Source organism: Lygodium microphyllum, chromosome 13 (genome assembly GCF_053477565.2).
Source record: "Lygodium microphyllum isolate KBCC chromosome 13, Lygodium_microphyllum_v1.1.10, whole genome shotgun sequence".
NCBI classification, from domain to species: domain Eukaryota; kingdom Viridiplantae; phylum Streptophyta; class Polypodiopsida; order Schizaeales; family Lygodiaceae; genus Lygodium; species Lygodium microphyllum.
In genome coordinates this window covers 130,154,307-130,298,485 of record NC_141147.1, presented here as the reverse complement: position 1 = coordinate 130,298,485, position 144,179 = coordinate 130,154,307, and the positions used below count along the sequence as shown (strand labels likewise).

At 40.0% G+C, this 144,179-nt stretch overlaps 3 protein-coding genes across 5 annotated transcripts; 2 read left to right on the top strand and 1 right to left on the bottom strand.

Moving 5' to 3' along the window:
- The first annotated feature begins 55,151 nt into the window (after positions 1–55,151).
- On the top strand, positions 55,152–134,359 carry LOC148027206 (uncharacterized). Of its 3 annotated transcripts, none has more exons than XM_087691746.1 (12): positions 55,152–55,429; positions 72,207–72,302; positions 72,414–72,602; positions 72,708–72,938; positions 73,097–73,221; positions 73,413–73,534; positions 74,424–74,506; positions 89,544–89,759; positions 90,111–90,287; positions 90,429–90,523; positions 90,682–90,779; positions 134,034–134,359. In XM_087691746.1, the coding sequence occupies exons 1-12, from the start codon at positions 55,388–55,390 to the stop codon at positions 134,129–134,131; spliced, it is 1,572 nt and encodes a 523-aa protein (XP_087547872.1). In that variant the 5' UTR covers positions 55,152–55,387; the 3' UTR covers positions 134,132–134,359. The 3 variants fall into 3 exon arrangements, with proteins under 3 accessions (XP_087547872.1, XP_087547873.1, XP_087547871.1); XM_087691747.1 differs by lacking the exon at positions 134,034–134,359 and adding an exon at positions 118,280–118,305; XM_087691745.1 differs by lacking the exon at positions 134,034–134,359 and adding an exon at positions 112,469–112,590.
- LOC148027208 (uncharacterized) lies at positions 107,721–109,001 on the bottom strand. Its single transcript, XM_087690655.1, has one exon. The coding sequence runs from the start codon at positions 108,999–109,001 to the stop codon at positions 107,934–107,936; it is 1,068 nt and encodes a 355-aa protein (XP_087546781.1). The 3' UTR covers positions 107,721–107,933.
- On the top strand, positions 116,340–117,619 carry LOC148027207 (uncharacterized). Its single transcript, XM_087690654.1, has 3 exons — positions 116,340–116,923; positions 117,042–117,395; positions 117,578–117,619. The coding sequence occupies exons 1-3, from the start codon at positions 116,444–116,446 to the stop codon at positions 117,617–117,619; spliced, it is 876 nt and encodes a 291-aa protein (XP_087546780.1). The 5' UTR covers positions 116,340–116,443.
- Positions 134,360–144,179: the final 9,820 nt, after the last annotated feature.

Here is a 144,179-nt window from a genome sequence, read left to right as displayed (position 1 = left end):
TGTTTTGCTTGAGATAAATAGCTAGAAATTTGCATAATATATATATTTATTTATTAGTATGCATTGAAGAGTGTCAGGGTTGTTTTGCTATTGCTTTTACCATTGTAGTGAGTACTTAATTTTAGAGTTTGTTAGTCTTGCAATTGTATGTGTCTTGGTTGCTAGTTGTTTTCTTGCACATATTATAATGGTAAGGGTTTTGTTTTTTGCTTCTAAAAATGCATTGTTTAACATTGAGAAATTGGATGGGATAATATTTTAGTATTATGCAGGTGTTGTGGTGAAAAGCATGTTACCACATGAAAAATAAAGGGCTAATGTGGCACCATTGAGGAATGCATCTAATATTGTGCATTTTTTGCAAGAGCACATGCTAGAATCAAACAATCATGGTCCAACCCACAAAAACCACATAAGAATAACATTTGGGAGATCAAGATAGGAGACATGGATAGGTCAAATACATAGGCTTGTGCCTAAATTCAAGGGTTGCAGTGCATGCATTCTGTTTGTGGATTTTCAAAGGTTACATCTATGCATTTGAGGACCAAGATATTATCATGCCTTTTGAGGTGTGCATGGACAATTGATGAAGATCATGTTACAACAAACCCTATGTTGAAATTTGGAAGCACATCACACTTAAGCCCAATGAGAAGAATTAGATAAAGAGTTTGAGGTGGATGAGCATTTGTATAAGGGATGCCAAGAATTCCTTGCTAATGTCTTAGTTACAACAACTGATAATTTTGCAATTAATACAAATGTTACTGATGAAGAAGAATCTCAAAGAAAAGTGGGAAAATGAATAAAGATAAGCACATATTGTGTTCATACTTTATGGTACAAAATCCATGGAATTGATCATTACAATTTGCTAGTGAATAAGCCGAAGGTCTATATCTTGACTCACCTTATTAGGTCCATTAAGTTTCCCATGATAGAAATGGGTTCACTATTTTGTTTAGCCCTTGAGGTAGATGATGTCATTTTTAACTCAATGCCATGTGATGCTTTGGGTATATGACTTGTACATGTATCCACATGCTAGATTGGGTGCCATTTCTTGACTCCCTATATAATTTTTCTACTTCTAATTCCAATATTAATTTCAAATTCTATATTTTATTTTCTTTCTTCATTGTGCATGGCTTGTAGTGTTTGTGTTATGTACCAATTTATACCTCTTTTGCACAAACTATTATATAGTTATACTATATAGTCGTCAATTTTATGTTATGTAGCACATCTATGTAAGTGCACTATATAACAAAGAACTATATAGTAGTTTGTGCTATATAGCACAGTATTTATTACATTTGATTGGCAATAGTACCCAATGAAATGCACATTAAAAAAGTTACCAAATTAATGATATAACTATACAGCAGTCTATGACATATAGACAATATGTGCTATACAATGTACTCTGTATTACATTAGATTGGTAATAGTACCCTTTGAAATGAATATTTAAAAAAGTTACTACAATAATGATCAACTTCACCCCTAATAAATTTAGGTTTCTCAACAAAGCATCTTCAAATTTAAATATTGTAAAAAATAAATGCCAAGAGACTACAAAAGAGTAAATATTTGATCAAAGGTAAAAAATTTTACATCCAACATTGAACAATATTTGTATAAATTGTCTGATACAAAATATGTTTAATCAACTCTTTGCTAACCTTGAAAGCTATACATGTGTATGTAATAAAAAGTTTCAAAATCTCTAGTATCATCCTAAATTCTTACTCGTCACCTTGCTTGCCACAAACAATTGTGGTGCTCCCATCACAAGGCCAAACATCATGTGATCCTTGTGATTATACATCATGTTTTGGAATGCATATTGGTCAACATCTATGGAAACTCCCCATCTCACCATCTAAGGGAATAAAGTTATCAATGGAAAACATCGATCTTGGTTAATATTCTTAGGATCAAACGATGGAGGACATATACAACATTATAGTGGCTTTACCGTGCTCTTGTATCTTATATCATCTACTAGCAATGTGTTGTCCATTAAAATTTGGACACTAGTGCCAAAAGTTGGGCAAACACTTGAGAAATATTGGCTTGTTGTTATCATTACTCACTGATTCCATCAAAATTAGACAAATTAAAATCTACTTTTATTGGGGTAAAGGCCAATTCTCAATAGTTAGGTGGACACCCGTTGTATAAGTACACATTGTACAATCATATATAAGTGAAGATAATAAATAAGAAAGGTACCATTCATTGTACCCACAAAACCCTCTTGTGTGCTTTTCTCTCTCAACTTCTTGTACTTTATAGCTTCTACTTCACGTCCACCATTGCTTCCTTCTCAATTGGTATCAAAGCAGTGTTTGGTATTTGTGGGAGCTTGTGCTTGGAGTGAGGAGCATGAGGAGTGGAGATTTGTTGTGAAGATTGAGGATTCAAGCTTCTTTGAAATTGTCACTTGCTACTTGCACCTTGATAGAGGTACTATTCTCATCATCACCATGATCTAGATCTTAAGCAACTGCTTCAGCCATTGAGACTCAATGTTGGACAAAATTATCATTTTAGCATTGATTTGGGTAGTCATTACTGGTTGGGATTGAAGCAAACTAGCATATCTTTGGATGCTCAAGAATAGATCTTACACATGGTTTTGAATTATGCAAGCACATGGCTTGCTTAAGTAGGGGAATAGCTTGTCACTTGGAAGCAGAGGGCTTGGTTGTTACAAGCAAGGGGTTTAAGAAGGGGGCTCAAGCTTGGGCCTTAAGCAAAGGGTCTGTTTGTGCCATCAAAAATAGAGAAGAGAAGAGTTTGGTATTTTTAAGATCCATCACTTGATTTGCAAAGTGTATGGGCTATACAATGCCATCCCAGTTGCTTGTGTAGATGGAAGGAGATTTGGAGTAGTAGTTAGCATATTCCTGGCCTCTATAGAAAAAACTTTGCATGTTAATCTAAGCTATTTTTTATTATATAGAAAGTTTATGTAAGGTTTAGAATTCAGCCAACCTACAACCCATTTATAGTTTTGACTCCCACATCACTTTCAACTTCAAACTGCACATAAATTTTGATAAATCTATCATATTATGAGAATTTTTCATGTTAGATCATGCTCATTTTGTAATGATTATTCTATACTAATTGGATTTATAAAGGCAGCTTATATACATTTGGTCTCTAGTGCTATTTTATGCTCAAAAAATAGCCAAAACACTTGGAAAGATTGTAAAATTTTTGGGAGTGTTGATACATAAGTTTTGTACTAGCTTTATACTAGTTTGATATTTCGATAGCCATTGCTTAGCTTTGATCTTACTCTCTTTAGTGTGCATGACATATCATTATCATTATGGCTTCTTCATGTTCAAAGAATGCATTGTTCAATATTAAGAGCTCAACAAAACAAACTTTTCATACTAGAAAGAGAAAATCTACAATGTATCGATCCAAAAGAAGCAAGTGAAGACCAATCAAATTTAATGGGATTAAGCTCCTTGAGGATATGGATCTAGATGTATGGGAGGAATTGGATGAATGACATAGACCACCATTATATTGCCACTCTCAAAGTCCATGTATTGTAATGTAAAAGACATGATAGGTACATATGGTATTTGAAAGAAACTTGGTGACCTATATGAGAAAGAAATTGTAACCTCACAAATTTATTAACTGAAAACTCATTGATCTCCATATGGAGGAGGGGGATTTGGTGTCTAATAACCTCAATGATTTCAATACTATTTTTAACTAATTGACATCTCAGGAGATTATCTTTCATGATTTAATGAAGGCTATGTTCTTGTTAATCCTATTGCTTGAGAGTTGGGATGCTTTTAGAACTATTATTACTAACTCCATATTTGCATGTGATCTTACGAGTTCTAGTGTGAAGTGAAATTTGCTCACTGAGGAGGTAAATAGAAAGAACAATATAGGGTTGAAAAGTTCTAATGCATTCATGGTGAGAGGAAGGTCAACTACTAGGGGGGAATTCTTGTGAGAGAGGTAAGGTAAGAAGTAAGTCATGTAACAAAAAGATGTGGAATACTTCTTTTGTAACAAGAAGGGACAAATAAAAAAGAATTTATTTAAGTGTAAGAACAAGTAAAAATAAAAAAAGGTAAATGATAATGATAGCTAAAAGGAATAGAAAAGCAAGATAAAGATAGAGGAGATTAATGCGTGTAGAAGTGATGATGATAGAGATGTTTTATATGTATCCTTGGATGATGCATTCCTAGTTGCCATGGATAATGGCATGTCATAGAATTGGATGTTGGATTCTAGAGTATCATTTCATGTCACTTCACATAGAGAGTGATTCAATACTTATTATACTAGAAAAGGAGAATGTGTCTACCTTAGTAATAACTATGCATGCATCATTATTGGTATTGGAGATATATACTTTTCATTACCAAATGGATATTTTTTTATCTTGCGAAATATACGGCATGTTCTAAACTTGATGAAAAGTTCGATTAGTATAGGATAGCTTGATGATTGTGATTATAGGGTGATCTTTGGTGATCATTATGGAATATTTGCAAAGGATCTCTTGTTGTTGCCAAAGGGCCTAAATATGGTACTTTGTATCGTTTACATGTTATTGGAGTTAAATACCATCTTGTAGATTATCACTAAATAGCTATCGATTTCTTTATGGCATCATCATTTGGGGCACATTTTTAATCGTTGGAATTAAATATTTATATTGTTTAAGCTATAAGTAAGGTAGAACATAGCTATGATGTCATTTTCAATTATGGTAAAATGCATAAACATTCCACTAAAATGGTTAAGATCCATAGAGTAGTGTTACAGGACAATGGCAATTAGCACATAAGCATAATGTATGGCATGTTTCACATGATACAGGGCTTGGATAGACACCAAATGTTGACATGGGAGTACCATGAGATGGTAGACAATCTCATGTCTTATAGGATAGATAGATAGGATAGCTAGTCACTATTATTGAGTCAATTTTATGCAAGTCTACAAGGGTTTCTAGACCACCAAATAGATGCACCCCATCTCTAGATTATGTCATGGTTACGGACTACACTAAGCCTTCTTGTTATGTTGATGCTATGACTAAGGATGATAATCATAAGTAGTAGAGGGCTATGTAGTTGAAGATGGATCCTTTGGAAAAGGATGCTATATGGAAATTGGTTCCTTTGATTAAGGGCAAACATGAACTACCCTGTAAGTGGATCTACAAGGTGAAGGTATCTCCATCTAATGTATTGCTTAAGTTAAGGCAAGATTGGTGGCCAAAGAATTTAAGAAAGATAAGGGGCTTGTGATCTTCTCACCAATAGTTAAGATGACCACCCTTCGTATGGTCTTTGCTTTGGTTTCTAGGAGATGATATGGATTTAGTTCATATGGATCTAAATACCACTTTCTTGCATGGGGACTTGCATAAGAATATTTGTATGTAGTAGCGCTAGAGGATTGGTATTGAAGGCAAGGAGGAGTTGGTATGTAAGCTACATAAGAGCTTTTATGGTTTAAAATAGGCTCTGAGGGAATGGTATCATAAGTTTGATACCTCTATACAATCTCAAGGATACATTAGAAGTAAGAATAATTATTGCTTATATACTATGAAGATTAGAAATGGTAGCCTTATGGTCTTGATCTTTTTTCTTGTAACATGCTAATTGCTAGGAAGTCTATCATGTATGTGGATACTTTAAGGAAAAGTTTGCATGAAACCATTGATACGAAGAACTTGGGCAATGCTAGTGACATTCTTGGTATGTGCATTACACAAGAATGAGACAAAAAAATACTATGTTTCTCAAAAGGATTACATTGGGAATGTATTGGAGCATTTTAATATGCAGAGGGAAAAGTCTATTAGTGTTTCATTGGGAAGATATTGGAGTGTTTCAGTATAAGAGGGGAAAGGCTATTAATGTTGAATTGTCTCCATATTTGAAACTTAGCTAGTACTACCCATCTACCTTTACAACTTGCACAAGAGGGAGCCTGGTACTCTTTTACAAAAACTTTGAGGGGCACCTTGCATTTAAAAATGCACTTTTGCCTTTGACTTAACTTTTGAGGCCACCCTTGCGCTTTCGGCTGTTTCATTCATGCTTCTTCCGTTGTGTCTGATTTCCTTCTAGGCCACCGCTTTTAGCTCCTGACTTGCACTTCTCCATTTTTTTCACTTTTTTATTGTTTGAGGTTAACATTACCCCCATCCTAGATGAGTGCTAGTCCCATGGCACTGATGGGTAGTAGTTGGAAGGTGGGATGGGTGTAGCCAGATGGCTTTTTTGAGTTTGTATACAAGCCCTTGCGAGGGATAGTGTTGGATGGATCGGCCCTTGAAATTGAAGATATTGTTGGGGCTGGTCCTTCCTTGATGCTGATAGTGGGTGGATCTGTCCCTTGAAATTGAAGATTGTGTTGGATGGATCCTTCTTGGAGAATAGCGGATGGACAAATCCATTTTTGAAATTGATAGTGGTGTTGGATGGATTCCTCCTCTCGCCCTTCGAGGTTGCTATGACAAGAGCTTAACATGGTTGTTCCTTATTCCCTTCAAGTTGCCTTATCCCTTCACCTATGTCCATGCAAACTTTACCACTTGCACAAGAGGAAACCTGGCACTTCTTATAAAATGAATTACATTGCACCTCACGCTTTCCTTGCCAGAGACCTCGGAGGTTCCCCCTCATCCTTGAGAGAGCCTTGCTAGAATATTCAGTGCTTTCCTCCATCCTTGAGAGAGCATCCTTCATCCTTGACAAGATCTCCCTCATCCTTGAGAGGACCTCACCAAAATATTCGGAGCTCCCCCACATTTTTTCTAAGGTTGCCATCTCTCGTACTTTTCCTTCCTGAGCGGAATGAGCTTCTTCATTCACTTTTTGACTTGGGCTTCCTTGGTGTTCCTCTGCTTTGTTTCGGTAGTTGCATAGTGACCTGTCATGCAACAACGGTCGTGTAAGTCGATGATGATAGGGTTTCATGGGGATTGGTCTTGGGAAGAAACTAATCAGTCGTTGAGGTGGTGAAGACCGAGAATGAATTGAGTGGATGAGGGGGCCTCCGAAGTTGGTGGGTTGCAACATTTGTATTTACCTGAAAAGAAAAGAAGATGCACTAGCTGGGGGTGTGTCTACCTTACCGTTTGGTGCATTGTGCTCATGCTAATGGAGATGGGAGTTGGGTCAAGCCTGTGGGTGTTGCCCCACACTCGAGGACTGAGTTCGTGAATCGTTGTAGGTGCCGTGCACAACTTAGGGAGATAGGTCTGGAAGTCGTGCCCTTGAGGTGCCCTGAGTGTGAAGTGGGGAAGCAAAATGGGCCAGGGGAGTAGGGATGGAGTTGGCCGACCAAAGCCACCGCACATGCCTAACTTGAGAACCCATAGGTGCAGTGATTGTGGCCAATGTGGAGCTAACTACTTTTTCGTATGATTTCCTTCTCTTTTCATTTTAGTCTCTTCTTTCTTTTCTTTTTCTTTTGCTTTTTCTTTTGTTTTCTTTTCGTTCCCTTTTTTTCTTCTTATTTTTTCTTTTCTTTGAATTACATAGTCATGATGAGGGCCAATCTTCACTTCTGTATCAGGAGAGGGTGGAGTTGGGGGCTTGCACGATTTACTAAGGAATTGCTAGCTCTGCATGTACCCTCTGAGGTTTAGGTGTACTTGGAGAGTGGTGGTGGAAAGAAATGGATGATTGTAGCGTGTGAAGCAGCTATCATTCATATCTTCTAGAAGGGCTAAGCAAAATGAAGGAAGTAGAGCAGCTCCATCATCAATCTTGCCATGGTGTAGCTGTCTATTCCATTGGGATCAAAAAACAAGGGTATAAGGCAATGCTCTTGTGGCATGGGATCGTGTCTAAGTAGTATCCTAAGCACTCTAAGGTAATTGCAAGTTGTGATGAAGGCGGGATCGGGACAGGAAGATAACGTATCAATGAAGTGGACTATTGATCATATAGGTCCTCTCGAGTAAAAATGAGGGCCTCTTCAAGTTTAGTAGCCTTGGCGTTAAAGATCCATCGAAAGTTGTACCGGCCCCGTGGATGCTTGGGTTAAAATCTACTCCTAGCCTTGTTGGTTATGGCATGAAGGTTGGGTTATTCCTCTCGAAGGGTAGGCTGTTACAAAAATCCATCCACGCATCCATGTTTACATCAAAAATGCGCCTCCTCCATGTGGGTTGGCATTCGTAGCCCTTCATAGCCTTGGGCACTTCAAAAAAATTATATTGCTAGAAATATGTGTCCTCAGTCCCCCATAGGGTGGGATTCTACTCTCTCTCTGAAGTCCATTTGTCTCCTAGCCTACTTCCAACATTAATCACCTCTTCCACCACCCTGACTGGTAGTACTCTGCGTAAGTTGGCGGGAAATCGGAAATTAAAGTCGAAGGGCCTTCTAGCAGTTCCCTGTTGCTCCCAAATCACAAGTTCAGCATTGAATCTTGCTAGGTCATCATCTTGGCTTGGTGGGATAGATGCAGTTGGCACCACTATTGGCTTGGCATTCAATCTTCGCCTTGATTGCTCCACCATCCATTGTCTCTTCCTCTTAAGCTCCGTTTTTCTTTCAATAGAGGTATCTATTTGGTGCTACTGTTCTTCTGGGCGTGGGGAAGGAGACTGTGGGACAAGTTCTTCTTCGTGAGGTCCCATGTTAAAGCTTGTGCTAGCCTCTTCTCCTTGCTGGTCTTCCTATTGTGCCCCCCTCAATGAACCCTAGTGCATCTACTTCTTGTGGGGTCAAGGCTACTTGCAGTAGATAGTTTCCTTGCTCCTCAAGGCCAAGGCTGACACCCACGGGTTGCGCTGGCATTTGTAGGCCTGCTCTCAAGGCCCTACGTGCAATCCCTAACTTCTTCTTTATGGAGTCAACGGCCTCCCCTTCCTCCATTTGAGTGACATCTAGTAGTGTGTTTAGGAAGGCGTATTGCTGGGTTTCAAAACTCACTTGAGCGGCCTCTGCTCTGGTCTCAGCTAGCACTTTGTCCTTTTCAACCTGAGCTAGACGACGCGCCAAAGCTTTGACTCTTCTCTCATTATGGTTCACCCAGTCCTCTGCTCTCTTCTTCATTTCCTCAAGGCTTTCTCCTTGCCTTTGAGCCAGGATCATCAACCTCTACTTTTGATCTTCAATCTCTTTTTTCAACCTTTTTTGCTCCTCCTTCTCTTAGACTACTTCTTTCTTCAAATTCTCTATCTCTTCTTGGTACCTATGTGCCCTTTCCTCCCTTGCCTCCTCTAACTCTTCTATGGCTTTATGGACCTTTTCCATCTCCCCTTGTAGGTCTTCATAGAGCCCTACGACCTCATCATTATGGCGTCATAGGCTCGTCCTTGGCTTGCAACTACTCCTTCAACTCACTTTTCACCCTTTGGCACCTAGCTACTTGACAAGTTTTCTCTAATTGGGATGCAACCATGGCCTCCTTTTTATGCCTCTAGTTCAGCCACTGCCATCTTCTTATCTTTCTTTGCCTTCTCAAGTTGCGAGAGTATCTCCTTAACGTATCCATCATAGTCTGCAAGTGGCAGCTCTATCATGGGAATGGAGGTTGTGGAGGTTTCCCTCTCTTGCCTCTTGGGATCTTACCTAGACTCGGTGTCTACTATTGCCAGTCTTTTAGTTATGGGGGTACACTCTCCCGTTCCTTGGGCCATTTCCTTATTAACAAAGTACTGCACCCAGTCATTGCCATCTTCTTATCTTCCTTTACCTTCTCTAGTTGCGAGAGGAGCTCCTTGACATATTCGTCATAGTCTGCAATAGTAGGTGGAAACTCTGTCATGAAAATGGAGGTTGTGGAGGTTTTCCTCTTCTACCTCTTGGGATCCTACCTAGACTCAATGTCTGCTGCTGTTGCCGATCTTTCACTTATGGGGGTACCCTCTCCCATTCCTTGGGCCATTTCCTTATTAATAAAGTATTGTACCCAGGCCATGAGGTTGCTAGCATCCACTTTGGCTACGGGGCTTGGTGTGGATATGATTGTGGGAGTGGCGGGCACCATGAGAGTAGGGGTGGGATTGATTGGGGCCTTGCCCTTGCCTTCTTTCATTGCGGGTGGTGTGATCTCTGGCACTTGTGTGCTTGAGCTCGGGCCTTCATCTCTAGATGAGCTCATGGCACCCAACTCATCTTGCCTACATAGCTGCTCTATAGATAGAGGTGTTTCTAGAGCCATGTCTTCTTCTTCCTTCCTTTTCAACTCTTCCTCTTCTTTAGCTACCTTCCTTTTTCTCTCCTCCTGATATTTTCTTGATTCTTTCTTCAACCTCCCTGACTCCTCCTTTTCTTTCTTCTTCCTATGTTCCTCCTCCTTCTTAAACTCTCTTTTAGCTTTTTGTAAGTCTAGTTTTTCTTTTTTCCTGCTTTCCTCCTCGGCCTTCTCTTGCGAATCCTTCTTCTTTGGCTTTTTAGGTTTTTGTTGGCTACTTTGCATTTCTTATTCTCCTTCCTCATCATCACTCATCATCCTTTCATTGGAGTGTGGTTGTTGTTCGTGGTGAGGAGGTGACCTCTCTGGTGTTTCTCTGACTCCTTCTTCACCTTGTCCTTCCCCCAATGCTTCCCTTATTATAGTTGTCAAAACCCCACTGAATACGATGGTTGAGGCCTTGTAGGATGATGCTTTTCTTTTTGCCTTGGTAGTAGGGGACTCTCGTCCTATGGGTCTTCCTCTTGTTGCCAGTGCTTTTGCTGAAGACTCAATGGTCTTTCGCGCAAAGCCATTTAGGTTCACTTTGTCAAGGGATCCTGTTGCAATGCTCTCCAGCATAGACCCATTGATTCGGCTCATTATTGAGTTTACATATGGATGGAGAATAGTGCGTGCATCATTTTTGCCTGGAGCTGGATTTCAAGTTCAGGGATGTCTGCCAAGATGATGCCATCGTTTGTGTGGACCATCACCTTGTCCATTCCTAACATGGCATACACATCCCTCTTTGGCCACCTTTCCACCTTATTGGCTAGGCCCAATACTTTCTCCACCAACTCTGAGGTTAACTCGATCTGGACTTGGCAGGTTTCTTCTCTTTCGTGCACTGTCACAATGCCATGGTTTCTACTAAAGGTTCGGAGAAATTCCGCACACTTCTTGTAGTCGAACGGCTTGGCCGACTACTTCCATGTACTTTTGCAGATGGCATTGTTCAAAAATTTGCTTCACTACTTGTTCCTCCATGGCAACATCGTCCAAGTTCAAGATGTGCCTGAACTTGAACTGGTTAAAGGCCCTTGTTTCCACAAAAAGGCCATATTTTGCATGTTCTTCTTTTGACAACAGCAACTTGCTGGCTTTCTCTTGGCCTGCCATGTTGGATGCATGTCATGAAGCCATGTTCACCATTAGTGCTTTTCAAAACAATTATTTGCAGAGGAAAAAGATCACATGCTTGCGGTATTGAAATGCTTAATTGTAGAATTAAACTTCTTCCTCAAGCAGTCCATACATCCCAAATTTTATGACCCTTTTTCTTAACCGTGAATTGGATTTGATTTCTTTTCCTTTTCTTTTGATTTTTATTCTTATTTCCACCTTACCCCCTCCTCCTGCGGAAAGAAGAAGAATCCTTCCTAGGATTATGGTGAAGGGGTTAAGGGCATTTCACGCATGGTTACCATGTTTAGTTTTGCATGAGCCAAGGAAAAATTGGAGTTGTATTCCATTTGAGCATAGTGGTCCATGTCGCAGGGTCTGATGCCTACTTGTGTGATGTAAGTGAGGACATCGACAAGGAGATCCCCAAAGTTGATTCTGCTAGCAGTATAGAGCTCCTCTTCTATGAGAATTCGATCTAAATAGGGATGCCCTCTGATGTGGTCTTCAAGGGGTCGAATACGAATATTGGTCAACACCCTTTAGGAAGTTGGAGCTACATATGTCGGGTCATACTTCGCGATTTTGATCGTGCATCTCTATTCTGCATTGGCCATGACTTGGCATCCTTCTAGGTTCCATTGAAGGTGAAGAGCATACCATTTGCATAAGAAAGAGGAGTCATTGTCCGCAAGCTGCTTCAACCTCTCAATTTCTTGGTCCATGGCAAGGGCTTTGCTCTTGTCATAAGATGTAATCAGGTGTGTTGTTTGCGTTCTTGTTCAATGGAAAGCTTGATAGCAATGAGTTCCTCGGCTATCTGGGAAGCTTTGACAAATATGAATTCGGATTTCTACCATGATCAAGGTAGCGTTTGCACTTCCATCTCTAAAGGCTCATCGAAAAGACCTAAGTCTAACCGATCGTAGCTAGCAACCATGGTAAACATGGCATCCAAATGTCTGAGGCAAGCAACCAAGTCGTCACTTGTATTCTCAGCTAATTCTACGGCCAAGGCTAGAATGGATCTCTGATGGTAAGAGGGTCTATGGCCAGCATTTGGTTGGCCAAGGTTAGGGCCAAGGTTAGAATGGATCTCCGCTATGGTGAGAGGGTCTATGGCCGACCCGGGACTGAGGTTTGGTTGGGCCAGATAGTTGATTTGGACAATTGAGTAGCCCGACGGGAACAACTTTGGTTGCAGTTTTGGCTGGGGTTGTGGCCTTGGTGCACTAGGCATGGCTGGTGCAATGGGTTGTGCACTACTAGATGCTTGGGTAGCGGTTGGGGTACTAGTAGGGCAAGGTTGAGGCGATTTAGGAGTAGCGAGTTGCGGTTTGTATCGATAAACTTATTGAGTCTCAATGGGTTTAGGTTTTGGAAGGGTAATGGGCCCTGCAGCCAGAGGCTTTTGTGACATTGATGCTCGATTCGTCTTGATGCTTTATGTGGTCAAAGCTTGAGGGTGGTGTTTGAGTGGTGTGCTTGTTTTTCTTGGCTTTAGGTACCCAAATCCAGGTATTACCCTCATAATAGCCTTGCGCTTGCAATAAGGTCTTGGGAACCCATCGTGCTTGTGACGATTTGTCAATGCCTATAGTTTATTCTAAGCCTCTTAGGTTTCAAGGGAAGGTTCCTAGCCTTGAGAGTTCGTGGTTGGGTGCTCCTAGGCGGCAGTCTTGGATGTTTTGGCACCCATTTGAACTGGTGTTCAAGGGTTTTAGCTTGGTGGTCGCCTTTCTACTGGTGCTGAGGTTTGGTGGTGGGTGGTGACAAATCACAACCCCCCTCCTTAGGCTCGATGGCGGGTTCCTCTACCGGTGGCTTTGTGGACTGTGGTTGAGTCGCGCAACCCTTGCTAAAGGCTATGACGATTCTTGCATTGCCGATGGCCAGGTGGATGCACTGTGATGACTGGTAGTCAAGATTACAGTGGGCCAACTTCTTAAAGGTTCGTCCTAATAGTGATTTCGTGCCTGTATCTATCATGTTTGGCAACACATAAAAGATCATGGGAAAGCTTTTAGACTCAATAGAGACTGCAACTTTACATTTTTCCAAAAGTGCATATGACCAGCTACCAAATGGGTTGAGTTTGGCATTAATGGGCTGTAACTATGGTTTGCCGATTTGAGTCCAATGATTGTGACTTAGGACATTAAAGTCAATGCCCTCATCATGAGATCGATGCATCAATGGCATGTGTCTGCTGGGCTGTAATGGTCATGCACAGGTAAGCCGGAGCTACTGCTTCCCATTCCTCCTCTTCAATCTCTGTAATGGTGGCTACTTGTACATTGACAGGGGCTTCTAGCATCGGCGGTTCATGAAGTGGATGAGTGGGGAAGTAATACTTCTTTATGCGGCTGCCATTAAAGAAGCCTATGCCCTCACCTTCCAAGGTTTCGAGTTCCACATTATCGGTTTGGCTTATGGTGCGAACTCTGAAAGGTCCTAACCCCCTAAACTTCATTTTTTGCTCATATCCCTTGACCAAGTACAACAGTACTAAGTCTCCCTATTTGAAATCTTACTGCTTGATATGCTTATCAAACTAGCTTTTCCGTCGTGTCTTTTCGTAGATCAACGCATGGGTGGCTAGAAGTCGAGTTTCTGATAAGCATTCTAGCTCAACTAGATGTTCCATCCATGCTTCCTTTCCCTCACATCTCTCTTGAATATAGCGATTCTCAAGCTAAGAATGAAGAATTCTACAAGTAGAATTGCCTCAATTCCATGGGTCAACTTGAAGGGGATCAATCCCATAGTCATTTTATAGGCTGTTTAATAGGCCCAGAAGGCTACCATTAGCTTGTTATCCTAGTCATTGCATGAAGCAAAGACTACCTTGGTCAGGATGTTTACCAAAATCTTATTTGTTGATTTCACTTGGCCGTTCACCTGAGGGTAGTAGGGTGAGGATTTTCGATGGATGATCAGGAAGGTGGACAAGAGATGAGCAATCACCTCATTGGTGAAGTGCATGCCTTGATCATTGACAAGTTTGATGGGCCATCCAAATCAAGAGATTATCTGCTCCCATAAGAACTTAGTAGTGGTTTGTGCAACATCATTTTTCTTGGTGGCTCGAGCTTCCACCCACTTTGTGAGATAATTGGTGGCAATGATGATGTATTTCGCTTGTGACGAATATTGAGCCACAGGATTGATAGGCCCAATGAAGTCGATCTCTCCCATTTCTCAAATGGTTGTCTTGCAATGATGGGACTTAGCTCCATTTTATCCTTGTGAACTGACACCTTGGTCCGTTGGCACTCGTCAAAGTGTTTCATGAATTGTGCATCTCGAAAAAGCGTGGGCCACCATAGTTGAGATTGCAGTACCTTGCAGGCTATCGTATTCCCACTGAAGTGTCCTCCTACAATTCTGTCATGTGCCTCAAATAGTACGTTGTGCATTTCATGCTCACACACGCATCTCCGTAGCAATCCATCTTGCCCTAGTCGATAGAGTTGGCCTGTTGTTAATTGATAGGGTTGGATTTTGATAATGAGTCACCTCAGTCGGGCCTTTTCTATGGGTCGTTCAAGTAGTCTGTGCTCAAGCACTTGGACTATGTCATCTGCCCGATATGGCATCAAGTCAGCTCTAAACAAATCTCTTTCACTAGATAGGATGAATAGATGTACATCTGGCAATTTGTCTCCAATGCCCTATCTAGCGGCTTTTCCCGTGGTGGGTATGTGAGACATATGATCAGCCATATAGTGTTTCTTTCCCTTGCATACGATGATGGAGAAGTCAAATTCAAGAAGTAGAAGTAACCATCGAGCTATGCATCCTATAGGGTTCAAGGTTTGTTTACTAGATACAGCAAGGCTGGATGGTCAACAAAGAAAATAAAGGGCGTTGCCAGAAGATAATGCCGAAATTTCTTTACAGCAAACACCATGGCTAACCCCTCTTGTTCGCTTGTAGAGTAATTCAATTATGTATTCGTGAGTTGTCTACTAGCAAAGTTCACTGGGATAGTCTAGATTGTGATCACCAGGCTGGCTCAACACAACTCCCACTACGAATTTCGAAGCATCAATATGAACATGAAAGATTATGTTCTAGTCTGGGACTCTTAAGATTGGTGTAGTGGTTAGAGCCTTCTACAATTCCTCGTACATGCACTGGCATTCCTCGGTCCATTCAAATATTATCAATAGCTTGTATAGGGGTCTAGCAATCAATGCATGGTTTAGCACAAACCGTTGATAGTACCATGTATGGCCCATGAAGCATTGAACTCCCTTGTAATTAGTTGGGGGTGGAAGATCAACAATAACTCTGACTTTTGAGAAGTCAGTGGTGGCAATGCCGTTCTTGGACACCACATGCCCTAGGATGCATCTGTGCTTTACCCTCAGAACTGACATTTTAAGGGGTTCAATGAGAGATTATATAGTCTGGATCATTCAAAGACTGCTCAGAGTTTGTCTAAAGTGTTATTTCTAATTGGAGTGAACACAAAGTCATCAATGAAGACCTCTAACTCTCTCCTAAGCATGTCCTTGAATATTGCACACATGAGCCTCTGGAAAGTAGCATGTGTATTAGTTAACTCGAAGGGCATGACTATGTAGGCCAAGACACCCCACTCAGTGGTGGCGAAGGCGTCTCATCAGAGTGCACTTGCACCTAATTGTATCCTTAGAACCTGTCCAAAAAATTTGTAGGCCTCTTTGCCCACTACTCTTTCAAGCATGTGTTCAATGTATGAAAATGGATAATTGTCCCTCTTGGTAGTAGCATATACCTTCTTGTAATTGACGCACACTCTAATCTTTCCATTCTTCTTTAGTACGATCACTATGGGCGAGACCAAGTCCGTGTGCTCAATATCGTAAATGAATCCTATCCTTAGCAGCTTGTCAATTTCTTCCTTGACAACGTGAGCATGCTTGGGATTCATAGGGTACATTCACTACTTGAGCGGCATTGCATCGGGGATCGTGGGGATAATATGAGTTAAGACACTCGGATCAACCCCTTTTAGCTCATCGAGGGACCAAACAAAGACGTCCATGTACTCTCATAAGAAAATATTAAGACTTGCCTCCTCTTCCTTAATCAAGTCATTGACAATAAAGACAGGTTGAGGTGTCTCCCCTTTCCTAACTAGATTAACCTCCTTGACTTTGGCTAGGCCTTCTATTGGTTCGCTTGCTTGCACTTGTCGTTTGGCTCCTAGCAAGATCACTACCCTATCGCCTTTCTTAAACTTAGTAAATCACTTTGACAGGTCTTGCGGTTTCCTTTGCTCTTCATTATGTGTATCCCTAGACTGCTTGTGTCGTTCTTCCTTCAACCTTCAATGCCTCAAGTGGAGTGGTAAGCCCCTTTGGTGAGTGTGGTGTTAGGTGGTTGTGGCACCTTAGGATCACTGTCTGATCAAAATCAAACTCTCTATCTTTGCTAGAAGAGGGAGTCTCGCCTAGTGGTCATAGTTCGAACAGTGACTCTGTCCTAAGCACTCGTGAAGCGCTTGGGTGGGCAATGCATGCTTGTTCATAGTCTATTGCCCTTATGTGCTCTAGCCAAGTTCGATCGCAACCCATGCACGACTCCTCTCTCGATTCTAAAGGCGCTCTTCCTACACGGTTTGGAGTCGATTTGCTCTATCACCCTTCCCTCAATGTCGTATTCTACCATATCCATCTCTCCTTCGCTTCCACCACTGAAGGAACAACAACCCTTGTATTCTTCGCTAGAACCATCCTCCTCTGATTGCTCGTTGTCTCCTAGGTCTTGATAGGGATTTTTCTTCTCGTCGATGTCTAAGGCCCAACTATACATTCAGTTTATGTTGTGCACTTTGGTCCATCGGCACTTAGGTTCATCCAAGAGATCTTGGAGAGGTTTGAGGTTAGTGGCTAGATTACCAGAGCTAGCTTGCTTGTTAGATATTCTAAGATCTCCAGGATTTATTGCTTGTTACTTGGGACGTGGATTTCGACGGGGTTGGATCGTCCATCAATTGTCTTAGCAGCTTGCTCACACTCCTCATTGTTTGAAAATGGCAGATCTATCATGGCAAGCACGTGACTACAATCTCGCTCATCCTCAAGACAAGGGATATACTTGGTGAGTGGTCTGTATGATTTTTTAACTTACTCATCACCCTTCAGCATGGTGGAGATGGTATCCAGGTTGACCGATGTGGTCTTCCATATATCCATCTCTACTTTCACTACCTCCATTCGATTGCCTAAGAAGATTAGACCATTACCCCAGTCTTCTATGACCTGTGCATTGTGTATCCAGGGCCGGCCTAATAGGATGTCATAGTCTAATCCCTTCATGACTATAAATTCAATGGACAATTGGATTCCTATGATCTTCAATGGCCAATTGTTTAACACTCCAAATTGATGCACTTTCATTCCATTGGCTAGGGTGACATTGAACCTAGCATTCTCAACAAGCGGGTTACCCCAGTCTTGGAGTATTGTGTGGCTCGGTACACTAACTCCTGCTCCAGTGTCTACAATTCTCTTTCTCATGGTATCTCCTAGAGCTTGATAAGATTGCATGCATTTCAATGCCTTCCCAAAAAGCATTAACATGCAAGGACTTGGGCACTGAGTGCAATGTCAAACCCTATTTTTGTGTTTCTGCATCGTGCTCATGCAAGTCAACGGCAGCTTGCTCCATCAACCCCTCAACCCACTGCTTCAGCTCTTGCCACAACATCATATGCTGCCTAAGCAGATTTCCTAGGCTTAGAGTCACAAGCGTGTTGAAGAGGTCATTAACTACTTGCCTCTCTCCTAACTCTCCATTTCTTGGCCAATGGCCCTGATTGGTTTGTTGGCCCATAGCGTCTAGGCTCTATTTAAGCAGCACTACTTGTGGTACAGTCGTGTCCCTCAACTTTGGTCATGGAGGCAAGACTGGTGTGCTTACACTTGAGGGATCATCGATTTTATTTTCCAATATAGGCTCAGCATCCTCTAGGTGCTCCTGGACTTCTTTTACCCACTCCTTGACCTTTTGATGGCCTCAAGTTGGTGCTTCAAGTTGGGATACACCCCGAACTTTACACCCTCTCTTGGCCATCTTTGGAGCTGACATTTCTGCCTCTGCATCTGTCACCCTTTTTTTGGCAAGCAGTGTCATGGCACTCTTGGTTTTTAGTGTGATCTTTGTGTCAACTGTCTTTCTCCTTTGCCTACGACTTTTCTTTCTAATTGAGGCTGCATCTAAGTTGTTGGGCCCTAGCAATGATATGCTAAATTTCTTTGTCTATGCATGGGTCATGACATGCAATGAGATGGGTGTGGCCTCCTCGTCGAGTGTCTCGACACCAAACAACCCCAATGGGACAGATGGCATAATTGCCAAGCTCAAGGATGGTTTTCGCCTAGGGCAATCTGCGAAGAGATGAGTGATTTCGCATTCAACACATCTAAGATCGGCCTTATCACGTTTTGCTTGCTCCCTTTCGAGGCAGCATGAGGAAATGCATCTCGGGCGACCACAATTCCAACAAGAAATTGATTCTTGGGTCTACCCTCCCAAGCCTCTGCCTCTACCTCTACCTAATGCCATCACCAGTACATGTCAGTAATCCATAAGGATTGCATTGCCCTCTTCGTCATAGGAGACATAAGGTTGCATGTAAGGCTCTTCATCATTAGGGTCCTCTACATAGTGGACTGGAGCATCTCTTGATGGATGGGTTACGTAGGGTCTGAGTGGTCTAGGTATGCCTATGGGGTTTATCTCAATCCTAGGAATGGCCAGTTTGGCATCATTAGGTTCTAGGAGAGCCAATGGGGCTCCCCTCATGACAAAGTTTGGCGGCCTATTCCCTAGGTAAGATTGTCAATATGGTTACGAATACGGGATTCTCCATGGTAGTCTACAATGCATGACATCATGATGGAACCTACCATAATTAGCGCAAGGTTGGGACCTCAGGTCTTGACACTCGGCTAAACAAGTGGGTTTTGCCACAATACATGCATTGGACGTGAGGGTGTGTTGGTCATCTCATCATTTCTTGTCATTTGGCTAGCTCCGTCTTCATCTCCGCTAGCCCCACACTTGCGTCTGTCCCCTTTTCTTTATCCTGAGTACTTAGGCATGATTTTTCACTTGACGTTGAAACTCTCTCAAAGTTTCTAGCATTAGTCTCCTCTCAGGTCGAGCTCTTTGAGCTGGTTGTCCACTCTAATCGCCTTGTCAAAGATCCTAGCTAGCATATCTCATTGTGCTGCAAGCTTGAATTGCCTGCCAAGGCCTTGTAGAGTTCCGCACTTTGTATCCCATTGATGAATACTGTGGAGACCACTCTTTCAATGGGTCTCTCACTAGTTGGGATTCTCTTGAAGTGACTCCACACATGGGTGACGTAGTCTCTTATGTCCTCCTTGTCTTTCTGCTTAATGTTCATCAGCCGCACTAAAAGGTTATCGGACTACCCGGACTCAGAGAATCTCTTAATGAAGAGACTCTTAAGTTTGTTGAAGTTAGTTCACTCGACAATGTCTAAACTCATATACCAGGTCCTACCCTTACATCCTAAGCATAGATCAAAGGTTCCTAAGCACTGAGTAAGATCAATGAGGCCGTTGGCCCCATATACTTGCTCGAATTGCTCTACGAAGCTGTATGCATCATCATTTGGCTGGTACTTATCTAACTGCTCAGTCAGGACAGGGATTCTCAATTGGCTCTTAGATTCGTGGTTAACTCCTAATCTTGCAAGCAATAAGGTTGCCATTGCAATGAGGCTCTGCTCTGCTAACTAGCAGTCACTTTGTAAGAAGCTCGCTCAATGTGAGATCACCTTCTAGCGCTCTTTCCCTCTCCGCATCAGCTCCTATCCTATTTTTACTTGCTAGGGCTAGCACTCACTGAATCTCGCGCATTTCTATGTTATGTCACAAGCTTCTAGCTTGCTATTCCTGATTGTAGGCCACTATGCCTGCAAAGCTTCCCGCACTAGTCTCCTCTCCTCTTTGAGGTCCACTATGATATCCTTGGATGTCCTACCATGGTGATCTGTCCATGTCTGTAGATCGTAATTGGTGACTAGCTCCTAGATTTCTATCACTCGAGCAACCTTGTAGGTCAAGCTCTTCACCACATCTATGGTTACTGCTTGAGTTTGCCATATACGCGGTCTCGTGTTCCACCAGTGTGTCGATGAGGTTGATCAAGTCGGGTAGATCCACTCCTCCAATCATGTTGGTCCTTGTTGCGTCTGACACCTGCATCACATTCTTGCTTGGTCATATACTTGGGATTCTCGATCACCCAACTATGTTTCAAGGTCTTCTCCTACTGGTGGGTTTGTTATGATTGTTAAGTCTGAGTGAGTTCCTTATTATTTATAAACAGCCCTCAACTTACACTCACTCAATGTATGTGTGTGTGCATGCTCTCTTCCGTGCACCGTGAGAAATCAAGCTTTCAGCTTTTCTTAAGTGCACTTCAAGTGCTGGAAAATAGTGGGTGTGAATATAAAGTGACAATTGCAGCTCTCGCACTCTCATCTACGAACTCGACCTAATGGGGCTCTAGGCTCGATTCGTAGCCATTCTTGCTGGTGATTAGGGTCTGTGCTGCATCATTCAACTCATTCAAGATCAAATTGGGATCTGTTGGTTAGCTTATGGCTCTAAGTGCGTCATATATGGTGATGTGAGTGTCAGCACTCTTCTTGGTCGTTCGACTATGATTTCTAGGATTAGATTTGCATCTAAGGCTTTCGATGATTTCTCATGTTGCGGATTGTACTCTCTGTCATCTCGGATGCACTAGATTTGTTTTGATGTGTCAAAATGTGATTCTATCGAGCTCGATTCTGTAGTGCTTGATTCTAGGAATCGGACGCTCGATTTGACAACTGTCTGATTTTGAATGACCTGATTTTCATGTCCGATTATGGGATGTCTAATTTTCGAGATCAAATAGGGTATGTCTGATCGGACAGGATGGATTGGTCCGATTTGATCGTGTCCAATTGCCAAAATCGGACAGGGTTGGTCCGCGAGCATCCGATTTCCAAAATTGGATGAGGTCATAGGTTCAAGTGGGCTGAATGGTCGAGGGCCGATTCTTGGGGTGTCCGAGTTTGGCGTGTCCGAGTGTCCGAGTCTGATTTTATTGAGTCCAATCAAACAAGTCAGGTTGTTCCGAGTGTGTTGGCCAATCGATTCTCAATATCAGACGGGTGTAGGGTGTTCGAGAATTTGATTTTGGGAATCGGACCCCTGCGGACCGTGTCTGATTCCGCTGGCATGCAAATGGTAGTAACAAAAAACGCTTCATGGCAATAATTTTGGCCGTATTCTTCTCTCTCTTAACCCTCTTGCACTCCATAGCTTCATTGTGTTCTTCTCTCTCTCAACCTCTTGCAATTGACAACAAAGAATAAGAGTACCATTCATTATGACCACAAAACTCTCTTGTGTGTTTCTCTCTCTTAACTCTCTCACACTCCATAGCTTCTGCCTCACATCCTACCATTGCTTCTCTCTCAAGTTTCCTTCTTATTGAATGTTATCAAAGAAACATCTACCATTCTAGAAAAGGAAAATCTTGTCTACGTGGTTGCATTCAAATTTTGACTAGTAAAACTCCTCCATAGCACAATCTTAAAACTCTGTGCATAAGCTTATAGGAATTATGATGCATTAGGTCTCATGATGTACTACTTATATTTTGAGACAGAAAACCCCTTAGCATTCCTTAAATGTATTGATCTTCTAACTTTTAGAAGCAAGTAATTGAGGTCCAAAACCAAACATATGCCCTTTGTTTCATGGGCCAATGCAATAGTGATCATTGGCATCAGTGTGGGTGGATGTTCAACATTAACATCAAATACCACCATTGCCTTCACTTTCACATTTGCATCTACATTTACATTTGCATCTTCACAATTAACATCTTCCATACCACAAATTTGTGCATCATTCTTTCACATGCTTAAGATCTACAATACTTGTATTTGCAATTGCCCCAACATGCAGACCTTTTGCATCAATCATATGTTTAGGTTCCTCAATACTTGTATTAGCATCTTGCCCAACATGCACATCTAGCACATCATTCATATGTTCAAGTTCCTCATTATCTATATTTATTTATTGCTTGAGATGGACATCTTGCATGTCATCCATTATTGTTGGGGATGGTGTATCACCCATCTTGATTACCAAGTCTACAAGGGCCCATAAGTTGATAATATTGCAAATCATCCACTACTACGACAAGCATTATCTTAATTCATAAATGTTGTCTATAGCATCTACCTTAGCCGTATTAATATCATTTGCAGTGTTAGCATCTACCTTAGCTACATCAACATTATTTGTAGTGTTAATATCTACATGTAGTGTTAGCATCAACCTAAGATCTACCTTTACTACATATAATTATCTATAGCATTTGTTATAGGCTCAACTATATTATCTATAGCATCAACATTATTTATAACATTATTTGTATCATATGTATCATCATATGTAGCATTATCATCTATCCTAATGCCAACAACTTGAGTATCAATTATAGCATTAACAACTACCTCAACCTTATGAACTTTTGCATGTCAATTAAAAAAAATGTGTACATCATCTGTAGCTCTTGCACATTTGCTCTTTGCCTATCAAGTATGGAATCTTGCACATTGGTATATCATTTGTCTCGGCATGTAAAATTGAAAGAAAACATGTAAATATGTAGCAAGTCACAAAAACAAAATGTACATATTGCATAGAATTTCTACAAAACAATACAAGTCGATCAAAGTACTATCATTTCTTCAAAAGATCAAAATTTCATGAAACCTACAAATTTATGTGAGGATTATATCCATAAGACTCATATGCTAAGACAAGAATCCAGTGGACCTACGATTTAGATTAGGTTTACCCTTTTCCTTAGACTTTGCAATGTGTGATAGCAACAAGTCTTCATCTTCATCTTCTATTGGAACCCTCTTATTTCTCTTTATTGAATGATGAGTAGGTCTCACGTTCACTCTTCAAAGATGGGGTATGTAGAGTTGATGGAACCAAACCCTAAGACAAGGGGCAAGGATGATCAAAGGTTCCTTTGAGACTTGATGGGCAATGAGGCAATGGTTTAGTCTCTAAGACGTGGCAAAATCTTTGATGGTAGCACTGACCTCTTTGCTACTAAGAGTATCCCATGTCGTCTCTTAAATAATGAGCTTACATCTAGTGCACTACTTTGCTTGATTATGGGCATGAGATCACATTCTTCCATTTGAATATCCTCCACGGCCACAGATTTACCCATAGAGTTAGCACTTTGAGAAGGTGTCTCCTTACACTCTATAGTCATTCTAGACCCCATGCTAGAAAATGAAATGAAGAACCAAGAGGGTTCTATACATGGTACAATAGACACACAAGTAATGTATGCAGAGCAAGCATGATTGATAAGATCTATGTCAATCATAATGTACAGTGAGAAAGCATGATCGGTATGTTGCATGGTGGCTTAACAGTGGAGAAAAGTTGAGGGTGCTCCTAATGTCACGTCTTTAGATCGTATATCTTTACTCTATACTTTCAAAATTCTTGCATCAAGTGTGATAATGAATGGTTTACTACTACTGAGGTCAAATGTTTCTTGTGTAACATATCAAAATTTTGTGGGTACCTTAAAAGGGCTTGGACTAAGGCAAGAAACTCCATTGTAACTCCAAACTTTAGGTGCCATAGGCATGTGTTTTCCATTAGTAAAGTAGCAAAGAAGCATGAAAGGCTTCAAGCTAGTGCTCAAAGTAGAGACAATAATGTGGCAACATAATGTAGAGAGGCAATACTTGGAATTAGTATGGATAATCTCAACAATCCTTATATGCACATGTCATTGCAAAGGTTAAAGTGTGTCTTAGCTATCAAGAGAGCTTCATATTCAAGTTGCCAAAGTCCAAGTAAGAGGTGATTTGGGAGGTGCTAGGATAGACTCTTAGGGACTTCTTTTTTAATGCCCTTAGGATCAAACTTAAAAAAATATTGTGGCTGAACGTAACTACCAAAATTTGGTGAGAAAGAGGAAAAACTATAGATTATAGATTTACAATCGATAACGCAATGAAAATTAGAGGAAACAACAATAAACTTCATTCAATAGAGAACTGTAGATATAGCTACCACAATGCTACACTTCTATAACGTCTCACATTATTTGACTGTGCATTTAGGTGTGTTTAGCAATCGAGGAGGACTATAATCTAGTTAGATAGAACATATATCATATTTTAATAGGCTAAGTGAATCTTGAGAAACCTTTGTTAACTAGATACTTCACAACATGGGGAAAAACTCCTCTTTACATTTCATCTCAAGGTAATGGTTGTAGCTTCAATAATTCAACTCCCCAAGAAGGTAGATAGGTGTAGTCTAGATTTTTGCAAGTAGGTAAGCCAACCAACTTTGGTACTTGTATAAAATAATCCAAAGATCAATTGTAAAAGATCCCAATTGTGAATTTCTAGTATAAAATATGGATATTTCAAGTTTTGATTGTTCCAAAAGTGAACGGCTGAGTTGAGAGATATGAACTCTATATGATTCCTTATAACAAAGATGGTAACTAGAAATTTACTCCTTAATTGAGGAATGCATTTCCACCATCTAAACACAAGTGTTGTGTATTGTCAAAAATGCATCCATAAGTCAAATTCATGATCTTAGACACATATTTTCACATCATCTTGCCATCATAACATTATCTTGTAAACCAAAAGTGTTGTTCACACCTTAGTGAAGAGATGGTGTGATCTTGCATAGTTTAACACCTTCCCTCAACTTTAGAAACATATCTAAACACAATTTGAAAAATGTCAATGAGGAAATAACTCTAAAGAGGCAAGTATTGATAGGAAGAATTTGAGCCTTCCATGAAGATCATTCCCTCGCTTATCAAATAGTATTGTGACTAGGAGAGTTTGGAGCCCTCTATGATTAGTTGTTCTTACTCAAGCACCTTCCCTTAAGGAAAGCTCCATCATGCCAAGTCCTTCTCTATGTTTGAAGAAATCTCCTTCTCTAGAGCTTTAGTAAAGGTATCAAAGATATTCCCCTCAACACTTTGTACTCATCCTTTTATGGATGAGAGATTAACTATATTGTGTTTCTTGGAGTCCCATTTCTCTAAGGTCCCATTTCTCTAAGGTATATAGCTTTAAGTGAGTTGTCTTCTTACCTCATGTCTATTTATTGCATTTTTGGATAAGAATGCTCCTTTATTATCTAACCTAAAAATATTGGATATACCTATCATAGTCTCAACTATGATATGAAAGTGCTTGAGAATATTAAATACTCCAATCTCAGATTTCATGAAGAATACCCATGTATACTAAGAAAATTAATCAAAAATCTATTATGGGACATACATCCATACATTGAAATGTATCGGTTAATTTACATACCTTTGCATGAATGAGATCAAGTGCTCCTTTTAATATATTTCTACTTTTTGAGAATCTGGTTCTTCACTATTTTCCAATGGAACATGTTTCACAAACTTTGCCAATCTTTTATAGTGATAATATGCCTTAAACCATGCCTTAATACTTTAACATACACGTGCTTTTATAATTCAAGTGTCCACATCTCTTATGCCATATTTTAGTATGAGAAAGAGAAGCTAATCTTTCATCTTGTATGGTTGCAAGATGATTCATCAAGTTTGAAGGGTTTTCCAAGCTATTTTGTAATGATATTTTATATTGTTGATGAGGTATTGTTGGCCTTCAAAATACATTTTGAAGCATTTGTCTATGATGGCTCAATTTAGGATAGATTCATGGTAAACAAGGGTACTAAGAGAACATCTTCAGCTTTTTTTTTTTAGCATTGTATTTAGTTGGATAGATTTGTCCTTCTTACTTGTAATGACATTAGAAATACTATATGCAATATTATTATTACCATTATTAGAACCTAACTTTGAGAAATATTCAGCGTGAGAAGTCATGTGGGAGCTTGCTCCACTATCAATCCACCATCTTCTTCTTTAGTTCCAAGGTCCACATTATTGGCTTACGTAATCTCCTCAATAGAGTATAGAAAGTTATTGTACAATAAGCATTGAGAGCTTCCTTTCACCCCAATAAAGTTGGCTAATTTTCCCTTCAAATAAACTAGCATAATCTCCTCAATAGAGCATGTAAAATTGTTATGCGAGAAGCATTGAGAGCTTCCTTCATCTCAATAAAGTTGGCCAATTTTCCCTTCAAATCAACTAGCTTTTTATTACAATCTCTCTCAAAATGCCCATATTTATAGCATTGCATTGTGCTGTGATAGCCTCTATCTTTGCTTCTTCCTCTATTTATAGAGGATTGGCTTTCTCTTCTACAAAAATAATGATTACCTTCATGAGATTGGTGATCAATATTGTGGTTGGGCTGGTATGCTGACTAATGTCTCCCCTTTCTCTAATTAGGTGTTGAATCTTGATGTTTCTCTTGTTAAAAAGAGGACTATGTTAATTGTGCTTATAGAAGCACTTATAAAGCTACCATCACGAATATTTTTTGTAGCTCCTTCCTTTTTATCTTCATTTCTAAGAATCTACTCCATTTCATCAGGTGAAATTTTTTGCCTTGAAATGAAGGTGCCTTGAATAAGTCCTTCATATCCTTCTTTCAAGCTATGAATGATGATTGTAGAGGGCTCATCTAATGTAGATCCTTCACTCTTTTGAGGATGTATGTAGCATTCGCCTCTCGATTGCTCATTGCATTGGCAACCTCAGATCTCAAGGCTATTTTTCTTTATGTACTCTTTGACTCATAAAGTTATTTAACATCCCAAGATTTCTTATAAATCTTCACATCCATTAGATGGTTTAGAATATCATTCTTGCATGGTCTTCTTGTCCCATTTGGCCAATGCTTCTCCATTGAGCTCGCTTGGTTTTGGTCTATCTATAAAGGCCATCTCCCATCAAACTTGAAAAAATAGCAATGGTCCCACCTTCACTTTCTAATGATCATATTTTGTTTCATTGAGCTTTTCAATTCCAAGTGTAGATTTTGTATACTAGGTGGCATTTTTATCTCCAAGAAGGCAATTTAATGACCAAGAATTTTCACACACACAAATATCACAATAGGCAAAATCCTAAGACAGCTACTCTAATACTATAATAAGAACTAGGTGAGGAAGAGGAAATGAAACATGTGTAACTAGTGATAAAATGAAAATTTGTAGTGTTCTTTATATTTAGTAAGAGAAGGGTAGTTATGGCTGCCAAACAAGTAATGGGCTAATCCCCAAACCCAAAGCTAACACTAAGGGGCTCAATCAACTCCGATATAACAAATCAAATGATGAGATTGCGGCCTACACTTAGTGCCAATCTACACTCTCAATGCTACACTTCTATAGTGTCTCACATTGCCTAACTATGTGTGTGCGCACACATGGACACACCTGAATAATTTAGGACTACAAACTGCTATGTAGAAATGTTGATGTCTCTTAGTAGATTAAATGAATATATCAAGGAACCCTTTGGTAGGTAGATGTTCCATGATATGAAAACGAACTCTTCTTGGAAGAATTATTGAGCTCCTTAGGTAGCTAAGTGGGTGCAATAAATTCGATTTTATAGGTATGTAGCCAACCAACTTGGCAGCTTGACAAAAAACTTAGAGAGTAGAGATGGAAGATCCTAATGGTGAATATTTATTACACAAAGACATGAACATTTCATCTTTTTATTGCTTGGAAAGCCAATTATTGGATGGAGAGATATCAACTATGTAAGATTACTCATAACAAATGTGCTAACCATAAATTTACTCTTTCATTGAGTGAAACTTTTCCACCATCCAAGCACATGTGTTTTGTACTATCAAAAGTGCATCCATAAGTAAAATTTATGACCTTAGGTCCATATTTTTACAGGATCTTACCATTGTGACATTATCAATGACTTTTGCTAAACCAAAAGAATTGTTTGAAGAGATTATGTGAGCTCAAACTTTAACAATAACATCATAAGGGATGATGAAGGAATAGCATTCATCTTCAAAGAGCACTTGGCCTCTATTGTTGGAACCAAACCACTGACTATGCCAACTTATGGGGAGAAGCTCTATGCTTTCTTTAAGGATGTATCCAACCTAGTTCCATCTAAGGAGAGCCTTCTTTTGGAGAAACCTTTTTCAATTGAGGAGATCAAGACAAGAGTCAACTCAATGAAGCATGGAAAATCCCATGGATTTCCTGTCATGCCACTTGAACTATTTTAGCTGACTTTGAAAGTGTACACAAGACCTAGTGAACATGCTTAGTTGGGCCAATAAATCTGGCTATCTACTTCATGACTTTAATCAAGGGATGATTAAAGCAGTACACCCAAAATAATTAATAAGAGTAAGCTAGGGCTTTCGAGGCTACTAACCCTACTCAGTTTTTCTTACAAAACACTCACTAAGGTATTAGCTATCAGAATTAATCATATGCTAGCTAGGGTAATCTATATATACATCACTATGGTTTTCCATTTAGGCAACCAATTCATTACACAACCTAATCTTCTCTATGAATCATGCATTGAGATTGCAAGCTAACTTTAAGTTGGTTAATATGGACCTTGAGGCCTACAATAGAATAGATTGGACTATTATATTAGGTCCTCTACATTGATTGGGATTTAGAAGATTTTCGTGTGCATGATAGGGACCTTTTTTAGCAACATCACTAACTATTGAGAGAATTAATGGATTTTTCCACTCCCCCTTTACACTAAGGAAATCTGTTAGATAGGGTTACTATCCCAGGGTATTGGTGTTTAATTGCTTTATGGAAAATTTAATAGACTCTACTTGGAATTGTATTAAAATCTAGGGGAGTGCATAGAGCTACTTCAGCGCTAGATTGAAGAAGCCCCTACAAGAGGAGGGTTGTGTCCTAATATTAGATGGTAGGATGTAATTGATAATGATTTTTGTATGAGATTGAAGCACTCCAAGGCTAGGCAAGCACTTGGTCCTAAATCCTTGATGGTACAAAATGGTCTAGAACACAAGATAAGAAGGGATTCTTAAGGATACAAAATGGTCGAGAGCACAAGATTGGAAGGGGTCCTCTCTTAGTCAACATCTAACTCTCATCACATTCATATGATACTTCAAAGCCATCCACGTGAAGGGGTTGGGGAGATGGGTGGATGTATGGATCATGGGACACACTCTTTCAAAGACTAGGGATGGCAGTTTGGCTTCAAGAATACAAAAAAAGACTTGGCTTGTTAGAATTATGCACATGCTCAAATTGACTTTTCCCATGATAGTGTCTATAGAGAGTTGAATGTTGCTAAGTTTTGTTTGGCTACAATGGGAAAAGGCTATGGTACCATAAGAAATGGAGGGACTAGAAGTAAAATGTTTCTATAGATGATCCACTTGGCAAAAACACTTCCCACTTGTTAGGATGCCCAAATGGAAGTGGAGGATTAGGTAGACTTAGAAAGCCACATGGTCCAACATGCTAAAAACTTTAATGTAGAAGCTTACGTCGCATAAAACCCCCCCTGCCTTAGAGGTTGACTATTCAAGATACTCCATGTCTCCCCTCTCTACCAATTATGTAAGAGAGAAGAGAAGAGAGCAATTATTTTTTTGGGAGTGCCCTTATGTCAAAACAATTTGGAGGAACTCAAATGCTAAGAACATTTGAGGTTCCTCTGGGATGAAAATTACACTCTGAGGACAAGGGAGGACTTGTTGATCAAAGCATACAACTCATCAATCTATTAAGTGAACTCTTAGATTGATCAAGGACGACTTAATTATCAAAGCATGCACCTCATTAATTTGTTAATAAGTTCCCTAACTCTTAGATTTACTTGGAAATTCATAACATAGCAACCTTTGATAGATGTGTACCAAAGTCCCTACAGATCATTTTACTATCAAACTTATTTGTAAATTTTGGATGCAGAAAGTGTTTGGTAGGAAGCCTGTTAAAGCTAGTTATTATGCATCATCTTGATGAATTTTGCCTTTCCAAATGTTATAAGTCCTTTTAGCATTGCTCAATATCTTGCACATCTACATAGTTTCTAATTTATGGTTTGATCTTCCATATGTGCAAATAACTCATCACAATCTACTTGTGACTAATGTGCACCCCTTTATCCTAGCTCCAACTTGTTAAAATATATTAACTTTGAGTTAGCTATAAAACTGCTTATAGATCATTACTTCAATTTGGATATCTTGATCACTATTTGTTTTTCTTTTGAAAAATAACGTTTCTCGTTTCCTTCTTCTTTCATTGGATCCTCAAGCTCAATCTTCAAACTCAAGCTCAAAGGCTCTTCTCTTTTGAATAATAATGTTTCTCTTTTCCTTCTTCTTTAACTGGATCTTGAAGCTTGATCTTCAAACTCAAGCTCAAAGACTTTCACTCCAAAAATGTTGACTTGGACATGTTATAGTTGAGAAAATTGATGAAGGTCACAATGACAAAAGTAATCCCAAATATACTCCTCTCACCTAGCTTCTTGTTAAAGCGTGTTGCTCGGGGAAATCTGGATATATATGACAAATTATTCACCTAGGACACCTCTTGTCTACCTTGTTGCCTCTTCTTGGATCTTTCTTGTTGGGCAGCTAGAAGCTAAGTGTGACCCAATTTTTAGACCCAAAGTCTTTTCTATAGGTTATCTTAGTACTCTTCCTCCATCACTAGAATGGGCCTTCCATCCATAAGAATTATGTGCTATTTGCATCATAGGCTACCTAGGGATTTGTGTAGGTTTCTTCCTAATTTGACTCTTCCACATACTAAAATGACACCTTTGTCTAGGGACACATAAGAAAGGGTCCTAATGGCTTTAGTATGCTAGATGGAGATATCCCTATCCTTGAGACACCCTAGATCTAGGACCTACTGGCGCTAGTAGCATCAAAGGATCTCCTTTTCCATAAAAGACACTTTGTTTAACATGATAAGAAGTGTTGGGATAAGGTAGGCAAACCATCTACATGTGCTAATAATCTTAACATCATATCAGCCTCATCCACATTAAAATATAAAAATCAAATACCATAAAATACAAGAACAATAAGGTGTTTTAAATATTATCATATCTTAGAATGCAAAATTGAATATACAAATAGACATTGTGTTATAAATATCAATACCTATTATATAATATGAAAAAAAATATTTAGGTATATTTTAAATTTGTTAAAAATACTATTTTGATGGATGTTTGAAACAACACACACACACACACACACACACACACACACACACACACACACACACACACACACACACACACACACACACACACACACACACACACACACACACACACACACACACACACACACACACACACACACACACACACACACACACACACACACACACACACACACACACACACACACACACACACACACACACACACACACACACACACACACACACATAGAAACATGCACATAGACTCAAAATAACAAAATGCACGAAAAGTTCATTAACTAAAGGTTCATCCAATTACATTGATTTTGGGCACTTGAAAAGAAAGTTGTTGCCACCACAATGAGCACATTGAATAATGGGTCAATATGTAGTTCTAGAAGCATGCCTTTTATTAACTTGAATAGCTCTTCCTTTTGTTACTCCAATCTCTTACAAGAGATGTAGACCTTTTCTCAATTCTTCTTTTCACCTTAGTTTGAACTGCTCTGCTTATCCATACTCTTTTCCTATGAAAGGCTTTTAGCATGATTGCTTTCTCAAAGAATCTCTTAAGGCTACCTTAATCTAAAATGGAGTTGCTGGTTATATGGACCCATATACAAACACTCTTATTGGATCCCATTGGTGAAGGCCTTTGATAGTAATTTTTTTGTTGTTCATCCACTATTTTCTTTGTTCAAATCTTCAATCTTCAACACATAGTCTTGGGTCAACTCTTCTTCTTACTACTTCATGAATTTGATACTGTTTTTTTGTTTGCCAGCATTTGAGAACCACTTGATGAATACATCTCTCAATGTGGAGAATATCCCCTTCCCACCTATGTCTAAGCTAATATATCAAGTTTTATCTTTTTCACATAGGCTTAAGGCAAGAATCGAGCCTTCTTGTCTTTTTTCCACAAGGTTAACCTCACAAACTTGTTCAAAATACTCTATGAAGCTACAAGGTCAAAAGAGTCACATGTAGAAGTTTGTAGCAAACATGTAACTTCCTCAAGGCATATCCTCTCCCCATAGTGATCCCCCGTACTGTGAATCTAACATTCTAAGGCACAAGATTGACGAACCTAAAAGAACTCTTAGTACATAATTTTTCCCTTCTAAGCTTAGAAGAAATCTTTGTTGAAAGATATGACAAATGATGTATGCTCTAGGAAGAGATGCTCTATATCCCATAAGCACAATGAGGAGAGTGGAACAACCCAAAGGCTACATAAGCATGTACTTGGTTCTTATTTCAAGGCAATGCTATTGTACTTTGTACTTTAAATCTGTGTCATTGTCATGTCTTACTCAAGATTGTGTTTATGAGTCCAAGCACTTAATCTTGGAACCTAATTCACTTGAGTAACAATCATTGTCTCTTGTCTATGTCATCGTGGTTCATGTCTATGTATTCTATCCTCCGTAGCTAAACCATGCTCAAGATCTGTGTTTCTCAACATGGTATTAGAGCCATGGTGAGCATGGCTCAACTCTGGAATCTCTTCTCTCAGCTCCTTTTCATCTCTGTCTAGCTCAGTCCAAGTGGTTGACTTCATTTCCAACTTCATCTACACTCCCTACCTTCATGGCAACCATAGCTTGCAGGACCCTGCCTACTTGGAGTTCTCATACCTCTCTCTACAGGCCAAATCTCATTGAGCTTCCTTCGAGAGAAGTGTTTCCTACTACTAAAGCTTCTATGTATCACTTCAAACATCAATATTTCCCTATGCTAAGCCCAGCATTGTAGAAATTGGAGATCGCTGTCCAGATCTGTGCCTGCACTGATCGTACACTCCTAGCTCCTAACACAAAGCATGATTCAACCTATGATCATAGGGCTTTGCTAGGACACTATATGAACTTCTTCCTCACCAAATATCTCGGACAATGATCACTTCTACATGCTATTGCAAAGGAAAAACCGATCGGGTTCAAAAACCCTAATTGTAAGCTTCAAACTCATCTTTCACTTCAATCTTTTACTTCGTTTAGCTCAAGCTAGTCAATGCCACTCTAATCTACTATAACACTTAGTATCCAACAAGGAAATCACAACAAATTGGCAAGCAAGTGCAACCCTCATTAAGAAGATTTGGAAGACTCAAGCTCAGCAAGAAGATCAAGCATAAACATTAGGCTCACCATGATAGTATCTCTTGATACTTATCTAGTGCTTCTTGGCACTTGTGTTTCTTGACACATCCAAGAACAACTCATTTGCTATTTTTACTTCAATTCTTGCAATGACAAACATGAATTTTTTTAATGTGGAATGCCCAATTGATTATTAACTCCCTTGTAAGCCTCAATCTCATTGTAAAAGGATAGACACTGGCCGAGTATACTCGTGGTAAGACCTCCTTCAAAATGTCTGAAGTTGAACAAATAGAAAAATTCAATGATGAAGTCTTTTACACCTAGAAAGAAAAGACAATGTACCATCTCAAGAGAGGAAACACCTCTAGGATCTATTTGAGAATGATATAAGAGATGCAAATGGCAAGAAGGAAGATGATGAAGATGGGTTCATTGAAGAAGTCTAGTTCAAGATAAAAGAGTGGAAAAAGATGAACAACAAGGCTCTAGGCATCATTGCCTAGGGACTATCTAATTATGTATTGCACCATATCTCCAACATCAAAGATGCAAAAAAGGCATGGGATGAGCTTGACATGATCTTTGGAACTCAAGCTAAAAACTCAAAAGTAAAATTACTCATGCAATTCTATAAGTTAGATGTAAAGAATAGTTATTCTATGATCATGCACATTAACAAGTTTAATAGCCTAAAAACTCAACTTGCAACTTTAAAGAAGAACATAAATGAGGATAAAGCCATAGTAGTACTACTAGCAAGTATAAATTAAGATCCATATGAGAACCTTAATGTCTACCCTAAGTAATGTTCCTAATCTCTCACTCAAAGAAATTGAGCATTCTCTACGTGATGGAGAGAGTAAACTTAAAAACAAGGATGCAAAAGAAATCATCTCAAAGGGAAATCTCTTGTATACCAAGGGAACTTATGGAGAAAAAGGACATGGATGAGGATTCAACACCAACAACAAGGATCGGGTGTGGTAAAACTAGGCATATGGTCAATGAATGTTTCCACAAGAAAAGAGCACAACAAGTGCAAAATGGTAACCATCAAAATTAGTTCATGAATGAAGAAGATGAAGAAGATGCTTCCGCTATCAACAACAACTCTGATAGATTGTTTTGAAGACATTTTCAATGTATCTTTCCCATAGTGGATTTTTTCATTTCCCTTAATGGATGTTGTTTTGTAAAAACCCTTGGCAAAGATGTACAATTTCAAGCTTTAAATTGACTAGGCTACCTATGGGCTAGTCTCCCGAGCCATGTCATCATGTGGGGGGGGCAAAAGCCAGCAAGTGTAGGAACTCATCATTTGAGGGGGGGCATTGAAAGATATGACAAATGATGTATGTTCTATGAAGAGATGCTCTATATCCCATAAGCACAATGAGGAGGGTGAAACAACCCAAAGGCTACGTAAGCATATACTTGGTTCTTATTTCAAGGCAATGCTATTATACTTTATACTTTCAATTTGCATCCTTGTCATGTCCTACTCAAGATTGTGTTTATGAATCTAAGCACTTAATCTTGGAACCTAATTCACTTGAGTAACAATCATTGTCTCTTTTCTATATCATCGTGGTTCATGTTTGTGTATTTTATCCTCCATAGCTAAATCATGCTCAAGATCTGTGTTTCTCAACAATCTTAGCACATAATGTTTCCCTTCTAAGCTTAGAAGAATCCTGAGGCTCAAACTCAACTCAAAATAACTCCATCAACTTGTTCTCCATACTACAAAAGGTAATTTGGCACAAAGCTCTTGTGTCTTGAGTGTATGGTTACTTAGAGTTTGCTGCTAAAGCAATCTTTAAAAAATGCTAGCTTCCTTCAGAGGGTCCTCTTCTTCACCTAAAAGTGCTAGCTTGCTCTCAAAACCTTAGCTTTACAAATTTCCTTAACTCCTCAATCACTCTTGTGCCACCACCTATAACACGGTCCCAATCCTTGTTGTTCTAATTCATACACATGCATACACATCTCTTTCCAATTCTAGATGGTGTTACAAATCAAAATGAGAGGGTTGATCAATGGATCTAGGATGAGGAAAATTGGTGCATAATGAAAGAGGGTGGTACCTTCAAGCTGACACACCTACCTACCTCGTGAGCAACCTTAATCCATCACATAGAACAAATTAGTCGTTGCAAAAGATTTCTATCCATCTCTCTAGCCTAAGTTATCTCCAAGCTCCTCCCCCTTTACTAGGTCTCTCCAACCATCCTAGTGCCTATCACCTAAAGAGGAAAGCCTCCCATTCTAATTTTACCTCTACATTACCTAGAACTCAATTTATTTTTCCATCAATCCTTTAGTGTTTCTAGGTTATAGAATTTGCCATAAGTGGTTCAAGATTCCTCTTCTGCAAGCTTGACACTACCAATGACTAGAAAGAATCCATTACTCAAACCTTTATTAGTGCTTAAATGTGAAGGATAACTTGTAAGAACTCTCAATATCAACTATGATCATAATTATTGTCCTATCATAGAAGTGTTGGTATATCTTAAAGAAGCAAGCAAACTTGATCCAAGGTTCCACCTCTCCAAGATATACCACTTTAGTGTTTCTAGGTTATAGAATTTGCCATAAGTGGTTCAAGATTCCACTTCTACAAGCTTGCCACTACCAATGACTAGAAAGAAGCCGTAACTCAAACCTTATTAGTGCTAAAATGTGAATGATAACTTGTAAGAACTCTCAATATCCTATGAACTATAATTATTGTCCTTTATAGAAATGTTGTTATATCTGGGGAAGGGCAAGAAGCGAGTTTTTTTAGCGAGCTTTTGAGCAAGTTTTTTTTGGCAACCCCTCTATTCTTATTCCACATAGTTCACTTATTCCAGCCTTAGATGTATCCACCTCCACCTCCACCTCCACTTCCACCACCACCACCATTGCCGCTATCGCCGCCACTACCACCGTCACCACCACTGCTGTCGTCGCTAGCTCTACCACCATCACTACCTTTGCCACCACCTTCACTCACTCACTCATACACACACACACACTCTCTCTCTCTCTCTCTCTCTCTCTCTCTCTCTCTCTCTCTCTCTCTCTCTCTCTCTCTCTCTCTCTCTCTCTCTCTCAACCCAAAAATAATTTGTGCTAGTACTATGGATTGATAGAATTTATATTATATTATATTATGAAAGGTGTTTCAATAAATAGTTCTCTCTCTCTCTCTCTCTCTCTCTCTCTCTCTCTCTCTCTCTCTCTCTCTCTCTCTCTCTCTCTCTCTCTCATGTTTGCAATATAGAAACATTTGTGCAAGCAGTCTGAATCGATAGAACTTGTATTATATTATTGGATTGTGACATGTGTTCCAAGGAACAATTCTCTCTTTACCGATATATAGCTCTTTCTCTCTCTCTCTCTCTCTCTCTCTCTCTCTCTCTCTCTCTCTCTCTCTCTCTCTCTCTCTCTCTCTCTCTCTCTCTCATATTTACAATACAAAACAATTTCTGCAAGCAATCTGGATCTAGATTCATATTATGTTGATCTCTGGCAAGTGTACTATTGTTTCACAAATTGACAGATAATTAATGATAGTAAAAGATTATCATAAATTTAATCATAGCTAACCAAAGTGAGATATGTTTGTATTTTCTCAACAAATTATTCTGCTTGTTTCTACAACCCCTAAGTCTGTACATGCTTTCAAAACACAAGAAAAAGTGAAGTTGTCTACATATGTCTATTCTCCCTATTGTCCTGCAGCCTTCCAAAGCACACACTAATGTGGTTTCATCTAAAGCAACACCTTCTACTTTCATTTGCATGTATAGCTGTAAGGCATTTTCTCCTTGGCCCTGCTCTATATAGGTTGAAAGCATTGTACTCCTTGACATGCTGTTTCGAGCAAACATTTCGTCAAACATATCTTCCACTTCCACAATGCTTCCACACTTGCTGTACATATTCAAAATTGCATTGCAGAGACTCTAATGATTAGCAAAGTCTTTACTTTGTTGGTCACACTATGGGCGATGTTGGAAAAGTTCTTCTCTTTCCAAATACGAGATGTAAGTTTTCTTCGGTAAGCATGGGTTGATGTATAAACATATATTCATTTGTATCCATTCCAAATACTCACTAAACATTTTTCTTTATACATGGCTCTAGCAACCTTATTAAACATTGGTTAAAAAATAAACACTTATTATTAAAGCTTACACATTTTTGGATTATTTATTATGGTGGCAAGAAGGGATATTGATTGGCGAAAATAAGTATAAATTCAATGCTCAATCAATATGCTTAATGTGTGTGTGTGTGTGTGTGTGTGTGTGTGTGTGTGTGTGTGTGTGTGTGTGTGTGTGTGTGTGTGTGTGTGTGTGTGACCATCATCTTGGTCTCTCATTGTGCATATCTTTGCTAAAAGTTGACATCATGTTGTTGAAATATTAATATTCATAGGCTATAAAATATAGTTATACTTCTTTGAACTAATCATATGTATGTATATGTGTGTGTGCACTTGTTAAGACTTCTAATATAAACACATAAATACATGCACACATATATATGTATATATATTAATGAGAGAGATAAAAACAAATTTTTAATGAGACAGTTACATATACATGCGTGCATGCATGCACACACACACACATACACATAGAGAGAACAATCAAGGTAGGTTTGTCTAGTGTATATTAGAGAACTAAAGACATAGCTTTAAAGTTTATTGCTCATATAAACTCTAATCCACCTTGACTAAGTAAATCATCGATGGTTTGCCTAGTCTTTAAAATAAAAAATATATTCTAGATACTTTGAATGTAAGGAATTTCAATGGAAGGGTTTTAGGACTCAATGGAGAAGAGAGGGAGGAGAGAGAGATAGAAATAACTGTTGGATGAGAAGAGAGAGAGAGGAGATAAAAATAATTATTAATGAGAGACAAGAAAGATGTATCTTTTTAAAAATCATTGCAAAGAAGAGAAAGAAATGTGAAAAGTTGTTGGATGAGAAGAGAGAGAGAGGAGATAAAAATAATTATTAATGAGAGACAAGAAAGATGTATCTTTTTAAAAATCATTGCAAAGAAGAGAAAGAAATGTGAAAAGTAGTTTGGATAGAGAGGTACCTTTTTCAAATTAATGTAGGAGAGGCCAAAAGTAGTATTGTAATATTATAAGAGAGAGTGCTAGAAAAGCGTCCCCTTCTTTGGCTTCAAATTTTCTAGCACTCTCTCTTATAATACTACCTTAGATCCTCTCCTACATTAATAGCCTTGGATCTTTACACAGCTACACACACACACACACACATACACACACACACACACACACACACACTCTCTCTCTCTCTCTCTCTCTCTCTCTCTCTCTCTCTCTCTCTCTCTCTTTCAAAATACTACAATATTATCTTTGGACTTTTCTTATATATTAATAGCTTTGAATTTTTATCAAAACACACACACACACACAATCTCTCTCTCTCATGTGGCTTAAAAAATTTCCAGCAACTCTCTCTCATGTGGCTTTAAAACATCACAATACTACCTTTGAACTTCTCCTATATTAATAGCTTTCGATATTTTTTTTTAAAACACACACACACACATGTGTGTGTGTGTGTGTGGCTCCAAAAAATTCTTTTAACTTTCTCTTATAATACTACATTTGGGCCTTTCTTATACATAAATAACTTTGGATCTTCAATACTCTCTCTCTCTCTCTCTCTCTCTCTCTCTCTCTCTCTCTCTCTCTCTCTCTGGCTTAAAACAATTATATCAACTCTCTCCTATAATAATATAATACTACCTTTGGGCTTCTCTTACATGAATAACTTTGGACCTTTATCAAAATATACATACACATTCTCTCTCTCTCTCTCTCTCTCTCTCTCTCTCTCTCTCTCTCTCTCTCTCTCTCTCTCCAACTTAAATCAAGTTCCTCTATTTAAAAGTTTTTAGCCCAAGTACAATTAGACTAAAAAGTCACATTTAGATTATAGTTTTAATAGATAAAACTTTTTTAAATCTTTGATAAGGTCTTTATTTTTCCAAATACATAATGCAAAAGACAATAGCCATTGTACGTTATGTTAATTATTAGTCTTCTATATTAGGAGAAAAAAAGTTCCCAAAAGAGAGGATTGTTTTTTGTTCATAAGGTTCAAACTTTTCAATATAGTTCATTCAAAAAGTCTCAATTTACTATGTCTCACATTAAAGCATATCATAAATATACACATAATTTGATCTTCCTAGCTAATAATTATTGTTAATCTCTTCTCTCTCATCAAATATTATTTTAAAACTTTCTTTCCTCTTCTCTCTCATACATACATACATACGTACATACATACATACATACATACACACATACACACGCATACACTACTTAATTTATTGCTTAGGTAATAACTACATTACTAATCATTTTTTAGTTAATTACTAAATAGAAATATAAAGAGAGAGGAGAGAGAGAGAGAGACAAAGACAAATGAGAGAGAGAGAGAGAGATTATGTGACTTGCTTTGACTTTTTTTGGGTTGAGAAGGGGGTTGCTAGAAACTTGATGAGAAGAGGATTGCTTGCAACCCCTTTTTGAGACGATTTTTTAAATTCACAAGTCTCCATCATTTCTTTTGAGGGGACTTGTGAAATTTTTTTCCACCGAACAGGGGGTTGCCGGCAACCCTTTCTTTGTGATTTTTTTTTTCACAAGTCCTCTCTAATTTTTTTTTCACTAACATGGAGCTATCAACAACCTTCTTAGCCAAAAAAATTTCATTCATAAAACCCTTAGAGAGATGGAGGCAACTTCTGATTTTTTTCACCGAGAAGGGGATTGTCGGCAACCTTTGTCTAACGACAAAAAAATTCATGTCCCCTTAGAGAGATGATGTAGGGAAGTTGTGATTCAAAGCTCTCTCTCTCTCTCTCTTTGTGCCCCCCCTCGAGAAAGGGTTGCTAGCAACCACCACCACCACATCTTACTCTCCCCCTCCTCATTAGAGCCGCAACCAATTCTCCTCTCTCTCTCCTCATATGTTGGGGACACAACCAATTTCCTTGGCAAAGTTTGCAACATCCCCTTCTCCAATTGCTTATACATGAACTTACCATTCATAGTTGTATTACATATAGAGAACACATTGACAATATACCATTGTAAATATACTTTTATAGAAGGATACAGAGTTATGCTTGTAGAGAAGTCTCCATGCTACTAACTTGCATGACTTCTGAGACTCAATATCATCATTTGGTTTGAAATTCTCTTTTATCTCTTATGTGAACTAGAAGAACAAATCTTTGTCCACTTGAATGTTGTAGTAGTTTCCTCATTGAGAAAGAGAGACAGAGACAAAGAGAGAGATTATGTGACTTTATCATCATCTCTCTAAGGGGACGTGAATTTTTTTTGTCGAACACAGGTTGTTAGCAACCCTTTCTTGGAGAGAGAGAGAGAGAGATAGCTTTGAATTATAACTCCCCCTTCACATCTCTCTAAGGGGACATGATTTTTTTTGTTGCCAACAAACCCTTCTCAATGAAAAAAATTCAAAAGTTGCCTCCATCTCTCTAAGGGGACTTATGAATTTTATTTTTTGCTAGGAAGGTTGTTGATAGCTCCATGTTTAGTGATTTTTTTTTAATTCACCGAGAAAGGGTTGTTGGCAACTCCCTATTTAGCAAAAAAAATAAATAACAAGTCCCCTCAAAGAAATGATGGAGGAGACTTATGAAAAAAAATTACATCTCAAAAAGGGGTTGCAAGCAATCCTCTTCTTGACAAGTTGCTAGCACCCCCCTTCTCAACTCAAAAAAAAGTCAAAGCAAGTCACATAATCTCTCTCTCTCTCTCTCTCTCTCTCTCTCTCTCTCTCTCTCTCTCTCTCTCTCACACACACACACACACACACACACACATTTATCTTTGTGTCTCTCTCCCCTCTCTTTATATTTCTATTTAGTAATTAACTAAAAAATAATTAAAACTTCAATTATTACCTAAGCAATAAATTAAGTAGTGCATGTGTGTATGCATCTCTCTCTCTCTCTCTCTCTCTCTCTCTCTCTCTCTCTCTCTCTCTCTCTATGTGTATGTGTATGTGTTTGTGTATGGCCCTTATCTTCATTTCTCATTATGTGTATCACTTACAACTCTCTCTCTCTCTCTCTCTCTCTCTCTCTCTCTCTCTCTCTCTCTTAGAAAGGGTTGCTAGCAACCACCACCACCACATATTACTCTCCCCCTCCTCATTAGAGCCACAACCAATTCTCCTCTCTCTCTCCTCATATGTTGGGGACACAACCAATTTCCTTGGCAAAGTTTGCAACATCCCCTTCTCCAATTGCTTATATATGAACTTACCATTCATAGTTGTATTACATATAGAGAACACATTGACAATATACCATTGTATAGATACTTCTATAGAAAGATACAGAGTTATGCTTGTAAAGAAGTCTCCATGCTACTAACTTGCATGACTTTTGAGACTCAATATCATCATTTGGTTTGAAATTCTCTTTATCTCTTATGTGAACTAGAAGAACAAATCTTTGTCCACTTGAATGTTGTAGTAGTTTCCTCATTGAGAAAGAGAGACAGAGACAAAGAGAGAGATTATGTGACTTTATCATCATCTCTCCAAGGGGACGTGAATTTTTTTTGTCGAACACAGGTTGCTAGCAATCCTTTCTCGGAGAGAAAAAGAGAGAGAGATAGCTTTGAATTGTAACTCCCCCTACACATCTCTCTAAGGGGACATGAATTTTTTTGTCGCCAGATAAGGGTTGTTGGCAAACCCTTCTCGGTGAAAAAAATTCAAAAGTTGCCTCCATCTCTCTAAGGGGACTTATGAGTTTTATTTTTGGCTAGGAAGGTTGTTGATAGCTCCATGTTTAGTGAAATTTATTTATTTTTTAATTCACCGAGAAAGGGTTGTTGGCAACCCCCTATTCAGCGAAAAAAAAATCACAAGTTCCCTCAAAGAAATGATGGAGGAGACTTATGAAAAAAAATTACATCATCTCAAAAAGGGGTTGAAAGCAATCCTCTTCTTGACAAGTTGCTAGCACCCCCTTCTCAACTCAAAAAAAAGTCAAAGCAAGTCACATAATCACACACACACACACACACACACACACACACATTTATCTTTGTGTCTCTCGTCTCTCTTTATATTTCTATTTAGTAATAAACTAAAAAATGATTAATACTCAGTTATTACCTAAGCAATAAATTAAGTAGTGCATGTGTGTATGCATCTCTCTCTCTCTCTCTCTCTCTCTCTCTCTCTCTCTCTCTCTCTCTCTCTAGAGTCATTAGGACTTAATAGAGTCGAGAGAGAAGAGAATACACACACACACACATGTATATAAGAGATAAAAAATAATTATTAGCTAGGATAATCAAGTTTTAAAAAGATCAAATGAGAGAGAGAGAGAAAGCTATATATCGATAAAGAGAGAATTGTTCGTTGGAACACATGTCAATCCAATAATGTAATACAAGTTCTATTGATTTGGAGTGCTTGCACAAATGTTTCTATATTGCAAACATGAGAGAGAGAGAGAGAGAGAGAGAGAGAGAGAGAACTATTTGTTAGCAATCCCTGTTCGGCAAAAATTATATTCATTTGCTTTGCATATAGTAGTTCACTAACTTGCAAATGCATTTGTGGATTTAGAACTTTTTTTGTATTTTTCGTAGTAAGTTCATGCAATATAATGTGAAATATATCATATATTAAAATATTTGATTGTTGAATTTGGAGTTTAAAATGAAGAATTCTTGAAAGAAATAACAGCTACAAGTAGTGAAATAATACAAAGCTATATTTTACGAAGATTGTGAAGCAATTGTTTGCAAGGGTCTATTGTAAACGAATGCACAACTTCAATCTATATGTAAGCCTAATCAAATGAGGAAGAGAGAGAGCAATGTGCAAGTATAAGTGGATATGTCTATAGTTCGCTCGTGTGTGCATAACTAAAGTATTAACACATCAAGATGTAATTATTAAATATGTGCAAAGAAGAGAGGGGGGATGTGAATGTATATGCAGTGTGATATCTCATATGCATGCGTAATTGAACTATTAACATTGTGATAATATTATCAAAGATAAGCACATAAGATTAATCTAGTGATGTAAATAAGTTGAGAGAGAACTACTATATATATATATATATATATATATATATATATATATATATATATATATATATATATATATATATATATATATATATATATATATATGTGTGTGTAGAGAGAGAGAGAGAGAGAGAGAGAGAGAGAATTGTGGTTCTGATGAGAAGGAGGAGAGTAAGATGTGGTGGTGTAGTGGCAAGGCTAGTGGTAGTAATGTTATTGAAGGGGAGTGAGATGTCGGTGGTTGGTCCCCAACATATGAGGAGAGAGAGAGGAGAATTGGTTGTGGCTCTAATGAGGAGGGGGAGAGTAAGATGTGGTGGTGGTGGTGGTGGCGGCGACAACGGAGGAGCAGCATTGGTGCTTGATATATGCCCAAAGGAAAAGAGGACCAAGTGGACTATGTGGAATAAAACTTGAGGTTGCCAAAAAAAGCTCGCTCAAAAGCTCACTCCAAAAGCTCGCTTCTCACACGCATTCAGTATATCTTAGACAAGCAAGCAAACTTGATCCAAGGTTCCACCTCTGCAAGATATATGACATTTGCAAGATATACCACCATCAATGATCGTAAGGAAATCCACACTCAAACATTTGTTGATGCATAAATACGAAGGATCCCTATGCAAGAATCCTCAACATCAAGCATGACCTAGAGTGCCTATCTTACCTCCACTTCCATTATGAGCACCTTTAGATGTACTCCTAGTAGGTAAAGACACCTTGGAAGGACATTTCCAATGTGAAAGGTTGTGACATAAACGTGAGCTTCTACTCTTATAAGAAAAGAATATAAATCCACTCATCTTGAGTTTGCGAAAGCTTGTGGTAACACTCAACTTCCTAGGACCACACATTTTTCCTATGGTGGAGAATATTTATGTTTCAAGATGGTAAACACATAACTTGGAGAATGTTATAAGTTTGTCAAAATGATACCAATGTGATGAGGTTGAAGATGAACAAGTTGGTGAACTGTGGTTCCAAAATGACTCTTGGTTATTAGGTATAGGGTTGGATCCACTCATCTTCACTCTCATGAACACATAGAGGGTATGCTCCTCCTAAAACATCGACCCTCTTGAGCAAGTCTCATTAGTGCTATAGAAACAAGTCTCACTTGTGCTATCCTAATTGGGATAGCGCAAAGGGTTATGTTGAGGTGAGGTTGACCATTGGGTGTCCTTGATGGATGTTAATCATGCACACATACCATTGCTCCATGGGGAGCATTAGCATGCTTGTGCTCCTTGGTCTAGCTATGATGGTCTCCTCTACCTCTTGAGAGTGGTACAATAGTGCCAAAATTGAGTGCATGATGGGTGTACTATGACACCAAAGTATGATAGAACACCACTTAGAAGCAAATAATATTGGGGCATTTCAACATGGCACCAAACTACTAACATTTGCAACACAAAAAAATGATTTATATGGTAGAACCTAGCGCACCAATTAGTATATACTTTAGAGAAAATTGCAAGGCCCATAAAGTTAGGAATCCTTTTTAAAGTGGAGGATAGGGGTTGTTGAGGAAATTAGACCATAAATTGATAAACTCAATAGCTCAATGGCATAGATTTAGTTGGACACAAAAGAAATAGAGAGACAAAGAAGAGAGCACAACACTAATTGGGTAGAATCTCCCGTGCATGTATTTATTGATTTAGTTGATTTGGTGCCCAAAAATAGAATACTACATCCATCCTTTTTTTTTCCTTTGATGAACAGTCCACTCCCCCCCCCCCCCCAAATATCTGAATAATATCTAAATAGAATCTAAATTCTAGAAAATAGTTTTGAGCTTAAATAAATGAATATGCCCAACCTTAGGACTATCAAATAGAGGCATAAAAATATAAATGTCTTTCACACAAAGTGCATAAATAACAGGTCACGTATCACAAAATTATTCTCTCTCTATGTAGCACTCCCTTGGTGAAATGTAAAATCATAATTTCCTCCAATTATCCAATCTAAGAATCTACCCACCAAAAACGCAAATCACATTAATTCCCTTATCATCCACCTAGCACAATGCAACCAATGCACACATTCACACATGCAATAAGTCCCGATTGTGTGACAAATGAGCAAAAATAAAATTCCACATAAAATATTATAATCAAATCACTTACTTAAATGAACTAAATCAATGGTTATAACATGGATTTTTTCAATTATCTTTATGGTCCTCATACACATTAAAAATGAAGTTTTAGTGTTTGAATAGTCCCATATCTTGGCTAGTATTCTAATATAGCTATGGTGGGGGATTGGGAGGTTAGACAATTCCTCTTAGTGTGGGCCAGTGGTGGATCTCCATGAAAATCTATGTGTTATTGGTCATGTTAGACTAACTTTTCCCTTAGATGTAACCAATTATTGTTCTTTGGAAACTTCTTTAAAATTCTAGAGGTACCAAATAGTGGTTTTGGATATAAGCAACAAATTTAGAAATCTCTAACTTTTATTGGATAATCCAATTTCCTATTCTTTAGCCTTATTAAGTTCCAATAGTATGGGAAGTGTTGGATGTTGATTGATGCAAGAAGGAGACATTGTAGCCTCTATACATCCATGTATCTCAAGCCTATAAGCACTTGTCCATTCTATCAAATTTCAAAGAAATTCTCTCATGGGATTACAATCTAACTTACTTAACATATGAGTTGAAAGAATACTCTTAGTCAACCATGTCTCAGTATGTGGCAATGAAGATGGAGTGGATCTTTATAAGAGACTACTCCCTCAATATAAGTATTGGATAAAAAAGATAGATTGATGATATAAGCTTTTGGCGCAAGGTATCCCTTACTACTATTTCTATGCTAAGTCACCCCATTCAGAGTGCAAAGTAAAAACATGGACATCTAGTTTTACATCTTTTGCCATCATTTTAAAGATTGCACATAACATTTGATTTGCTTTTATATTCAAAATGACTAAAGTATATTTCAATGTTCCACATAGGTCAAATCATGGTCTAGTGCATATACATGCTAATGCATGTTCACACATTCTTTACCTAATATTACTAATCCCATGTGCTCTCTTACGAATTTTTAAGGCATACATTAGAATGTTCCAAACCTCACATGAAGGTAATACAATAGACAAGTAGATTTTTAAGAAATATTTGATGCATTGATGAAAGCACTAAAGATCTTTCATCTTGTAAAATCTCAAGTCTAGTAAGGGCTTGTATACTAGAAGTTAGCTTATGGATTTTTGAGGTACTACAAGGCTAGCACGTAATGTTGTCAGGGGCTCCCATGCCATCAAATCCCATTATTTTCTAGATCAAAGCCAATATTGCATTTAATGTTCTCAAGGGCTTCCATTTTCGGCCAACATGTGATATTGTTGAAGTCTTCCATGCTATCAAACCCCATTTTTTACCAAGTCAAAAGCTAATATTGCATGGTTGATGGGTGTTGATATGTGCCAACATGTAAGGATGTCAAGGGCTTTCATGCTATCAAACAAGTATCCAACCCTTTTTTATACCTAGTTAGAAGCCAATATTGCATAGACTCACATTCTTTACTTTTTAAGATATCACACTATAAGTCACTTGGATGCCTTAAGAATACTTTACCACTCAAGTATAAAGTTATCCAAACGTATGTCTAATTCTTAGGAAGTCATTTTTTGCAAATTTATCATATATCATAAAAAATAACTAGCTTGAAGTATAAGTATAGTCCATGTAGCTCACTAGCTTTGTAAAAAAAAGCATAGTGGGATGTGTACTAACATGGTGACTATATATTATCCCCTTCAAAGAGACGATGTCTCACCTCCCAGAATTTAAACTCCAAGGAAACACTCACAAGCACAACTACTCATCAATGCTTAGCCCATTTTTTCTACCTCCATACATGTCAAGATAATTAATGGGGTGATAAAAAACCCCAGGAGAACCATTGCCCAAGATTTCACAAAGCTCAGTCAATTCAATTTGATAGTCCCAAATAAACAAGGTTTGTTCCACCACCACTGTTCAATACAATACATGTAGTATTGGTTGATCCTCAAGCAAACCACTCTACCCTTGAACTATTCTTGATAATGTTTCACTATTTTCCTTCCATCCACTAGCCCATTGCTCGGAGTTCATATATCTTTGTAGACTCCTATCTAACAATATCTAGTGAGAATGCCTAAACTCTTGTGGAGTGAATCTTCTTCCTTGGTACATAGATGTGCAAGACAAACAGATCATAATACAATCACAACAAATACTCAAGAACAATTATCTCTTCAAATTCTCATGATAATAAGCCACACAACAATGTACCACATGTAGATCTTTAAACCTTCAAGGCAAATAAAGTGCTTTTAATATGGATAATGAGTCCGGATTCATCAACCACAACCTCAATGACTTTTTCTTTTTGATCCACAACAATGAGCCAAAAAAAAAAAACTTTCATAAACTAGAGTGACACTTTTTTCCATGAAGGTGATGCTAGCAAGGTTAGGATGTGGGATGGCCTCCACTCATGATTGATCACAACTCAATAACTTAACAACCTTGCAACTTGATCAAATGACCTTAATGGATTCAATGCCATTCTAAAGATGCATTTCAACATGGACCCTGCCAAGCCTGGCTGAAGATAAATTCCAATAAGGCCCCCACATGGGCCCTACCACGAGCCTAGCTAAAGATAGATTCTAGTAGGGCCCATGCTTTCAAGTAACAAAACTGGAAGTTACTTCTCAAAGAGGCAATGCAAGATCCATCCCTAGGATCAAAAAATTTATAGTCACATTGTATTCTCATTTAGGGGCCTTTAATGTATTGGGACCTTGTTATTGGAGCACACAATGAACCTATTGAAGTTATTGGGTCTAGTAATGACAAGTATCCTTTGTGCATAAGCAAGGTTTGAAACAAGTTATCAATAATATGAAAAAAGTCTTGATTGGCAGATCATGCATTAAGACCTTTAATTGGTAGCTCAAAATTTAGGTTTGAGATTCCCACCGTAGCTTAAATATGGCAACTTACATTTAGTATTACTTATATTTTTAGAGGATCTTATTTGCAATTCCCAGTCACAATATACAATTACAATGTGGTCTAGTCACACCAATGAAGTTGCTATGTATGGCATTGTTAGGTAAGCTTGCAAAGATAGCATCATCTTACCATAATGGAGGGAAAGGAACAATTAAGCAATTCAAAAACTAAGAGCTAGGCACAATATACAAATGGCAGTATTAAATGCATGCAAACAATGAAAAATTTGAGGACCATGTCAATCCAATTTTAGGCACCAAGGTTGTGAGCCACTTCCTATCCAAACTTTCAAAACTCCCAAGCAAATCCAATGAGAAATATAGCAAAACTACTAATTTGTTTTCCAAGTGGAAAGCCAAACAAAGGTTTGGATGATCAAGTTCAAATGAAAAGTCATAGATGCATGCTAGGATATAACATGCAACTAATATTTGAGGAGAAACAAAGATAATAGTACTCACCTACAAATGCTCATGGGATGTAAAGTGCTCATGTTAGGAAACCCATTTAACCAAATTTAATCTCTTTGTTTCAAATCAAGGTGACTACTATAATAAAGAAGGGGTCCACATGGCAATCAGCTACAACCTAGATTTTATCCATTGGCCATGATACTAGACAAAGTAGAAGAAGAATCAAAAGTATGTAACTAACTACAATAATCTCTTAGGTGAATGAGACAAGTGAAAGGAGATAGATTGGCTTGGTTTGAAGAGAGTCTAAGCTAAGTAGTGAGAAAATTTTGAACATGTCCCATTGAAATAAGCTCATGTTTTTAATACAAATTTCTAACTCCATTTATTTACATGGCCATTTTACCTTGAAATGTTTTTAGAATGTATGCACACTTCCCCGAGTAACTTAGTGCAACATGGAAGATTTGTTTGAATTAACCTATAAGTGATGCAAGAGATTCTTATAAATTGATCTTAAATTAGTTTGATTTAATCACCAAGTTGATCATGTCAAAAATAATTTAAGTGTTTTGTTAAGCAAGTAAGTAGACTAAAGGGTTTGGTAGTTTATTCAACTAATTTTATTTGTTAAATATAATTTTTACCTAAACATTAACACATATGTGGATCATTAGCCAAAATGCTACTAAAATAACCCAAAATAAAAGAAATAGAGAAAGTAGCACATCATATATTGTTTATTTAGGTCCAATAATCTTACTTATTAATTTTGTGTGCTTTTCTTTGTAGAAATTATGGTAGTATTTCCCTACTACATGGACAAAAGAAAGCCAAGCGCCTATCATCCCAATGGGTGAAACTTTGGGAAGACTTCGAAGATCACTAGAAGGCTGGAGAGAAAAACATGTACTATGGCTAGGTTGTTTCAACACCTTTATTTTTGAGAAGTATACATACAAGTAAAAATCACCTTTATGGAATTTGATACATGCCTTTCTTCGCTAATTTGCTAAATATATGAATAGAAGTGCCATAGTCCTTATGGAACAAGCTTCTCTGATTTAAGTAGGGCACCATAGTGAGGATTATGAACTTTTAGGTATGTTTGCTTTTATCGATCCTATATGGTGTACATTGTGTTTTTATTGCATTTGAGTGCTTCAATGTGCAAAGTACAACTAATGATATGATCAAAGTGCCTTAAAACTCAATGGAAATGTGATCTAACATGTTTGCATGCTATCTATATTATATGATGCTACTATCTAGGAATAAGCATTGACATGAAATGATGATTTGAATATGTGTGTGGATAACCAATCACCAATAGTTGAGGTTGTTGGATGTTGAAGTGTAATGGATGAACATGTGTGTGGATAACCAATCACCAATAGTTGAGGTTGTTGGATGTTGGAGTGTAATGGATGAACATGTGTGTGGATAACCAATCACCAATAGTTGAGGTTGTTGGATGTTGAAGTGTATTGGATGAAGATACTTGATGAGAACATTGCTCTAAGTAGTAGATTGTGGGGACATGATGACGAATTATAGAGGGGAGGATCATGTAACTCAAGGTGAGTAGTGTCTTGATAATAGAGGAGAGGTTGTGCATCAAAAGAGGAGGGAGTGGAACATCCCAAGTGCTTAAGGCAAGTAGTTATTTTGACAATTTTCCCTAAACTCAAGGTCTCTTCTATGGTACCCACTTGCCTTCCATTGAATTCCAACTTAGAAGGCCCCTCTTGGTCTCTTTAGGGATCCTTTTGGGTCTATTTCAAATGCCTTTTAGGCCAAGGTCCAATGATGTTACCATGCTGTTACATGAACTAAAATGCAAATCACTATGCCACAATTATGAAAATGGAGTGCATTTCAAACCCTAAGGCACATTTTACCACTAATAGATTGTTATTTCTAGAGTTGTTGCTTGATTTTATTTTAACATTGCACCTTAAAAGTATTCAATTTGTCATACTCATATTTGTTTCACGTATAATGCCAATATGCACATGCTTTATTTTAGTTTTAACATTGTACTTAGAAGTATTCAATTATATTATATTGTGTGTTATGGGAATGGCAAGTGCTCTTTGAGAGCAATGAGATTGCTCTCATAACTTACAAGATAAGAACTTGAAAGAGAAATTGAACTAGAACTTGATTGCAAGATAACTTGATTACATAGGGAATGCTCAAGCATGGCTTGATTACAAGACAAGACTCCATGCAATACAAGACTAGAACAAGACAAGAACTAGAAGAGGACTTACCTCATAGGAGCCTCGCAACTGGTGTTGATAAGATTGAAGGGCTTGTAGCCCATGACCCCCTATTTATACTATAGCCTAGGGAGGTTAAGAGGAACACATGTTGTTACAAGAGGACGCCACATTGCATGGCATGTGTACCAACACATGGCATGTTGACAATAGCGATGGCATAAGTGATAATCATGATATCTTCTAGAATACTCTAAAATCTTCTAGAAACTTTATTGAACAAGGAGCTGTCCGAGTTTGCATATGAAGTTTGAACCAAGAGTTGTTCTTGCTCGAGCATCCATTATATTACCCCACTTCTAGCATAGAGTTCCATAAGAGGTAGTGGTGTGTTTTGAGGCCTTGGCTTGGTTGGGTATTGAAGACAAAATTCGCAAGCCTTAAGAGGAGCTCGTTGAAGATGTGAAGTTGGTTTCCATGATCATTCACTTGCATCATAGCCCTTCCAATGGACAAGATACTGTAATCTACCTCTTGAAATTCTTGAATCCATGATTTTGTCTACTTCATATTCTTGGTAATCTTCAATTATGATTGGAGGCGATGGCTTTGGTATTGTTCCATGATACTAGAATTATCACATGGCTCGAAGACTGAAACATGGAATACAGGATGGATTTTCATGGATTAGGCAAGCTAGAGACGATAGGTGGCTAGATTTACTTAGACAATAATCTTGAAGGGCCCAAGCCATTGATAATCTAGTTTCTGGGAGGTGCAATAAGAATGCAAATCACATCGAAGAAGCCAAAATTGATCTCCAATTTTGTATGACGGATGTTGCATGAAAAGCTTATATGCATTTCTCTTATATTCTCCTAAGCTTGTTTGATTTGTGCTTGCAACTCTTTATGAATATCAAAAGGTGTTGACCTAAGTCTATAGCAATTGGATTCTTCTCCTGTAATCTCAAATGATTGTCTATCCTTGGATATTGACTATAATTAGCAAATAATGGTGTGAATTGAGTGAAGGCATGGGAAGAATTATTGTATGCAAACAAGGGACAATAGATCCATCCAATTGTCTTTACGATAGTTGATTGTGCATCTAAGTAATTGCTCCAAGACTTGATTCACTCTTTCTGTTTGTCCATTACTCAATGGGTGATTGGCTGAAGAAATGTTCGCTTGTACTCCCATAAGTTTAAAGAGGCTTCTCTAAAACCTAGATATAAACTGGCAGCTACAATTACAAACAATATCATCAGGTAGCCCATGGTGCCGATATACTTGTTTTAGGAAGAGCCTTGTTGCCCCTTCTCCATTGATGCTCTTGGTTACTGGGATAAAGTGTTCCATTTTTGTGAATTGATCAACCACCTCCAAGATAGAATCATACCCTCTAGAAGAATGTGGTTAATGAAGTCCATGGATAAGGATGACGATGGCTTACTTGGAATAGGTAATGGTTGAAGAAGGCCATGAGGTTGATGACGTCAGGATTACACGTGTCACAAGAATGCACAAAGTCCTTGACTAGTTTTCATATTTGCAGCTACTAAAAATCCCGTGAAATTAGCTCGATTATCTTATTAATCCCAAAATGCCCTGCTGAGGGGAGATCATGTTTCTTCTTGAGTATATCCACTTGCAAAGGACCAGGAGGAATGTAGAGGGGCCTTTTATAATAGAGTAGTCCACCAATGTCCTAAAAATCCCTTTGAGTTTATTCTTGGCCTTGATGCAATTGCCTCCTTATGTCATTGGCAAATAAGTCTTTTGTAATTTCCTTCTTAACCTTTTATAAGAATCCAAAGTGTTATGGGGCTTTGCTGATAACTGCCCTTAACTTCAATTGCTCAGGTTTCAAGTTTACTATATTATATTGATCATGACCTTCATCGCCTTCTTTTGGTGCCACATAGGATCTTCTAGATAAGCATATGGATTTCCCTATTGGTGGCCAGGCCTGTAGGTAATGACAAAATCAAATCTGGATAGGAAACCACTCCATCTTGCTTGGCAACAATTCAAGGCATGAGAAGTCATAAAATATTCTAGAATCTTGTGATCCATATATACAATACTCTTATGGGGGGCACCTTCAAGTAGGTGTTGTTGGGTCTCCAAGGAGTCCACGATAGCTAGAAGTTCCTTATCATGAATTTCATAATTGATTTTTGCATAGCGGAGAATTTTCTTGAGTGGAAAACTACTGGATGAACTTGATTGTCATCACTGATCTAGGATAGAATACCTCCAAGTACAAAATTTGAGGCATTTTCTCTATGATGGATCTGCATAGATGAGAATGGTGCTGAGATGAAGGCTTGCTTTAATCTTTGAAAAGCTTGTTCAACATTCTGATCCCTTACAAACTTGTCCTTTCTAGTCAGATTGGTTAGAGGGTAGCAATATCAAAGTAATCCTTGATAAAGATTCCATAAAAATTTGCAAATCCCAAAAAGCATTGAACGTCTCACATAAATGAAGGTGTCTCTCATTCTAGAATGTTTGTATCTTCTAAGGGTCCATAGAAATTCCCTTCTTAAAAACGACATGCCTCAAAAACTCAACTTCAGTTTGATGCAAATAACACTTTTTTAGCTTTGCATACAAGCCTACTTCTCGCAATTGATTTAACATTATTTTGACATAATGCTCATGCTCCTCTTGGTTCTTGGAAAATATCAAAGATGTCATCCAAATAGATCACAATAAAATTGTCCAAGTATTTTTGAAAAATATAATTCATCATATGTTGGAATAATGCTAGTGCATTTGTGAGGTCAAATGGCAAGACAGCATATTCAAAATGCCCATACCTTGTGCAAAAATGCCATTTTCCATTCATTATCTTTCTTTATCAATGGGGATTTCTTCTTAAGCAAGGGGGCAAACCAAGAGAGATGTGTCCCCGAGAGAAGAGTTTCTACGAGGTCGACTTGAGAGACATCATTTGGATAACAATTTGGTTGCGCACTGGTGTTGGTAAGACTAAAGAGCTTGTAGCCTATAACTCCTATTTATACTATAGCCTAGGGAGGTTAAGGGGAATACATGTCGTTATTACAAGAGGATGCCACATGGCATGATATCTATATTGACACATGGCACACTAACATCAATGACGATGATGCAAATATCTCTTAGAATGTTCTATGAATCTTCTAAAAACTTCATGGAACTAGTTGCTCTCCCAGCTTGCATACGAGCCAAGGGTTGTCCTTGCTTGAGCATTCGTTACATTATAGACATTTCATGCAATGATTAACTTCACTCCACTCACAACAAAACATTGCTTGGGAAGTGAGCAAGCTGCTGGGCTTAGAGTTATCACTTCATGCAACAACATGTGGTAACTTTCTACAAAGTGAAGTTGTCATGTAATAATGCAGCAAGTTACAACTTCACTCCACTCGCAATGCAACATTGCTCACAATGAGAGCAAGGTGCTGCATGGTAGTGTACAAGAGCTCATGGGTCCATTTTACTTACACAATTTTTGACCGTAAATGCAAGAAACTTGAAACAAGGGTTTTTAAGGGATATTGGAACAAATTGCACATATTTACTGTTTTATAACTAAAAATTTCGTATAGCTCAAAGTTTTACACTTTTGTCTTGAAAATTTAAAATTTTTTGGCGATTTTTATAATTCATTTTACATTAGACCTCTGCTGTTAGCGAACATTGCACTTTGTTCTAGCGATACAGAGGGCCCGTAGGAGGGATGTTAAGACGTGCCAACTTACAAAGAAGCCACTCCCCACAGAAGATCGATATGAGTGCAGTACCAAGAACGAAAAAATTGAACTCCCCATTGACGAGCTCGTGTAGGTCCAACAACCTGACGTGCTAACATTCATTTGCTGCAAATCCAAAAGGCGAGAAACAGGCCCTTATCCAGCCACCGCCATGGCTTACGACGCTCAGAAGCAGATTCGGGAGAACACCATGGTATGCTGCTTTGGCTTTCGTTTCCTCCAAAAATCCCGTCTGTATGATACAGTCTTATACCATAAATGTTTGGCTTATGTCCCAAGGGAGTCTTCAAGTTCTCCACTCAGTGGATCGTGACCCTTTACTGTAGTGGAACTGAATGACTAGTCATAGATGGCTTCAATTGGGGCTCTCTGGATTCTTTCCATTAAGTCAAAGTGAACCAAAACTTTCCCAGCTAAGCTCATGGTTCCGGTACAGGATCACTACTTTCAAGTCACTACTTTCAAGTCCAGGTAGACATTTTTGGGTCTCACTAAGGCAAATGAGTAGGTCAACAAAATATAGCAATCTGATGCTAGCCTAACAGCTCTATACAAAAATGCAACTGATTCTTGCTTAGCTATCTAAGAGCATCAAAAACTCATAAATCCCTTAACTTTGGTGCCGCCCACCCCCACCTGTTGACTTTGACATTTTGTGCAAATAATTCATTCACTTCTCAACATTCTAGATCATGAGACTTTAGAAAGGAAGTAGAAGTGGTCGGGGTGTTCAATTGTCAGAAGCAAGCAATTCCAGTTGAAAAAGGAGTATCAACTCAAAGCCTTCATTTACATGGGTTGATCATGGATTAATGCTTCAATGGGAGAGTAGTAGTTTGTAAAAGTTTAAGTGGCCAAGGAGCTGTGCTCCAATTGCGGAATGCTCTTATCAAGTCCAACATTGCTTCTTTATCTTGTTTAGCAAGACTTTCACCCATAGAAACACGAAACAGGGAATGGGAATGGGGAATGGTGATAGGGACGAGGATGCCAAACCTAGGGAATAGGGACGTGGGAATGGAAACGGCATTTAAAAAATTAAAATTCATGAATTTTTTTTTTCACTCATAATTCATGTGGAGTGTTAAAACCAAGGTATATAATCCACAAGGACAAATCATTTTAAGTTTTAACTTTAAAGATATCATGCATCATTCTAAAACTACTCATTAAAAATTGAATTACAACTTACAAGGCTCAAGGGTTAAGTTATTCAATTATAAAATGCATAATACATATGCTATAAATGATAAAACGATGAACAATGAACTAAACTTTAAAGCCTAAGCTGAAAGAACATGCCCATAGTTCCATTGCCAAAAAACTTAAAAGATTACAAATATGAAGTCTAATCTTTGAAAGAACATGCTCATTGCCCCAAAAAAGACTACAAATATAAAGTCTAATCTCTAGATTGAAGCAAAATGCAGCATGCCAAAATAGCCCAAAGGGTGTTGGGTTTCATTCACGCCTACGCTCATAGAGGAGTGTCGGTGATTAATAGGACACTGGGGCATTTTTCACTCTCTGTAAGATAGGGTTGTACCTTGTACTTTCATCTTACACTTTTTCAGTCTGTTTACTCTCCACACTGTCTACTCCACTCTTAGGTAAGCTTCGATCCTCTCCACCTCTCACATTTTGTATGAGAGCTCAACCACAACTCGGTTGATCCGAGAGCCATCGTCGCCAGCTTCTCTGCTGTTGTCAACAGCTCCACCATCTCTAACAGAGCCACTAGCTAGTTTGCCCTGCTAGGCAGCATGATATCAAGCTCTGTGTAAGTCTGAACATTGCCCGAACCGCCAGCCAAGACACACAGTGCTAGCAGTGCCGCCAGCCCACCAACAGCGCTGCTAGTCCGTCTCCCTACGCCCTTGGTCTATGTGCCACCCTTGTTGTTCTAGCTCCAGTAGGGCCGCTCGTCTTCAACCTACGCCACCCGTTTGGCTTGTCACTTGCGTCGCTTGCGCCAGTATTGAAGTCGCCAATGCTCCGCCTATGTCTAGTGCTGCGCTTGCATGCAGTGTCGCCGATGCCCTCCACTTGGACCCTTTGTGCTCCGCCCCTACGCGCGCTTGCCACTCGCCTGTGGCTAGCAACGCCTTTGCATGTACTTCTCTTGTGCCCTCTGACTTGCGGCTGAATCTTTGACTTGTGCCTGAACCTCCGCCCACCACCAGCTCGTGTGGTTTCAGAGGTATTTTTTTTTGGAGAAAAAAATTATTACTTTTTTATTCCAGATTCATCTCTGGAAAAGGGGCTTTTGCCCCGGCAGGCACAGAAGTCACGAATTTTTGGGCTTTTGGGTTTTGTGAAGACATTGGTACATGCAGAGCAGTTGCAGTCTGAAATAGACTGTTTTTGAGCATTTGGGGCAAAATTTTTTGGGGCTTTTGCTTCTACCGTATTGCTGAGTATTGAATGCACCTTGGATTGCGTGCATTATAGATAGTTTTGACAACGTACTTCAATTTACTAATTGCAGCAGGCTATTTGCTGTAATTTCTGGAAATTTTGAGATTTCCAGGTTGGTCCAGCTAGGACATTGCTCTGCTAGGCTTCTTGTGAAGAAGCTGCAGACCGAATGTGAGGAGTTACTCCTGCTATATTACAGATGGAGTTATGGCATGCTCACATGGGGCATCTAAACTATGGTAGCTTGATACTTTTACAGTGTATCCGGATGCTAGATGGATTACCTCTCTTGGAGAGACCTCCTGAGCACTTGTGTGAGGGATGTATTTTGGGAAAAATGCATTGGTTTTCGTTTCCTCGTGATGTTGCTTTTAGAGCCACAGCCAAGTTACAGTTAGTGCACTCAGATGTATGTGGCCCTATGCAAACAAAGTCATTGGGTGGATGTTATTATTTTGTGACTTCTATTGATGACTTTATTCGCTTTTGTTGAGTCTATTCTTTAGTGAAAAAGTTAGAAGTGTATGATGCATTTTTGGCTTTTGTAGCACTTGTTGAGAACTAGTATGGCTGTAGGGTAAAGACTCTCCGTTCGGACCGAGGGGGGAATATATGTCCTCTATGTTGAATTCTTTTTTGAAGCAGAAAGGCATTGTTCATCAATTCACTACTGCTTATACTCCACAATAGAATGGGTTTGCAAAGAGGAAGAATCGGTCACTTATGGAAATGGCCAGATGTATGCTGAAAGCAAAGAGCTTGCTATATAGTTTTTGGATGGAAGCCGTTATGTGTGCTTGCCATGTTTTGAATAGATGCCCCACCAAAGCATTAAAGAATATTACGCCTTTTGAGGCTTGGAACAACCGGAAACCTTCTGTTGGGCACTTTCATACTTTTGGGTGCCTTGCATATGCACACATTCCTAAGGTACTTTAAAAAAAGTTGGATAACAAGGTTGTCAAATGCATTTTTGTGGGGTACAGTAGTGAGAGCAAAGGATACAGACTATATGATCCTGTCTCTAAAAAGGTATTTGTCAGTAGGGATGCACTTTTCGATGAAAAATCAAAATTATCCCTTGCTGGTTTTGACACATATTAGGCTGCTAGTAATGTATTTGAAGGGCTGTTGCCCATTTCATTTGGTGATTCAGTTGGAGTTTCAGTAAGTGAACTCAATGTTCAGCCAGCTGCTCCTTTGGAAAATGCAAAAAATCAGGCATTGGTTGATTTGGATATTCAACAAAGTGTTGAATCTGAAATTCAGCAAGAGCTTGTGCACAGTCAGGAGGCAAGACAAATGCCTAGATGGTATTTACAAACTATGAAAGATAGCCATTTAGATGCTCCCATGGTTGGTCGTACTAGAAGACAAGCTTGTATGTATGATACTGCGCATTCCATGGAGTTTGTTATGGCAGCAAATACAGTTGATGATGTGAGGAGCCTGAATGTTTTGAGGATGCACAACATAATGTGCATTGGTTGGTTTTCAATGCAATCTGAGTTTGATTCCATCAGTAAGAATCAAACATGGAATTTAGTGTCTTTGCCTGTTGGGAATAAAGCCATTGGAACAAAATGGGTCTACAAGCTGAAAAGGAATGCTGATGGATCCATTGACAAATATAAAGCCAAACTTGTAGCCAAGGGCTATGCACAGAAGAAAGGCATTGACTATGAGGAGACGTTTGCTCCTACCTCCCGCATAACTACCATTAGGTCTATGGTTGCTTTGGCTGCCCATTATGGATGGATTGTGCATTAGTTAGATATAAAGATTGCATTTTTACATGGGGAACTTCATGAAAAAGTATATGTACAGCAGCCCATTGGTTTTGCAGTTGAGGGATCTGAACACTTGGTTTGCAAGCTGAAAAAGGCTTTCTATGGCTTGAAACAAGCTCCTAGATCTTGGTATGCAAAGATTGATGCCTTCTTACTCAGCCAAGGGTTTATAAACAGCTCATCAAAGTCTACTCTTTATGTATTTAAAGAGGGGGGATCCATGTTGATCATTTGTCTATATGTTGATGACCTTTTGCTTACAGGGGCACATGCTGATCAGATTTCGGCATTTAAATAAAATTTGCAGCAAACTTTTGAGATGTTAGACTTGGGATCTTTGCATTGTTACTTGGGTATTCAGTTTATATATGATGCTAGAGGTATCGGTTTATCATAGTCAAGATACATTGGTAAACTCCTTGAGAGATTTGGCTTACAAGATTGCAAGCTAGTCCGTACACCAATGGAACCTGGATTGAAGCTGTCATTGCATGATGACAGTGATTTGTTTGATACACACACATACGCTCCAGCAGTTGGATGCCTTATCTACCTATGCAACACTAGGCCGGACATACAGGTTGGAGTTTCAGCCCTGAGCAGATATATGCATCAGCCACGCATGTCACATTGGCAAGTTCTCAAGCGTGTTTTCCATTACTTGCAAGGTACTAGATCTCTTGGATTACTTTATGCCAAGGGGGGACCACTGCACTTACATGCTAACAGTGATTCTGATTGGGTTGGTGATTATGATTCACGTCACTCCTCACGCCTATGCTCACAGAGGAGTGTCGGTGTGATCAACATGAGACTGGGGCACTTTTTACTCTTCGTACGAGAGGTTTTTTTCCCTAAATTTATTCTCTTTATTTTATGTGCCTATGTTACACATTTACGGGTACTTATCGTGTTGCACATACTTTGGGTGACACCCTCTTACAACCCTAAGGTTTAAGGCTTGTATCTTGTACTTTCATCTTACACTTTCAGTCTATTGCATTGGGTGTCGTGTTTCACTCTCCACACTATCTACTCCACTCTCAGTTGAGCTTCAATCCTCTCCATCTCTCACAAAGGGCAACTGTAAGATTGCAAGTACAAATATAATGTCGGCATGGCACAATTTTCCAAGTGTCACACTGTCATCAATGATCATAATATCATATACAATGTACATGTGTCATGTATCATGAGACTCATGATAAGTAAACTAAATCAAAGATCATTATCATGATCTAAGGTTGCTCTAGCTACTCCTGAAGTGCCAGTCTCATCATCATGTGTACCATGAACTGTTGCATTTCCCTCAACATTAGCATGTGTCTCCTCTTCTTGCTGCATCTCCCACTCTGTGAATGGATTGGGCTTTGTTGTCATGCAGTTATATAACATCCTCAAATTAGCACTAACAAATACTAGATCGTTTGCCCTCTCCACACCAAGACGGTTCCTCTTCTTTGAAGTAATGTGAGTGTATATACTCCACAATTGGTCCAAACAAGTGAAACTAACTGACTGACTCAAAATATGGATGACTAGTTGCTGCAACTTAGGACCAACTGAACCATAGTCCTCCCATCACAAAGCTGCCCCAATCTTATAGTGATCCTCCTGTGCATCCCCATAACCAAAAGAATCCCGAAAGGTCCTATAACATGAAAGCTAGTCTTTGATATTTCGTCTAGTGCCACAATCAGGCACTAGATGAGACAATATAAGTCTCAATGTATCCACAACCTCAATGTCATTCTCTTGACCCTTGCCCTGGAACTCATTATCCACAACAAATGCAGTTGCATGCATGGGTGAGCTATAGAAGTTCCACCTCGTCATGATTAAATGGCGTATCTTCTCATATGCCTCATCATTTGGTGCCAACTTTTGTAGCTTTTTATTCAGCCTATCCACAGCCTCATATATCTTGCCAATGCAAGGTTGCATAGCATCCATAACCCTCAATAAATGCACAATAGGTGATCACATAGCATCTATCCGCTTTATATCATCCCAAACAGTGGAGTTATTTGCTTTCTCCAAGCATAAGATACTTGTAGGAGTATTTGCCAATGTTGATGAGGTGAACTCATCACTAAGAAATAATTGCCTCAAAGCACCATTGCATTCTTTTAATCTGTTTAGCATCAAGAAGTTAAAGGCAAATCTGGTATTAGAGTATTTTAAAAGTGTCTTCTTTGACCGCAAAGAGAATTGATGGCGAAGAAACTGGTGATTCAAAACAAAGCTAACCTTTGAGCTTTTTGCTTTATGACAGGTGTAATCCATGACAGGTTACCGGTATCCTTATAGTAGGTTATTCAAGCAATGAGCCATACAATATGAAACTGTGATATGTGGATAATATCCTTGGATAAAAGCACCTGTTGCCCTATTTGCGGGCTCTCCATTTGCAACAAATCCCACAACATGCTCTAGGCCAATAAGCTCAATACCTGTAATCCACTTTGTTGTAAGTACATCTGCTGACTTTCTTGTCCCCGATGTATCATATAAGGATATGAAATACATTTTCCCATGAGCATAAGCAACCATACCATGAATGGATCACTTGCATGTATCACTCCAACCATCAACAATCAAGGAAACTCCATTTTTAGTGCAATGCTCTTTGTAGTTACTGCTGCTTTCTTAACAAGGCGCTTTTCCTTGTTGAGCAAAGTGGTGCGTAAGGTCTTTGATGATGGAGGTACATACGAAGGACCATACTCACTAATCTTCTTGCACATCAATTTAAAATACTCTGGTCTGGTTGCACGAAATTGAATGTGGTCATGATAAAAAAACGTGCCACTGATGTATCCACCTCTTTCTTCTTCTTGGGATCCCAACTAGCATCAAGTGTGCTTTGTCTACGTGCAACATGTGGCGTTGATGCCATGGCTGATGCAATGCCTGCAATAGGTGTGGAGGTAGCACTTTTTGATACTGACTCTTGTTGAAAGATGACGTACTAGGGAGAGAGTAGGGTTTATGGGGAGGAACACGGAGTGAACTTGGCAAACATTGAGAAGAGAAGAGAAGAGAAGAAACTTTGATGAATGGAATGATGAAGTTTTGAATCATGGAGTGAATGTGATACAAGGGAACAAGGGTGCCATAGTACAAGGAAGATGATGAAGACAGCCACGAACCACGAACCGCAATGTCCTCTTGAAGGGGTGTGAGGGCAGTGGAGGGGCTGGAGAGAAGAGGTGACGGATTGAATGAATTAGCCGCATAGAATGAGTGACAGAGGTAGCGTATAAATAGGCAAGAGACTGTCTAGGGTGGTGCTCAGAGGGAGGGCGTTAGCTATCTAGGGTGATGTGCGGAAGGAGAGCATCAGCTGTCTAGGGTGGCGCCCCACTGTGGGCGCCCAACCCCTTTTTGGGATTGTCCACTGTGAAACCCAAACGCAAAACGCAGAACGCAAACTGCATGTGAAGGGTTTCTCAACACCCCCTCTCAGGCTGAAAAAGGGGAAGAAGAGAAGAGTGAGGTGGAGATGGAATGCTACATGCTGAAGAATGCTCATGCAATAGGTGCCACTTGGATAGTGTCCCTCGTGGGGAAATTCTTCACTTGCCCAAGCGCTCTAGTACAAAGATGATGAAAGCATGCAATGCATAGGAGGAATGTCGGACTTGTGAGAGTGCGCAATGGAAGAAGAAACACGAACACAGAGGGAGAGAGAGAGAAAGCAGAAAATGAAGGAAGAAAATCTGCACTGACTGAAATGAATGCTGAATACAACTGAAATGGACTGATCAGTCCTTGCACGCAGCCCGAAGCGTCAGTGAGGGAACCAGATCAGGCTGATGATGATGGCAGTACCAAAGACGGAGGAAGATGACGGAGTCGGAGTGTGCACCTGCCAAAGAAGGAGGGAAGATAATAATACAACTGACTGCCAAGTGGGAAATGGCTATAAATAGCCAAAAAACCCAAAAACTGGCCGACCTGAAATTTGAGGCCATAAATATGTCCAACCAGCATTTAATGCTGGTAAAAAGGCCATGAATTCTTAGAAAAATCCCGGAAAGGGTGGACAATGTCCAGTCGGTGAGGCAGGCTGAAGAATGCAGAAATTGCCCCGGGAAATGCACATAAAATCCCGACTGGAGAAGAAAATGCACTGAAATGCAATAAACTGAGTGCTCTAAAATGAGCTACCTCCTTCGTCAAAACAAGTGATAGACAAGTCAGAGCTCTCAAAGTCCTCGTCTGACTTAGACTGAGGCTCACAGGCAGGAGATGACAAGGCATGACAAACATGAGGTGGATCCACTGGCTACCTCTTTGGCGCGCTCGTCATGCTCCAAAACAAGCGGGGCAAGCTCCTCCCATAGAAGCTTCTCACGTGTCCTCGATGTAAGAAGGCTGGTGTAGAAGACATCAAAACGGGGAGATGACAGTTGAGTCAAAAGAATCATGGCCATATGCTCGGAAGAGATCATCCTGTCAAGGGACGCAAGTTCATCCATCATGTCCGCCAACCTATTGATATGATCCTTCATGGAAGAAGAATTATCAACAACGAGCATCCGTAATTTCTTCTCGAGAGTAATCCGATGGGCAAAAGTCTTCTGATGGTACAAAGAAGCAAGCTTTGTCCACACTTCCACTGCTTTCCGCAACTTGCGCACATGCACTAGGACAGAATCCTGTAAGCTCATAAAGAGGAAAGATCGAGCTCGTGAGTTGAGCCGATCCCATAAGGCCACATGATCCATCGATGATCCAACGGTGGGATCCTCCACTGGACGGGAAATAGGGTGGGTAAAAAACTCCCAAAGAACGAAGGTATCAAGGATACACTCCACCTTACACGACCAAAGCGAATAGTTGGAACCATCAAGCCGGTCTTCTTTGGGCAAAGAAGGAAGTATGGGCACCTGTATAGAGGGTGCCATGGAAGGCATATGAAGGCTAGCAGAACGAGCCTTTTGTGAAACATGGAGAGAACGGGGAATAGAGGGATCTCGGTCAAATGGGCTAGGTGACCTCCGGTCGTCGCATGAACTAGCACGAAAGTCTCTTCGTCTCTCAGAGGAAGGAATAGAGACCTCATCCTCTGAATCAGCAAAGAACTGGTGATAAGACATCTTTGTATATATCTGCAATCACCAAACAATCTGCAACCAACAGATAGTCAAGATGGAGCCGCCTATGTCAGAAAAGACCCAGAAGATGCTATCGCCTGCAAGAGGAGAGAGAAAATGCTGCCGCCTGGAGAAAAAAACTTTCGCCTATCCTCCAGATGATGGCGCCTTCTCCTCTGTTGATGTTGACCACCTCCTGTTGGCTGCGTTTGATGCAAACGCAGGCTGCAAACACCTAGAAAACTATCGCCTACTCACCCTGATGCTGCAGAACAACAAAACGCAGGTATGGAAGGCTGCGTTTCAGCCTGGACAGCACCGCCAAGGGCTGGAAAGGAGGGAAGAAAGGCTGCACTTGATGGTGTCCTCCTCTGCAATGGAAGCTTTCCTCTGTGCTCTCAGTTAGGCGATGATACCATGTGAGAGTTCGCAACGGAAGAAGAAACACGAATACAGAGGGAAAGAGAGAGAAAGCAGAAAATGAAGGAAGAAAATCTGCACTGACTGAAATGAATGCTGAATACACTGAAATGGACTGATCAGTCCCTGCACGCAGCCCGAAGCATCAGTGAGGGCACCAGATCAGGCTGATGATGACGGCAGCACCAAAGACGGAGGAAGATGACGGAGTCGGAGTGTGCACCTGCCAAAGAAGGAGGGAAGATAGTAATACAACTGACTGCCAAGTGGGAAATGGCTATAAATAGCCAAAAAACCCAAAAACTGGCCGACCTGAAATTTGAGGCCATAAATATGTTCGACCAGCATTTAATGCTGGTAAAAATGCCAGGAATGCTCAGAAAAATCCCGGAAAGGGTGGACAATGTCCGCTAGGTGAGGCAGGTTGAAGAATGCAGAAACTGCCCCGGGAAATGCACATAAAATGCCGACTGGAGGAGAAAATGCACTGAAATGCAATCTCTCTTGGTTTGTCCCCTTGCTTGAGAAGAAATCCCCATTGCTATATAATCTTGGGGTCTTCGTACAATATTTCTTTGCCACATTTGGAGAAGTCTACAGAGCAAGAGTAGTTGAAAGAAAAATTAGAAATCTACGGCAAGGGTTGAGACCCACCTCGGTCTATGTATAAGAATTTCGGCAACTTACATGCGATTTAACATGGCATGAGAATTATTTTATTAGTCAATTCCATCGGGAATTAAAAGATGATGTTAAAGATCTTTTGCTCGGTATGCCAAAGGTGCATACACTTAGTGAATTTCTCTCTCAAGCAATTGAATGTGACAACCGCATGGTTGAGAGAAGACAAGAAAGACGTTGAGGAGCGGCTTTGAATTCAAGCATAATGAAGACATTTAAAGTCCCAACTGCCCAAGAAGACTGAGTTGATATGGTGTGATTCAAGCCATTGATAACTCAAGAAAAGCAAAAGTGGCGCATTAATGGATTATGCATATATTGTGGAGAATTGGGACACATAGCTAAATGTTGTTCTAACAAAGCAAGGATGAGAATTTATGGCGCCATTACTTTATCATTGTTGGGACATGTCGACGTCTAGTCTCAGTAGAGACCATGTGGCCGGACAAAGCTTTAATAACCCAAAAAAAGTCTCATTCTATTTGCAAATCCAATGTTTAGCTTTATGTTACTAATAAAGATTTACCTAGAGAGAAGGCAGATAGATGGACAAGCTTGCTAGACTCTGGAGCCACAGATTGCTTCATGGACAAATATGCTACTAGAACACTGACCTTATGATTGTGCAATAGATGTACAAGGAGCTCAACCTCCTTTTTGCCTCATCAAGATGAATTGGTAGAGCTTAGGAAATATATTGATGAGAATTTTGTCAATGGATTCATATGTCATTCAAAATCTTCAGCAGGTGCTTCAATTCTATTTGTCAAGAAAAAAGATGGATCTCTCCATATGCATGTGGATTATAAAGGTCTCAATAAGATTACTATTAAGAATCGCTACACTCTTTCCTTGATTCCAGAACTCCTTGAACCACTTGGGAAAGCCAAAGTCTTTACCAAGATAGATCTTCTTGGCACTTACAATCTTGTCAGGATAAAGGAAGGTGATGAATGGAAGGCTACTTTTTGTACAAGGTATGGGCATTTTGAATATGTTGTCATGCAATTTGGCCTTACGAATACTCCAGTAGCTTTTCAACATATGATGAATGATATTTTTCAAGAATGCTTGGATGACTTTGTTGTGATCTATTTGGATGACATCTTGATCTTTTCCAAGAACCAAGAGGAGCAAGAGTATCACTTCAAAATAGTGTTAAATAGATTGCGGGAAGTAGGCTTGTATGCAAAGTTGGAAAAGTGTTCTTTCTATTAAATTGAAATTGAGTTTTTGGGGTAAATCATTTTTGAGAAGGGAATTTCTATTGACCCTAAGAAGGGACAAACTATTCTAGGATGGGAGACTCCTTAATTTATGCAAGATGTTCAATGCTTTTTGGGATTTGTAAATTTTTATCGAATCTTTATTAAGGATTACTGTGATATTGCTGTCCCTCTAACCAACCTAACTGGAAAGGGCAAGTTTGTATAGAATCAAAAGGCTGAACAAGCTTTTCAAAGATTAAAGCAAGTCTTCACCTTAGCATCCATTCTCATCCATGCAGGTCCATTGAAGCTCTTTATTATGGAGATACATGCCTTAGATTTTACACTTAGATTGGTGATGACAATCGAGTTCATCCAGTAGCTTTCCACTTGAGAAAATTCTTTGTTGTAGAAATCAACTATGAAATTCATAATAAAGAACTTCTAGCTATTGTGGACTCCTTGGAGACTTGGCAACACGTATTTGAAGGTGCTCCTCATAAGATCACTATCTATATGGATCACAAGAATTTGGAATATTTAATGACTTCTTGCGTCTTGAATTATCGCCAAGCAAGATGGAGTGGTTTTCTATCCAAATTTGACTTTGTCATTATCTATAGTCCTAGCCACCACTAAGGGAAGCTAGATGCTTTATCTTGAAGATCTTACTTGGCACCAAAAGAAGGTGATGCAGCCCATGACCAATAGAATTCAGCAGTCTTGAAACTTGAGCAACTGAAGTTAAGGGCTGCTCTGAACACAAAAAACACAAAACCAATTGTGTGACAAAGCATAGACTGATAAACATAGAATACAGCTAGGGTTAGGGTAACTCGGAGACAATGAACACAATGAATAATAAAGTGAATGACTATTGAATATACAGTGCGTATGTATTCGCTTGGTTCTTAGAAGAGCTAAAAGGAATTGACCTAAATATTATGACTCACAACATTCTTATGACCCCCAACGTGACAGTAATCGTCAAACAAAGACCATACACAATAAATCCAAAGAATGCTCATGTAGTGAAGGAGAAAATAAACAAGCTTTTGATTGCTAGATTCATTTATGATATTAAGCACACGGAGTGGGTATCACTCATAGTAATTGTCTTGAAGAAGAATGGAAAGATTGGAGTGTGTGTGATTTACAAAAGGTTAACGTAGCAACAAAGAGAGACAATTATCCATGATGGTACACCAAGCACATGCTTGAGAGAGTCACAAGGAAGGAACCCTACAGTTTCTTGGATGGGCATGCTATAAACACACTATGCAGTGAATACTGAACCTTGAACTCTCGTATCTTTGGGATCATGGTAGAGGTTATGAGCTGGAGAGTGTGTCATACTCGGAATGGATCTTGAAATGTAGCAAGGTAGCGTTTGTGTGTCAAACACCAATGATAGGCTTTCGCCTCGAAGGAGTATTCTACAAAAATCAAGAGATTAACTCAGGGCTAGAGCTTTCGTATGTGATCATCAGGGGTATGCATGTAAGCATGATATCCAAAGACTTTGAAGTGCAAAATGAGAGGTCGAGTACCAAAGAATACATGTAAGTATGACACCCAAAGACTTTGAGGTGCAAAATGAGAGGTCGAGTGCCAAAGAATGCCTCCAAGGGGTCTTTTGAGGGATCGCTGCAGTTGGACATCGGTTGAAGATATACACTAATGTGGTAACATTGAACAACCTCACTTCATAGGTGCTTGGGGAGCTCTATTGCGGACAGTATAGAGTATGCCATGTTTAATTGATGCATATGCAAGGCCAACTTGAAAGTGTCAATCCAATGTTTTTTGGACAACAGGGCATACATGCAATGATGGGGCAGCCAAGGTACTTTGGTGGTGGCACTAGTTTCAATGCTATATGACACAACTCCTTATGAAACAATCAATGTGTGGTGTGCAAGGCCCAATGTATTCGGTTATGGCTAGTAATATGTATAACTCCATGTATAGTAATGTTAGCTTGATGTTGGGGTATAAGGTGGCAAGTTTGGCAATGCATGTATATAGCCCAATATGTTTGGGACTCATGGTATTAATGTTGGCCATGCAAATGCTCTGTATAGTCTTGATCATGAGGGAAATGCAGCTATTAATGCATATATGTAGCCCAATATGTTTGGGACTCATGGTATTAATGTTGGCCATGCAAATGCGGTGTATAGTCCTTGTCATGAGGGAAATGCAGCTATTAATGCATGCAATATATGGGAAAATGTATATTGGTATGACTGGAAGTATGGAAATTCTCATGCATAGTCATATTGCAATGGTCCAAAGTATGCAAACAAGAATGTTTCTTAATGTATCTAGCGCTCCTAGCATGTTAAGTACCCATGAGGGGTTAGTCAACTAGATGCAATGTTGTATATTAGTTAAGTTGGCATTGCAACATTGTGAAAGCATAAAGGATATTAACGCTCTAGAGGGAAAGGACCTAGAAGCTAGTGCAGGTTTTGGGGCATGAGGTAGAATTAAAGTTTCCATGTGCTTGTTGGTGAAGTTTTAGTATTGTTTCACCTATGATGGATGCAATGGATGGAGGAGGGTTACCAAGTAGACTATCCTCAATGATGCACTTTACCTTGATGTATTTTAGTTAGAGCCGACTTTGGATCATGCTCAGTTAGGTTCAACAAAGTAAGGGTCCAGAGTATTACCTAAGGCTCATGGGGGGGTAGCACTTCCACTCCTCGAGTAATGGACAACTCTTGTGTATAGTGGATCCTCGAGTAATCACTATGCATTAGTACGTATCATTCTATGATTATTAGAGATTGATTATCGGTTGCTGGTTTTTAGTTATGATTATCGATTTCAGTGGTATTTAGTTGGTTTAGTGCACAGCAGCATGTTTTATGAATGCCATTGATAGTTCAACCATGGGTTGTGCTTAGTTTATGCTTTGCTATGATTGTTTGGCTAGAACAGTTAATATGCTAACGGAAAATGCATTCTATGGGTTTCTATGTTTTATGTATGCTGGATGGAAAATTTCAGCAAGTCTTTGGTATTAGCATGGTTATGCAACATTGGCCAATGTTGTTTTTACTAGATGCCTTTTGGGAAATTCCAGTGTAGTTTGGTTTGCTTTGTAGTGTGATCGAGGATTTCAAGGGGGTAGTTTGTCACCAGGACATGAAATTTTATTACTTTGCTTAGCATTTGATTAAAAGTTAATCAAATGTACTAATGTGAGTGCACATGTGAGGGGTGCAAGTTAATTATTTCATAGTGTGGGACCTAGGGTCTTGAGATATCAGTTGATGCCAAGGCAAAAGTTGTAATAAGTTATGTCTGATAGGTACTAGGTGATACGCGGTGTGAGATTTGGGCCTAGATCAATTTATTGGCCACTAATGTCAATGGTGGTGATATTAAAGACTAGGCATTAATTAATTAATTAATGCCAGTCTAGGGGTCAATAACGGCTTAGGGACACTTGGGAGATAAATTGGCCTAGCGGATTTAATTATTGGCTTATGGAATCATTTTTTTGGACACTAGAATAATTATTAAATTAATTTTTAGAATTAATATTTTAAAAATTAATTTAATAAGTTGGATAATGTTGGAAAATGGAATTAGAAGGTTGCCACTTAGGCAAAACTTGCCCATGTAAGTGGGAAAGACGTTTTTGAGGTTAGAAGAGAGAGAAAGAGGGTCATTCGAACCTTGTGCAAGCTGGGAGGAAGAGAGAGAAGGCTGGTAGAGTTGCTACAACAGTGGATAGACCATTTTCAGCTAGCAAGAGGCCCTCCAAGAGCAGGTGACATGCCCTGAAGAGACTACAGAAATAGGTGATAGCAGTTTGAGGAATTGTTTTAGCCAAATGAATCGTATTCGGTGTGTTCCATTAGAGGAGATAGCTTTCATGGCTGTATAGACAGGGCAACAATTGATTTCTTCAATTTTCTCGCGATAGAAGTCTGAAATTTCTCTCTCTTTGACATTTTCTCTCATTCCACATCCATTTTTCAACTCCCCTTAGCATCTTTCAGAAGCTTGAGTCATTAGAGGTGGAGATATTGGAAATCTTTGTTGTAAATCCTAATTCACAGTAGAAATTAGGGTTTGATAGCCACTTGGGGATGTGTGCTCAGAATCGAGGGCCTAGGACTTGAATTCCAAGATATGAAATTAAAGAATTTTAGGGAGATTCAAGAGGCCAGCTAGCCAATGTCAATTTGGGGCTACATTTCTCTCACAAGAAGTAAGGTGAAGGTCAATCCTCGAGCAAACCAATGGGCAGATTGGTTTGAAGGCTTGTTGGTCATTTATGATAGCAAGAGGCAGTTGGAGAGTGAAGGAAATTCAAGGAATCTCATTGTATTTCATCCAAATTGCAATTCAAGATAAAGGGATACCACAAGGGCGCCAGTTTTGGGGCCAACAAGCTGTCCATTGTCTAAGATTAAAGTGGTAAAGTGTGCATTTCAATTTATGTGAATTAATTACTTGTTGTAATTAGTGTTAAATCAGGTTACTACCATCCTCTTTGAGGAGGAAGACTGGTTTTAGCCAACTTGTGCATGTTTGGTAAAAGCGTGATTGCCAAAGTGGATCATTTTGGGGAGTGGGAAGAGTAGCAGACGGAAGTGCCATAGGAGCACCATTAGGATGAGGATGAGGAGGATCGTAGTAATCATTGTGATGAGGAGGATTCTGGTTGATGCTTGCAGCTTTGGCCTGATTGATGGCCCATTTTGATTTGTATTTGCTCCATGTGTATTGGGCCTTGGTATCTATTATGTGCTATTTTGTCATTTTGATTTGATTTAGCCTTCTGCCATTTTGACTTTGTCAGAGTAGATTGTCTTCTTTGGTCCTTTTAGTATTTAGTAGGCATTATTTTGTGGTTAAGCAGCTAGCCACCCTCCACTAGCCTTTATTTATATGTTTCAGCTTTGTGCTCAACTAAAATTTAATCATCAATGCTAACTTGTCACATGAGTCATGACACATGTACTTGTTTACAGCTTATTTGGACTTTAATATTAAAAGTTAATCAGCTTTTCCTGGGCTATTTGTATCGTGTTATTAGTATGTATTAGTGTCAAGTTACACCTTTATATGTTACTTTGATGATGCACATTCTGAAAAGAGTCAATGTAAAAACTTTATTAATTTCAAAGTATATTTTGAATTTTTTCAATGCCATATTGGTCCCTCATCCCCCATCCCCTATTTTCAGCCCTCTCCATCACGTCCCCATCTCGATCATTGTCCCTGTCCCATGTCACTTGTGACTATGAGTTGAGCTAAAATTTGAAAGATTCTCATGGTTTTTGTGTCTTCATGTTTGAAGTTGTGACATCTTGTTTTCTATGCAGGAACTTCAAGATTTTCTTAAGGATTTGAAACAATGGGAGGATAGGGTGAAGGAGAAAGATAAGAAACTAAAAAGCCAAGCACAACATGAAGTGAAGGTAAAGTAGTAACCTGACATATCACAACCCTTGACATTCTCACTTCCAGAACTTACAATCCTCTCTTCATCATGATAGTGAAAGTTCCTTTTTAACTACTATCACATGCAGGAAGTCCCTCCTATTCGCGGACAGGCAATTTCCTCAATGACTAAACATATGACTCAACTTCCAAAATCAAGGAATGTTGGTCCTACAAGCTCAGAAAATGCAAAGACTGAAACAGTTAGAAACAAAGCTACAACAGCTGCAAGCCATACATATGATAAGTTCCGTGATAAATGGGACAAATTTGATGTGGTAATACTATCTGTATTTGCCAAAGGTGTTTCTGGATGGTTTTTCTTAAAAAATGTGTTTGGCTTAAAATCCTATCAAATCCGATACATGTTTCTCAATAAGCAGGATGCTGCACTTAGAGAAGTTGACAGAGAGAATGTGCCTAAATCAAGTCATCAAGAAGTGTCAGGGAAGTTTCAGAGTGGCCCAACTTCAGAAAAGAAGCCAGAAACAGCAAAGGAATTTAGTTACATTCAGACAGATGGGAAAAATGATAGTTTGAGAACCTTTCAGGGTCTCACTAGCTCTTCTTACTCATTAGAATCTTTCTCTGAAGCGACAGCAGAGAAAGAACTGGTAAACCTTTTATCCTCTAGGTGCTTTCTCAAATAAAGGGGATTGTTAAGCTCTGTTAAAAACAGAAGTTAAGATATTTAATTGTAACCTTTTATGATCATTGACTTAGCATTGATTTCAAGGATCACACCTAGCATTGACTACCATCCCCATTCCAGGGAAATCAATGCTTTAAAGAGAAGAAGTTTGTGAAAGCTATCGATCATTATTCTCAAAGTATAGCAATCCAACCTTCTGCAGTAGCATATGCAAACAGAGCCATGGCATACATAAAGATAAGAAGGTTTGTTGTCAGCTTCTCTAAGACTTCATGGCAATCAAATTTAAGTTGTTTCTCTCAGTGATAGTATTTATTTTCCTTCTGCATCTTTATATATGATCTTAAAGTCATTAAGAGGTGTTGATCTAAATTGAAAGGATCATATGCTGTAAAAGAGTAAACCATGGCTCACAAATGCATCTTATTTTGATCAGGTTCAAAGATGCTGAAATAGATTGTACTGAGGCGATTGCTTTAGATGATCGATATGTCAAAGCATATTCACGGCGAAGCACGGCAAGGAAGGAGTTAGGCTTGTTACTTGGGGCAGTTGAAGGTAACCATACCCTCTTTCTTGATATGGAATCTTAGAGGGGCTTCATCTAAGCCTGCCTTTAAACCATGTTCCTATATATTCACATTTCAATACAGCTGGCTTAAATGTTCAAGTTGTCTTCTTCTATTATTTTGAGGCTCTTTTAATTGTTGGAGGTAGGGGGATTGGATCACGTCTTCAATACAGCAGGGCATCCTGACACAAAATTTAGCAAGGTGTTGTAAGCATTTTCAATTTTACTAGAGTTGAGTGAAACCATGGAGCATTCTAACATTGAAATTGCAATTCTTCTTTTGTACTAGCAGCAGCTAAGGCAGCATCTTAATACCTTGAAACCCTCTTAAAACCTGTAAAATCCTGTCAGAGTAGCTTCAAGTATTTTAGCATATCTACTTGTGGGTGTTATGCAAAAAAATTGAAAATGACTTTCAAGCTTTCAGTTCTTGTTGCTACAAAAGAATTTAGGATGTGATGAAATTTACCAGATGACAAATAAATGAAAAGATCGCTTTCATTTTGCAGCACTAGTAGTTTGCACTAAATTAGAATAAATCCTTTGCCTGTTTCTTTTATGAACGTGTTTAAGCATAAGATAGAGTATAAGCCTTGGTGTAGAAAGACTTTTTGGGCACATGAGACTTCTAGCCATAGACAGTATTTCATAGATTCAGCAGGATGTTAGTCAGTCTTTCTCCCAAAGATGGTATTGTAAGGCACCCTCCATCCTCAACCTTAAAATCTTTCTCCTACTGGCCTGACAACTGCAGTGGCTGGCATCCAGATCTGGACAAGTTAATTTGTCGTACACAATTTACACTTGTTTGTATACCAGTATCGTAGGGTTAAGGTCGATGAATTGATATTTCATTATTTTGATGTTTGGAAACAGATGCAGAATTCGGACTACGGTTGGAGCCTGAAAGCAAAGAGCTGAAGCAGCAGTATCTGGAGGCTAAATCTTTATGTGAAAAGGTGAGATAAACAAGAATGTACATAGCAGCATGCAGCAAGAAACACCTTTTTGGAGGGAAATGAATATATTGGATGAGTCTTTATCCTAAAGCTTCTTACACATAAACTGTTGGATGACATGCATGGATAAGCATCAAGTTGTGGGCTCAAATGGTGCGTTCCTTAATTGAAGCCTTATTGGTGTAGATTAAGAATATGTCATTGTGTTGGTTTAAGGAACTAGAGAGATTATTGAAAAAGATAGGGCTCTTGTATCCCTTGTCTTTAAGGTGCATAAACAAGCTCTGAGAGGGCTTTCAATATGTGGCTTGCTCTATTTTAACTAGGGAGTTTCAGACCCTATTTAAATTGGGAGCCACGATCTTATTTGATTCGTAGTGGTGTGTAACCCATATTGATGTAATAAAAACCATGAAAGTGACCTCTCTATTGGTGACATGGTGCCATGCTTGGTGGATCACCAAAATAATTTGAAACTTAGCTACTACCATTTGCCTGGTTTTGAAAGGCAATCACAACTTGTATGCTTTTGAGGAGTTGGTGTCAGTTGTTGTCTTGTGTCAACCATACAGGTATCAGCTTCAAACCTTTGTTGTGTCAAGATATGGTAGGGTTTGCGGGGAGAAACACAATGTGTATGGCAAATACTATAACAAAGAAAACTCAGAAACACAGAAGAAGAATGATGATCATTTAATCATGCTAAATGAATCATGCAGAATGAACCATCTTGATACAATGGAGTGAGCCTTAGAGTGCCTATGTCTCTAGGACCAGTACCGAGGTGAGTGGAGCTTAGAGATCATTGCAGAGTTTTGGGTGATTAGATAGCAGCACTTGTGGATGAAGATGCTGCTCTATTAAGGGAGCAAAATGCAGTCCTCTGGGCAGTGGGGTGTGGGAGTAGACATTGGAACATGATGGATAACAATAGAGGGAGCTGCTAGAGAGTAAGAAGATGATGATCATTAGTCTGAGTGAGCTTTGGAAGCACAAGACCAGCTGGGTGACCTGCGGTAGACCAAAATGCAGCTGTAGCTGGTGGAAATAGGGCCAGGATCAGCAAATGCAAAGGCAGATGATGTGGTTGACTGACCAGACACATAGGATGTTGGGTGGCTGCTGGGACAGCAAAACACTGATCTTTCTAGCATTTAAGTTAGTTCACCAGCAAGGGAAACTTGGAAGTGCCTATCGTGGGGATGTGAAATCTTGAGATGCTTTAATATTGCTGATAACATTTGATTAATTTATTAGTTAAATATGCAAGGTTGTTTAGCACATGCTTCACAATGTTTCGTTGATGATTGATAAAGGTAATATGCGCGAAAGCAACTCATTGATGATTGACAGAGACCAATGTGATGTAAAAGCAATAAATGTGTAGCTACGTAAGAGGCCTCCTTATGCCATTTTATTGATGATTGACAGAGACCGATACGACGCAAAAGTAATAAATGCCATGCTATGTAGGAGGCCTCTTTACACGATTTCATTGATGATTGACAGATGCCGATACGGTAAGAAAGCTACTTGATGATTGATAGAGGTGGATACGGTGCTAAGGTAACAAATGAAACATTGTGCACATGGCAGTTATTTCTTGGCAATAGGCCAAGGACCCTAAGGATGTAGTGGGTGACTAGTGTCAAGGGCAAAAGTTGTGATAAGTTATGCTAGTTAGGCTTTGGGGGTCAGTTAGTGTTGGTTTTGACCCTAGGACAGTTGTTTGGTCAATAAGTGTTAGTTGTGACACTCAGGACTAGCGTTAATTAATTGATTAATGCCAGTCTAAAGGCCAATAGAGGTTGGGAACCACTCCAGGTTGCAAATGGCTTAGCCAATTTAATTATGGATTGTCACATTTAATTTTGGGTAGGGTCAGAAGGGTTGAAATAAATTTTCAGAGTTATTTAATTCTGAAATTAAATGGTTGGATAATGTTGAAATTTGGGTTTAGAAGATTGCCACTTGGCAAAAATGCCCATGCAAGATTGAAAACCGTTTTTGGGGGTTGGAAAGACGGATTCAATTCATTCAGCCTGCAAGAGAGAGGAAGGAGATGCTGTTGGTGTGATTTGCAGTTATTGGAGGACCATCTAAGGCTACCAGGGCCAGAAGAAGACCAAATTGGAGTAGGCGACAGCAGTTCTAGGCCTTTCAGGAGCTGGTGATAGCAGATTGGGGATGACAACAACAATTTGGGGCCTCCTGAGCAGTTGGTGAGAGCATTAAATGCTGTTTGGTACAGACAGCAATCAGAATTCAAACTTTCTTACGCGGAAATTTCTCTCTCTTCTAGCATTCTCTCACCTTCTTCAGCCTTTATTCAGTCATTCTCAACATTTCTTAGCCATTTGGAGCAGATCTCAGCCATATTTGGTGGTTAGCAAGAGGATTTCTGTTGTAAACCTTGAAATTCTACAGAAATTAGGGTTTGATAGCCACCTCGGGACTTGTGCCAATAGCAAAAGGCATCATACATTGAATGTAGCACTTGAAACTTGTGTAATTATCAAGGAATTCAGATGTCAGTCCATTCATTGTAAATTGGGGTAGCATTTAGCTAGTTTGTGGTTCCAGTCGTGCAAGTCTTGGGTGAAAAGTCAAGGGGCAAACGGCCTAACATACTTGCTGATTGTATGTACAATAAGGGGCTTTTGGATCAGCAAAGGAGATTGTGGAATCTCAACTTGTACACTGTCCATTAGCAATTAAAGATAAAGAAATACTGAAAGGGGTGCTAGTTTTGGGGCCAATTGGGTGTCTATCGTCCAAGATGTTAAGGTAGTGTATGCATTTCAGTTTATGCTTAGTTATTCATTGCCGTAATTAAGTGCTTGATCAGGTTTTACCACCCTATCCGAGGAGGAAGGTTGGTTTAAGTGCGTGATTGTAGAAGGAGGTGATGATAATGATAGACAGCAGGGCAAGTGTTTTTCCAGCTCTAGATCAAGCTAAAAGCCAGCAAAACAGGTCACCGCAGGCTGCAAATGGAAAACATAGGTTGGGCAGCACTCTAGACAGGGTGGCAAGCTGGGCAGCAGCCAGCTCGATCAGGGTGGTAGCACTAGCTGAGTTGGGTGGCAGCTGAACAGCTCCAATGGCAGTAGCAGCTCCCATGGGGTAGCATGCACTAGGTGTTGGAGACGAGAAGGGAGAGTGTGGATGGATAGATAGATGAGCGATATGATACAAAAAATAATGCCCATGCCCTATTTAAAGGCACATCAGACACTGATTTGTCTAGGGTGGTGCCTAGGCTCTCTCGAGTGGTGCTTGGATACTAGTGAATGCCAAATAATACAAATAAACCCTTTTTGGGGCTGTAAATGGAGACCAAAACCAGGAATTAATGCGATACAATTATTTGTTAATGCAATTAGCGACTTTGGTTGCTCAACATGCTGGCCTAGTTAAACTGACGGTGAAACTCAGTCTTTTGTTGCTTAAAATGTAAAGTATATTGAAAAAAAAAGGTGATATGTAGTACATGTAAAAAGTTTGGTCATGTCATTGAGGAATGCTGCATAAGCTCATATGAATAACATCTTGGATTCGTACTAAATAAACATTATTTTTCAGCACATGGATCATGTATACTAGCGACTTAGTCTCATGACATTGGTACTTTGACATTGGTGCTTTTGTGGAGATCACTTCAATGAGAGGTTATTTGCTTCTTTTGCAAAACACACTCAAGTAGAGTTGTCATATATGTAAATAATGTTTCTTATGCCATTAAAGGATTGCCAATGTGCATATTGTGGGAGTGAATGGTGACTTTATCACTTGTAGAGAAGTTGAGTATGTTATCAGTATTAAATAGAATCTTTGTTTAGTTTTGACAATTTTAGCTCATCATTATTGTGTGTAGTTCTTAGATGAGAAAATGTGTGGTGCATGATTGTCATGATGGGGATGTTATTGTCATCTTTTGTTGCTTAAAATGTAAAGTATATTGGAAAAAAGAGAGGCATGTAGTACATGTAAAAAGTTTGGTCATATCATTGAGGAATGCTGCATAAGCTCATATGAATAACATGTTGAATTCATACTAGATAAACATTATTTTTCAGCACATGCATCATGTATACTAGCGACTCATGACATTGGTGCTTTTGTGGAGATCACTTCAATACAAGAGGTTATTTGCTTCTTTGCAAAACACACTCAAAGTACAAACTTGTGCTTGCTTGTGGACATGGCTTCTCTCAAGGCAAAAAGTTTATAACTCTTGATGATGTGGAGTCTTTTGCTAATGCGAATGAGTAGACACATATTGCTGTTGCTGATTATCAAGAATTAGGATGCTTTGGATCTTGCAAATGCAGATTGTGATGATGTTATGCCTTTGTTATGTAATGTGAATGGTAGTCTTTTTGCGAGTCTTGTGGGCTGCTACTAGTAGCAACCATACACGATTTGTATGCTACTTTGAGAGACTTTTAGGTTCCCATATTTTGTCCTTTTACTTGTAGCTTGTGCCACATTAGGCGATCTTAATGCTTCTTGACTTTTTAAGCTAGTTTGACCTTGGATGTGGGGCTTGGGCACAATTTGGGTCTTATGTGCCATTTCAATGTAACTGATCTATCATTTGTAAAATAGGCTTTCATATGTTTCTGAATGTATACGTATTCTTTTGAATTTTTTTTGTAAATTATACACCAAAGTTAATAATTTCATAGGTATATATATTATGTATATAATAGAAGTTGTTCATACATCATATGGACTTGTCCATAACGTATGGTTCATATTATATCATACCATACCATATGGGTTCATACTAAAAAAATAGCTTTAGTTTTTTCCTTCCCTATTGGAATGACTATTGGGGTGCAATTACTTGTTTTGTTTTTGACCATTTGTGATTTTTTAATTGTCTTTCATGTTGGATCTGTACATAAGAGCCTCAAGGCTTAAGCCTCTTCGATCAAGCATCACACTATCACTCTTTCCCCCTTGATAAGTTGGAGACTGTCTGATTATCCACATTGGGGAAGTCTTCTTTGTTCTAAAATAAATCTTTAAAAAATTGATTTTAAACAAACTTATAAAAGAAAAAAAAGACCGAATTGTCATTTTCTTCCTTATCGTTTTCTTATTCTTGTTCTTGTTCTTTCTCCTCTCGCCATCGCCCTCCCTACTCTCCTCTTCTCCTCTCCCTCTATTCTCTTTCCTTGCTCCTCCACTCCTCCTCCTCTTGGAATCCATCTTTCCCCTTCTCCTCCTCGCCCTCCTCGCGATTGGACACTAGTGCTGTCGTGACTCATGTCCCACATTGAACTTTCTTGTAGTTCTGTTGGAGGTGGCAGATGGTTGTGTGTAATGTTCTAAGATAGCTTGAAGCTGTTCTAGGTGTTCTATCCAAGTCTTATCTGTGTAGAGGCCATCCACGAATACTTCCAACCATTTTCAGAGCATGTCCTTGAAAATGCTACACAAGCCATTGGAAGGTGGTAAGAGCATCGATTTCAACACTTTTCTTTTCTATATCTAATTCTAGTGCATGTTGTGCATGTTGTAGAGTTTTTGGTTAGGTACCCTCTTGTGCTTACCTTGTACTTTAATGACAATTTTATTTTGGCTTTAGAGTTCAAACATGGATTATATAATCTATTCTCCAAAATAATCAAGCTAAAGAAAAAACATACTTTTATTGTACCGTATCTTATGAAATCTTAAGGTACTTTTAGTATTGTATGATACCCTATCGTACCATACCTTTTGTACTTGACAATTGTGTCCCTTACGTTCTTGCTCTCCTTGTAGCTCCATTGTAACAAATCTTTTATATATCAATTATTACAAAGACATATTGGCTCAATGATTCCAAATTAAATTGATGCTCATGTACTTTGAAAGGTGATTTCTATTATTTAAGTGTTTCAAAATATGATTAAATGTTTATCTTTTATTTAAGGGCGGCCAATGGCCAAAACGCCCTATAATTATACTTAGATCGTCATTGATGAGATGCCAAAGAGAAATTAAAAGTTTAGTTGGGCTGTCAGATTGACTAGAAAGCTCAGATGACTAAGATTTTCACACTTAGAGTCACATTGACTAGAAGCCCATATAATGAGTGGTTTTAGAAAGTGAAACAAATTTCATGAATGAAGCTCTTCAGAATCTAAATTTGGTGACTTCTAAAATTTAGGAGGTTACTATTTTTGGGAGTTGCTCAAATGAAAATTCTTTTGCGTTAAAGGCTCTGGAATTTTGCAAGGAATAATTTTGTCTTCAATAACTATCTCAAATTCTTAACCATTGGAGAGATTTTTAGAGTTGAAGGTTTGGAAGCCTCTTTCTCTAGAAAAGTGACATGTGGCGTCTAGAAGAGAACATGTGTCATTTTGAAGAGCAAGTGCCTCTACAGTTGTCATTTTCAGTAAATACTTGTCATTTATAGTTTGTACTTTTTACTTGAGCACCCAAGCCCTACACCTATATATTGGAGATCTCTCTTTAAATTTGGAATAAGCTCTCATGCTAAAATTTTAGTCACATGCTTTGTATTCTCCTATGTATCTCTAATCCAAGAAGCACTTTCTACTTAGTTTGATCTAATTTAAGCACTAAAGAAAAAAATCAGCTTGCTGCTCGAGTTAATAGAAATCGGGATTTCAAAACTCTAATTTTCAGAATTGTAGCAAATTAGTCCTTTTATATATGATTTAGGCACTTAGTGTCCATGGTTTTATTTCAATTAATTCTTGTAAAGGGGGAGGGGTTGGTTCCCCTCTCAACGTGGTGTCGAATCTTCTCTTTGTCTCTCTGTCTCTGTCTTTGCCTCTCTGTCTCTCTGTCTCTCTCTCCTAATTTTCATGGTGATAATTAATCAAGTTGGATAAGTTTAAAGTATTGCCATTTTCACATTCTTTCTGGTGCTTACATTGGTATCAGAGCAAGGACTTTTTTTTGTAAGAACTTTTGGGTGACGATCTTTGGGCCCAACTTTCTCACCAGATCAAGAGGGGTTGATTGATTGGTCTACTCTAGCATTGATCCCATTGCTTTTTATGCATCCACATCACATTTACCTTCATTTAGGACTATCTTCCCATCTCACCGTATGCAATGGTGGGCCCACACTTAGCATTTCATTTTTAAGTCTTTCACTGCATTTACAAACATATACAATTTCTGTTATTGCACTTGTTTATTCAGTTTATTTTTTATTTCAGTTTTGCTTTTCTTTTTAGAGCATCTCACTACTGACCTTTGTAATTGCAGATTTTACTCTCTTTTGCAAACTTTGTTTTCAGTATAGGGCTAACATCCAGGTTTGTCTAGAACTTCTTGGGCTGGAGACATGGGATGCGCACTGTTCCATTCATAGTTCCATCTTTGTAGGAGTTTTACTCTTCTAACAGCATGGAGACTTCCCCTCACGAGACGGATTGTATAGTATCTCTTTTGATGCTATCATGGCGGTGACTTCTACCTCACTCTTCTAGTTGGGATGCTTCTTTTCATTATGGTTCTCGGTACCACATGAAGACCGACATTTGGCTGCCATTTTAGGTTGAGAGGAGGTTTCTACTCTTCTTGGTATTCTATAGGTTTTGATACTTGTCTTCGGCATTGGCCTTTCCCCCCTCCCGCCCCCCCAATTGTACCTTCACCCTTTGCATTGTATGATTTCATCATCTTTATACTAGGGTGCTTGGGCAAGTGAACAATTTTTCCACGAGGGACACTGTCCAAGTGGCACCTGTTGGATAAGCATTTCACAGCATGTAGCATACTCATTGTGCAAAGCACCACTAGATGGATCCTCCGCTGTTTCCATTGGCTGTTTGTTCACACACCCCCCCTTCCCTCCTCCCCCCCCTTCCCTTCCATTACTTCATCACCATTCCCTCGTCATCGACATCCTTGAGTGGATGGGTAACTTGTTTGTTTCGTGATGGGTTGACCATTCCTTTTCATTTACTCGTCTTCTCCTCAATTGACTGCAAACCATCTCTTGCTTAAACCAAAAAAATAAAAAATAAAAAAATCAATGTTCATTGTAGTTCCGTCCACCTTTGTAGGGCTTGATAGGTTAGGTCATTGGATAGCCGACGTGCATCCTTTGTCTAATGCTCTAGCCTCTTTGGGGTGATTACTTTGGTAAGATAATGATCGCCTTTGTAGTCTTGGTAGGTAGCCATCGTGCACCCTTTGTCTGATACCTTGGCTGCTTTTGGGTGGGATGCCTTGGGAAAAATGGGTTGGCCTTCTTTTCTCACCTTTTTTTTGGGCTTGAGAGGGGGTATTGAGTTAAGAAATGCATTCCATGTTGTTTAGCCAGTTAAACATTCCCAAAACAAGCTTAATTTACTGAAAATGCTAAAACAGGAAGCGGTTTGAGAGAGTTCAATGAAACTCTAATTTGGGAGGGTCCATCCTTATCTATAAATAGAGAGGCTGCTCCCATTCAGTCTCGATCTCTTCCGTGTAGATTTCTCACCCTTGTGTGTAGATCTCAGCCATTAGTCTTCCGCCATGTGGTGGTCTAGCCTTCGCGATTGTTGCTATCACCTCGTTCTACTGTTGCGTTTTACTGCGGCGTTCTATCATGATGTTTTATCGTGGTGTTCTACTACTACATTTTGCTGCTTCGCCCACATCATTAGGCATCATCCTCTGTAGTCTCCTCATACTCTGATGATTAGTGTTTGGTGCTTCTCTTACTCCGTCACTCTGATTGGTGGTCACAACACTTGGGATCCGTCTTCGGTGGATGTCACTCTCCGACATACTACTCTGCCCTTAGGCACTCTGTATACTCTTACATTTATTTACAACATTCATTCACTTCAGAGTTCTATTCTTTCTATCCCTTCTTCTGTTTGTATTTGAGTTTTGAGTTTTGCGCTTAGGGTGAGTTTTTGCTTTTTATGTTCGTGTTTGCTCGTTGTGCTTTTGTCATACTCGTACACTCTGTGTTCCTTAGTGCAAACCCTAGTAGTGCCTCCACTCTCTTCTTTATACCTAATACTTTGGAAGCAACCCAAGATGCGGCCTTAGAAGTTGAAGGACTGCATATGCCATGGATGCTTAGTAAAGCCTCAAAAGAAGAATCATAAAGGAAGATGACCAAGATGTTTGATCGTAAGAATTCAAATAAACCAAAACCAAAGCATAAAGATGGAGGTAGACCACCTTTGCCATCCAAAAAGAAGCTAACATATCAGCAATTAGCAGAATATACAAGAGAAGGATGATGCTTCTCTTGTGGATAAAAAGGACACATTGTTGGTCAATGTTCTAATAAGGCAAAGAAGAAAGACCAGTCCCTAAAGACACCTTGCAAATGTTGTCCCTAAGGAATCCTTGCAAACAACAGGATGAAACTTCGTCAGATAAAAGGAAGCTTTTTATGGCTTGGGATAAGATTGCTAATCAACCCATTCTCATTCATTTTGATACAGGGCCCATATATCATTATATCCATCCTCGGATTGTTGAAGCTCTATATCTACCAAAGGAGAGGTTTGGAACACTAGAAATGTTAGGTGCTGCTTTTCAAGGAATGGAGTTTGAAGTTACTCCCATTATTGGGAAACTACAAATTGAGATAGGAGATTATGTAGATCATGAGAGTTTTATCATTGGAGATCTTAGTCATTGTGATGTGGTATTAGGAATATAGATTCCAATTTTGCCTTCCTATGATGGAAAGAGCTTGGTATAGAAGAATAGATCCAGCCATTGATCGGAATCAAAATAAGTTTAGATTCTCTTTCAAGGGTAAAAATATATATTTTGATGTGGGAGTGGAAAGCAACTCTATTTCCATCTTATCCCATGTACAAATTTGTAAAACAATGAAAAAGTCTATTTTCTCGTAGTTGATTTTTGTCAAAGTTTCTAACAAAGAGTTTAGAATTGAAGAGTTCATCTTAGATACGAATGAGGACCGAATGAGTTTCTTAAAGGAGTAGGAAGATTGTTTTGTAGACACTTTACCTGAAAATATACCACCAAAGAGGCCAGAAGATCATTATATTGATCTCATTCCTAGGAGCTCATCTCCAAATAGACTATCCTATCGTGTGAGTCTAGCACAAGAGGAGATTATGAAGCAAGTGAATGGGCTCTTAGAGAAAGGTCTAATAAGACCTAGTTCCTTACCTTTTTGCTCTCTAGTTCTCTTAGTGCAGAAGAAAGATGGATCTTGGCGTATGTGTGTGGACTACGGGGTCCTCAACAAAATTACAATTCAGAATAGGTTTCCCATTCCAAGAATTAATGATATCTTGGATAGATTAGATGGATCCAAAGTATTTAGCTGGATTGACTTGAAGAGTGGCTACCATCAGATAATAATTGCTCTTTAAGATATTCATAAAATAACATTCAGGATAACTTTTGGTTTGTATAAGCTTCTTGTCCTATCATTTGGTCTTATCAATACTTCTGTAACCTTTAATAGAATGATGAAAATAATCTTTAAAGCATATTAAAAGTTTACATGTACTTTCTTTGATGATATTTTAGTTCATTCAAAAGATGAAGAAGAGCATAAGTAACACTTGAAAATAGTATTTCAAGAACTATGCAAACACAAACTTTCTATGAATGGCAAAAAGAGCGAATTTTTCCTAGAAGAGATTCACTACTTGGATTATATTGTTTCCAAAGATGGGATTCGAATGGATCTAGAAAAAGTCAAGGCTATTGTAGAATGGCCAGAATTGACTTGTATTTATGAAGCTTGAAGTTTCTTGGGATTATGCTCTTATCACAAGAGATTCATTAAATGGTTTGTTGTAGTTGCTAGACCATTGCATGATTTAATCAAGAAAGTAGTGGTATTCTGATAGACCAAACTAGAGAAAAAAGCTTTTGAAGCTCTAAAGTTCTGTATCAGCAAAGGATCTATTTTGATTATACCTAATTTGTCGAAACATTTCTTTGTGGAATGTGATGCTTCAAGAGAGTGCATTGGTGCAATCTTTAACTAGAAAGGACATGCAGTTGCTTATACAAGTAGAAGGTTGCAAAATGTAGAAAAGAATGCTACTACCTATGAAAAGGAGTTAATGGCCATCGTTCAAGCTTTAAAAGATTGGAGACACTATTTTTTAGGTGGAGAATTCCTCATTAAGGTGGACCATGACAATTTGAGACATTTTCTCAACCAACCAAAGATTTTTAAAAAGCATATTCGATGGGTCAATTATTTAGCTTAATTTAGCTTTTAAATACTACATATTATTGGGAAGCAAAACAAGGTAGTTGATGCCTTGTCAAGAAGACCTTAGATTCATGCAATGTCCATGATTTATCATATAGATTTCACTAGTATGAGAGACATGTATTCTTCTGATGAAGATTTTAAAATCATCTAGGAGAGTTTACAACTTGGTAAAAGGGTAAACTCTTATGTTGATTTTTTTGATGGAGAATAAGTTATGTTTTACTAAAGATTATAGGCCTAAAGTAATGGAAGAATGCCATGTGGTTCCATACATGGCTCATTGTGGTATTTGGGCCACAACCAAGGTACTTGAAATGTGTTTTTTTTGGCTAAGTCTTCGACAAGACATTGAATAATTTATTAAAGAATGTCTTTTGTGTCAAAATATTAAGTTTGATCCCCAAGAATTTGCAGGGCTTTTGCAACTATTACCGATTCCGAGCCAACCTTGGGAAAGCATGGCTATGGATTTTATTTTTGGCTTGTCAAAATCAGCAAATGGCAATGATGACATATGGACTTATTGACAGGTTTAGCAAACATGCTCATTTTATTCCAATCAAGAAGACCATCAAGTCTCAATACAAAGCTAGAATATTTATTCAACAAATCTTTAAGTATCACGGGCTATCATAATTCATTGTGGGTGATAGAGATCTATGAATCACTAGTCTCTTTTGGCGATCTTTTTTTGAAAATTTGGGTGTAAAGCTTATCTTTTCTTCTTATTATCATTCTCAAACAGATGGTCAAAGTGAGATAGCGAATCTCACTATATTGGATATACTGAAGTGCTATTGCCATAAAGCCAACCAATGATAGAAAAAGCATTTGCCTTTGGTAGAATATGCCTGTAATAATATAGTTCATACTTCTATAGCTAAAGCACCATTTGGGATCATATATGGAAAAACACTCTTATTACCTATTTTTAAAAATAAGGAGATATATCATGCTGATGAGTTTGTGTGTGATATGGATACAACTTTTCGCCCGACTGAGACGAGCTATCCAAAGATCTGAAAAAAAACAAAAGAAAGCAGCAGATAAACATCGAAGGCAATTGATTTTATAAGAATGAGATTGGATGTAGCTGAAATTTGACAAAGCCCATCTAAGAGGCTCTAATAAGCCTTCATCCCAAGTCACTAATCTTGTAGTAAGAAATTATAGGCCATTTCAAGTCATTGAAAAGATTAATGATGTTTGTTACAGGTTATAACTTTCAGAGTATTGGAGAATTCACAATGCTTTTCATATCCATCTCCTGAAGTCTTATGAAGGGTCTCCACCATTGGAACTTATAATAGAGAATCTATTTGAAGTAGATGAATAAGAGGAGATACTTTAACCAGAGCAAATAGTCTTTCATATGATTAGGAAACGAGGAAAAAACATTTTTAGAAAATTCCTTTTGAAATTTAAAAATTACTCTCATTTAGATTCTAAATGGATGCCAGAAGAGTATTTTAAAGACTATCCAGAGATCCTCAGCTTATGAAGAAGCTGTAGGATCAAAAATACTTCAAGCAACATCTTGAGGACAAGACAGATTTCAAGAGAGAGGGATGTAACAAAGCTTTTATATATCAATTGTTACCGAGATATATTGGCTGAATGATTCCGAATTAATTTGATGCTTATGTACTTCGAAAGGTGGTTTGTATTATTTAAGTATTTCACAATATGATTAGATATTCATCTTTCTATTTAAGGGCGGCAAATGGCCAGAATACCCTATAATTATACTTGGATCATCATTGATGGGATATCCAAGAGAAATTAAAAGTTTAGTCGGGTGGTCAGATTGACCAGAAAGCTTAGATGACTAAGACTTTTACACTCAGATAGTCACATTGACTAGAACGAGACTGCCTCATGAGGAAAATCATAAGGGCTATCAGAAGCATGAAGAGAAGGACAGTGCGACGCCTATAATGAGTGGTTTCAGAAAGTGAAACCAGATGCTCACAATTGAAGAAATAAACCATGAACCGGTAAACCTATATAATGAAGCTCTCCAGATGCTAAATTTGGCGACACCTAAAATTTAGGAGGTTACTATTTTGGAAGTTGCTCAAATGGAAATTCTGTTTGTATCAAAGGCTACAGAATTTCGCAAGAAGCAATTTTGTCTTCAACAATTATCTCAAATTCTTAACCATTGGAGAGATTTTTAGAGTAGAATGTTTGGAAGCTTTTTTCTAGAAAGTGACATGTGGCATTTAGAATAGAATATGTGTCATTTTGAAGGACAAGTGTCCGTACACTTGTCATTTTCAATAAATACTTGTCATTTGTAGTTAGTAATTTTCACTTTTGAGCACCCAAGCCCCACACCTATATATTGAAGATCTCTCTTTTCATTTGGAATAAATTCTCATGCTAAAATTTCAGCCACATGCTTTGTATTCTCCTATCTATCTCTCATCCAAGAAGCACTTTCTACTTAGTTTGATCTAATCGAAGCACTAAAGAAGAAAATCAGCTTGCGGCCTGAGTTTGCAGAAATTAGGGTTTCAAAACCCTAATTTTCAGAATTGTAGCAAATTAGCCCTTTTGTATATGGTTCAGGCACTTGGTGTCCATGGTTTTGTTTCAATTAATTGCTATAAAGGGGGAGGGGCTGGTTCCCCTCTCAACGTGGTGTCGACTCTCCTCTCTCTCTCTCTCTCTCTCTCTCTCTCTTTGTCTCTCTCTTCTAATTTTCATGGTGATAATCGATCAAGTTTGTTACGTTCAAAGTATTGTCATTCTCACGTTCTTCCCAGCGTTTACATCCATTCTCATTGCTCAAGGCCTATTCCCATTCTCGTTCCCATTCCTTGGCTACTATGGTGGCAAAGTGTAAATTTTGGTTTCTCATGGAGAGGGCACAATTGTAAAATTATACGTTGCAGTGAACAAAATCTGAGCAAAGAATAGAGAGTACACAACACATCAGAGAAGAAGTAAAAAGTCATTTTTAGAAAATAAAGCGATACAAATGATGCCTTTGTCCTCGTTTGTGCTTGTGCAATGAAGCTTAAATGGTGATCTAGATAGATTCTAGGTGAAGAGCTTAAAGCTTGCCAGATGATCTTTCATTGGATGAAGGCATGAAGATGTTGAGGTGGATGAATGGATGATGACGGTTCTAGAGGGTCTCTTTTTTATAGCTCCCAAAGTAGTAGCGGGCATGACTAAAATACAATATTATTAACCTTCGTTAGCTAGGTAGGGAATATTTTGGGTGGATATATTGTGTTTGTAGTTGCTTGTAGTTGCGTAGGGGTTGGCACTGCTTGCCCCCAACTCTGTTGTCCCTAGGATCCAAAATAGGGGCTCACCTTAACGAGGCATGGAATGCCGAAAGTCCATTGTGAGTCACACGTGTTTTGGATGCTTGCATATGCTTTTATACCGTGTCAAATAGGCACTAGTTAGGAGAAGGCCAATAAATGTATCTTTATGCAGTATAACTTAGAGAGCAAGGGTTGCTTGCAAGATCGTTGTAACTAAGATAAAACAGTTTATTTGAAGCCAACTAGGAGTTTAGAATATCTCGGAATAGACAAGTCTAAGATAGTTGTGCATGCAAAAGAAGCTAGATCATTAGAGTTCTGATGTAAACGTTAAGACCCAAAATAGTTGTGCATGCAAGAAAGCTAGGTATGCTAGAGCTAAAATATAACAATTATTTTACTTGGTATTTAATTAGAGGCAACAGGAAAAGTAACGACCTTATAAGGGGAATTGGTGATTTGGTTATCAGGGTAACTACTTTTGTTATTCTCATTTTGTTGCACAGTCTGTTTATTATGCTGTCTGTAAACTGTTTCCTTTCTTTCTTGGCAGAAAATAGCTGTGAAGGAGGAAGTGAAATTGCCGCTTCATATAGAAGAAGTGAAGTCTCAATCAACTGGGCAAGGAGATAGTAAAAGAAAAACTGCTTTGGACAACAGCAGTCAGGTGGTTGCCACTGGAGTATCAGGTCAACATATTTCTAAAGTTTTAGCACAGCCTGCCAATGGGGAAAAGCCCCAGACAAGCACAGCAGCAACAATAATGCAGGTGTAACTTAATGAACCCTTGAGAATATAGTGTGCTACTGGCTGATGGACCTTTCTGGAACACTTGATTGTATATTGTTTGCATTTCTTATCTGACCTACTATGCGTTATCTTTCGTGCATTTATTTACATTAAAAAAGAAAAACCTTAATGACATCGTTAGATTGAAGTATCTGGAAGTTTCATTTATATGGAAGAAGGGACAGTTATTCTGAAGTTTTGAATCCACTTGTGTATGGACTTCTGAAAAGATTTTGAAGAAGTAAATGGCTCAAAGTAAGGGTATCTTAAGAGTTAAGGATTTTTTTTTGGGTCTGGAAGCTTATTCAAAAGGTCACTTGGTAAAATGCAGTCTTTGGAGAATCACCGCAAGTCCACCCGCTCTGTAAATGATGTGACAGTGCAGGCTTTAGCTGCTGCACGGCTAGCTACAGACACTCCTCTTGTTGCTCCTAAAACTTTCTATGAATTTGAGGCCATGTGGAAAAGCTTTTCCGGAAATATGGCTCAACAAGCTGAACTTCTCAAGGTATTTGAGCAAGTTGATGGTGTCTTATGCCTCCTAACTGCCAGCTCAAATGTCTTTTTGCATTTTGATGGCTTATTGCTGCATGGTTTAAAATCTTTGTACTCACAGTAAGAAGAAAATGCTTCTGACTGAATTCGACAGGTAATGACTCCATCAAATTTTCCCAGCCTTTTCAAGGACAATCTCAGCCCAAATCTTTTGTCAGGGATTATACGCTCTCTTGAACACCTTTTCCCGTATGACCTTTCAAATCTCACTTGTGATTCAGTTTTGAAGCAGTCCCTTTTATGGTTTATTGTTACCTTTTTCAATCAAATGTGCTATGAAAACCTATGTATAGCATTTCTACAAACTTTTAACAGCATCTTTTCTTCCTTGAACTTATGACTATTAGGGATAATGCAAGTCATGCAGTTGGAATTCTGGAAAGCTTACCTAATGTTAGGCGTTTCAATATGGCTCTTATGTGCTTGACAAGCAAAGAGAAAACAGGTAAGCTTTTTTCTTTGGTTGAAGGCCTTGCTGCTCGTTTCTAAATCCAGGGTGCAAATAATGTCCTTTCTGAAAGTTACTTTTTTTTGGGGACGAATTTGTTCCCTTTTTAAATGTATATATTGTGGACTGAATTTTCAGAAAACAGTAAACTAGTGCAGCAGATAAAGCATTGCATTGTGCCAGAAATTGGGAGAGCAAGTGATTAATTCCCATGACATGCTTCTTGCTAGGTTCACTTAAGTATTCATGTGCTATGTTTCATAATTGATTTGTAGCTGAGGCTTCTCACTGCTTTGCATTTTTGACTGCTTCTCCAAAAGGTATGTTCTCCACTGCTAGACAGAACATTGACACACATTACTCTTATGGAATCTTGCTTTCCAGTATCGCTTTGCTGCTCAACTGTATTATCTTAAATGGTCTTGAAGTCCAAAGTACCATTGTGGAAGCCATTTTTCCTCCTCTACCTAAGCAGAGGTAGCCCTTTTGTTGATGTATTTCTCAGAACAGATTTCTGCTCTCAGATTGAAACAAAGAAGTGAAGTCCTCTTCACTTTCCATGTGAGAAAAGCAGTATCGCACTGAGAATTTGCACACCACATTGATCATCCTCACTGAACCATGTCGACACTCCATCTGCTTTAGTATCTTGTTGTCATAGCTGCATCCTTATCCTCATCAAATACTCTTTAACTTACATTTCTCGTAGCCTTGCAAAGTTTGGGGATCACAATTGATAGTCTTGTTCTCTAATAGCACATCCGATAAGAACGCTTTTAACTGATGTTGTTCCAGCTTTGTTCTTAGGCTTTGTCTTATGAACATGTGCAACACTCCCAAACACAGGCAAATGAGATACATTAGGGCTGATGCCTGAAAATGCTTTGCGATACTTGCTGGACAAAAAACTGTTTTTTTGCCAGATTCTACTGTAAATCTTGTACTTACGTTCTTGGCCTTTAGTTATCCTTTAACGTGCTGGCAAAGTTTCCTATTTCTTCTTGCTGCGACACTGTTTTGCTGTGGAGTGTATGTTGTTGTAAGCGGATAATGAATTCCATCCACTTTCAAAACTTATCACATATGTTGGAATTGTACTATCTCCACCATAACCATTGTTAAATATATTGTTTTTGATCCTGGATGGTACTGAAGCTTGCTTTTAACTCTTTAAAGCAATCTTCTGCCTCAAACTCCTGTGTCTACTCTTCAGGAAAGGGCACCTTGTGCTTACCCCAACTTGAAGGTTCATGTGCCACTGAATTCTCAAGAGTTCAGGCCATCTTTTAACCATACCTCTTTCCAAGTATAAGGTTGAAGTTGCCATAGCTTAAATGCCAATATATTTGGTGCCAAAGGTGACTTGTTCCACCCAACAATGATATATTACTGATTTGATACTACTTCAAGCTGATATGGTTTATCTTTGGTATGCACAGCATCCTCATTACAAATTTATTCAGGAATAAGTGAAGTATTGGTAATGTCCTGACTCACTAGAGAGAGTTGGATGGAAGTATCACCACATCCTTTCAAGTGTGAGTTCACATCACTGACACTTTTCATTTGCTCCTATACAAAATCCAAAACCATTCCTTGTGGAAAGCCATATATGAAGAGGTTCCAAAATCAAGTTACCCGCCTGCACCATCTTTTTTGTTGAACCTCTAAAAAGCATCTCTTCCTTGCCTTGTTTTTTGACCTATAAAATTGTGAATTACTGTTGTGAGTTGGTTATTCTAGCCTCTTCCTCTCCTATGGCAAATGTTGTCGATTTTGTTTGATAAGGCATTGAATTTTAATGTGCCCCTCCTTGCCAAAATGCTGACAAGATCTGTTATGTTTATGAATAATATTTTTACTGGTTTGTAACCTCTTCATAGTTGCAAGAAACATCTTTGGGTCTTGAATGAAAACATCATTTTGATATGACAAGTTTCTAGAAACATATTTTTAGATGGTTAGTTTGGTTTTTTTGGGGGAACCCCAAGTCTACTGGTGCATCCTTTTGTTTCTGCCTTTGTGTTTCATAAGTTTCACACCTGCATTTCCAACCTTGAACCTCTATTTTATTGCCTTTGTTTTCAGCCTTAAAGTCACTCCTTGCATGCTTCATGATTGCTTCTTCTCCCTCTTATCTCCCTTATTTATTTTTCTCTACAGCCCCTCTCTAATATTTGCAGCCATCCATGCGAGAAACAATTCATGGAGTCTCACAAAGAAATTAAGTCCTATGGAGGCAATAATAACCCTCAACTCTCACTGGCAGCTAGCAGCTTCTCAGTATTGACTGTAACATATTTGTTGGGATATTCTGCTAGTTACAAAGGCTTATTGGATAACCAAAGCTCCCTTATATGGCCATGTATGGAAAGTGGAAAGGGCACTAGGACTTGCTGTCAGAGTGCAGCAGTGCGGACGTGTATGACTGAGACTGAGAGATAGAGTGAACATGGAGAGAAGACAGGGAGAGAAAGAGATGGAACAACACAGATCTGCAATATGAAGAATGCTGAATAAGGAATGCAGATATGTACACGGGTGCAGTGCGTATGTTTGCGTATCTCCTCCTCGATAGCCGAGTGTGTGTAGGTAGGCAGATATATATAGGCCCAAAATCTGGTACAGTTCGGCTGCATTAAATGCCGACTGTGCAGAAAACTGTCTGACTGTGCAGATAGACTGTCTGACTGTTGGCGTGGCCTGTCTGACTGCTGATGTGGCATCCTACGTTGACTGCCACGTGTGAAACTGCCTTGCGCTGCCACATGGCACTCCAGCAATAAATGCGATGTCTGTACAGGATGTACAAACTGCCACGTGGGACCTGCAGTACACAAACTTTGACAAACTGCTTTTGAATTCCTGTGTGACTAGAAAATGCATGAACACTGCCTAATATGACACATGCCTGTCGAGGGGATGACCGTATCTCTAACAGATCTTGGACATGGCATGAGGCTGAGGGATTTGGAATGCGGTTGAAGTAAAGCTTGGGGAAGCACCTTCGTAAACAAATTTGCTAGGTTGTCCTCTCTATCTTGCAGTAAACCACATCGATAGTCTCATCTAGAAGCTTCTCCCGAATGAAATATTACTGTATCTCAATGTGCTTTGTCCTAGCATGAAACATTGGGTTATGCGCAAAGGCAATGCAACTTTCATTGTTACAATGAAGTATAGTAGGACTTGTTTGTTGGCAACCAAGCTCCTCCGGTAACCTCCGAAGCCACACCTCTTTTATGTGGTGGAAGACGCCACTTGATACTCTGCCTTAGTTGAAGGTAAGGCAACAGTGCATTGCTTCTTACTGCTCCATGAAAAGACAGTTCACACTTCAGATACTCTGCCTTATATGTGGTGGGTTAGAGAAAAGATAGTTCACACTTCCACCTATATGGCCCGATTGGGCGCCTGTGACTAGAACTCACGCATATCACGGTTAGACTCGCACACAGAAATGATTGATGCCTTGAAGTGTGGGCTAGATCTGCCAGAACAGACAGTTACAATCAACAAGATGGCATGATCATGATATGCTTGTACAATGTGTATGTGTGGGCTGAAAGCTTGAAATGCACATTTCTTTGCATAGGAAAGTCACATGAAGATTCTGATACCGTTTTTGCGATGTACACGGAAAAAGCTTTCATATGACACCCATATTGGGGGGGTCTCTAAATTTTAGGAGGTCCCTAAATTTTAGGAGCATCGAATTAGTCTAAAAATGCTAGTCCTAAAAAATAGGGATGTCATTCTAAAAATAGTAAATTCTGTATTTTGACTGTGCTTACTAAATTTGGTTGTTTCTATTCTTGACAGTATTCAGTCCAAAAAGGAAGGCCATAGAGAAGAGACGAGTGTCAAGACACTTGTCACACAAGTTTCCAAGTGTCCCACCACTTGTCACATCTCATGACATGTGGCTAGACACTTGTCTTGTGCTACTCCACTTTCCCCTTTTATATTAGCTCTTCCCTCTCCTATAAATAAGAGTTCGTTTTTCTTCATTCAGCATCATTTTTCTTTGCTGTAAACTCATGTACAGCACTCACAGATAGCCAGAAACTGGCCCCATCCATCCCCATCATTATCCCCCACTTCTCCATTATCAAATTCCTCCATATTCCCTCTTCTATCACTGCTGTTTTACAAGACAGCAAGCCTGTAAATTCATTACAGTACCTCCTTCTCGAGCTCTTTTTTCCATTTTAGCAACAAGAAACAAGCCCTATCCATGCACTGCGATGAAGAAATGCTGATTTCCTCTCTTTCTTCTCTCATACTGTAAAGAAATCAGTTCTTATCATTGCATAATAGATAATGCATGTGTGTTTGTACATCTTTGCACGATCTTGTGAGAGTGAGAATTACTTTTCCTCACTCTCAGGTTGATTGTAACTGAGCTCTTCCCTAAGGGACTTGGATTGAGCAGAAATACATTTCTTCGGGGGGGGGGAGGGGGGGGGGTTTTGCCCATCTTCAACCCTCAATCTTGTCTCCATTACTTTTACATTTTCATGGCTGTAATTTTGTGAGTAATTTTCATTTTCAGCTTTAAGTGTTCATTTTCTTTTATATTAAATCTCGAAAACAAGCGAATATCATAATTGTTAAGCATATTACGTTATTCGGGGCGTTTACAGTGGTATCAGAGCTTTAGCTCGGTCCTCACCCCAACACTAGTAGTGCTTACAATTATAAGTTTGTTTGTTTTCAGCCCTTGCATTGAGTGCTTGAGCATATTTTTCTTAGAGTCTCAATGGATCAGTTGAGTGCTATCCTTCAAGCCATTCAAAGTCTTGGAGAGGAGAATCAGCAAATTCGTGAGCAAACTTCTCAAACTAGAAAAAGTTGGGAATCCCAAAGAATTCAAGGAAAGAAGCCCATCTACTTCAAGGTAAAGAAAGAGATCGCGTCGAAGCTCATCCTCTTTTTCAAAGTCATCTGGTGCCTACTCTGATGGACCCTCTTCTAGTGACGAAGAGTCACACCCTTCTCGTGGAAGACCTCATCATCATCAAAGGTGTCGACATTCTTCATCCTTGTCTCCATCTTCATCCCCATCAAGCACTTCGTCATCTTTAATCTCAAGATCCGGACATGGACGAAGGCATAAGAAGAAGAAGAAGAAGAAGACTAAGTCACTATCTCAACTTGAAAAGAAGATCAAGTTCAGTATGTATGATGGTTCCCGAAATCTTGATCTTCTTCTGAAGTTTATTCGTCAATTTCAAATTTTGTATGGTCGTGACAAGTATAAAGAAAAAGAAAAGATTAAGTTTGCAGCTTTACATTTGACTGACTTAGCTCATACTTGGTGGACGGGGTTGGAATATGATCATGCTGCCCCAAAATCATGGCGGTCCTTTGTTCACATGATACAAAGCCAATTTCTTCCTGTTCACTTCAAAAAAGATGTAAAAATGGAAATGGAATCGGCTTTGGCAAAGGAAAAATGAGTCACTTGGTGACTATACCAAGAGATTTTGGGAGCTACTTTTGAAGGTCCAACATTTTAAGAAGATCAGCAGTTCAGAAAAGCTTAGGAAGTTTCAAGGAGGTTTGCATTTTAAACTTCATACTGCTCTTAATCATTATCATTGTTCTAGTTTTAGAGAACTCATTGATCATGCTGAGACATGGGAAATGGAGCACAATGGCAACAAATCATTCCAAAAGAATGATAAGAAGAGAGTAGCTGATAATAAGGAGTATTCAGCCCCAAATAAAGGACAAAAACAGCGGCAAAAGCAGCCATCAAATCAAAAGAAGATGAAGCCCTATGCACCTCCTAATGCTCCTCAATTTCGCTCCAGTCTATACCCACAAGCAAAGCAACTTTCCAAAGAAGAAAAGCAACGCTTCATGAAAGAAGGGAAGTGCTTTAAATGTGGACAAACAGGCCACATAGCGAAGCAATGTCCAAATAAAGGACAAAGCAAGGTTTCTGACAACAAGTCTAAGTCGCCAGTGAAAATCAATGCTATCAGTGATGTAGTTGCAAACACAACTCACACTCCAGAGATGCGCAAATTATTAAAAGTTTGGGGACAGTTGCAAGGTAAGCAAGCACTATTCTTGATAGATCTTGGGGCGAATGAAAATGTCATTTCCTTGCAATTAGCTAAAGAGCTTGGATTAAATAATGAAGAGATGGACACTCCGGCAGAAGTTCGCCAAGCTTTAAATGCCGATGAAGGTGACACAGTGAAGACTGTGACACCCTACATTGGCAAGCTCAAGTTTCAAATTCAAGGCTACAGTGACGAAGGTACCTTCTGTATCGGAGACCTTGATGGTTGCGATGTGATTCTTGGCATGCCTTGGAATCACAAAGTAGATTCAACCATCTTCTCTCAGAAAAAGAAGGTAGAACTCACCAGTAACAAAGGCAAGAAGTATGAGATCCAAGCTGGAGTTTCTGGAGACACCATACCTATGGTAAGCCATATGCAAGTCTCTAGAGCAATTAAGGATTGTGTTCAATGTTGTTTGTTTTATGTCATTGATGTAAAAGATAATATGAATGCTGAAAACCAAGAGCGACTTTAGCTCTTGGAAAAGTATAAAGATTATTTTTCGGAAGATCTTCCTTATCAGCTTCCCCCAGAAAGGCCAAAAGACCATCATATTTATATTATTCCGGGCAGTTCTCCTCCTAATATAGCACCATACCGTGTGAGCCGTCCTCAACAAGAAAAAATCAGAAAGCAAGTCGAAGACCTACTCAACCGTGGGCTAATTAGGCCAAGTAGCTCACCATTTTGTTCACTGGTTCTTCTTATTCAAAAGAAAGATGGCACATTCAGGATGTGCATTGATTATCGAGCCCTCAACAAAATCATTGTGAAGAATCGGTTTCCTATTTCTAGAATCGATGACATTTTGGATCGTCTAGGAGGCTCAAAGGCTTTCAGCCGCATTGATCTAAAGAGTGGTTATCATCAAATTAGGGTAATACCACAAGATGTACACAAAACTGCTTTCCGCACTTCATACGGTCTTTATGAATTCTTGGTGGTTCCTTTCGGATTAACCAATGCACCAGCCACCTTTAATCGAATGATGGAGCGCATCTTTAGAGAGCATTGGCAAGATGTCGGTACTTTCTTTGATGATATTCTTGTCTTTAGCAAGAATGAAGAGGAGCATCATCAGCACTTGGAGATTGTTCTACAATTACTTCAACAAAATCAACTCTTGGTAAATGGTAAAAAGAGTGAATTTTTCATGCATAAAATAAATTACCTTGGGTATGTCATCTCTTCTGAAGGGATTCAAATGGATCTTAAAAAGATCAAGATAATCCAAGAATGGCCTCATCTTCATGATGTACATGAGGTGTGATCGTTTCTTGGCTTATGCTCTTATTACCACCGTTTCATCAAGCATTTTGTATATATGGCTTCTCCACTTCATGACCTTACAAAGAAGAAGACCTCTTTCCAATGGAAGGAAAAAGAGAAGGTAGCCTTTACAAGGTTGAAAACAGCTCTTACTTCTGGACCTGTTCTTATAATTCCAGATTTGGTAAAACCATTTGTGCTGGAAGCAGATGCTTGCGGTGATTGTATTGGTGCAGTGCTAAATTAAGAAGGCCATGCCGTAGCCTTTGAAAGCCGCCATCTAAATGATGTGGAGAAAATGTATGACATTTATGAAAATGAGCTCTTAGCAGTGGTTCATGCTTTGAAGATATGGAAACATTATCTTTTAGGCAATGAATTCCTTATTAAAACTGATCATCAGAGCTTGAAGTATTTCAAGACTCAAAAGTATTTGCAGGAGAAACATGCAAGATGGAAAAATTTCTTGTCTATGTTTCACTTTCAAATTATATACACTCCAGGGAAACAAAATGTAGTTGCTGATGCACTTTCTAGAGTGCCTCGCATTGCAGCTATTACAGTGGCTCATCATGAAGATTTTCAAAGGATGAAGAATACTTATGATGAAGATACTGATTTTGCAGCAATTTGGTCAAATTTACAGCAAGGAGGTTCTCATCCAGATTATTCCATCAAAGACGGTTACCTTCTCATGAACAATTGCCTTTGTGTCACTCTTCCTGTTCGACAAAAGGTGCTTAAAGAAAGTCATGAACCCCCTTATGCAGGGCATAGAGGGAGGGCAGCCACTCTAAGTGCAATTGAGCGCTACTTTTATTGGCCAACATTACGAAGAGATACACATAACTTCATTGAGGCTTGTCTAGTATGCCAAAAATCCAAGTATGATAGGCAGAAGACTCTAGGATTGTTGCAACCTGTTCCAGTGCCCAAAGATTCATAGGAATCTATCACAATGGATTTCATCTCAGGTATTCCAAGAACACCTGAAGGTCATGATATGATTTGGGTCGTAATTGATCGATTCAGCAAGCAATCACATTTTATTCCATGTCATAAAACATTGAAATCCGTACAAGCTGCAAGACTTTTCATTCAACATATCTTCAGATTACATGGTATGCCTTCTGAGATCATTTCAGATAGAGACTCCAAATTCACAAGTAACTTTTGGCGTGCTTTATTTGAGAATTTGGGAACCACTTTAAAGTTCTCCTCAGCTTTTTATCCTCAAACTGACGGCCAAACAGAGGTGATGAATATCACTCTTTTGGATATGTTGAAAGCTTATGTTAGTAAACATAAGTCACAATGGGAGAAATATCTTCCATTATTGGAGTTTGCTTACAACAATACAGTGCACTCATCCACAAGGAAAGCTCCAAATGAAATAGTACAGGGTAAAGTGATTCCTCCTCCAATTATTCGCACTAAAGATAAGATTTTTGCTGCTGATGAGTTTACTTCAGATTTAAAAACCGTAATGGATCAAGTTCGAGCCACTATCAAAGTTGCCCAAGAGCGACAAAAGAAGCAAGCAGATAAACGAAGAAGACCTTTGGCTTTTGAAAAAGGTCAATATGTCTTGCTAAAGTTTGATAAAAGCAAGCTCAAACAAGGTTCCGGTCAAAATTCATCTTTTCCAAAGCTCTCCAGTAGATACTTTGGACCCTTCAAAGTGATTGAGAAAATAAATGAAGTTTCTTATCGACTTGAGCTTCCTGCTCATTGGAAAATACACAATGCTTTTCATGTAAGTTTGCTAAAACCTTACATAGGACCAGAACCAAAGGAACCCATTACTGAAGATCCCCTAGAAGTTGAAGAAACAGAGCAACTCTTGGAACCTGAACAGATTTTGTTTCACAAGGATCGAACCACGAGAAGTGGCCTTGTGACACGAAAATTCTTACTAAAATTCAAGAATCTACCCACAACAGATGCACAGTGGGTAGATGAAAAATTCATGAAGAATTACCCAAACATTTTTCAACCATATCAAGAAGCTTTTCAGCTGAGGACAGCTGAATAAAAGCCAGAGGGCTGTCACAACTCTATAGAAATAGAATTTGTATCATTTTTCATTAATTTGTCTATATAATGATTTATTAAATTTATTTCCTTTGCGCTAATTAGATATAAAGAAAAGTGCATTAGAGCTGGCCACTGATGAGTGGTCACAGGTTATGGTGGACCCACGCGGTGGGTTAGAGAAAAGATAGTTCACACTTCCATCTATATGGCCCGATTGGGCGCCTGTGACCAGAACTCACGCATATCAATGTTAGACTCGCACATAGAAATGATTGATGCCTTGAAGTGTGGGCTAGATCCGCCAGAACAAACAGTTACAATCAACAAGATGGCATGATCATGAAATGCTTGTACAATGTGCATGTGTGGGCTGAAAGCTTGAAATGCACATTTCTTTACATAGGAAAGTCACATGAAGATTCTGATACCGTTTTTGCGATGTACACGGAAAAAGCTTTCATATGACACCCATATTGGGGGGGTCCCTAAATTTTAGGAGCCTCGAATTAGCCTAAAAATGCTAGTCTTAAAAAATAGGGATGTCATTCTAAAAATAGTAAATTCTATATTCAGACTGTGCTTACTAAATTTGGTTGTTTTTATTCTTGACAGTATTCAGCCCAAAAAGGAAGGCCATAGAGAAGAGACAAGTGTCAAGACACTTGTTACACAAGTTTTCAAGTGTCCCACCACTTGTCACATCTCATGACATGTGGCTGGACACTTGTCTTGTGCTACTCCACTTTCCCCTTTTGTACTAGCTCTTCCCTCTTCTATAAATAAGAGCTCGTTTTTCTTCATTCAGCATCATTTTTCTTTGCTGTAAACTCATGTACAACACCCACAGATAGCCAGAAACTGGCCCCATCCATCCCCATCATCATCCCCCACTTCTCCATTATCAAATTCCTCCATATTGCCTCTTCTATCACTGCTGTTTTACAGGATAGCAAGCCTGTAAATTCATTACAGCACCTCCTTCTCGAGCTCTTTCTTCCATTTTAGCAACAAGAAGCAAGGCCTATCTATGTACTGCTAATCAACGATGAAGAAAGGCTGATTTCCCCTCTTTCTTCTCTCATACTGTAAAGAAATTAGTTCTTATCATTGCATAATAGATAATGCATGTGTGTTTGTATATCTTTGCACGATCTTGTGAGAGTGAGAATTACTTCTCCTCACTCTCAGGTTGATTGTAACTGAGCTCTTCCCTAAGGGACTTGGGTTGAGCAGAAATACATTCCTTCGGGGGGGAGGGGGGGGGGTGTGTTTGCCCATCTTCAACCCTCAATCTTGTCTCCATTACTTTTACATTTTTATGGCTATAATTTTGTGAGTAATTTTCATTTTCAGCTGTAAGTGTTCATTCTCTTTTATATTAAATCTCGAAAACAAGCGAATATCATAATTGTTAAGCATACTACGTTGTTCGGGGCGTTTACAGTTGGAGATAAATTCTCCTCCCTTGTGTGACCGCAATGTCTTCAGCTTCTTGCATGATCGGTTCTCTTAAAAAAGCAACCAATCATTGAAGTTAGAGAAGACCTCCAACTTTAGCTTCAAGAAGTACGTCTATGTTATCTTGCTAAAATCGTCAACTATGAGCATGAAATACAAACTCCCCTTAAGGGGACGTCGTTTGCATAGGTCCACAAAGATTTGTAGAAACAAGCTCCAAGGTTGTTGAAGGCTGCCTCAAAGCTGGGCTGGGAATGGCATCTCGATGCTGTTTTCCACGAATGCAGGATACACAAGGCTACTGGCTCACCACTATATTCTGCAAAACTTGGACAAGCTGTCACCTAGATGCCTTTCGTAGGTAGTCATAATTCAGGTGGCCAAACCGAGTATGCCAAAGCTTGGACTGTGTTTGTGAAGTAAGAAGAAGAGAAGTCAAGGCAGAAGGAGAACTCAACTTGTAGACTTCATTCTCCTCATAACCAGTAGAAAGCACCTTTCTCGATCCATGATTAAGAATCCTAAAAGAAATTGCATCAAACTCAACCAACAAGCCAAGGGCATAAATCTTGCGTATGGAAAGCACATGGTAACCTAAGTGTGGCACATAAAGCACCTTGGAAGTATGAGTACCACCTCATCCATATGGAATCAACTGTATGTTTCCTCTACCCTGTATAAAATTAGAAGAGCTATCTCCTATGAGAATTTGCCCATATGAAGGCCACAAATGGGCAACACCTGCAAAAGAAGGGGTCATGTGCTGAGTGGTACCATTGTCAACAATCCAGTCGCAAGGGTATGGGGATGTCAACACAACATCAGAAGCCTTTAGGGTCAATGCTTGAACCGCCTCCAAATGGAGGAAAGTAACTGATGAGGGAGCAACCACCGCTTTGGAATCTTTTGAAGCCTTCTCCTTCTTGGTGTCCTTCTTGTCCTTATTGGGGCAATCCTTCTTCAGTGACCTGTCTTGCCACAGTTGTGACTAGTAGATTCCTTCTCTTTGTCCTTCTTTGGTTTGTTGTGCTTCTTGTTGTTGTTGTCCTTTTCCTTCTTTTGAGAGGACTGAGCTGTCAATGCCTTTGTCTTGACAGCATTTTGCCCTTTAAATTATTCCCCTTGGTCCAAAACCATAGGAACCAACTCCTTCCACCGAAGAGTCGACCCTCATCTTGAAGCAATCAAGGCGGAGTAAAAAGCACCAAACCTAGGCGGTAACTGTGATAGAAGAGTTATCGCTATGTCTTCAGATGTAATCACCTTCCCTACATTTTGAACCATTTGAAGTTGCACCTCCAAAGATACTCGTTTCATAACGGTCATTCGGTTGTACATCTGATCGAGCTCCAACCATATGTTCATAGCCACTGTCAAGTGCTCAATATGGACAATCATGGCTTTAGTACATGAAAGAAAGAGAAAAGAGCAGATGTGGGCATTCAGTTTGTCCCTATGCGCGTGAGCTTGTGCCAACAATGCCTTATCATCTGCAATTAGTTTGGATTCATCCCGCTATGGATGGTCAATAGCCTCCGTGACAAGCTCTGCCAAATTATAAGACTCTAGGATGGCGAGCATCATAACCCGTCAGACGCGGTAGTTCTCACCATCCAACTTCTGATTTGTAGGAAGAGCTGGTAGGACGGGCATCTTTCAATCCATGATTGCCTGAAACTGTTGATTGGGCTCAGAAGACATTGTCACCTGCTATGCATGCAAAAACACAAAAGCAACCCCCTCTGATTGTAGAACACAGCCTGCTAGGGCTCTTCTCCGCTTGTCCCGCACCTTCTTCACCTGCCCAAGGCGATGAAAAGGTAAAATCTGCAATTAAAGGCTCAAAATGCAGCTTTCCTCCTTCCCCGAACAGCAAAAATCCGTAGTAGAATCAGCAACTTTGCTCTTTTCAACCCTTTTGCTTGTGCGCCATCTTTAAGATATGGGCATTGCTTGAAGCTTTCTTACTTGTATAAGATCATGGTTTGCGGTGGTGACTAGACAAAGTCCTAACTATGAATGATGCATAAACTTGGGTGTGAGGCTAAGTTGGTATGATTTGATTTTGTAGCTCTGCTGAGAATCCAATCAAGCATTCATTTTTCATTACCTAACAAGGTTGAATATTGGACAAAATCCAAAATTGATTTTCCAACATTCTTAGAATTTGAGGATTATTGGCTAGGTAGAAGGAACTTGGTCTCAGGACTTTAAGGTTTAAAGATGACATCATCAAGGGCCACAAAGAGAGAGAAGAAAAAAAGAAAGAAAGAAAGATATACTAACGTCTACATAAGGCCAATGTGGCCTATGAGACAAAATCCAGAGTACATCCATGTCTAATGTCATCTCATTAGTAAGGTAAAGATAACATTACAAATAAGTGGGTGGCCTATGAAACAATACTGAAAATAACTATATAATGGGACTATAATAGGGTTGAACCATGTGTAGTGTTATTCCATCAATAGAAAAGAAAAGGAAAGGAAAGGAGAACCAGATCTGATAGAACCATGTACAAAAGTGTGGTGGGGACTATGGGCTGTAGGTGATCTCAAGATCTGCACATGATTTCAGCTATGATGCGGTCCCTAGCTGCTTCACTGATATGCCTGGTGGTGAGCCTACGGTGTCTCGTGATAACGGCTCTAATCCGATTGTGGTGTGGCCTCCTCGGACGTGGTCCTGGTTAAACGGGGTCGTCGTGCTCGACGAAGGGAAGTGGCTCTATCCAATGTGACACCACGGTGTGGCCTATAAGGTGTTTGGCGGGGTGGCTCTATCTCTGCTAGGTTGGTAGTATTAGTAGGGTCGGCTCTGTAGAAGAAGTCTGTCACTGCTCTTTGTGTGTGTCCCTTTGGGTGAGTTGGCCTCCTGTCTCGTAGTAGTGCAGTTCGGCGCCTCTCAAGCTCAAGGAGGAAAACACCTAGGCATCTCTGGTCCTCGTACTCCATGATGCGACGAAGGGGTCCAAATCCATCACGAAAGAGGCAATGGTACCGTCCTCGTATGTCATAGTATACTGTGCATGTGCATATGTAGTGCTCCTCCGTCTCAGGCTCTCGACCATAGAGCTGGCAAGTCCTATTCTCTGCTAGGGTATTTGTCCATTTGCCCGTCTCCATTTGAAGTCTAGGTGAGGAGGTGTGAATTTGTCCGATAGCAACCCGTACGCTATGGGAGAGATGAGTGTCCATATATGCTGGCCGAATAGTGAAGCCATCATCAGAGAGACATAAGAAATGACTCATGTAGAACTCCATCCTTGATCCTAGAGGGAGTGGTGGATGGATCCATGTCCTTGCTGTCTCAATCCTTAGGATATCAGCTGTGATCACCTGTTTCAACTCTGATCGGCTGAGAGAAAGTGTAGGGCAGTCAAGGCTATGATCCAAAGGTGGAAGACAGTCAATATCCAAACCATGTAGGCTCATCCAAATAGTCATCTATGAAAACCAACAGTTCTTCTCGCCTCCAGCTGCTATTTGTCTAGATGAGGTTAGTGCCAATCTAGAGTATCTATGGCGTGGAAGTTTCCATAGTCTATGCCAAAAGGTCATTGCCCTGAAGAGTGCCTCCGTAACTATAGGTGTTGCCCCTAGCTCTGCTCTGACAATGGGATGTGGAGTGGAGGGCTTACTCCTAATCATGCGTGCTATCATCATGATCAATGGCCTCTCCACGCTATTACAACCATCATAATAATCCCTCTCTATTCCAATCTGATCAGTGAGTGGGCTAAGACGCCTATGGTACAAGCTGCAACCCCATACCTCTGCTCCATATAGTAATGTAGGTGTGACTAGTGTGACTAGGGTGTCAAACAACCATAGTTTGGTGCGGGGCTCTTGGAACTGTATGTGAGCACATTGACTCTCGAGTGCCCCTAGTGCTGCATATCCACGTGCCAAACGTGCCTCTGATGCCCCTCTCAACGAAAAACGTGGGCCAGAGAAGGTGACTCCCAAATAGACATATTCCCTCACATGCTTCAGTATGTCTCCCCCAAATGTGAACTGATACATAGATCTAGTCACCCATGCTGCTGAGGTATTGAAAACCATGGTTTTGGTCTTCCCAAGGTTCACTGTGATGTCTTTATCTCTACAGAAGATGTGCAAAGCATCTAGATGGCACTGCAATCCCTCCGGTGAATCTGAAATGAGAACAATATCATCTGCATAAAGTAATATCGGTATCAGCATCCCTGCCAGGCTGGTTCCAACTCCTCCTCCTCGGTCTATGTAATCAGACACTTCATCTATGTATAGATAAAACAATGTGGGTGAAAGTGGGCATCCTTGTTTCACTCCTATGGTACTGTCAATCCTCTTTGATAGCTCCCGAGGTGCTCGTACATGACTTGTCACTGCCTCATATAATGCATAGACACCCCATCGTATACCCTCTGGTACTCCAATGTTTTGCAATCTCTGCATGATGCATGTACGAGGCACTGTATCAAAAGCTTTGCGAAAGTCTACAAAGCAATAATAAATCCTCTTGTCTCGGGTTCGACCCTCCTCAATAATGGCTCTAAGTGTGAGAATACGGTCCAGCGTGGTATATCCTCGTCTGAAACTTGCCTGTCCTTGTGCTCTCTTGCCTTGCATTTCAGCCCATTCTTTGAGTTCATGCTCCAATATAGGTCCATATACTTGGCCAAAGTATGACCGATCATAATAGTTGTGTAGTTGCTAGGAATCAGGGGATCACCATTTTTAAGTAGCGGGACTATAGTATTGTCTGACCAACTCATAGGGAAACGTTCACATACTGCTCTATTGAACATATGTGCTAATATGGGTGCTAATATGTCACAAGCATGTGAGAAATGTTCTGCTACTAGTCCATCTTCATCCTGTGCCCTCCCATTTTGTAATCTATAAATTGCATCCCTAACCATTTTCCATGTGAAGAATGACCATTGTGTTGGCCTACAAGCTTGTGGGGGCTGCATAGGTGGCTGTCCTCGCAGGTTATAGAGCTGTCTCCCATAGTCAAGCCACGCATCTGGTGATGTAATCTGTATGGGGGCCTGTCTTTCATGGAACTTCTTCCATGCGCTTTTGCTATCCCGCCCCAAAAATAGTTGATATATCTCTGCTTCTGCTTTTGCTAAGTAGTCTCATTTCTTCTTTTGCACAAGGCATTTGAAGAACGCCTTTGCTTGGCGATATGTTTGAGTGCCTAGCTCCACTTCCCCCTGTAGGCAAGCTCGTGTGACTCTACACTCATCATCATACCAGCTATTTTGGGGAGTAGTAGATCGTGTGGATCTACATTGGGGCAAGGTGTGTGGGAATGCATACATGGCTGATCCATGTATGGCCTCTGCTAAATCCCTTGTACATTCTTCCAACAATCTACTCAAGTCCAATGTATGTAAACTGGTCTGCAGAGAACCACTGTAGACGTGTGAGGTGTCTTCTGTAAAGTAGTACTTGGGATGTTTAGGGAGGCATGGTGTTTCATGTTTCATATGTACACAAGAGAGCATGAGTGTCAAAATAGCATGATCTGCTGCTATGCCAATTGGTCTCTTAGATATCTTAAAGTTTTGGATGTCTAGTATCAATTCTGGTGAGCCTATCAAGTAGTCCACAGTACTTGCTCCTCCTTTATGATTCCAACATGTCAAATTGTCAGATCCTGGCCATTGTGGCACACCATTAAAGATGGCTAGTCTATGTGCACTTCCCAAAGTCAATAGGTGTGTTCCATAGGTACTCCTTTATCCTGAACTCTCCTATGTAGGCCTATTTATGTTGATCTCTTTGAACATGGCATTATCATGCATATAAAAGTCACTCTGTCTATCTCCGGTGCGTGCATTGAAATCTCCTAGTAATAATATCTCCCCAATGCTAGCATATCTCATGATATCCTCATAAAGTACATCAAAGGGTGATCCATCTCGTGTGGCATAGGTAGAATTTGCAGGAGGAAAGTAGCATATTGCGATGAATATATCCTGTGGTCTTCCTATATGTATCCTAATCCATAAATATCGTGCATCATCATCTCTTTTCATTACTTGCACTATCCCTTTGAGGTCTTCCCGGTATAGTATGGCCACACCTCCAGAACCCCTAGTGCTTCCTGGTTTTCTAGTTGCTGGACGAAATGCACTTTCCCACCTGTATCCCCGCACGTCTGGTAGTCGGCTGCCTTTACATTGGTGTGTTTCTGTGTACATTGCTATATCTATGTTTCGGAAGCTATCTTCAAAGTAACTAGCATCCAAGCGTAGGGCTCCATTACAATTCCATATTGACATCCGAAGTGTCTCATAGGCCTCATACCGTCATGAAGTCCTTTTGTCAGTGATGATGACTCGTCCATCTCTATAAACAGCCCACTTTCTCTCTTTGCGAGCCTCCAATACCTTGGCCATGTGTTCTCTGCGATGCGCTATTTGTGTTGGGGTAAGGTCCTCATCCAAATAAATCTTCTCACCCTTGAGGGCTCTCCTCTTGGAGAGGAAGGCCTTTTTTTTCTCTCTGTCTCCAAAGCGAAGAATTAGAGCCTTGGACTTAGAGTCCTCTTTCCCCACTCTCCAAGCACTGACGATAGGTACGTTAGAAGCCCCAATTTTGTCAGCAAGTGTCTTAGCATCTTCCTGTGGGCTGCTCTTCTCCTCCCATCCTACTACCCGTACATGTAAAACCCTAGCCCGTCTCCTAGCCTCTTCTTCCAAGGTAGCATTCATTACTTCAGTTTTGTTCATTGATGTTCCCTTATTCTTTTTTACTACCTCAATCAATGGGCTGGCTTTTTCTATTTGCTTCTGTGTTGTCTTTGCCACTTCTGCCCATGAGTGAACCTCCCTTTCACATGCCTTCAAAGCCTCTTTCTCTTTTTGTAATGCTTCTTGCATGTTCATTTCTTTTTTCTTAAATGTATTCAGTTCTTCCCTCAGTTCTAAGATTTCAGATTTGTAGGCATCTACAACATTCAGCATTTCAGTTTTCAGTGTGTGCATCTCGGACAGTATTTGTGCTTGTAAGTCATTCTTACTCTTTATGTGCATGTCTTGCATTTCTGCCCTCTGATTTACCATCAGTTCGGCTTTGATCTGCTCTTGTATTTCTTTCTCCAATTCTTGTCTCATAGTTCGTAGTTCAGAGCGAATCATGAGGTGAATTTCTTCGTATTTCTTTTCATTCATAGTGCGTGAGGTCTTTCCATGCCTGTCAGATGTTGGGGAGACGGTCCAATCACGTACCCTACGGCCATACGTCTTGTACCGTGTGTTCTTAGAAGGGGTGTTGAACATTGCTTCCATGGACGGTTGTGTTAGTTCTTGATCAGATTCGTCTCCCAGATATTCATTTTCCACGGTTTGATGCTTGCATTTGTCTACATTATCCATCTCTCACACACTGTGTGTAAAGCCACTCAACTTGTATTTTGTACTGTCAAATCAGAGCAATTTCTGTGATTCCTGCGAATTTCTAGGGTTTCCCGAACCCCTCACTAAAGTTTTGTAAGCCCAGTAATCTTTTACGAGCCCAAATGCTTTCACACTGTTTACAGTCACTGCAGAAATTCCCGAACCCCTCACTAAAGTTTTGTAAGCCCAGTAATCTTTTACGAGCCCAAATGCTTTCACACTGTTTAATGTCACTGCAGAAATACAGATTGTAGCCCCAGTCAGTGTATGATTGCATACTCCAGGATATGAGCAAAATAAAAGTCAATGCATCATTGCCTGGTCCACAAGCCAGTGCAACAGTACATTCACCTAGGTCTGCATTCATGTCATTCTGAGTACATTCGTGTCATATCAATCTAATTACGTGTGCAACCTCAGTACATTGGCATCTGGGTCTGTGTCAGCACCTTGCTGTCAGTACATTACTGCATACAGTACGCCCGTGTCAATGCATTCAGTACATCTCTGCAACACTATATTGCTAACGACAGGTCTGCCTCACGCCAGGTACATTCTTGCATCATTCGTCAGAGAGAGGGAGTCCGTCATTCGTCAGGCGTCAGAGAGGCGTCCTCTGTCAGGCGTCACGTCACAGCATCCCGTCAGGCATCACAGCATCCCAGCATGTTCTTCCGTCAGAGAGCTCCCGCCATGTCACGTCACGTCATAGCATCCCGCCACAGCGTCACGTCACGAGAGGCGCCACGTCACAGCATCCTGTCAGGCGTCACAGCATCCCGTCACAGCATCCCAGCATCCCGAGAGAGAGAGAGAGAGAGAGAGAGAGAGAGAGAGAGAGAGAGAGCTGCTAGTGGAAGTCACAGGTCTGTTATGCTCATAACTGAAGACTGTTGATAAGTGGACTGAGAGAGAGAGAGAGAGAGAGAGAGAGAGAGAGAGAGAGATTGTTTGTGCATGTGTGCGTGCTGGAAACCTGCTGCCGCCTGGACGTCTGATGATCTTGCTGCCCCCTAGACATGTGTGACTGCCGTCAGCCCCTGTGTGCTGCCTCTGCTGTGCTGGCAGACCTGTGCACTGCCCTGGGACCTTTGCAACCTGCTCACCTTCAGCTCCTGTGCCTACCTGTGGGCCTGTGTGCTGCCCCCTGCAGCCGCCCAGCCCTGTTCTGTTGCCCTTGACTTCGGCTGCTGAGCACACTGCTGTTCTGTGTGCTCTCTACCCTGTGGGTCATATGCATTCTCTATTACTGCGCCTTCAAACTCTGCTGTGCCCTGCGGCCTTGCCTTTTTGGAGGGCCCTACTGTGCCTTTTCTGTTCAGGGCTGATGCCTGTTCATGGACTGTGCTGACTCTCCACCCATGGCTGGAGATGCAGCCATGGATGTCGAAGACGAAGCAGTGGAAGAAGATATGATCCCCTTCATTGAGAAGATGGCTTTGTCACCCCGTGATGTTCAGCCTTCTACCAAATGCAGCAAACATGAAGATTTCTCTGCTGCCCTTGAGGTACCTGATCCGAGTGATTCTCTGCTTCGCTCATATGCTTAGTGGGCCTCTCCCTTTGACCAGAGATGCAGCCATGGATGCCGAAGATGAAGTAGCGGAAGAAGCTACGATCCCCTTCACTGAGGAGATGGCTTTGTCGCCCCGTGATGTTCAGCCTTCTATCAAATGCAGCAAACATGAAGAATTCTCTGCTGCCCTTGAGGCACCCGATCTGAGCGATTCTGTACTTCGCTCGTATGCTCAGTGGGCCTCTCCCTTGTAGGATTTGCAAGAGCCAAATTGGGAACAGTTGTTTTCTAACTCTCTTTTGTAGGATTTTGCTGGTCTGCATGGTTTCTACGAGGTTGTGCTTTGCTCCCCCCTTGGCACAAAACTTTCTTCTCCATTAGGAGCCCTTCTTTTTTGATAAACAGTTGGTGCACATGGTCTTTTGGCGTCTAATAGCAGATTTCCAATGTTTGATCAAGGAAGCATGTCCGGTATGGGTGGAAGTCAAGCGTTGCCTATTTGTTTATTGGGCCCTCTTGAAGGATGCTATGGCTGTAGTGGGTCATGTGTTGGTGCCCCTAGTTTGAAGGCAGCCAACAAAAATAGGCTGTGTATGCTATGGAATATAGCCCGAAAGAGGCCCAATTGGTTGCATCTCAATTGCAATGGTATGCGGCCTCTTTGGTTTTGTCTTAAGTGGGGTAGTTTTGCTCGACATGGTTTCTCTTGTGGTCAATAGGGTCCTTTCTTGGCAAAATGTCCACATAGAAAGACTACCTTGGTGGACTAGTCTGTGGATAAAGGCCAAAACGTACCCCTTTGCCTTGCTGAACAATAGATTATTGAGTCTAGCCAGTCTAAATAGAGACAACAAGCTCCTCCTTTTGACCTGGAGACAGAGGGATGGACATAAGCTCGTTGCACTAAAGGAAAAGTCAAGGAGATTTCTGTGCTTGTAGTACCTGCTAGCCCTTCTTCATCCCCATATCCTCTCCACACTTATTCTCGTCATTGAGATGCACCGATTGCTTCGGTTTCAATTACTCCCAAGGATTTGCAGCCTCCCAAAGAGCCACAACAACAATAGTTTTCCTGTGACCCACCAGCCTTGCTAGCTTTTGATGCTGCAAGTTGAGTGATCACTCCGTGGCATCGTAAGTACCAAATCATGCAAATGGACCTTCCTCCTCTTGGGCTGATCCTCAGAGGCCCAATCCTTTTGCAGTGCTAGGAGACTTCTTTGAGAATGGTGTGCTGGGGACATTGGTAGTGAAGGCCCAGGCCCATGTGGCAAAATCTCGTCAACACTCTTCATCCTGTGTATCTATCGAGTCGTAGGGTGCCTCTTGCACACTCTCCTTTTGTGTTTGCTGAATCCATTGTAGTTGGTTTACATATGATGGCCTAGAGCCATCCTGAACTTTGTAATCTTGTTATCTTGTACTTTTTTTCGTAATTAATATAAGCAACCCATTACCAACGAGAGAGAGAGAGAGAGAGAGAGAGAGAGAGAGAGAGAGAGAGAGAATGAAATGATATATTAACACTTGCAAAAGGCCAAAATGACTTATGAGACCATGAGTTACAAATGGTCTCATAGGTCATTTTGGCCTTTTGCAAAGAGAGAGAAAGAAAGAAGAAAGGAAGTTATATTAACGCCTACAAATGGCCAAAGTGGCATGTGAGACCAAAATGTCACATTTGAAAACTTAGGGAAATTTATCATGTCCCAAAATAGTTGATATCTAATGCTATGACTGTCTAAATGGAAAATAAATAGTGAATAATACATAGATGAGTACAAAATGATGTCTAAGCTAGATACAATGTGGAATTGCTAAAAAAGCACTCTCATTTGAGGATATCTCTCATGGGTCTATCTAGCATAGAGAGGTTGAAGTCGCAAGATAGGGCTCCTCTGTGATGGTGTAATATCCTCTGTATTTGCAGATGGTGCCTCTTGTGATGGTGTGGACCTGTTGAACGTAGACGGCATGCTCTGCATTTCTCCGTGGCTGTGTCTAAGGTGGTTTCCCTTGGTGGGGTGGTTGGACTAGGGAGGGCTCTATGGTGGAGAGGTGCCAAGTGGTAGCCTTCTAAACCCAATTTTCAGCATTATCCAGCCATTTAATTAATTTTTAGAATGAAATAATTTTGAAAATGAATTTTAGCCTTTCTGATCCTGCCCAAAATTAAATGTGTCTATCCATAATCAAATTGGCTAGGCCATTTGCAATCTAGAGTAATCCCCAACCTTTGTTGACCCTTAGACTGGTGTCAATTAATTAATTAATGCTAGTCCATAGTGTCACGACTGACACTCATTGGCCAAATACTTGTCCTAGGATCAAAATTTACACCAACTGACCACCAAAACCCAGCTGGCACCACAACTTTTGCCTTTGATACCCACTGCATCCTCGGGGTCCTTGGCGTGTTATCATGAGATAACTACCATGTGCATCACATGTGCTAAACCACCTTGCACATTTGATCAGCAACTTTATCAAATGTTATGAGCAAGATTAAAGCATCTCAAAATTTCACGTCCTAGTGACTACATAGTGCCAAAGCAAAAGCATACTGCATTGGAAGCTCCATAAGGCATCACAGTCACATCATTGGCCACTACTGTCTAACCATGCTACATGCCCCAAATCTTGCTGAAAATTTCCAGCTAGTATAAACATGACATAAATCTAAAAAATAGTCCAAAACTGTTACTAGAAACCCATTGGATGCATCCATGACTCATGTTTCTCTACCATTTTGACTTCACAACCATAGTAAAGCATATTCTGAGCATAAACTATGGCTGAAAATGTCATTTCACGAACATGTTGCTGTCCATGGAACCAGCTGTAAACCATTGAAAACTGATCATAAATTGATCATTCATTGATCTAAGAATTGATCACAAACTGTTGCAAATGTGACCTTGAATTGATTGCAAATGGATTGCAAAAACTGATCAGTAACTGATGCAAACTAAGATGAGAGGGGGATCCACAAGAGGAGGAGAAAGTGGCTTATGGGCACCAACTCCTATGCCTACTAACGAGGAAGCATCGGGGTGTATCTTTAACCGATGTGGGAGAGGCCTCTACTATTGGTGGTGGGGGGTCCACATCCAAATCTGGCTTTGGTAAAAGACAAAGAGTAGAGGCTCATGCGGTGCCGGAGAGACAATCCTCTCTCAAGCTCATGGTCATGTGAGTGGATTAGTTGCCTTTCTTAGAGAAAGACAATGACTTGTGGACATTGAATTTGCATGCACAGTGATTGAGTGCAATCTTGCATTCAATGTCCTAAAGCAAGAGCAATGGAAGAAGATGGTAAAAGCCATTACCAATGTGGGTCCATGTGAAGGATGGACCGGTGTCACATACAATGATATGAGGACGAAAAGGATTGATGAAGAGAAGGAGAGGATGGATAGAGCCCTTGATCCTCTTTTGGGTGCATGGATAAAATAAGGTTGTTCCATTCTCACCGACAATGGAGTGATCATAAGAAATAGGGCATCATCAACATACTCGTCTCATATCCACTCGGCACTTACTTTTTGCGGGCCATAGATACTGGAAGAGGGGGAGGAAGACAATGGGTGCATTCATCTATCGCCACATTCAACAAGCTACCATTGAGATATACATTATCTTTTAAATTTGTTTCACTTTCTTTCATTATGATATTTGATTTATGCATAACTATCTATCTCCCTATTCTAATTTCTCTTTAATATCTATCTCGATTCTCTCTTTTTCTCTGGGCCCCAACCCCCATCTCTCTTTATTCTTGAATTTTGAAAGTTGAAACTTGAAAGAATCAACTCTCTCTCTCTCTCTCTAACCTTCAAGCATAGTTGCCTTCGTAGGTGGTATGGATTGGTTCGTACGGTACGTATCCGTACGAGATTTTGGGCCTGTTTCAGCCACGTCGCTTGCGCCGCCTGGATCCCGCGTCCCGCGTTTTCTGCTTCCCCGCTTTTACTCTGCGTGCTTGCGTGGCACTTTTTGGGGGGTGGGAAATCTTGGATACCTTATCCCACCCCCTTTTCCAGCCATGCACTCCCCTCCCAAGCCCTCTTTGGATTCCTTCTAGCTGGCAGCCCTCTCTTTGACCGTTGACCCCTCTTTGATTGCTTGAACTTTGACCCTTTTCTCATCTACAAAGGGTGCTCCTCTCCTCCATGCTTCCACACCAATTCAGCAAGCACTTGTGACTTACCATTCTCATCTTCCTCTCTTGGATCTCGTCGCTCGATTCTTAAATGGACGTGTGATTTGTCGTTCTCGAATCTCACCTCCTATCTCCTCTTTCCTGCACCCTATCGAAGCATTTGCCATTCTTAAATCTTATCTCCCATCCCCTCTATCTCGCACCCTATCAAAGCATTTGCCATTCTCATCTCCCATCCCCTCTCTCTCACTCTTGCTCTTTCAACTTTACCCCAACCCTCGGGCCTCTCAAGTCTCCATCTCAACTTTCAAGAGTCGAGACTCAAGCATCTCTCTCTCTCTCTCTCTCTCTCTCTCAGGCCTCTTTATTTGTCATTGACACCATGACTCGTGAGAAGCACAAGGCCTTCAATTTGCATGTGATCCATGTGGAGAGGGACACAAAGAAGTCCAACTCCCACCATTGGACATGCAAGTATTGTGGGAAGCGCTATATAAGTGGTGCAACTCGGCTTCTTCAACATCTTTCCAAGATGAGGGGGCAAGTTGCTCCATGGAAGTATTGAGCTAAAATATGAATTACTTGCTGATTAGCCTCTTAAACAATCCCAAAACACACTAAAAATGCTCTTTATAGTAAAACCCTAAAACGGAGAGCAGTTCGAGAGAGTTCAGTGGAAACCCTAAAACGGGGAGCGGTTTGAGAGAGTTTAGTGGAAACCGTGATTTTTGGGCACCCTTCCACATCTATAAATAGACAGGCTGCCCCCATTCAGCCATCATCCTTGTTTGCAGGTTACACCAGCCCACACACCCTCTGCTGTTGTTGGCGCCCAGTTTCTAGCCTGCAGCCCGCCTCCATCTGCTGTCTAGCCATCATCGACTGCAGCCACATCATCTTCAGTCTGTCCATTGCTGTAGGCGACAGCTCTCAGCTACTGGCAACTGCTCCAAATTGTCCCAGACTGCTGTTCAGCCTGTTGTCCATCATCTCTAGGATCAACTAGCCTGCCTTTTCAGCATTGTAGGCCCTGACACTCTTAGACACTGTTTTAGCCTGTTGTTTATAGCAGAATGTGTACAATTTCCAGCCCCCGATCGGTGGTACACTGCTGTGTTTACTAGTTTCCAGCCTCTAGACTGCCGCGTTTTGGTGACCAGCCTGCTGCCATTCACTATTTAGAACTCCTACACTCTGGCTAGTGGTCACAGACTTGGAATCCGTCTTTGGTGGGTGTCACACTCCGACATTGCTCTGCCCTTGAGCACACCGTACACTCTTACATTTATTTACAGCATTCATTCACTTCAGAGTTGTGTTCTCTCTCTCCCTTCTTCTGTTTGTGTTTGAGTTTTGTGTTTGAGTTTTGAGTTTTGCGTTTAGGGTTTGAGTTTTGAGTTTTGTGTTTAGGGTTTGAGTTTTGCCCTCTGTGTTTGTGTTTGTGTCTTTGTGTTTCTGTCGTGGTCGTACACTCTGTGTGTCCTCAGTGTAAACCCTAACACTCTTCTTAATAGCAAGGAGATCCCTCAAAACATTGCGGAGGAGATTCTCGCCAAGATGAGAGGGGGATCCACAAGAGGAGGAGGAAGTGGCTCATCGGCGCCAACTCCTATGCCTACTAACGAGGAAGCATCCAATGTGGGCGTATCTTCAACTGATGCGAGAGAGGCCTCTACCATTGGTGGTGGGGGCTCCACATTTGCATCCGGCTCCGGTAAAAGACAAAGAGTGGAGGCTTATGCGATGCCGGAGAGACAATCGTCTCTCTCTCAAGCTCTTGGTCATGTGCGTGGATCGGTTGCCTTTCTTAGAGAAAGGCAACGACTTGAGGACATTGAAATTGCACGCACGGTGATTGAGTGCAAGCTTGCATTCAATGTCCTAAAGCAAGAGCAATGGAAGAAGATGGTAAAAGCCATTGCCAATGTGAGTCCATGTGAAGGATGGATCGGTGTCACATATAACGACATGAGGACGAGAAAGATTGATAAAGAGAAGGAGAGGATTGATAGAGCCCTTGATTCTATTCGGGCCGCATGGATAAAATATGGTTGCTCCATTCTCACCGACGGATGGAGTGATTGTAAGAAACGAAGCATTATCAACATACTTATCTCATGTCCACTCGGCACTTACTTTTTGCGGGCCGTGGATACCGGCAAGAGAGGGAGAAAAACGACGGGCGCATTCATCTACCGCCACATTCGACAAGCTATCATTGAGGTATACATTGCAATTTGTGTTTTAAATTTATTTCACTTTCTTTCACTATGATAATATCATGATTCATAATTGAAATTTGATTTGTACATAACTTATAATTTGTAAATTGTGGTTGTAGGTGGGTCCCTTAAATGTGGTGCAAGTTGTTACCGACAATGCATCGAATTGTCGGCGCATGGGCCGTTTGCTTGAGGCCGAGTTTCCTACGATTGTGTGGACTACATGTGCAAGCCATTGTTTGGACTTGCTCATGAAGGACATTGGGAAGCTCAAGTGGGTGAAGAGGGTGGTTTGCAAAGCTACATCAATTGTTACATTCTTCACGGTAAAGGTAAAGGTGCTTGTGATGTATTGTGAGCATAGCACATTGGAGTTGAAGAAGCCTTTTTCAACTCGCTTTGCTTACATGTGGTCATTGCTGGAGCGCCTTTATGAGGTGTGGTCCGCCTTGCGCCAAACAGTGGTGTCCACTGTATGGAATGAGTGGGATGAGCGTGAGACAGAGGAGGCCAAAGCCATGCAGTGCTTGTGCCTTAATGAGCAGTTTTGGCAAAAAGTTCGTGCCGTTGTCATTGTCGTGACTCCCTTTTATAGGGTGTTACGTATGAGTGATTGCGAGGGATCCACCATGGGCCTTCTCGTTTACTTTTTTAGAGCGGCATTGGCAAAGGCACGTGCTTGTATGGTGATCACTGAGACATAGCGTGCACATGTTTTAGAGATAGCAGAGAGGAGATGGGCGTGGATGCATAAGCCCATCCATGGTTTTGCTGCATTGGTACATCCGGCCTATAAGTCACCGGTGGTCATGGATGATAGAGAGTTGCGTTGAGACCAGCTTGCTTATTTGACTCGTGTGGTTCTTGTGGATGACCACCATGCAATACTGGAGGAGCTAGGATGCTATGCAGATGAGAGAGGGCATGTGGCTTTTGCGTCTCCCACTTGTTGGAGGAGAGAGTCACTTGTGAAGCCTTTATTTTGGTAGCAAAACTTTGGATATGCACTAGAGACCCTTCAACCCTTAGCCATGAGGGTCCTTGCCCAGGATTGCTCTTCGGGTGCATGTGAGAGAAATTGGAGTGCCTATTCTCTCATTCACACAAAGATTTGTAATCGGCTTAGCACACGATAGTTAGAGCGGCTAGTCTATTGCCGCACTAACTTATGCATGATGAGGGCTATGATGAGCATGGATAGTCCAAAGCAAGTAAAGTTTAAACACTTAACTATAACATTTAAAATTTGTTGTTTTAATTTTTAAACTTTGAACTTTGAAGTTTAAACTTTATTATTTACAATTTAGACTTTAGCATTTACAATGATCAATCTTATATGCATCACTGCATTGTGTAGGTGAATGTTGATACATTTAAGTTGATGGGCGACACTCTTCCGAGTATACATAAGGAGGTGGACGAGGAGGAAGAGATGATTTTTGCAGAGCTCTATAGAGAGCTTATAGCAGCAGATACTCGTGTTACTCGCAGTCAGCGTGCTCGTGGGTGAGGAGTTGAGTGTGTCTCATGATCGGATGCCGAGGAGTCATCTTTAGACTCTCTTGATGAGTACTCAGATGGTTCTGATGATGATGATGATGATGATAGTGATGCCTCATCATAGATTCATATGATATAGGTCTCTTTTTTTTTGTATCAGATATACTAGATTATAGACTATAGTTGTATCATATGTTTTGCGTAGCCCATGCGACCGCGATGGTCACCCTTATGTATTCATATTATTTTGTAATGAAATGGCTAGTTTCACTTTAAACATGTATTCTATGATCTATTATTTAATTTTTTATGATTTTTGTTATTTAAAATATCATCTTTTTTTTTCGTACTAATATCGTACCGTACCTTATAAAATCATAAGGTACCAATTAGTACCGTATTTTATCGTACCGTACCGTATCGTACCTTTCGTACCTGACAACTATGCCTTCAAGTATTATTAGTGTATTTGTAATTTGTAAATTGTGGTTGTAGATGGGTCCCTTGAATGTGGGGCAAGTTGTTATCGACAATGCATCGAATTATTGGTGTATGGGCCATTTGCTTGAGGTCGAGTTTCCTACGATTGTGTGGACTCCATGTGCAAGTCATTGTTTGGACTTGGTCATGGAGGACATTGGGAAGTTTAAGTGGGTGAAGAGGGTGGTCCGCAAAGCTACATTAGTTGTCACCTTCTTCATAGTAAAAGTAAAGGTGCTGGCGATGTATCGCGAGCATAGTACATTGGAGTTGAAGAAGCCTTCTTCAACTCGCTTTGCTTACATGTGGTTATTGTTGGAGCACTTTTATGAGGTGCGGTCTGTAGACAGTGGTGTCCACTCTATGGAATGAGTGGCATGAGACGGAGAAGGCCAAAGCCATGCAACGCTTGTGCCTTAATGAGTAGTTTTGGCAAAAATTTTGTGTCGTTGTCATTGTCGTGACTCCCTTTTTTCGGGTGTTACGTATGAGTGATTGTGAGGGGTCCACCATGGGCCTTTTTGTTCACTTCTTTGGAGCAGCATTGGTGGAGGCACATGCTTGCACAGTGATCACAGAGACACAATGTGCACATGTTTTAGAGGTAGCAGAGAGGAGATGGGCATGGATGAATAAGCCCATCCATGGCTTTGCTGCATTGGTACATCCGGCCTACAAGTTGTCGGCGGCATAGTAACATGGAACGGGGAACGGGAATGGAGACGGGGACGGGGTCGGGGATGGGGGATGGCTAAAAGCAAGGAACAGGGATGGGGGTTGGGACGCCGGAGGGAACGGTATACATGAATAGCATTTGAAAATGTATGCATGTGATGTGGTGGATGGATATGTGGGTATAGTAATAGGGGATGCCCATTTGTAGCTTCCCATCCCAGTCTCATCCCCATGTTAGAGCCTCCTCTCATGGTAACAGGGGATGGCAAATTGCAATTTTTTTTCTTGTCCCTGTGGGCCCATCCCTATTCCCATCCCTATCCTCAAAACTGGTCCCATGTTTTTGTGTGTGTGGGTGAATGTGTACTACCAAAGAACATACAAAAAAACCACCCCCTTAAAGACACCCACTCCCAAAAAAAAAAGAGTAAAAAACGTCCCCCTAATAGGGGACGTGACAAGTGGACGGGGTAGGGGACGATCGGGATGGGGGGACGGCTGTTGGGGATGGGATAGGGGACGTTCTCGTCCCATTTTGGTGTCCCCATTCGGCTCATCCATTCGGGATGGCGTTCTTGCGTTCTGGGGCCTCGGGACGGCCGTTCCCTGTTACTATGGTTGGCGGTCATGGATGATAGAGAGTTCCATTTGGACTAGCTTGCTTATTTGACTCGTGTGGTTCTTGTGGATGACCACAATGCAATACTGGAGGAGCTAGGATGCTATGCAGATGAGAGAGGGCATGTGGCTTTTGCGTCTCCCACTTGTTGGAGGAGAGAGTCACTTGTGAAGCCTTTATTTTGGCGACAAAACTTTGGATATCCATTGGAGACCCTTCAGCCCTTAGCCATGGGGGTCCTTGCCTAGGATTGCTCTTTAGGTGCATATGAGAGAAACTGGATTGTCTATTCTCTCATTCACATAGATTCACAATCGGCTTAGCATAGACAGTTACGGCTGCTAGTCTATTGCCGCAAAACTTACGCATGATGAGGGCTATGATGAGCATGGGTAGTTTGAAGTAGGTAAAGTTTAAACACTTAACCATACAATTTAAAATTTGTTGTTTTTAACTTTGAACTTTGAAGTTTATACTTCACAATTTAGACTTTAGTATTTATAACCTTACGTGCGTTGTGTAGGTGAATGTTGATATATTCAAGTTAACGGGCGACACTCTTCCGAGTGTACATCAGGAGATGGATGAGGAGGAGATGCTTTTTGAGAGCTCTATAGAGAGCTTATAGCAATAGATACTTGTGACACTCACAGTCAATGTGCTCGTGGGTGAGGAGTTCGAGTAGGTGGTAGCAGGGGCATGGTCATTCGATGCCCTTCAATATTGAGGAGGGGTGGTTTGAGTGGCTTGTAGACATATGTAAGGCAGGGCTCTAGTAGCTCACATCTTGTGCCTCATGAATCATCCCACACCCCCCACCCCCCCCCCGCCGGCCGCTCCCCTTGGCTACGTAGCCGCCACCTATGGAGCCATCATTTGATGATGATGGTAACCTCATAAGTGAGTATGAGTATAAGTGCGTCTCATTATCCGATGTCGAGGAGTCATCTTCAGACTCTCTTGATGAGCACTCAGATGGTTCGATGATGATAGTGATGCCTCATCATAGATTCATACGTCTTTCTCTTTTGTATATCTACTATCATTGTATCCACATGCATGATGCCATTATGATACACTAGATTGCCCCCCGTTCCCATTCCCCGACCTTGGATGTTCCCCCCGTTCTAGGGGTTCCTGTTCCCGTTCCCGTTCCCGGTTCCAGGTAACTATGACTAGGGGCTAGACACCGAGTCACATTGACCGGGGTATATAAGGTGTGAGAGATCTAGTTTAGGGCATCCAAATATAATCAGGAATTGACTCTTCACCTTTCTCTCGAGCTTCCATGGGTTCCTTTTTTTTTCTCCCTTCTTTCCTATCTTTGTCTCTTCTCTTTTAGTCTTTTTTCTTCTTCTTTTTCTCTTTCTCTCTCTTGTGCTCATTCTTCTCTCTCCTCTCAGCTTCATTCATTACAAGTTGTATCAGAGCATTAGGCCTTGGTCCTTTTCTCCTTTCCTCTTTTTCTATCTAGTTCCCTTTTCAAATCTGAAACCCTAGTTAGTCAAGTTACAGCTATAGGGACAATAGGTAGGACTACAGTTAGTTACATCTTTTCTTGGAGCAAGCAAGAGCTATGGCTGTAGCTTCTGACATATCTGAAGTTAAAATGGTTAACTTAGCAGGTTGTCACTTCTTTTTATGCAACTTTTAGGGATTCTAGGATCAAAGTTGGAGCCTCAGGAATTAGAAGAGGGCAAAATCCAAGTTATTTTTTATTCCAACCCTCTCTCTTCTCTCTTACAAGATGCCATGGCTGCGAGTTTCAAGAAACCCCAAGATCTTGCTCCAGCTCTCTCTAGTAGATCAGCCACCACCTGAGCTTGATCCCTTGCACCTTCAACAGTAGGTAGAGCAGTCTATAGGCTGAGTTTGACCAGGTAGAGCTGCCAGGGAATAGCCGGAAATTTGTGGCGCAAATTGCGCTGGTGTCCTTGCTGTCCTCTTGTCCCTCTTCAACAATAGCCTGCCTCCCCCATGGCTTTCCTACTCCTCTGGCAATTGGTTGAGACTCCTGATCAAGACTTTGACCTCCTTTCTCCGGTATCTGAGCTTTCACAAGTTGAGAGTTGTGGTGTACAGCATTGAACTGTTTGGGGCAACCATTGAAGCTCACAGCCTTAGCTCTCAAACCTCTCCAATCTCAGCTCCTAGGACCCCCTTCAGCCACTCTTGGCCTTATTCACTTGGATTGAAGACATGAAGCTTAACATGTGAAGGATTCTTGTGAACAGCCATAAAAGCTCCACCTGAAGTTTTCTAATTTTTGAAGAGCAAGCTCGGGAACAAGCAGAGGAGCCTCCACCATCAAAGGAAGCATAAAATCCTTGAAGATTTCATCCATTGGAGTGCTCTACTCACCTAGGCTGACTTCTTGGAGAACTTGGCATCGTGGTGGGAACATGCTTCATCTATCTACTTCAAACATTGAACAGGTATGCCAATTCAATCTTAATCTCTCATTTTAATCCGCTTCTTGAGCTTAATACTTTTTGTTAGAGAGATTAAGGATGCATATTGTCTCTTAGTTGAGTCCTTCATTGTATGCATGCTACCCACATGAAGTCAGTAACCTACTTGCTCCCATTTGCCCTTCAATGCATCATGCTAACTCTCCATCATTTGTTCTTGTTGACACACTCTTATCTGATTATGTGTATCTTGGATTAATCCCAAGTGGATAATAAGCCATTGTAAAAGGGTAAGTGGCAACTAGTGAGTCATTGGACTGCCAAGGTAAGCCTCACCCAAGCTCTTGTTCAATCCTTGCATCTCATAAAAAGACCCAATGTTTATTTTCCAATGCACCTCATGCTAGTTGCTTAATTAAAAATGTCTGCCATGTATACTCTAGCTAAGGAACAAGGCCGATGCTAGGTGAGGTGGTAAGCCAAAAGAGAGGTGGCCCTTTCTTACCACTTAAGACCTTGAAGGGGTGCACAACCCGATTTGAGGGGAACTTTGTCCACCTCTCGATGATCCAGAGTTCGATATTTGTTTGTAGATGAAGGTGCACTCCATGGTCACCCCATTCCCGATGAGATACCCCCTATGTGGACACACTCTCAGTGATCAAGGCACCCATGTATGACACTTGACATGTATGCGGTCAATATGAGATGTATGACACTAAAACCTACTTATGCAATAATGGCAAAGCAAATGAATATGTCAATGTACTTGGGATTATGCTTAGTATGCTCAGGATGCTGCTTATGATGATGCTTAAGCCCCTCAGCCTATGAGCCATTCATACAGTGCATGTGCAAATTGGGATAGATAAGTGTTTTAGTCACAAGCACTCAGGAACAGTCAGAAAGCTTGCTGTAGAAAATCCTGTATTGCATTTGGGAGTATAGCTCATCTCGAAGAGGGTTTCGTTCCCTTCAATTTGAATAAAAAATCTCCCCAATCAGAGCTATGGTCTAAAAGTTACGACCATTTTTGTGCACTGAGGTCATTGTGGATAGGGTGCAAACCACTCCAGGATAGGCACAAAAATCCAATTGCAGAATTCTCTGATCATTTTGTATCAAAAAGTTTGATAGCTCATCTTGAAGAGGGTTTTCTCCCCTTTGATTTGAATTAAAGATCTCACTGATTGGATTTTATATAAGAAGTTACGTCCCATTTACTGATAGTGGGTCGTGTGGACTGCACTTGAATGGCTAGTCAAAAAGGCAAAAGCAAGGCCCATGAGGAGGTCTAGAGGGAGATTAGGGACTCCAAGACCTCAGTGAATGATGAATTTAGCTTGGCACAAGATTATCATGGTGATATGCATGAGGAAGTGTGGATATGGACCCTTATAGCATGCTCAATCACACTCTATGTCGGCATGAACTTCATCACATGGAGAGGCATAATGACATGGTTGCCAACCATCACTAGATGCTGTCTAAAATCAATGTGGCAATTAAGCACATGGCCCTCTCGAATTCTTGGATTCAACAACAAACCCTAGAGCTGCTCACCACTCTTGTAGCCCAGTTAGTCATCACTCCGTCACAAGAAAAGGCAAACGAGTCCAAGTGCAAGCCCCGACGGCCTCCACGGTTGGAGCTGCTATATGGCCCACAAGGCATTCGAGGATCCAAGGGTATTCCCCCTTCCACCTACTATGAGGTCGGTGAGCCCTCTCATGTTAATGGCATGCCTCTCTTGAGCTTCCCCATCATCTGTGCAGCCAACCCTCCAGTAGTGAGACCCTCGCCCACCATTGGTAGAAGCTTCCCCCACTCTTCCTAGGAGCACCAATGGCACTTATATGGCTTAGCCCAGTCATGGATAGTACGATATTAATGGCTAGTATGACAATAATGGATGGCATGGCTATAATGGGCAGCACGGGCTAAATGCACAACATGGTATGTATGGACAGCAAGGCTTTCATGGGCAACAAGGCCCCAATGATCTCCATGACAAGATCCTTCCCACTAAGTACAATGGTCAGTCCCCGTCCCCATCGGATTTGGAAGAATGGACTTTCAAATTAGAGTCCTATTTCAATACCTATCCCTGCATGGATGATCAGAAAATTATCTTTGCATCTCTCCACTTGGAAGGCTTTACCCACATATGGTAGTGTTATATTAATCGAGAGAATCATTGGTTTACTGATTGGAAAGACTTTAAAATGCACATGGTTCAAGTATTTGTATCCCTTGTGGAAAAGGAGCAATTGGCAAGACGATGGTATACTCTTGACCAACGCAATCTCACTGTATGAGAGTACACACATTAATCTATGAACTTTACCATGTATGTGGAGAGCATTAGTGATGATGCAAAATTACACAAGTATATCTATGGGTTGGAACAAGCCTATCCACGGATGTCATGCCTCAAAACCCCACTACCCTATTTGATGCAATTAAATTGGTTGAAAGATATGCACGAAAGTACCTTAAAAATGAGAATTTTCAACAAGGTTATGGACAGCCCTGCACCCCATTGAGGTCAGCCCCATATAGGGGTGTTTTTAAAGGCAACCCCATGTCTAGTCCCTAAAATACCTGCTTACGCTCCCTTCCATGTTGAAAGAAAATAGGATACTTTGGGACAGCACTTGGCTCTAATGGTAAGAGAAAATATGCTGAAAATAGACCTTTGGCTTTGCATCATCCTTGAATGGTTCAAGTGGTCAAAAGTTCATTCCCCCAGATGTTGTGAAGGAACGGAAAAAAAAAGCCTATGCTTTAAATGTGGTGATAAGTACACAGCTGACCATGCCTCCAAATGCCCTTAGAAGACAGTCAAGGTCAAAGTTCATAGCACGTATGTGATGGAAGATTGGAATAATGATGAGGAGGAATTACTTGCTGAAAATGAAGAGTATGCTGGGGATTTGGACCAGGAGCAATTCTATGATCCGAAGGAAGGGTTTCCCTTTGGACCAGGTGGTTGCCCATTCCATGCTCTTGATTTGACTACCCCTACTATACCCACCCGACTACCACTTTTCTTTGCTCCATTCCCCTGGATGCTTGGACACGTTCTAGGAGCCCCAACATTCCACGCATTCAAGGCAGTATTAATGGAAAGCATGTATTTATTCTTATGGATAGTGGTAGTACACATAGTTTTGTCAATAAATCAACCATTGATCGATTGAAATGCACCCCTATGGAATTACAACACCCCCTAAAAGTTTAAGTAGCAAATGGTGATGAAAAAAATCAGCACACATGTGTGCTCCAAAGTCTCCCTATGCTTGGTTGAGAATTATGTGGCATTGGTTGACCTAATTGCATTAGACATGGACCCCATTGATGTTGTCTTGGGTTATTATTGGCTGAAACTTTTGGGAAAAATTGCTGTGGACTTTTCTCAGCTCTATATGGAGTTTATGAAGCATGGATAGGTCATCCACTTAGACGGAGTTCATGATAATGCTGATTTTCAGCTAATTATAGCAAAGCAACTCAAAAGGGAGTTCCAGAAATGCTTGAAGATCTTTGTCTTGCACTTGAATAAGGATAATTTAGATCAACCCTTCAAAGTATCTCAGGATTCTACCTTGAAGACTTTACTTGAGGAGATTTATTTCAGATTCCTCCAGCCCTTCCCCCTAAGAGGAAAGTGGACCACCCACTTGATTTAGAGTTTCATTCCAAGCTAGTGAATAAGCTACCTTAAAGACTCTCCAAGTGTGAATGGGAAGAAGTTGCAAAGCAAGTCAAGGAATTACTTGAGATGGGTTTAATTGAACCGAGTTCTTCTCCTTATGCATCTCTAGTCCTACTAGTCAAGAAGAAAGATGGCTCTTTCCGTATGTATATTGACTACAAGGACTTGAACAAAATCACAGTTAAGAACCGGTATCCCATCCCATAGATTGATGACTTGTTGGATGAGTTAAAAGGGGCATGATTCGTCACTAAGATTGACATGTCCATTGGATACCATAGATACGCATGAGGGAGGGTGATGAGATCAAAATAGCTTTCAGTATTGATCATGGGCTTTATCATTTTTTGGTGATGTCTTTTGGTTTGACTAATGTCCCCGCTACATTTTGGAGCCTCATGAATAAAATCCTTCATCCTTTCCTATTCAAGTTTGTGCTAGTTTTCTTTGATGACATTTTTATTTATAGCAAGTTACAAGAGGAGCACTTGGCACATGTTAGAAGGGTGTTTGATATCTTGAGAGAGCATCGGCCCTTTGCTAAGGAAAGTACGTGTATCTTCATGCAAACACTAGTGGAGTACCTGGGGCATATTGTTGGCAAGAATGTTATACAAGATGACCCTAAAAAGGTGCAATGTGTAAATGATTGACCCACACCATCCACCACTACTTCATTACGTGGTTTCCTTGGTCTGTCTTCATTTATAGACGCTTCATTAAGCATTATGCCACCATTGCAACACCTTTGACTAATCGTTTAAAGAAGGAATCATTCTTTTGGGACACTACTGTCATAGCAGCCAGAAACGTCAGAAATGTTTTGAAACGAAATGTCATAAACATGTTTCGTAAGTTTCTTTCAAGAGGGGGTAAAGTAAGAAACACGAGATTTTTTATATAGGAATTTTCAATAGTTTTGATTGGGAAAAGAGGTTCTAAATCTCTATGGAACTCTCTCTTAAACAAAGAATGGCTAATTGAGCTCGAGTTATAATAGAGTCAATTGAGAATAATACATTATACATTACATATCCATGATCCATTATTGACTTGTCACTTATGTCAAAGTTAGTCTTTGGATAAGCTATAGTATGGTTTAGAACTCAACCATTATGATTCATACATATCATACAAAGAAAATTGAAATTAACATGTAAATAGTCTATCTATAATATGGATTGAGTCAAGTTGTAACATCATGATTCTCATTTCAAAACAAACTGACAAAATGTCAAAATCAAGAATGAATTGTAATATATCATAAATAACTCATAAATGAGACTAAAGTCGTATAATATTCAAATCTCAAGACAAGAATAGATACTAGATTGGCAAAGTCCAATAACGAAACAAAATCACAAAAAAAAAAGTCTCTTATTCAAAATCTTGAGCCTTTACGAGTCATTATACATCATCATTATCATGTTTAACATTGCCCATTAGTATTTGTTAAAAAAACCATGTTTTGGGTTCCAACTCAAAAACAAAAAAAAAAAGTTAAAAACTCCTACGTTTTTTACTCTCAGAAACGTTTCGTACTTTAAGAAACGTTTCGTAAGTTTCAAAGAAACGCATTTCTTAGCTGCTATGAACACTGTTGATCATAGCTTTATGCAGTCGAAGGAAATGCTTACTTCAGCCCCCATCCTTGTATGCCTAGACTTCTCCAAGGAGTTTACCATTCAGTGTGATGCCAATGGCGAAGGTATTGGTGCTGTATTGCTACAAGAGCATGGTGTGATTGCTTTTGAGAGCTGCAAGCTGGGTGATGAGGAGATTCAAATGAATATTTATGTTCAGGAGATGTTGGCTATCCTTCATGCTATTAAGAATTGGCACCACTATCTATATGGCAGCTGTTTTAGAGTGAAGAGCGACTATTGAGTCCTCCAGTACTTTTTGACTCAGTCTACTTTGACTCCTAAGCAAAGGAGATCGGTGGCAACCTTACAAAACTATGATTTTGAGATCTCTTACACTTGGGACAAAGATAACATTTTGGCTAATTCACTCTCACGGATGTGGGCATGCAGAGTGTCTTCCATTTCAAAATTGCATAGTGATTGGATTGAGGAACTTTAGTAAGCTTATTTGTTGGATGAGGACTTTAGCCACATATTCTAGAAATTAGAGCGTGGGATAATGGCTGAAAACTCCTGATATTAGTTCAAACATAGTCCTATTTGGTCCTATGGAAAGATTGTCATCCCCCACACTTCTCCCTTCACACAGAAGATCATGGAAGAGATGCATTCTTGTCCCTATGTTGGTCATTTGGGTATTTTCAAAACCCACAATAGGATTACCAAGAGCTTTCACTAGAAAAGCTTATGGAGGGATGTTAAGGATTTTGTGATCAAATGTGTTCCATGCCAGCTGAATAAGGACAGCATGCTTAGACTTGCTGGCCTCTTGCAGCCCTTACCTATTCTTGAAGGGAAATGGACACATATCACCATGGACTTCATTACTGGCCTCCCCATTACCAAGAAAAGATGGAACAGTATATATATGGCAGTTGACTGCCTCACTAAGGCTGCCCACTTTATCCCAACTAAGGCCCAATACATTGCCTCTCAGGTGGCCACTCAGTTTATGGAGTATGTATTCAAGGTGCATGAATTACTGCAAGTCATAGTGCATGATCGGGATGCCAAGTTTATGAGCAACTTTTAGTGAGCCGTTTTCATGTCTATGAGTACCAAGCTTGCTCCATCCTCTATACACCACCCACAAACAGATTGCCAGACCGAAAGGGTAAATAAATGGCTTAAGACGTATCTCTCGCACTTTTGCCATGATGTACAATACAATTGGGATATGTGGCTCCACTTGGCTGAATATGCATATAACAACTCCATCCACTCTAGTATTTGGGTTTCTCCTTTTGAGGCGTTTTAAGTGTATAAGGTTCCCCTCCCTACAGCCTTGTTCAATGATAAGATCGACCCCAAAAGTAAAGTTGACTTAGAGCGCATATAGACCGTGCTTTAGCAATGCAAAGTGAATTTTCAAAAGGCATAAACCCATATGAAGCTTTATGTCGACGAGAAAAGAAGGCATTTGAAATTCCAAGAGGGAGAGCTAGTCCTCTTGAAAGTGCCTAAGTCTCATTACTTCACTCTCAAAGAAGGCAGTAGCAACAAGATGGCCCGCCATTTCTATGGTCCCTACCAAATCCTCAAGAGAGTTGGTGACTTGGCTTATCGATTAGAGCTTGCCTCTACCACCAAGATTCACAATGTGTTTCATGTCAGCCAATTGAAGCCTTTCATTGGTACCTTGGTGGACCATGTGGAAGAGGTACGCTCCCATAGACGAACAAGGTATCTTTCAGTATATCCTTGAGGAAATCATTGGGCAGCGAGATAAACACTTGAGATCTTGATCCATCAAGGAATACCTCATCAAATGGCAAGGTCTACCCTTGGAAGAAGCCTCTGGTGCCCAACCACTATTGTGAATGAATTTCCTCACCTCCAAAAAGCCCAATGGGTTGAAGACTAGCTAGTTATGTCCCCTTTTGACCACACATTGCTTAAATGTGGATCATCATCTCCTTGTCAAAAATGATGTGTGTGGCCGCTTTGTGGTGATTGAAATTGTACTTGATGGGGAGGTCTTGTGGCTAGTTGGTCTTTATGCTCTGAATGATCTTGTGTGTAGATGTGATTTGTAGAGTAGATAATAGCCTCTTGGGAGACGGGGGTTGCTAATGGGAGACTTCAACATGTGTGTGGATTCATTGCAGCCTACTTTTGGGCATTCAGTGATGGATGCTCCTAAGAATGGGGTCTGGCAAGAGCTTGCCTTGAATATTCTTAAACAAGACCTTTGGTCTTGGCTACATCTATTAGATTTGGGATTCACATTTCATTTGGTGCAGTATTTTGCTACATGTCTAGATTGAATTGTATGTATGTCATGTATGATGATGTATTTTTGCCAAAGATCCTGGATATACAAGTCCTGAATCAATATGCCTTACCAAATCATTTTCGTCTACAATTCGAGATGCTTGTGCAATCTGTTGTGCCTTTTGTACAATTCTCGAAAAAGCTTCCGTTGTGCTTTAATTCCTCATATTTGAGGCATGCTTGGATTTCTTGGAGTCATGCTTGTACCTCCTAAAAGTATGGGTGGTGGAGCTATTCTTGATGCAAAGACTCACATGTTGGCCCTTCGCTGGTCACTCTTTGGAGTTATGTGCACTGATTATCACCCATGGGTCTTTATTGTCTAGTTTTTCTTGGAAGATCAAGGCCTCATCCATGGAAATACTAGCATACAGGCTTCATGGTGGCACATTCTTAATTCTGATGCCCGCTTTTTGACACCTTTCTCCTCTTTGGTGAATCATTTGGTTTGTTCTTGGTGCGTGGTTCTTTGAAAGATACATTGGCATCTTGTGGAGGATCGCTTGATGGTTAAGTCTTTCTAGCTAGAGCTGCTAGGTGTGTCATGATTGCTCTCCTAGGATGGGAAACAAGAGGATTTTCCCAAATTTAACCATATGGTGCATTTGGGTTTGACTTCTATTGCTGATGCCACTCTTGTTAGTCATGGGGGGGTTCATGTCCTTCTGTACAACTAGGAGACTTTATTGGATTCCTTGTGGATATTATGAGTTGAAACTAGCCTTGCTTCTCAAAGAGGGTAGTAATGACTTGATTAATGGATATTTACAGCAAGCATAAAAATTCATACAAATGAAATGCACACTTTATCACTTTAATCTGGGACAATGGATAGCTTGTTGGCCCCAAAATTTGCGCCTCTTACGGTATCTCTTTAACTTTTATTGCAAATGGATGGAGTATAACTGAGATTGTTTGATCTCCTCTGCTAATCCAAGTGCCCCTTGCTGTCAAAATTGACTAGCAAGCCTTCAAATCAAATTTGCCCCTTGGTTTGCTTAGGGATTAGCCTTCACCTTGCTCCTTGAAAGATAAATTCAGCTCCAAAACAAATATTGGTTGGTTGGCCTCTTGAATCTCCTTGAAATTCCTTCATCTCAATTGTTGGCATTTAAGTCCTAGGCCTTTAATTGTGAGTAGAATCCCGAGGTGGCTGTCCAACCCGAATTTCTGCTATAAATTAGGATTTATAGTAGAGATTTTCCAATGTCTCTACCTCTGGTGACTCAAATGGGTGGATTTGTTGAGATAACTTGAGAGATGGCTAGAGGATAAGAGAGAGAAATTTGAGAGTTTCATCGCGAGAAAGGCTGAAAAATTGTTGCTGTCAGCCATAGAAGTTGTCGTCTTCAGCTTAGAACCACTAGAAAGGCTGCTGCCCCTCTTGTATGCTATCACCTGCACCACAAGGACCTTGGGTTACTATCACGTGCAAGTGGATGGCTCCAAACCACTGTCACTTGCTATAGGACTGCTTCATGGTGGCTTCAAATCACATCAACAACTGCTCCTTGCTCTCTAACAACCTCCTTTCTCTCACACTGGTTGGAATAGACTTCCACCAGTCCCAAAAATGTTTTTCGCACTTGCATGCGCAACTTTTGCCAAGTGGTAGTCCCCTAAATCCATTTTCTAACATTAACCAGCTTATTAGATTAATTTTCAAAATATTAATTCTGAAAATTAATTTAATAATTATTTTAGTGCTTGGAAATATAATTCCACTATCCAATAATTAAAATGGCTATGCCGACTTCCAAGTATTCATGAATAGTTATTAGCCCTTTGACTAGCATTAATTAATTAATTAATTAATGCCTAGTCTCTATTGTCACCATTAACATTAGTGGCCAATAAGTTCATCTAGGCCAAAATTTTACATTGGGTACCACCTAGTACCTATCAAACATAACTTATTATAACTTCTGTTTTTGGCTCCAACCAATATTTCAAGGTCTTGGGTTCCACACTGTGAAATAATTAACTTGCACCTCACATGTGCAAATCGCATTAGTACATTTGATTAACTTTTAATCAAATGCTTAGCAAAGCAATAAAATTTGACATCCTTGTGACATGAGTTGTGGGGCCAGCTAGAGAGGATGCTACAACTTGTGCAACCCTTTTCTATACTTGTTCTTGATCGTGACAGGTTTGGGATTTTCGTGGCCGTCTTAAACTTCAAAAGGCTTCAGCTAACTAGGTTTTATCATCTCACAATTAAGGATCGTCATTGGCTAGTGATAAAACCAATGTGACTTGGGGTATGCATAAATCTAAGGTCCGGTGGAAGATGACTGTGATGGAGGGCTGGCTAAATTAGACACATTTTAAATGCAAGGTCCTGTGACGAGTGTTCATTGGTGGGCTCCATGCACGCGCGCGCGCGCACACACACACACACACACACAGAGTCTAATTTAAAGCTGAAAATGGGCAAAAAGCAAGCCTAGCAGGCAATAATCCATCCTAGGCTAAAATGAACTGCTCTAAATTGCAACATCCTCATCAGGGGAAGTGATTCATGTGATGTGTTTATTAGTAGACCCCTTTGCTTCCATTTTGTGTTTTATGAATGGAATTTTTGCAGCTTTGTTGTCATGAAGGTAGTGCACCAGGGAATTTCTGCACCATCAGTTTGATTAGGTCGATTGTTCTGAACCATCACTTTGATTAGATCGAATGTTCTGAACCATTGTTTATAGAGGAGACCTGTTAGAGACCTTTTTGTCAGGCCAGCTTGTCCTTGCTTTATTTTGATCATTAGGGGCAAGAGACTAATCTTTCTGCCTGAGAATACAGCTTGATCATAGGCAGTTGGGACTGACCTTCATTTGTGTGAGACATTAAGGTGTCTTTTGTAGGGGGCTTTTGCTTGGTGGAGGTGAAACCACAAACTTTAACCAAGAATAGGATCTCTTCATCAGAATATTCTTTTGTCCTTTGTTTTTGCATTGCCTGTGAAATTGCAAAGAGCTGCCAAACATCTTGACTGAGAGACCTGAGGAAGTTTTCTTCTTGTGAAGGAGAGTGGGTCCTTCACACCTTATTGTTGTGTCAGTGCATCTCTAAGATCCAAGAAATGAAATAACTTTTGCATGGGACTCTGTTGCTGCCTCGTATGGCTAGTGAGGTCCCTTCTTGATAACTGCTTTGTGTGTACGATGGAGCCACGGCTTGGGCTTCAGCATGCAACATCAGACTTCTCTAGTTTTGGGACCATCTTCCACATTCCTTGGCATCAACAGGATTCTCCAAGCATTAGACTTTGGGCAGTGCACTTCGTCAAAATAGGGGTGTTGTGTCTGACTGGAGTCCTCTGGGCCATGTATTCTTTCAGCAAGTATGCTGCATGGAGAATATTGTAGCCAATTGCTCACTCTCTAGGCCCATGTGGCATATGATCATATCCTGAAAGCTGAAAACTGTCAATCACGTTGCCCATGCTCATAAAAGGTTCTAAGTATGCATTGATCAAATTGTTAATACTGATGTCAGTGTCTGCCATTAGGCTTCAGGAAAAGGTTTTTTTGTTGTTGATGACACTACCTGAACTCTTGGAGCCAAGCAGTCTTTAGTTTTGATAGAGTTACTTGAACTTGGAGGTAGTTGCTTGAAATTCCTATGCTACTGATTGTCTGTATGCCTCCTCTCTCTTCTGTGTAGGGATTTATGTAATCATTTAGTCAAGCTAGGGTGATTTTCTCATCAGAGGTTATTGTTTTCTAGAATCTAAACTTTTGAAGCAGTCAAGTATATCAGAAACTTGATCCTACTGTACTGTGCAGATTTGCGGGAAATCTGGGAGCGCATTTTTGTTGGAGGTCAATGTCCTAGCGACAGGATCAAAATTCTGAGTGGACTCAGAATGAAGTATCAACTGTAACATCTTGAAAAACACGGGTCTGCAAAATTGTAAATGCCAGAAACATCTCCCAAAGCCCAAAAAGTGGGTAATGTGTATATAAAGGCATTCAGAGTTTATAGGCTACTTAAAACAAACCAAACTTTGTCTCAAGTTTCTATATTTAGCTTGATTTTGATCGAGACCCAAGTTTTACATTGTTTGCAATGGCTCAAAGTTTGCCCATGTTTCTTGCCGTATTGTGGTCATTTGAACGGACTGTCTAGCATGAACAGGAAAACAGATTTCCTCCATCTTTGTGTACTTGTGGTCCCTTAGAACAAAATATTACTTTTAAGCTAGTGAGTTCTTTTTAATTTTGATTTTCCTGAGATAAGACATCCAAACGCCCGAAAGGGGGCCAGCTCCCCAACAAAACATTTAGCTGAGAAAGTGGGAAGAGCCATACTGGCATTGCTCCTATGCACAGATAGGATATAGCGATCACGCTGAATGAACAGGAAGCTTGATTGCACTGGGATCCTCCTCCTCAGGGGGATATCCTACCATGGAGGACTGACCGAGTGTTGGAGTGGACAATAGCCTCGGTGACTCAACTAACACACCATGGAAGCATAGGTGTCCAACCAAGTGATGCACCTAGCAAGACTCGAACCACAAGAACCACACGAGGATAAGGTGCCCTTAGGTTTTGCAATTGCAAATGGCTGCACTCAATTTCAAGATTGGCTTCAATCTTCATGCATGCTATGCATCGCAGAAATGTGCGATTCAAAGCATCCATCCTTTCTGTCTTTCCAGAGGTGATATCCGTGAGATTGAATTTGGTTTTTGATCAAACTTATTTGCATCTATGAAGGGCCCATTACTTCTCTAGAGAGGTTAGGAATTGAGTTGTTGACAGGTGCAGCCGGCTGGGATGTTTTATTGTCTGGAGCGAGTAAGGCCATATATAAAGTGCACGCTTTCATTTCTGTGCTGTGCATTGTATGCCATCGAGATGCCGTCTGTGTTGTAGTTGCATTCATTCTTCACCATGCTGTCCAAATTTATCAAGAGTCCTACTTAAGCTAAGAATTCCAACTCTGGAGGAAAATTGCTGGCCCCCGCGATGGAACACTCCAACTTGAATTGACAGCCTAGGTTCATATTAGGGATTTGGCCCATATAGCATTGAGTATTTGTGAGAGCCTATAAGGTGCTATCTTATCTTGATGTAGAGAATATTTTCACCATGAGTTCAATTTCATCCATAGTTGAGAAGGTTTCATCCCAAGTGTAGCGTGCATTGCAATCAATAAAGAAACCTTGTGTATGTGTCTAGGCTGCACAAGAAGCATTGTAAAATCAATTGCAGGCCGAAACTTGTCAAAATTATCAAATTCAAGTGAACCTTGATTTTCAAATCGAGATAAATCTTTGATTGCTCACCTAGTAGCTTGGATCTATCCCAAGGGTCAAAACACACTTAAGGTAATGTGCTCAAGGGTTGCAAAAGCTCGAAATTGCCAACTCAAAGTGCTAATTCAAGGTCAAATGCTTACCTTGATTTGAACGAGGATTATGCTATTTTAGAAACTCCTTGCACCCAAAATTTGATCTAGAGCATGCATAATAAACCTCTACTTGCAAAGACCAAGTTTGCTTGACAGAAGCTCCCTATGGCCTAACATACTCAATCAAGGTAGAAACCTTCATTTTCACCTTAGTGTTTCATAGCCGATCTTGCATGGCAAAGGTCTTAATTTACACAAACAACAGCCCTAGTACATCGTTAAGTTGTACCAAGTGTCATGTTAACCCAAAAGCCCATTGCCAAGTGCCAGGTTCGAAGTTTTGACTCAAGTGTTGAAAAACTAAATGTGGCAAACCCAACATTTCTCCTCCAACTCAAGTTTTGCAATGGCGGAGCATCCTTGATCAGCCCTTTGACACATTCAAAGCTTCCTAGAGTATACTGATGACTAACTCCTTATAGTTTTAACCCTAACTTGCCTACCAAATTAAGAATAATAGTAGGCCTTGGTGAAAGAAAGTGTTTGAATTGTAGTTGATCTTTTTGACTTGAAACTAATCTTCATGTCAAGTTGGTATTAGTCAATTGTTTCAAGCAATGAATCCTCCATACTGTCATTTCATAGTATCTAGTTGCACCACCCTTTTTGTTGGTGACTTGCATACATGATTATTTTGACCCTTGCATGCTTGTCAAATGTTGAAAAAACATTCATTTCTTAACTCAAACTTGCATCTTTGTTTGAACTTTATCATATCTAATCCAATCCACAACAACACTAATGATGAGAAGAAGAAGAAGAAGAAGAAGAAGAAAGGTATGGAGGAGCTTCTTCAACTAGTCTCTCACTCTCTCACACACACACACAAGCTCACACTCTACTTCTCACCCTCCAGGATATGGAAGCAAAAGGGAGAGAAGAGAAGAGAAGAAAAGAAAGAAGAGAATATCGGCTTCAATGGGCCAAGTCCATCACTCAAGCTCTCACTTTCACTCTCTCTTTTTCCCTCACTCTCAAGAAATAGGTTGTTTCGAGGACATATAAGAATCAACAAGAGTGGAAACTCCAAATTTGCACATGCAAGAATGAGCTTTCTATTTTGATTGCTTGTAACATTCTCATCCATTACAGGTTTTTCGATGTAACCTCAAGTGATAATACAATTTGCAGAAGAGTGAGCACTACTCTTACTAAATAATTACAATAATGAATACATCGACAATAAATTGAAAACATTACATGACCACCTTGATATTTGATCATATGGTGCTCATGATTGATATATTAATCTCTTTAGTATTTGATCATAATACAAAAAAGTTGACTTAGGCCCTTCGATCTATTCCAATCTAGCTCACTTCCACTCCAGCTTGCCTTCAATAGTTTTCTTGGTGAGGGTTAACAATTAGACATTAGAATCAATAAAACAGACCAATCCTTAGATGAACACCCAGGTCATGAAAAAATACCAAAGCTAGAAGCAATAATGATGAAGAAACTCATAAGCCTTAAGGAGCAAGAAGCCTAAGAGGGACTTAGTAGTACATCTCAAAAGAGTAGGACCCTAGTTCTGTAGGTACTCCGTATGGCAAGATGAAGAAGAAATTTCCAGATGAGTCCCATGTATGGGTATTGGAAGGCCCAATTCTAGATAAGGACTAAGTAAAAACTAAGAGGGACTGGGGTATCTCTAATCAATACCTATCCTGAAGGGAACACGCTATACAAGCCACACAAAGTTGGTATCAATAAACTAGTTTTAAAATTATTGTTTTCTATAAACAAACCACATGTATTGGGTCAATCGAGGAAGTTTTCATATGTATTCATAGCATAGTATAATGATAAATTTAGAAAACTAAAGATATCAAAGAGGCCACAAGAAAAGGGAGAAGAAGAGTAAAGCAAAAGATGAAAAGTAGATAAGATAAATGACGAGAAAGACCAATATAAACCAGAGGACTTACCCAAGAAGTTTACTGAGTAACAGGAAGGAAGATCAAGTGATAAAAATGCTAGTAGCCAAGAGAGAGGCCTAAACAAGTAACTTATAAACCCAACAAAAGTTGAGGTGAACTTAGCTCAAGAGGAAAAAAGTCAAAACTTATTTACACAACTGAAGACCTAGCACTTGAACAAGTGGCTAAGCTTATCTTTCCACTCGATGAGTTCATTGATATGTTTGCATGGAATTACTCTCACCTTGAAGGAGTGTCATATAATATAATTACTTGAGCAATCCCTATGGTGGCGAAAGGCAACACTAGTTAAGCAAAAACTCTAGCCCCTGGATCCTCTATTCTCTCAAGTGGTAAAAGAGGAAATTGAGAAGCTACAAGTAGCAAGGTCTATACAAGCAATTGAGTACATAGAATGGGCATCACCACTATGGTTATCATAACAAATAATGACTAAAATCAAAGCAGATATTAGTTTTAAAAATGTGAGCACAACCATACAGAAAGAGAACTATCCATTACCCTATACAAAGCACATGTTAGAGAGAACAACAAGCAAAGAAACTTACAACTTCTTGGGTGAGTTTTTAGGATCAAGTACAAGTGCACTCAAATGGTAGGCACAAAATCCCATTTGCCACCAAATGGAGAGTATTCATGTACACCGTGACGCATTCAGGTTGACCAATGCACTTGCCACTTCAGACAACTAATGTGCACCAATTTTAGGAATATGCTTTGAAGGTTTTAAAAAGTTTGTGAGGATAACCTTTGCATAAATTATATGATGCACAAACATCTTGATAAGCAAATACAAGTATTCTTGAGATGTAAAGAGTATCAACTCTCATGAAACCCCTTGAACTGCCAATTTTCGATTAAATATAGATGTATCCAAGGTCACATTATTCCAATGAATGGAAAAAGTAATCACTAAGATCAAGGTCATTGTTGATCTTCTACCACTAGGAAATGCAAAAGGAGTGCAATGCTTCATAGGTCACACTAGTTACTATCGATGCACTGTGTTGAAGTATGGAATCACCATGAGGCCCTTGGATTGAGGAGCGCCAAATGGCCTATGAAACCTTAAACAAGGTTCATTATAGCACCAATCTTACAAGCACTAGAGTGGGCAATACTTTCCATGTCCATATAGGTGCATCCAAAATTGCTTTAGGGGCAATATTGTGACAACCTAGTGGGCACAACCTTAACTTTCTACTAGGCTTTGCAAGTAGGGGAAATATTGTGCCAACCTAGTGGGCAAAACCTTAACTTTCTAGTGAGCTTTGTAAGCACGAGACTTAGTGATACTAAAATTAACTATTCCCCCACATCACCTGCTCTACCTTTGTACCACCATCTATTGTTATGCTACCATGTCACCACTGCAACCCATATCATCGGGAACATGCACCCCCTTGCTATCACCCCACTATCTATTTAATGTAACCACCTCCCTTACACATCTCTATTCCCTCCACCATAACACGTCGCGCAACGTGACATGAGGACCCCGACACGACACGACACGACATGACACAATGCGACACCCTCTCAGGCGAGTTTCTGCTGAAAATTGGAAGAGAACCTGATGTGCCAACAAAGTTGAAAGGGATCCGTGGCATGATAGGAATGTGCGACATACTATTCAAAAATGTCTTAGAGAGAGCTGAGGCTGTGGGAAGACACTTTCTTTGAAGAGGAAGATGAGCTGTGTCATCGGCTCAAAATCACATACAAGAAGAAAGAGCTACGGCTCAAAATGATTGAGCATACGAAGAAGACCATCAAGATGCTAAGGAAGACCCAACAAGGAGTACACGTCACGCAACGTGACAGGGAGTAGGCTCATGGATGCGGAGGAGATCCTACCATAACAGGTTGTGCTAGAGTTGATTTGTCGGGTCTTCCTTAGTAATGTGATGAGGAGCATGCTAAGATGATCGTGTCGGGGAGCAGGCTCATGGATGTGGAGGAGATCCTACCATAGCACGTTGCACAACGTGACGTGACGACCCCAACACGACACGACGAGACACCCTCTCAGGCTATTTTCTGCCGAAAATTGGAAGAGAACCTGATGTGCCAACAAAGTTGAGAGGGATCTGTGGCATGATAGGGATGTGTAGCATACCATTCAAAAATGTCTTGAGGAGAGCTGAGGCTATGGGAGGACATCATTGCCCTTTGCCACACGCATAGTAGTTACCCTAATCATCTCCTCTCAATCACTAGTAGCGTCTTCTCTACATTGGTAATCCCAAAGACCCTGTTTCCACCTTCCTATGCTATCCTTCCCCTTGACCAACACTCCCTTCTCCACCTTCCCCACAGAGAAAACCCTCACCGCCCCACAGGCCTCCCTCACTGCCCCACTATTTTTCACTTCATTCTTTCAATCTTCTTCTCACCACCGTACCTTGTGCTATCCATCTCCCTCCTCCACCCCATTGATGACTTTCCTACCCCATCATCGTCAATCTCTCCTGCTTGTATTATCCGCCTCACCATATCTTCTTCTTCACCCTTTCTAACAGACCGGTGAGCTCACCTCCTCCACCTCCATGCCATTGCCCCTCCACACACCACCATCTTGCTCCATTACACCCCACCATCTCCAACACATTCCTTCCCTCTTAGTGTAATCACCCTTTCTGCACCCCACCTACACCCTTGTGAGAGGGTGCATATACAAAGAAATGATACTTGGAAAGAGAGAGAGAACCAATAAGCTTAGGATTGTAAAAGAGGAGAGAGAAAAGAAGAAAGAGGCTGCAAGTACAAGGACCTTGAGGCACGACACCACCTCCATGAGGAAGAGGCAAGGAATAAGGAGAAATGCAAGAGTTTGAATTGTGTTCATCATCGAGTAATGTCATCAAAGATTAGAGGTACCCTCCCTCTCCTTCTCACACTGTCTTGTTGAATGCCTACATGAATGAGTTGTAGTGTTTAAATATCCATGCCACTTGACTTGAGGTCATGTGTGGAGAGTATGGATTTAAACATGTGTATGGTAGTCACCACATGAGTGCCCTTCCTCACCACATAATTAGAAGTCCACATTGCAAAAAATATTTCACAACTCTTAAAAAAGTCATCACTCACCCGCACACTGTGTACATGCACAAAAACAATTGATTGCTTACGTGCATCACAATTAATGGACACGATGAAAAGTTGAAGGCCTACTTGACCAAGTAAAGCACAAGTTTATCCTCATGCATACAATGTATCAAGCATCGAAAGACAAAGGAGTTGGTTGCACATGCAAGCTAGTTGATAATTGATCGTAAGCATATGAACTCTAAGAACCATCATTGCGAATAACCTAAAAAATAAGAAGCCTGGGAAATCATGATAACATGGTGAGGCAAAACAATATACATGAGGATCAAGGACTAAAGGAGGGAAGGATGATTACGAAAGCGAACATAACTACTAAAATCTAGAACATAAATAAGCTCTCAAGAAAACTAAGCTAACTTACAAAAACTAATGTACAACTTGAAACCTCGAAACTTGAAACTTGTAAATGGGTGATACAACAATGAATTAGGTTACTCAAGAGAGCCAATGTGGAACCTTGCATAGATACTTAGGGATCCGAACTTCTAAGGATCGTAGGACTTTAAGTCCTAAATGTGCCTTAGGCAAATCCAAGATTGAGAACATTCTAGTACCTCTTCTAATTTTGATAGAGAGGAAATTAATAGGCGTGAAATGTCATGGAGAAGAAAAGGTACTTGGGAAACATCCCTCAAGAGTTCCTAAACAACTTTTGCATTGTGACCCTGTTGGAATAAAGGCCAATGCCCTATATCCAAGTGGGTACCCCTTGTATAAGTACAAACCATACAATGATATATAAGTGAAGATAACAAAGAATAATATTATCATTCATTTTGTACCCACATAAATCTCTTGTGTTGGGGGTAAAGGCGCTTGTGCTTGGCTGCTTGTATATTAGCTACACTGACAGTACCCACATACCCGCACACTTGTATACTGCATGTGACAGGCGCCCATCATTGTCACTTTATTCTTTATTCTTTTAGTGGTACTTGAATAAAGGGAAGGCTGGTCACACATTGTGATTGTTAGAGTTTCCACATTGTGTGTCTCTCTCTTGCTCTTGCTCCTTCCACTATAGCAATTGCTTCCATTTGCGTGCTTCCACTTCAAGGCTCACCTCCCTTCAATTAGTATCATAGCCATCTTCCTGCGAGCTCGAGCTTGATTCGGCATTATCTAATCATTGTTGCCTCAACTTGGTTCACATTTGAAGGTTTCTTCATTGTGGCAGCCATGGCTTCTCATTCTAAGGTATGCTTTTAATACTCCGTGTCTTCCTCCAGGCTACTTCCAAATGCATTGGACCTCTCCCACTCCTTCCTTGCCAACCCTTGGAGCTTTCCTTGGCCCCCCATTTGTCTTAGCACACCCTGTAGTATTGCTAGGATAGGCTGCATGATCTTTGTGCATGTTCTTGGCTTGATCTTCCTAGATCAGCTTGACTACTACTCTAGCCTCTAAATAGTTTCAGGCACTCTTTGATGCCAGGAGGCATATTTCACGATGGATTCCATAAAATTTTATTACCGAAGCTCATATACAAGACGGATTCTTTGTGCGAAAAGTCGATGGGGACGCCTATCCTTTTCGGGCGTTTTGTTAATTTAATGTGTAAGTGGGTGATTCCATAGCGGGTGATTCCGCAAAATACATATTTAAATTAATAAACGTTTATGAGTTTAGAGTGCGCACTCGTAATAAATTAAGGTTAGGATTGAGTTTTAACCAATTTATTTTTGTAGTTAAAGACTGCTAGGTATTCACTTTTGTCGGTTTAATTGTATTATTTTTCTAACAATTGTGAATGCTTCAGTTGATGTGCAGAGCAAGCAGCGGTGGCATTGGGAAGTGTTGGAGGATAGCGTGTATTCAAATTATCATCAATTCTTGATGGGCGTGTATCTTAGGCATGGCGCCTATATTTTGACGTGCTTATTTATTAAATCGCTTCATATTTATTTATTACTTTTGTATGCGCATGGACGCACGATTTAAATATTTGTATTGGACATTGTATTTGGGTACCGCCTGACTCTTTGGGTGGCCAATAGCTTTAATTCTTTAGTGGCACAAAAGTAAATACAAAAGCTAAAGCATGCTAATTGTAAATTGGGCTATTTTTTGAGATTGAAGATCAATAATATATAAAATACATGCTTTGTGGAGCGCTCACACAAGGCATGGGGGGAGATTACACCCAATTAGTCTTTTGCTTCATGTCGTGCAAGCTTTCTTCCTTGTTTTTTGTGCAAAAGTAGAGTTCTTTTGTTCTTAGGGACCTTTTGACGCTCACTACATGGGTATGATGCCAGGAGGCATATTTCACGGTGGATTCTGTGAGGTTTTGTTGTGGATTCCGTAAAATTTTATTGCTAGGGCTCATACACAAGGTGGATTCTTTGTGCGAAAAGTCGATGGGGACGCCTATCCTTTTCGGGCATTTTGTTAATTTAATGTGTAAGTGGGTGATTTCGTAAAATACATATTTAAATTAATAAACATTTATGAGTTTAGAGTGCGCACTCGTAATAAATTAAGGTTAGGATTGAGTTCTAACAAATTTATTTTTGTAGCTGAAGACTGCTAGGTATTCACTTTTGTCGGTTTAATTGTATTATTTTTCTAACAATTGTGAATGCTTCAGTTGATGTGTAGAGCAAGCAACGGTGGCATTGGAAAGCATTGGAGGATAGTGTGTATTCAAATTATCATCAATTTTGATTGGGCGCGTATCTTAGGCATGGCGCTTATATTTTGATGCGCTTATTTATTAAATCGCTTGATATTTATTTATTACTTTTGTATGCGCATGGACGCACGATTTAAGTATTTGTATTGGACATTGTATTTGGGAACCACCTGACTCTTTGGGCACCCAATAGCTTTAATTCTTTAGTGGCACAAAAGCAAATACAAAAGCTAAAGCGTGCTAATTGTAAATTGGGCTATTTTTATAGCTTGAAGATCAATAATATATAAAATACATGCTTTGTGGAGCGCTCACACAAGGCATGGGGGGAGATTGCACCCAACTAGTCTTTTGCTTCATGTCGTGCAAGCTTTCTTCCTTGTTTTTTGTGCAAAAGTAGAGTTCTTTTGTTCTTGGGGACTTTCTGACGCTCACTATGCGGGTATGATGCCAGGAGGCATGTTTCACGGTGGATTCTGTGAGGTTTTGTGGTGGATTCTGTAAAATTTTATTGCCGGGCCTCATACACAAGGTGGATTCTTTGTGCGAAAAGTCAATGGGGATGCCTATCCTTTTCGGGCGTTTTGTTAATTAAATGGGTAAGTGGGTGATTCCATAGCGGGTGATTCCGTAAAGTACATATTTAAATGAATAAACATTTATGAGTTTAGAGTGCGCACTCGTAATAAATTAAGGTTAGGATTAAGTTCTAACCAATTTATTTTTGTAGTTGAAGACTGCTAGGTATTCGCTTTTGTCGGTTTAATTGTATTATTTTTCTAACAATTGTGAATGTTTCAGTTGATGTGTAGAGCAAGCAGCGG

Bases quoted from the DNA above. Each gene is read 5' to 3' on its own strand.
- LOC148027206 (XM_087691745.1), top strand. From the start codon at position 55,388: ATGGCTTACGACGCTCAGAAGCAGATTCGGGAGAACACCATG. The intron at 72,939-73,096 runs GTAAACCTTTTA...TCCCCATTCCAG, and splicing joins CGACAGCAGAGAAAGAACTG to GGAAATCAATGCTTTAAAGA. The intron at 89,760-90,110 runs GTGTAACTTAAT...GGTAAAATGCAG, and splicing joins CAGCAGCAACAATAATGCAG to TCTTTGGAGAATCACCGCAA.
- LOC148027208 (XM_087690655.1), bottom strand. From the start codon at position 109,001: ATGGATAATGTAGACAAATGCAAGCATCAAACCGTGGAAAATGAATAT.
- LOC148027207 (XM_087690654.1), top strand. From the start codon at position 116,444: ATGCCGGAGAGACAATCGTCTCTCTCTCAAGCTCTTGGTCATGTGCGT. The intron at 116,924-117,041 runs GTATACATTGCA...TTGTGGTTGTAG, and splicing joins TTCGACAAGCTATCATTGAG to GTGGGTCCCTTAAATGTGGT. The intron at 117,396-117,577 runs GTATGGAATGAG...TTACTTTTTTAG, and splicing joins GCCAAACAGTGGTGTCCACT to AGCGGCATTGGCAAAGGCAC.